Source organism: Ochlerotatus camptorhynchus, unplaced genomic scaffold, assembly GCF_037179485.1.
Source record: "Ochlerotatus camptorhynchus isolate MF236.1 unplaced genomic scaffold, CSIRO-AGI_Acam_v1.1 ptg000402l, whole genome shotgun sequence".
NCBI lineage: Eukaryota > Metazoa > Arthropoda > Insecta > Diptera > Culicidae > Ochlerotatus > Ochlerotatus camptorhynchus.
This window is the reverse complement of record NW_027040888.1, coordinates 227,183-340,848: the sequence shown is the minus strand read 5'-3', so window position 1 is coordinate 340,848 and position 113,666 is coordinate 227,183. Positions and strand designations below refer to the sequence as shown.

At 39.4% G+C, this 113,666-nt stretch overlaps 3 protein-coding genes and 1 pseudogene across 7 annotated transcripts; 2 read left to right on the top strand and 2 right to left on the bottom strand.

Moving 5' to 3' along the window:
* Positions 1-15,215: 15,215 nt before the first annotated feature.
* LOC135710746 (probable transcriptional regulatory protein Teth514_1449) lies at positions 15,216-16,365 on the top strand. The gene is made up of 3 exons (XM_065233410.1): positions 15,216-15,807; positions 15,877-16,045; positions 16,104-16,365. Exons 1-3 carry the CDS (start codon positions 15,347-15,349, stop codon positions 16,311-16,313), a joined length of 840 nt encoding a protein of 279 aa, XP_065089482.1. The 5' UTR covers positions 15,216-15,346; the 3' UTR covers positions 16,314-16,365.
* Positions 16,366-18,257: 1,892 nt separating this feature from the next.
* Positions 18,258-19,863, bottom strand: Tpi (triose phosphate isomerase). Of its 3 annotated transcripts, none has more exons than XM_065233443.1 (3): positions 19,758-19,863; positions 19,329-19,554; positions 18,258-19,078 (listed from the first exon to the last, which is right to left on the bottom strand). In XM_065233443.1, exons 2-3 carry the CDS (start codon positions 19,515-19,517, stop codon positions 18,524-18,526), a joined length of 744 nt encoding a protein of 247 aa, XP_065089515.1. In that variant the 5' UTR covers positions 19,518-19,554; positions 19,758-19,863; the 3' UTR covers positions 18,258-18,523. The 3 variants fall into 3 exon arrangements, with proteins under 3 accessions (XP_065089515.1, XP_065089517.1, XP_065089516.1); XM_065233445.1 differs by having other exon boundaries at positions 19,329-19,544; positions 19,758-19,858; XM_065233444.1 differs by having other exon boundaries at positions 19,718-19,789.
* Positions 19,864-36,517: 16,654 nt separating this feature from the next.
* On the bottom strand, positions 36,518-109,617 carry LOC135710803 (large neutral amino acids transporter small subunit 1). Of its 3 annotated transcripts, XR_010518447.1 has the most exons (10): positions 71,859-72,063; positions 70,476-70,839; positions 69,804-70,050; positions 52,160-52,285; positions 51,345-51,438; positions 51,038-51,252; positions 49,974-50,203; positions 49,661-49,913; positions 49,180-49,289; positions 37,769-37,854 (listed from the first exon to the last, which is right to left on the bottom strand). XR_010518447.1 is itself a non-coding variant. In XM_065233491.1 (9 exons), exons 2-9 carry the CDS (start codon positions 70,722-70,724, stop codon positions 37,787-37,789), a joined length of 1,482 nt encoding a protein of 493 aa, XP_065089563.1. In that variant the 5' UTR covers positions 70,725-70,839; positions 109,240-109,617; the 3' UTR covers positions 36,518-37,786. The 3 variants fall into 3 exon arrangements, 2 of the variants coding, with proteins under 2 accessions (XP_065089563.1, XP_065089562.1); XM_065233491.1 differs by lacking the exons at positions 49,180-49,289; positions 71,859-72,063 and adding an exon at positions 109,240-109,617 and having other exon boundaries at positions 36,518-37,854; XM_065233490.1 differs by lacking the exon at positions 49,180-49,289 and having other exon boundaries at positions 36,518-37,854.
* LOC135710764 (alpha-amylase-related protein-like) lies at positions 75,168-83,321 on the top strand (annotated as a pseudogene).
* Positions 109,618-113,666: the final 4,049 nt, after the last annotated feature.

Below are 113,666 nucleotides of genomic sequence, written 5' to 3'. Positions count from 1 at the left end.
GCTAGGACAAGCTGGGTTAAGTGATTCCGGTTTTCATTATTGATTTGCGAGCGTAAATTGAAATTTTACGCTTTCTGTTGCGAGTAAGCGTTGCAATTGGAACATTACATTAAATTAACAATTAACAATAACACCCCATAGCTTTCCTATCAAGTTAAGATTTCATTTCGTAAAACGCAACTTGAAATACATGTTGAAGGAGAGCTTAGTTATGAATGCAAGAGCCATTGTTTCTTATTACTTCAATGAGCCGTGATTTCATGGACAAAATCAGTTTTCCACAGTATCCTGCTGGATCTGCTTCCAGCATTCTCGAATTCGACAATTCAGCATGTTTTCGTTGTCGAATTGTTGGTCATTTTCGTAAACGCAGCGAGCAAAAAAGGCAAGAATAAGGCTGTCCACGAGACAGTTGCGATCAGCTGACTTTTTTGTTTACCATGAACTTTTGACAGATAACAGTAGAACCAACAATCAATACGAAACTATCGATTTTAAATTGGCATACTACTTGACTAGCCCATTGGTCCCAAGCAAATCGATTAACGTACCCCATTCTAGTTGAAATTCTAGTACCATACAATGTTTTTTTTTTATTTGCCATGAAAGTTTGACAGATAAAATGAGGGGTTCAAGGATTTTCCTATGTTTCGAGGGGTGCATCGATTAGCCTGGGACCGAAGATAGTACCAGAGCTGAGCCAAAAAGTTGAGCTTGTTTCTTCGGGACCTTCTGGTCTTAGAGTTACCTCTAATGGTACTTCCCCCAAAGACGTGGACTACGTGGCCTTACATAATAAATGGTAATGTGTATCTTTATTGAGCCAGGTATTAATCTGAACCATATTTAATTATCTTCCTTACCTTATTTTTATATTTTCATTTTCTGTTCTATTTACCATGGAATCTGATGAAATATTGCTTGGAGCCAATGCCCATGATTGCTTTCAACGTATCCACATCGTATAATGGTCGCACCAAGCAGACCGCTCGTAAGTCCACCGGAGGAAAGGCTCCTCTCAAACAGATGGCCACCGGAGGAGTGAAGAAGTCTCATCGCTACCGGCCAGGAACTGTCGCTCTGCGTGAAATCCGTCGTTACCAGAAATCGACCGATCTGCTGACTGCAAGTTTCCTTTCAAGCGTCTGGTCCGTGAAATCGCCCAGGACTTCAAGACCGATCTGCGCTTCCAGAGCTCGACCGTTAATGGCCCTACAGGAATTCAGTGAGGCTTTTCATAAGGCAAATCAACTGATTTCTTATCGCGAACCTTGTTAACGCTGCTTTCGATCATTTAAAAGTTCAATATTTGTGGCCCTGAAAAGGGCTGATTGATTGTTTGGATGGTACGAATTTACTTGGAGCTAGTGTACTTGGTTACGACCTTGGTTCCTTCAGAGACAGCGTGCTTGGCCAACTCACCCGGCAGCAGCAGACGGACAGCAGTTTAGATTTCGCGGGAGGTGATCGTCGAGCGTTTGTTGTATTGAGCCAGACTCAGACGGCTATCATCTGCGAACAGAAAAAACACGCAACCGTCTCCGAGGGGAGGAATGTCGGAAGTGTAAATGCTGTAAAGCAAGGGGCCCAGCAGACTGCCTTGCGGGACTCCTGCTGGGATGGAAAACGTGTCTGAAAGATAACCATGCAACGATACCTTAAACGACCTTTGCTGGAGGTAGTTACGGGTGATTTTAACCAGATGTACTGGAAAGTTGAAGTTACAAAGCTTGTATACAAGCCCATTGTGCCAGACATTATCAAACGCTTTCTCAACGTCTAACAAGGCCATGGCTGTGGACTTGGATACAGCTTTGTTACTTCGGATGTTATTCATCACCCGCACTAGCTGGTGATTGGTGGAGTGCCCCTTTCTGAACCCAAACTGTTCCGGAAGGAGAATGTTATTTTCCTCGACAAACTTGAGCAAACGATTGAGGATGAGTTTCTCGAACAATTTGCTCAGCGCTGAAAGGAGGCTGATTGGTCTGTAGCTTGAAGACAATGTTGGATCCGGGCTTGCGGATTGGTATGATTGCTGCTACCTTCCAGATGCTTGGATAGTAGTGCAGTGATCGTCATCATTTTCGACTTTGAGAGGTGGAATGGGTTTGGGATGAGTTTTCAGGACCTTGGCTACCTTCCAGAATGGTCTGGAGCGGTCGTCCAGATTCTGGACAACACGCCCGAAACTTTCATTTCGGAGTGAGTCCATTCTGGAAGCAATCTGCCTGTTCATATCGGCCATTTCACCTTTTTTGCCCAGATCTCCAAACCTCTGAAACTGGCGTCTACGAACATTTCTCAGGCGAATCAAGAGTTGGGTGTGGGAATCAATGGCAATAAATAAACTTACCCCTCACAGGAACTCGTCGGACGCACGCCTCGTCAGCCACTGTTATGGCTTGGTGGAGTCCCTCCAACGCTCGGTCGATGTCCTCCACGGTGTCAAGCGGCGGGTTGTCGATGATGTGCGTGGTCGAACAGCAGACGACCGTTCTGGTTCTGCTGGTAGTTCCGCCAGGTCTCATGGTGAGCATTCAGATCTCCTCCAACTACGAAGCGGGAACCGGTACAGGTGGTGGTGGACAGGTCCTTCTTAAATTTAGCCGCTAGTCCACTGCTGGCGGCACACTGTCGAGGGCAGTAGACGGCGATGAACTGGACGTATCCAGTCGACGACTCCACCTCCACACCAAGGGCCTCGATGATAGAGATACGGATATGGGACAGAGTGTGGTATTTTATTCCTTTCTTGACGACAACCGCAACATCCCCCTCCCCCTCAATCTTTTTTGCTCTTACAGAGCAAGCATTCCAGGTGACGACAGTTAGCGGTTTAGACGCCATACTGGATGATGAACTTACCGAGCACTTGGATCTGTTCGGGCTTATTGCGGCACTTACGAAGAGCACCGGACATGTTGACGAAAATTTCCATCAGTTCATCCGCTGAGAACAGATCGGGGTTGTTGGTTGTCTCCAGAATCCAGGGGGGATGGAGAGCTTTGGCCAGCACAATCACCGGAAGCTTCTTGAGGGGGGCGGGTTGCACCCGCGACTTCGCTTGTCTTTGCTGAGGAGCACGAAGAGGCGGGAAATCCTCCGTCCGAAATGCCGGGACTTTGTCCTTCTTGCGTCCTGGTTGGTTGTTAGTTGCCACCTGTTTTCGGATGCGTTTGAAGTCCTCGCGTTTGGAGCACTGTCTGTCGGAACCTTGATGTGTACCACCACAGTTGGCGCATTTTAACGCCACGGCTCCATCCGCAGGGCAGTTGGAAGTGGCGTGTTCTTGAGCGCAGTTGCTGCAGCGTGGCTTGATGTTGCAGTTGCGGGTACCTTGTCCAAAATTGAGGCACCGCTGGTACTGCGTTACGTCATGATGGCCACCACGGTATGGCTCCCATTGTACGATGATGGAGTAGATCGATCGGATGGCTTGCAGCGCATTGAGAGTCACCGTCCCTTTCTGGAAGTGCACCAGGAAGAGGCAATCCGGGTACGTCTTCACGTTTTCGTCTCTCCTTGTAATTCGGAATACAGCGATTGGGGCTAGGGGGCTAGCTTGTACCGATTGATTTCAGCTTCGACCATCTTGGGGTCGAAGTTTGGTAGACCCCTGATGACTACCTTTAAGGGCTTCTCACCGGGGATGTTGTGCTTGAAGAATTCCGCCTTGGAATCCTTCAGATATTTCACGGCCACTTCGTACTCCGCTTTTGTTCGCAGCATCACCTTGGTGCCGATCCTGCCGAGCTTAAACTCAGCTGCAACGCCCAGCGATGATAGATCGCCAATCAGCGTGTTGAGTGGTACTTGCTTCACCACCAGTGGAGGAAGCTTGATTTTCGCCGCACTCGGGCCGGCAGAATTCTCGGTTTCGACGGCGTCGCCGAAATCACCGATGTCGCTGGCGTTCATCGCGTCTGCTCGTACCATCGTCCTTGATTCTTCTTCCTCTTTTTCGTGCGCTCCACCGGGACTGGGTTGTTCTTCCCAACATCGGTGGGAAGAGTAGCGTACGGCTCCGTTTTTTCTAGACTTTTGTGAAGTTGTAATTAGTGTTCCTTCAACTATTTGCCACCCCAGAGTTCTTAAACCACTGATCATCTCGGAACCTAGCACCATTGGTTGTTCTTTGTGGCTCTTTGTGTTCCTTACAAGTGGGTCAGATTCTCCGTTTAGCAGCCTGAATCCATTCAGCCACAATTGTGCTTTCATCATCTGACTAATCAACTGATTGGCCATACAGGATTTTTGGTTCGCTTGTCCGATACTAAGAATAGGAAAACCTATTTTCGAGCCCAGTCAACCAACCCTTGAGTATGGAGATCACTGTAACAAGACATCGTTCATGGATCAATTTGGTGAGTCCGTTGCAATTTATTCTGGTGCTAATAATTGGCAGGATCCAATATTGGACAGTTTGATGTTTATAAAGTACTATCAGTTAAAACTGTGTTTTTGAGATTTGTCTATATATATTCTTTGGTGCTTCCTACATCGGTTGCAGGACAGTGTTACCGATTTATATTGGATAATCCAAAGCTATGTTGATCATTATAACATTAAATTTTGAATAACAACCCTAATAAACAAATACCATAAACGAACTGTATCTCGGATAGGTAAACCATCCCACATAGGGTTTGGATGATACCCCGAACACGTCGTTAAGCTCTCTTTTATGGTTATTTTTATTAGGGAAATGATAAGACAATCTTATTCAAATGTCGTAATAATACCTCTGACCAAGGAAGAATGATTTATATAGTTTTCATAAAAGTTGACGATACAAATACTAATGAGGAAAGGAATTCCGCATTTCCTTTTCCCAAGTCCTTTTCCTCTCCTTCCCTTCCCTTCTTCTCTTTTCAGAAAGCGAGTAATGGCGCTATAACCATATGCCATATAGGGCTAGGACAAGAGTTAGTGCTCAGGTCCCAACCGCTAGAAGAAAATGGTAGCGAGCAAGGGCGCTATAACCTAGGCGAATACAGCATTCCCTCCGTATAGGTTACGTCCGCACACCGCTCTCTGTTGTCCTTCGACTGAGGTCGGCTGGATCGATTGAGGGATGGCAGTGGGTTGGCGGTGCCGTCCACGCTTGTACGGAGGGAGGACTGTACGCTCGAACACAAGGGGTAAATACCTGTGTTCCATCCCAGGAGATCGGACAATCAAGGAGTGTACATTAACTTTCTTAGCTCTGTCACTCCCAACGATTTATATAGCCTATTTTCAAATCCTGCATACGGAGCGGTTGGTACGGTATGTCCCCGCTCTTTGATTACCTGTGGATTAAATGTTAACCACTGTCTATACTTATTAAGTAGAGGCGAACCAGCCAATGGCTGAAAGCCTTGTAAATAAAGAAAAAAAAAAAAAAAAAAAAAAAAAATTATTAAGTAGACATGGTAAACATTCACTTCCACAAAAATTAACTTAACGCTACACAGTAGGCCTGGCCGCTTTATTGTTTGTTTCACATCCTTGATGTGCAGCAAGCATTAATAATGACAAGAAAAATGATAGATGTATCATTTTCCAGGATTCTTTCAAGTACTGGCTGTGTATGTGTAGACTAGACTAGACTAGACTAGACATCGGTGGGAAGAGTAGCGTACCTATTTGAGGTAGGTACCGAGCTACCCTCACCACTGTTTTTCTTCTCCGCTTGGTCACGAAGTCTGCTCCGGGAGCGCTGTCTTCCCATCACGCGATGCGACCAACACTACTGACGACGCGACGTGCAGTATATCTGCGAACGTTTGTAACAAACTATAGGTTAACCAAACAGCTCGACAGAGCGAGCAAAGACCGAACTGTACTGCTTGACGTTGTGGTGTCTCGTTTTAACCCCGTAGCATAAGAAGCGAAACTCCTCCCCTTTTCAGTAGTTTTGCTACCCACTGTATGTATTGTACCCTCCCTGTATTAATAATATGCTACTCGACGCAGGTATAAGTATACCCTCGACGAGTGAAATAAACCGAGGGGGGCGACACATCTAAATCTCAAGTTTAGATGGTCAACAAATCTCACACTAGCGAATCAATCTTCGAACAATCTTCTTTCATTTGACGCATCTACTTGCATCGCTCATCAATTTTTTGCAGGAAATCTTCAGAATCGTCATAAATCTTCTTTCTATCTACTCAGCGTTGGCGCAGCTAGCCACATCAAAACACAATCTTTTTTGCATCGTAGATAGAGTCGTCCCCCTCGAAATAAACCGACCTATCTGGTCGGTCTGTTCGCCATCCACGCCAAGCGTGTCACAATTATGCCAAAGGACATTCAGCTGGCTCTTCGTATCTGTGGTGAACGCTCTTAATTTCTCCGTCGAAATCTATCACAACCGACCCTTTTCAGAGCCACTAAAAGATTCCACAAGAGAGTTGGGAAGGAAATTTCTGCTACTTACAACTGATCGCATCACAGTGAATCTTGATCTAACAATTGCAATCAGTAAGTGCCCTAGACCCAAAAGCGGTGCGATGCTATGACGATGACTGTAAGGGGCTTAGCAGCAGAAGGGTGAAAGCCAATTCTCTTTTTCGATTTCCTCTTTTGTGATGACCATGGCTTCCTATTTCGCACTATTTCTGCTATGCTCTTCTATCATCCACAACAATAAACGTATCAATGAATGTGTTTTCCGTCGAGTTAACGTTATCTGACCGTGCACTTCGTAGTTGCTCCTCCGTGAATGATCACAACTTATCCACTTGCACAGAGAACTACATAGATGGGTGCATGGGATAAGCATTCCATCTTCAATCTATAGATCAATTCACAGCGCCGACCACATCCTCACGGTCTTTTGGGGAGGGAAGGATGATTAGTTCGACGTCCGGTTGTTACTAGAGACCGAGAATACCTCTACATCTCCACGGTTGTCTCGGGAAGGATAGTTGTGTAAGTGAGGTAGGTTATTTTTAGATTAGGATTCACTGTTGTAAGTGATGCGATCGGTTAAAGCAGAATTTGTTTTTTATTTAAATCTAGTGGGGATAGAATAAGGCAAAGTGAAAAATTGCAAGAAAGGGGACAGGCCTGGAATTGAACTCCCTACCTTCTCCTCAATAAGCAGAAACGGTAATAACTGAACTACCGAACCTCGTCGTAAAGTTACATCGACAAGTTTCGTCTAGGAATGATTCTCTGATGACTGTGTTGGGGAAGCAGCATATGCATGTACGTAATTGGTGGATTTGTTAATTATTTCGACGCTTTTGGACAATGCTTGACATTTACTACTTTTCCAATAGATATCGATGCGTAAGCGTAGCCCTGATCGATTGATGATAAAATTATTGAAATTGGTTCAGGGGCAGCTGAGTTATTAACGTTCAAAATCTTTTATAATTTGGTAACATGTTCCATTTTCAGTTTTCACAAAGTGTACCCCCATATAGAAATCAAAGACGTAGTCCTACGTCAAAATTTTTTTTACGCATATTATAGTCTCGGGTAACTGATTGTGACGACGTAGATCATACGTGAGAACTCGATTTCATTATTGACAGAAATAACTTGTGCAACTGTTTTATTAAATGTGTTTACTTTTTTATTTGTTCACAGATATTAAATTGATTCCAATCCACAACGTTAAAACGAACAAATATTAAAATCCATGCTATATGGGCCTTAACTTAGACCATTTTCAGGAAGGAAGGTCCCTCTACAAAAATAGTCACAGTGCTCAAAAATTCGTTTTTGTTGGAAATTGTTTAAAATGATTAACGGTTGTACAAACGTCACTTAAAATTGGACCGTTTTTCCTATAGCTTCTTATCAAGATCTTTTTTTTTATTAAACCAAAAACTGTTCAACGATGCCATTCAACCTTAAAAAGCAAAGAAAAGACACTCGTGGTCTCCGACAAACCTCTCCACGATAAATATCTTTTTTTTCCGATGACTCCGTATTCTTTTTTTTTCTTAGCATGTCAGGATTGTCAAATGGGTCAAATCCAACCTCATCAAGCAACAGAAGATTGTAGACATCCCATGCTTCCGACGAACAATTCAGGAGTGAGTATCAGTTACAGCGTTGCAAGATTGTTTTCTATCTTATCGGTATTAAATGTTTAAAAAAATCGGCATTTATCGGTATTTACTATATTAATTAAATTTATATTTTTGCTGGTTTTTGAAGGTGAAAATTAAAACTTATGGAAACAATTTCCGGGGAATATTTGAATTAGCTTGTGCAAGAAGTCGAAGAAAAAAATCCATAAAAATAATTAAGAAGCTTTTCTCGAGGAAGTTTGAACAAAGTTCTAAGAAAAGTCGAAAAAACATCCCAGATGTCGTCCAAAACAAATATTGAGAAACTACAGGTAAAAATTTGAACAAACTTTCGGAAAAAATCGGTTGACACATCCAGAGGAATCCAGAAAAGAATCGGAAACAATAAAGAAGCTCTAACAAAGATTCCTACATCGGAAACAATAAAGAATTCCTGGAGTAGCCAAATCCAGAGGAAACCAGAAAAAGCTCAGAAAAACCTTCCAATAGAAGTCGGGAAAAACCTACGGAGAATATCGTCTGGAGAAATATCCAGAAGAAGACGAAAACAACTTAAGGGAGAATTCTCTAGACACATTTAGCAGAAGTTTAATTGAACTTCCTGGAGAATACGAAGGAAACTTCCTGGAGGCGCTGTAAGAAACTTCCTAAGGTAGATTGAAAGAATTTTCTGGAGAAATTTGGAAGGCATACGGAACAGTCGGAAGAAACTTCAAGGAGTAGTTGAAAAAACAATATCCGGGAGAAAGAGATCTCTTGGAGATGTTAGAAAAACATTCATTAAGTTCTTTAACCAGCAATTCTTCTAATATTCATAAAACATCTCTGAAGACCCCACAACATCCCTGAAGTTTTCGGAACATTCCGGAAATAGACTTGAAAGTTCCTGAAATTTTTCTGAAATCAATGGGGCTGTTTTGAAGTTCTCTGATCATTCTTGAAGTATGTACTGAGCAGGCTTGATGGAGCCTCGCTCGCGAGTTTGAAATGAGCCGAGCGTAGCATTTTTCTGAGGAGTAGAATGCCTATTTCCAAATCATTCCACTGAGCTTCAGAGCTTGTGAGCGAAGGGGGATAAAATAAGAGTTAGGTTTGCTGCCATTCATGTTCATGTTTTCTATCACACGCTCTTACTCTCACTCTGGGTGAACTCTGAGCTTCTTGCGTCGAACTAAAAGGTCATTTGGAGGCTCGAAAAGCGTACCTCACGTCAAATCGTCCTCTCGCTGAAGTTCACTCTCCATCTCTCTCGAGGAGTTTTTGTTTACTTCTTACATATTCCTGCCGCCACTCACTCGAGACGAGGGCAGGCTAAACTCGCAGAACAAGAGTGTTTTAAAACCTCTAGTGATTTTGAGGAGTTTCAGCAAGCCTGGTACTGAGAAACCACAGGAAAATCTCTTATCTTTTTTGAAGGTTTCTAGACTTTCTTGGATATTTCAGGACTTCTTTAGTGCTCTCAGAATTTTCTTAAAATTTATGGAACATCAGCATTTTCTATTTTTAAAAGTTCTCCAAACTGCCATTATAAAGCACGGACCTTCCCTTAAAATGTTCTCAAAATTTTCTAATGTCCATGTTACTGTATTTTTCTTACGTTTTAAAATTTTGTATGAACCTCTTTCATGAACTTTGCTGAAGTTTTTGGAGATTACCCAAGTTTTCCGGAACGCATTTTGTAACGTGCCAGTGCGGTGTTACTCCCAGCACTGATGAGACCCCCGTCTCCAAGCCTCAGGGAAAACAAGAGAAGAAGAAAACACTTAAAGTTCACTCAAGACAAACTCCCACTTTCATCGCTTTTATTAACAATCACTTCCTTCTCACTTCACGGACGGTCTAGATTCTGACGTCTCCCACTTCTCTAATCGATTACTCCTACCTTGTGCTAGCACTAGTCTTCGTTTTTTTCTTCGGGGCCCCTTCACCTGCCACTGCCGTCGTCGTCGTTCCTCTCCTTCCTCTGGTACCGCGTCACCTTCTTGGGCCAGGGGTTGACGCCTCTACCTGTCCCGTACGCCCCTCGAGTATGGTGACGGACTCGAGGCTTCAACGAACCACAAGGGTAAGCTGGCTTGCCTGGATTGGCGGCGCACACTGTAACTGTGGGATCAGGTTAACGATCTACGATTCGGACACACTACCGGCGATTGGCGTGGTCGACTCCAGAAAAATACGTTAAATAAGTAAACGTTACGGTAAAAACGCGAGGTCCTAGCTGTCCAATTGTACGTGGCAACTTCCTCTATAACTCCTTTAAACTTTAAATTTAGCTCACTTTAGTTTTCACAATCAAATTATAGTTTTTTAGCTCTGACTTTCGCTGTGTCCGTAGTCTTTAATGATCACCATGCTTATCACTGTGCCACTTGGTGAACGATGACCCCGAACCGTGACCGTTGAACCGTCGTACGTGCCATGAATTCTCCACGCAATGGCCCCCATTACGTCCATTCATGACTGCATACAGCGTGCTCTGGTGTTGGCTAGTGGCATTGTTCTACAATTTATAGGGAAGTGTCTCCTACTGGCTGCGTTGGTGGAGATTCTGGGACGTTTTACCTTTTACGAACATTTAATCTTTTTCTTGGAATTTAATAACTAAATATACGAAAACTACACGCGATTAATCTCACCAATCTTGGACGGAACACTTACACTTGTTACAATTTAAAGCTTTAGAAACTCCCTTGACATTAATTGACATCATCCCTAAAGTTCTCTCAATGCACCTGAAACAAATGGAACTGTCATGAAAACCCTGAAGTTTCCCGGGTTCTAGAATTTTAATAGAACTTACCCTTACAAACCTTTAAGCTTACCCATAACTTCTGAAAAGTTACTGAAGTTTTCCTAAACTGCAATAAAACTGTGGAAGCATCCCTGAAGTTCCGCGGATGTTGCAAAACTAAACTAGCGTGAGAAAACGGAAGAACCTTTCGAGCGAAGCCAGAAGAAGCTTCCAAAGGGAGTCGAAATAACTTTCCGGTAGGAATCGGAACATAACTTACGGGGCAAGGTGGAAGGAACTTCCAACTTCAGGAAGTGAAAAAATGGATATTTTGATGGACCTATTTGTTCACTGAATAAAAGTATTTCCCGATTCCCAGGATTTTCCGAGATGAGCCATCAGCTGTTTTTCGATTCCTGGTTAGCCAAAAACGACGAGGAAATGGAAACATTAGTCGAAAGAGTAACAAGCATAAGACATTTTTATGGATGAATATTATTTTGAGCAGGCTCAAAAAATTTGAGATATTCAAAAAGATTATAGTCTCTCACAATAGTTTCCTCTGACAGTTCAGCGTGGGCAGACAATCATCATTTTGAATATTTAAAAAAAATCGGTATAAATCGGTATAAAATCTCATAAATCGGTATTCTAAGGATCCTTATCTGTATACCGGTATCAAGTTCGAAAATCGGTATAAATACCGATAAATCGGTATATCTGGCAACGCTGATCAGTTAGTTTGCAAAAACGTTTCCTACACGGAACCAAAAAATTACCCAAAATTAAGTTCTTTTCACTCATCTCCCATGTTCCGTTCAATAAGCTAATTTTCAGTAAACCGCTTATAGTAGTTTACATTTGACTACGGCAAAAATAATTACTTACTCGTGAGTATTTTCTACCCAAAATTAAGTTTAATTGACTCAAATTTGAGAATATCTCATATACTCACTAGTAGCTTATTGAACGATAGTCACGAGAAAGTCGAATCTCTCGTTCCGTTTTTGACAACAACAAAAAGTGAGAGTGGGATGCAGAACTCAAAATTACCCAAATTTAAGTAAAAAGAACTTTAATTTAATGTATTTTTTTTTCTCTGTGTACGTGATTCACTCGGTGATCCATGCAAAATTTTCCACACAGCAAAAAAAGTTGTTGAATATTACATCGAAACTGCTGCAACTAGGTCAATCTATCGGTTGTGCAATATCACATTGTACGATGTACATCGATTTTGCGAACAAAATTACATCCATTGATGTAATATTGTATCTGCTTTTTGCTATTACATCATTATTTCATACATCAGCTTGAATTAATTATATGATTTGAGTAGTAGCTATACTGAAGATCCGAGAGATGTCGCCCCTTCAGTGGTAGGAAAATCATTTTTGCAGTATGGAGAATATCAAAAAATCCACGATTTGTGACTAAACATGCTTTCACAGAAGGAAACAAATAAACGAGCGTTTACCTTATCACCATAGTAATGTACTCGTGCAATTTTTGTACATCTAAAACTGCCCATAAAGACGATAATGAATAAAAATTGAAAATTTTCATGCATTTCCAAATGGTTTCCTACCATTCCCATACATTCGAAAGTGAATGGCCCTCTGGATGTGGATGATTTCAAAAACTACAAAACATGATTAATTACGTTGATCGATATAGGCTGTTTCTATGCACCACCAATGTAGAGTGCGCTATGCGCTTATTAGAGGAAAGGTCAACCAAACCGTTTGTTTACATCCAAATTACAATTTTACATCTCAAATTAACGCATATTGTTATGCGTATCTTGCATATTTCCATCGGGAGGGGTCTTATTTTATTATTTTTCACATATTCGAATGGATTTACAGCTCAAATAACACCAAATTAAAAATCCGGAAGATCATAACCGCTGGGGTAGTTTTATAAATCTTCGTTTTTCTTAACAAAAATATGTGGAAGCACCAGCCGTTCACTCCAAAATCGATACAGAAAACAAAATATTCCATTTGGATGTTGATTACAAGCACCTGCGATGGATGAACTAATCAGAAAAGTTAAAAACATTTACCTCTTCCTATGCTTCACGGTGAAAATTTCAGCCCTCATCACTCTTTTGATAGTTCTCTTATTCACCACCAGAGGCTGAAACGATCGCTTAATTTCCATTGGATTCGCCTATTGGAAGATTGCCGCAAAAGCTCAACGCAGATGTCGCCATTGCATGATGATGATAATGTTGACAGACTGCATATAAAATTCGTGAAAATTAGCATTAAATCATAATTTTCATCAAGCCTGCGTGAAATCCTTCCAATATAACATTCGAATTGAAGAAGAAAACGTTTTTACGACCAGACTGATGTGCAGCTTTGACTTTTCCAGGTGAACTTTCATAAGATATATTAATTTCATTTCACGGCTCCATCAATGCTGCATCGTAAATATGATGGTAAACAGAAGTAAATTGCTCAATTACTCAAAATAAAGATGATTTGTCATCTTGTTATCACTTTGAAGACCATCTAGCACCATTTTATAGTATGGTGCGTGTTGAGTAAATCAAGCTCCGGTGCGTTTTTCGTCAAAAATTGTGAGTATCAATATGTTTGCTTAGAAAAGGCCAAAATGAACATTTATTGAATATTGGCGTCCTATACAACCAATTCTCCATTACCACCAGCATGATACAACCTTTCCTAAGTAAATTAACTTAATTTCCACTTTCATCTTAGTGGAAATCGCACATATTTACCATTTTCCGAAAAATGTAGCTGCGCAGGAGGTAACCCAATGGGAACCTCTCCCTGTGGGTGCAAACTTGTTATGCATAATTTGCCATGAAAACATCTCTGATCCATACCGAAATATTAACAAATAGTTTTCAAACACGTTTTCTTACACGATTCAAGCAAAAGTTTCCACTGGAAATTATTAGCTTTTCTTTATGGACCGATTTGCCCCAAAAAGCGTCTGCTTTGCTTGGAAAATTTGGAAACTATCCTCCTTCTAGTAGTTCTCACTTCGAAGTGTAGGTAGCGAAAGCTTGGAAAAGTTTCACTGCAAGACGCCAATTACATTTTTTTTGCTGTGCATTGGCGTCTTGCAGTGAAACTTTTCCAAGCTTTCACCTCCTACATTTCGAAGTGAGAACTACTAGATGGAGGATAGTTACCAAATTTTCCAAGACGATTTTTGGGGCAAATCGGTCCATTAAGAAAAACTAATAATTTCCCGTGGAAACTTCTGCTTGAATCGTGTAAGAAAACGTGTTTGAAAACTAATTGTTATTATTTCGGTATGGATCGGAGAGGTTTTCATGGAAAATAATGCATAACAAGTCTGCACCCACAGCGAGAGGTTACCTCCTGCGCAGCTACATTTTTCGGAAAATGGTAAATATGTGCGATTTCCACTAAGATGAAAGTGGAAATTAAGTTAATTTACTTACGAAAGGTTGTATCATGCTGGTGGTAATGGAGAATTGGTTGTATAGGACGTCAATATTCAATAAATGTTCATTTTGGCCTTTTCTAAGCAAACATATTGATACTCACAATTTTCGACGGAAAACGCAGCGGAACTTGCTTTACTCAACACGCACCATACTATAAAATGGTGCTAGATGGTCTTCAAAGTGATAACAAGATGAAAAATCATCTTTATTTTGAGTAATTGAGCAATTTACTTCTGTTTACCATCATATTTACGATGCAGCATTGATGGAGCCGTGAAATGAAATTAATATATCTTATGAAAGTTCAACTGGAAAAGTCAAAGATGCACATCAGTCTGATCGTAAAAACGTTTTCTTCTTCAATTCGAATGTTATATTGGAAGGATTTTACACAGGCTTGATGAAAATTATGATTTAACGCTAATTTTCACGAATTTTATATGCAGTTTGTCAACATTATTATCATCATGCAGTGGCGACATCTGCGTTGAGCTTTTACGGCAATCTTCCAATGGGAAATCATCATTTTTTCTTTATGAAGTGATTCTTCTAGAAATTCGTCTGTTTTACTTTAAGAATTTGGCAACAATCCTCCCCAGAATCCGTGAAGTTATGAAATAGCTACACCCTATGCGACACCTAGTTTTCAACTTTCATATTAATCATCGACCTTTATTCATCTGTGTTTCATCTCAAAATTACGAACTTTCATATAGGGTAGACGTACCAGTTATGACTATACGTTCCCATTATGGTGTGTTCCAATTATGGCCTATGGAATTCCATAGGCCATAATTGGAACATACCATAATGGGAACGTATAGCCATAACTGGTACGTCTACCCTATATGAATATAATATTATGTGACGAGTATGTGACGTTCATTCCGTTCTGTACCACCCTGCGGAAATTTTGAGACAAGGATTGTGATGTTCAATAAGCACTGCCAGTGATCTGTCAAAATCACATGAGAAACGTTCAAAAATTTGTTATCATGTTTACATAATTTCCTGCACTTCACGAATTTTGTGCAAAATTTAGTTTTTATCTAGCTATTTTCGGATCAACGTAACTATTCGACGGTTCGTCGTGAAGATCCGGTTCTATATATTTCGCCAACAGAAATGTTCAAAACGCTGCGCTTCATGGTGCAGTGCACGGTTCTCAGGCCGACCGGTGTTCCTACGCTAGCGGCGCCGGTAAGAAACCTTCGTGTTAGTCCTCTAGCCCGGGCGGGTCATTCCAAGTGGCAAAACATCCGACATATCAAAGCCCTCACAGATGGCCGCAAGTCGGTGCTGTTCATCAAACTAGCTCGCCAGATCCGTTTGGCCATCCAAGCCGGTGGGACAAACCCGGCCGTAAACAACGGTCTGCGAGCCGCGATCGACGATGCCCTCAAAAAGAACATGCCCAACTCGACGATTCAGGGAATCCTGAAGAAGGCCAGCCAATCGTCGACGCAGCTGAAGAAGTTTTCCCTGGAAATTAAGGCCTTCGATCAGATCAACATCATCTGCGTCCTGTACACGGATCGGTTCACGCAGCTCAAGATAGAGATGGCGACGACTCTGAGGAAGAACTTGTGAGTTTCGCGAGTACGGTGTGTAGAATAGGAGATTTATTAATATTCTACTATATTTATTTTTTTCAGTGCCACATTTAACGATTGCAAACACTTGTTCGAGGAGCAGGGATACATTGAGGCCATTCTCAAGTCCGAAGTGCCCAAAGACGAGCTGTTATCGATAGGTACAGAGCACGCCATCGAAGCCGGTGCGGAAGACGTCGAAGTCATGAATGATGACTCTAATTTATTACGAGTGAGTAAAGGAGTATTTTAACTATGCGTCCAAAATTATCCAACTCGAACCGTTTCAGTTCCTCTGTGAGCCCAACGCAATCGATAAGGTAAAAACTCAACTGGAGAAGCTAGGATATTCAATTGAACACAGCGAGCATGCATTTTTCCCCAAGAGCACGATAAAGTTGAATCCGGACGCCACGGAAGCCTACGAGAAGCTAAAGGAAAGGCTGTGCGCAATCGACGGCGTGGAGGATATCTACGACAATGTGGAGGTGGTTTATTGAGGTGGAGGAATCCGTAAAAGTTGGTGCTGAATTAAGGAAGTTTAAAAACTAACCGAGCTGCTTATCATGATTGTATATCACATTCCCGTTGAAGTCGAATTTAAGAGCTATAAGTGGAGCAAATGGAGAAGACGTCCCTGTGGTTTTGGCATACGGCATATGAAGGAGCCGTAGCGGTTGCCGAGCCGGGTTGCAGTATGTCTTTGACGTATTAGAAATCACTAGATCCTGTTGGTTGGTTGGTTGTCTTATAGTCGCTATATTCATAGTCTGGCGGATAGAATTTCGATCTATCAAAAAGCGGAACCAATTCAATATATTTTAGACCAGCAATTGAAAAGGTACTATCAACTTTTATAAACAAAACGTTGATTGTTCTTTCCTCGCCAATCGAACGCAAATTAACGGCATCATCGAATAGGGTAAACTTTCCTCAACCCAAAGATGGTGGTAGTTTTCGTAGGCGAGCCTTGAGTCACGAGAAAAGGGTTTCCGAAGTTTTGTTCGCAATAGCTGATGTGCTTTATTCTGTTGTTGGTCGTGATTTGCTCGATTGGTTCCGCTGTTTGACAGCTCAATTGGTTCCCGAGATTCTATCCGCCAGACTATGAATATAGCGACTATAGGTTGTCTTCATGAAGGAGACGATCCTGTCATAATCTATAGTCCCCCCTATTCTGCGAGTCACGTGACTCTCTCTCACCGGTGAGGTGACAATAGTCACCTCGTGTGAGGTGACTCTCCATTTGATTTGCATGGAGAGTCACCTTACACGAGGTGACAATTGTCACCTCACCGGTGAGAGAGAGTCACGTGACTCGCAGAATAAGGGTGAGTATTAATGGCTGTAAGTTGTAATTTGAACACATTTTTCAGACAACGTCGGGAAAATCAGGGAATTTATTTTTCATCTTTGAGTCCACACCCTGTTAGAATTCTTCAAAATTACTTTCAAATTCTAAATGGAAGTCCTTGAAAATACGTTCCGTTCCGTAATTCCCTTGGAGTTCGCTACAGAATGCTCTTGGAATTACGGCCAATTGATTGAATGTCAACGAAATGTCGTGGATGGAATGTCTTTGAATGCGCCACTTTGTCTTGTCGCATTTGGCGGGGATCATTTTAGCCACCCCCTCACTACGTCCCTGACTCACTGGTGACAGGGTTACACGATTTAACGAATAGAAAGGAATGCTGGCCATACAATATTCAAATGATAAACTGTGAAATTGTTAAGAGAACTCTGCTGTTCAGGACACGCGTAAAGTTCCTATTGTACAATAATTGCCACGTAGAAATTGTTAACATAGTAATGAATTTAGCAGAGTTGTTGAAACTCTACCTTGGACATGTTCTATTTGGACTGAGTCTCATACTCAGACTTCAAAGATCACGGATGGCTCCATATGCCCTATTACTTCAAGTTTTCTAGAGCACAAATCTCGGACACTGTTGCGACAGTGCTCAAGTCAATTGGAAATCCCCGTTTGCTGTTCCAGTTTCAAGGCAGGCACAAACATAATGTAGGCGGAAGTGGAATGAATGGTGTCCTACGTAAGGCTGAATAATTTTCAAAATTCTTCCTCTCCCGATAGTTTTCTTAGTTACGCGAGAATATTTGTGCTCTTGAAAGTTATCACCTCGAATTCAGATGCAAGATCAATCAGAATCAAGGTGGGTTATTCCGAGAGTCGAAGTGACGTTTGTCAATAGCGAAGTGAGAAAAGTCACGTCTTGGTCTTGGTCACCACGACGTGACTTTTCTCACTCCACTAGTTCGGAATAACCCCCATGTTTCGATTCACCTTAGCCAGAATTGTTTTTCTTCTTTACACAGTTAATCCGTTTCGATAGAAAACGGACAGAGGGATGAACATATGAAGAAACAAGGCGAATTCCCACCGATAACAGTATATGTACCCACTATCAATGAAACGCTATCTCGCTTTCCTACTGAACAATCTATTTATATTTGTTTTGCCTCCTAGCAGTGAACATGTTTTGCATCTTCTTGTTTTTGGACTTACACAGTAATTCTCTATACTTTAAAATAATCATTACTCATATTCGTTTTGAGGCTCGAATGCTGCTCTTCCGAAATGCCCCGAGAGAGTGAGAGGAAAGGTGATAAGCTACGAGTGGTGCCGTCTTGACCCCCACTTGAGTAGCTTTACGTACATCTTCTGAAAACGAACCGGCAGCGCTCCTATTTACTGTCTAGCATTGACGATCTGAATGAACTCCGGCTTCAGCGAAGCACCGCCGACCAGGAAACCGTCGATATCGGGCTTGGCGGCCAGCTCACGGCAGTTGGCAGCAGTAACCGATCCTCCGTACTGGATGCGGATCGCTGCGGCAACATCGGCGGACACATTGTCGGTGAACCACTTCCTCAGAGCGGCGTGCACCTCCTGGGCCTGCTCCGGGGTGGCAGTCTTACCGGTACCGATAGCCCAAACCGGTTCGTAGGCGATCACAACCTTGCTCCAGTCCTTGACCTTGTCGGCGATGGCCTTGGTCTGGCGGAAGCAAACGGCCTCGGTTTGGCCGGCTTCACGCTCCTGCAGCGTCTCACCAATGCAAGCGATGACCTTAAGGCCTTCGGCCAGGGCATGCACGACCTTGTCGGCGATCAGTTCGTCCGACTCACCGAAAATGGCACGACGCTCCGAGTGACCCAGAATGACCCAACCAATGTTCAGATCCTTCAGCATAGCCGGCGAAATTTCACCGGTGAAGGCACCCTTCGCAACCTTGTAGCAGTTCTGTTGGGAGAAAACAAATTTGAACCGATCAAAAATTGAACGACTATTGTGTAATTCGAACAATGAGCAGCAAAACAATGTATATCGATTATTCACTCAAAAATTGAAAGTGAAAGCCATCTGCTCCGCAGCTTTGGCACAAACCCAATCAGGCCATCGCCCTTTTTTTCTGTATGTTAACCTTATCGAACTGACTTTTGTCTCGCTGCACACAAACTGCTATATATGGTTAAAAATACCAATAACTCACCTGGGCGGCAACGTCAACGCTGTCCGGCAGCAGGGAGCGGGCCAGGGTCAGATATGGGGCCGGGCATCCGACGACGACCTCGGTGTCAGCATTCAGAGGACCGGTGGTCAGGACTTTGCAGAGATCGGTGATGCTGGCCTTGTCACCGTTCAGCTTCCAGTTGCCACCGACACAGAACTTGCGACCCATTTTGTTCGAGTTGATTGACTAGACTGACTGCGAGAAACTGCAAACGAAATGATAATTATCATTGTGTAATCACCCATCACCATTTTTAATTGACGATTGATCACTGGTAGGTATTCAGCGGTCGTCTTATAACACAACACAGCACGTTCGTGTATTATTCTACTCTAAATGAAAGTGATAGTGCAACGTCTGCTACCTACAATGTCAAGGCGAAATTCAAGTTTTCACTGTTCAACTTACGATGAAAGTGATTCTGCTTCCTACCGGCGCTATGGTTTGCACTTTTGTGGAGAAATTCAACCTCCAGATGACCTTTGTGCAAAACATCGTTTCGCTCTCGTCTCACGTATTCCTCTCGGACTCGGTGGAGAGACCGACGCCGACGAAGAGAGTTCGACGCTCCGACCGAAAGTGTCAGATGCAAAGGCAGATAGGTGAGCAGTTTTGTGACTTGCAACAGTATTTGTAACGATCAGGGGCACGTGGTGTATGTTCGAGCGTTTCAGTTCGTTAATCGATTATTCGAGTCTAGAGATGAACTAGCCTAAGGCTAAAAATCTCTTAAATAAAGAATTAAAAAAAAAAAAAGATTATTCGAGTCAATATCGGACTATCACTACACGGTAACCGCAAATTTCCCAATAATGACTATAAAAGACTTGATATTAACTACAAAGTAAGCATTTTCGAGGGAGACTGGGACTACCCATAAAATAAGTAAAAAAAATAACCCATTTATGAGTATTTGATACTCACAAAGGAATTCTTACTACTTATTTTTGTAGTTGTAATTACTCATAAATGGATTAAATTTTACTCATTTAATGGGTACTCCCAGTTTCCCTCGAAACTGATTAAGGTCCGTTTAGACTATCTGATTTTGTTCGCCGCCATAATGAAAAATCTGCTCGAATTTACTTTCGACACACTTTGTCGAACCCTGTTTGCTGGTGTTCACACTGCTTGGGGCCCATGCATTAATTATGTCACGCTAAATCGAGGAGAAATTTACCCCCCCCCCTCTATCGTGACGTTTTTCCAATACCTAATGCATTGCTTGTCACAAAATCTTAGACCCCCCCCCCTCCTAGAGCGTGACATAATATATGCATCAACCCTTGCACTTGTCGAAAGAACTGTCAATTTAGATTTCAAAACAAAAGTAAATACTTCCATGTCAACAGTGGACTTGCCACTAAAGGGTGAAAAGAAGAAGAAGAAATACTTCCATCATGAATTACCGGAAGCCGGCGCCGGTGGTGTAGTGGTAAGCGTGACTGATTTCTAACACCCCAACCTGCACCCCAATGGGTCTGGGTTCAATCCAGCCGAGGTCGGTGGGATTTTTCTGAGGCATTAAAATCTCTGGTCACGTCTTCCTTCGGGAGGGAAGTAAAGCCGTTGGTCCCGGCCCATGTGTGTTTGACGAATGGGTGCGATACCCTACGCAGGTGTGGAAGCTGCCTTCCTGCACATTCGATTGCCGTCAATGGATGGCAATCGATGTCCGTCGGTGATTGGCACTAGATTGCGGAACAGAGACCGACGTTAAATAAAGGAAAGAAGAAGAAGAAGTACCGGAAAATTGCTCTAGCTTCGACAGGCGTATTTGCTTTTATTATTTTAAATAAAATGAGCAGGAGAAGGTGAACTTTGTGGAGTATGAAATGGTTGCTCAGGAGGAACACCGGCAGGGATCTGGCTCGTGGATGGATTTCAAAACTTCGCCAGGATCTCGATACCAACTTTCGACAAGTTAGTGGGAAAAGTTCTCTATAGATCTACATGATTCCTTGAGTTCTGAAAATTTCTGTTAAGAACTCAATTCTGCACATTTTTTGAAGACCTTCGGACGTCCCTGAAGTTTTGTTTCTGTTCTCCGGTGAAATCCCAACTAACAATTTTCACAATGTAAACGCTTTACTCATTTCATTTATACAGCCTCAAGCTGTATTCAAACGTTATACGATATGAGGAAACCTTTACTCAATCTCTATACAAGCAAATCTGGCGAACTTAATCAGCTACTTATGGCTGTTGGAACGGTCGGGTGAAGTTCTTATTGCATATCCATTAACGCTTCTATACAGCTGTTATCCTGCTGTTTAGTTGTGTGTGAACTTGAAAGGCGCTTATTCAACTTTTTCCCGGTTATCCAATAATCACTACACAGTTTTCTCTTGAAGCCGGGTTAAATACTATTTACGCTTTTTTATGAAGGAATTTATTGAGTATATTTTACTGTGAATCAAATTAATCAAAATTAGTTACAAATTATCACCAAATTATTTACCCTGTACCGGAACCTGAAATCGAACTCGAGACGACCTTATTGGCAGCAAACCTTGACACTACCAACTGTGCTACGCCAACACTTTGAACTGATGTAAACAAATCAACATGCCCTTCTACAACAAAATCGCTGAGTAGAGGCTTTATAATAGTGCACATGAATCACTTTTCTCGACTAGTTACTTCAGCTTTGTAAAAGAGCAGAGTAAAAGCTGTAAAACTGCACACGTCTAAAAATAAACCTAGTTGACTGTGAAAATGCTTCCGAAGTTGCTCTAACACAGTTTATTAGCTGAGTACAGGATGTTTAGTTGTTGAAAAAGCACTTTTGATGTTTATGTTACTCAGCAAGAGTAATATATTCACTTTATTAGCTTTGTTTAGCAGTAACAAGTTGAAAGTTGATTAGTATGTGTATAAAAGAGACATTAGCGTTTTTAGGCTGTTGTTATTCAGTGCGACTGACAAATTGAATAATGGTTGTGAAAAAGTTGAGTAAACGCTCTCCAAAACTATTTTGCTAGCTTTTGCTTGTAGCTGTATCTGCAGCTTCTTTTCAGCTACTTTACAGCACAACGCTGGAAAAGTTGGCTTACAAAGCTGAAAATGTTAGTTGGGATATCTTTAAAGATCAACGAACTTTTCTGAAGATCTGAAAATTTCTCGGTAGTTCTACAGATTTCTTTGAAGTTTGTTCTTCAGAAGATCTGCAAATTTTCCTAAAAATCTACAAAGTTCCTGAATCCCTGAAGATTTAAGATCCTTAAAGATCAACAATTATGTCTGATGTTCAAAAAATTTCTAATAATTTACGAACTTCTTGAAAGTTCTGTAATTTTCTCTGTAGATTTTCATTATTCAATTAATATCTGCAAGTATCTCTGAACATCTACACGATTTCCTAAAGAATTAAAAGATTATCTAGAAATTTTTGAGCTTTCCGGAAGTTTTAGGAAGTTTTCTGAAGTTTAAATTTTTTTTCTGAAGTTGTGCAAATATCTCTAAAGATCAGCGAACTAACCTGAAGTTCTGTACATTTCTCTTAAAATCCAAGAACCGCAATAAAAATCATTTAAAATTTATTTAAACATTTGCAGATTTTTCAGTAGATTTACGATCTACCCTCTGAACTTTTCTGAAGTTTCTAAAAAATTTAATTCTGTAAAGTTTTCTGAAGTACTGTATTTCTGTTCTGAAGATCTACGAACTGCCCTGAAGTTCAATAAATTTGTCAGTAGATCTCCGAATTTTTCTAAAGTTTTGTAAATTTCTTTGTGGATTCTTGGATTTCCATAAAGTTCTGCAGATATATTTGAAATTCTTTGAAATTCCTCAAAGTTTTAAAAAAATATCTGAAGAATTACGAATTTCTCTGAAGTTGTACTTCTAAAGATCGGCGAACTTTTCCGAAGTTCTGTGAGTTTTGCTGAAGATTTGCAATTTTTTCTAAAAACATTCGAACTGTCTGGCGTTCTGCAGACTTCTCTTAAGGTCTACTGACTTCTCTGAAGTTCTTCAGATCTATCTATTTCCAACTTCCATGGAGTTCTGCAAAATCTTGGACTTTTGAACTTCGCTGCGATTTGTTTTTGGAATTGAGGTACTTTTCTGACATTTTACGAATTTTTCTGAAGATCTCACATTTTTCTGAAACTGTGAAGTTTTTTTGAAAAATTCCTGCAAATATATTTAATGTTCTGCAAAGTTGTCTGAAGCTCCGTAGTTCTATTCTCAAGATCTACGAAAAAAAAAACCTTAAGGCTCAATAATTTTCTCAGTAGATGTGCAAACTTCTCTGAAGTTTTGTAAATTCCTCTGCTGGCTCTCGGCTTACTCAGAAGATCTGAAATTTCTCTGAAAATCTTCTCAATTACCTTAAGTTCTCAAAAAAAAAATTGAAAATATTTGTCTCTCTCAAGATCTACAAATTTCCCTGAAATCGTATAAATATTTTTTTAGTCGCCGACCTTCCCTGAAGTTCTACAAATTTTACTGAAGATCTATGACCATTCTTGTGATTTTTTTCAGAAGTTCTGTAATTTTTTTCAAAGTTCTGTAGCTTTGTTCTGAAGATCTACGAACTTTTCTGATGTTGAAATTTTTTTTCAGTAGATCTCCAAACTTCTGTGAAATAGGGGAAATGACGGCTTCGGCATGCCAGACTATTTTCGGCAACCCAAATTGAAACACTATTTTCACTGGATTTTCTTACGAAAACACTTCGCTGAATGCATGCAAACGATTCTTTATGCTTTGAGCTTCACTTTGACTATATTTTTACCACTGAGAAAAAGCAATCTAGCAAGGTTTTCTTGAAATGCAACACACGCACTACAAATTGTAGCTGATTTCGAGTTGCCGATAATAGAACAGCAGATTTACATGCAGTTCAAATGGAACGGTTGCCGAAGAAAAACTGGTTGCCGACAATACTCGCTCTCACTAGAGAAGTTTGGAGCTTTGTAAAAGCGTTTCAAAACAGTTTTTGACAATTCTTTCGACTGAAATTGTTAGAGCAGCTGGCAGCAATAGATTGTAAACAAACCAATACTGCATATGTGTGCGTTCCATAGAGAAAAAGGCTATAGAAAGAAGGTCGCTGTTTAGGTTGCCGAGAATACGTAAATTCCCCTACTTTATATTTCACTGCAGGGCTGTCTTGCATCAACGTAGAGAGAACAAAGTCAGTGATGAAAAATATTGTATTACTATCTTCGTCGCACACCAAACAGCGCATGACAAATTCCGTACGAAGACAGTCCTCTTTCATTTACGTCGTGAAAAAAAACTATATCAGTACGTTCTCTCTCTCTTAGATCTGTCGGTTACTCGGAGAGGATTAAAAACTTGAAACTAAGGCCGTTCGCAATGCTGTTGTATTTTATAAGGACTGTTTCAATTTGAAACTAGAACAGAAACGCACCTCTCGCAATGCTGAGTTGCAGTTTCATTATTCGAGCACTATTTTGCACCAGATTTGCAACTGCTCGACTATTCTGTTTTATTTCTGAGCGAGTTTGAAACACGAAAGGAACTCTGTTTCAAATTTCTTTGGATCTGTTGAAGATGTTTCGAAGAGCTCCACAAAAAAAACGGAGAACTTCATAGAGAACAGTAAAGTTTATGGAACTTGATGATTACAAACATGTTTTAGAACTGTGCGTTGCGCTGATCGTGTTGCAGTTTTATTTTTGACAGTTTCAAATTATAGAATTGACGAGTAGTTTGAAACAATTTTGAAACTCAGCATTGCGAACGGCCTAATGTTCTGGCCGACAACAACTCAGCAGCACGAGACTCCTTGAACTGTGTCTCAGAGTCGGCGCACTACTGGGCAAACTGGAGGGGCTACGCGGATGAAAAGGCACTCAAGCTTTCAATTAAACTGAAACGCAACGCGGATCAATTTAAACACTGTATTTTCTCCAATTACCGATAGTGTAGATTGTGTGGTGTTGTGTTCGATTTTTTTGGCACATACCCTTGATGACGATGGCGACTACGACGACTGCTTCGCTGTGGTTCCGGAATGATCCTTAAAGGCCGATCTTGTCGGCAAGATGGCGGTACCACCGCTCGGTGAAATTCCGGTACAATTCCGACAATGGCTGCCGAAGCGAGGCTGACCGATCGTCAGCTGTAGAGTGATGGCGGGTTGGTTTTACCGGGGCTGGTATAGCGGTTTGTGGAGATGGTTCCGATGCACAGGCGCTTCCTTCTGACGAAGCCAGTCGACGACGGCAAGGCCACCCTCTGTCGAACCGGGAAGGGGAATTCTCCTTGGCGTTTAGGGCCTTCAGCCCGAAAACGATGTCCTTTACGTTTAGGTCAAGGTAACTAAATGTCACCTAGACCGTAGCGTGCAATGGCGGTCCTTGACTCGCCAACCAGAAAACCATTTGATTGGTTGAAAAAGAAAGGTCCTGAATTGGTGATTTACACTTCACCTTTTTTTTTATATCTTTATTAAGGAGACTTTCAGCCGTTGGCTGGCTCGTCTCCCCGCATAAACGCGAACCATAAATTGACCTTACCTAAAATGGTTAAAAATTGTTTATAATCTCTGCTAAACTTTAACTGAAATGGTTATGGAACTTTACATGAACGTTTAATGATAAAGTTTCAACCTTATGTATTATGGTTTTTTGGAAGCGGACCTTACAAATAATGGGTTGTTAAGAACCATTACCATTCCAAATTCTTGTTTTCTCCATACATTTTCGGAAAGAGAACTATATTAGAACCTTTTAACTTATGGTTTGAGAACTTTAATGGTAATGGTTATGGTAGTCAGTAAGGTCCACGAATGGTTTTGTAACATCGATCAACTTTATGTGGAATATATCGCGAATTGGTTGCTTGTAATTTACTGATTACCAATTCACGATATATTCCACGTAAAGTTGAGCGATAATACAAAACCATTAATGGACCTTACTGACTACCATAACCATTACCATTAATGTTCTCAAATCATAAGTAAAAACGTTCTTATATAGTTCTCTTTCTGAAAATGTATGGAGAAAACAAGAATTTGGAATGGTAATGGTTCTTAACAACCCATTATTTGTAAGGTACAGTTCCAAAAAACCATAATACATAAGGTTGAAACTTTATCATTGAACGTTCATGTAAAGTTCCATAACCATTTCAGTTAAAGTTTAGCGGGGATTATAAACAATTTTTAACCATTTTAGGTAAGGTCAATTTATGGTTCGCGTTTATGCGGGTCCGACTCACTTCACCTTGATTCACTACTCGCACTGTATTCTGTTAAAATGTATTTCACAGACACTTCTGGTCTACACGCTCGCCTGAGATAAAGTGAACGATGGCCGTTCTCTAAGCATCGCAGAACCCTTCAGCTCATCACCCGTGACTCCGTGTCACCATTTTGCCGCGGCCATGCGCGCCTTATTCAGCAGTCGGCCGTTAAGCATAGCCGTATGGTCTGCCCAGTGGGTTTTACCCAAAGATATCTAATTAACAAGATATCCCACTAATCAATTGGGAGGCGAACCAGCCCAAGGCTGAAAGCCTCCTTAATAAAGCTAAATAATAATAATACTAATCAATTCCTCATACAAGGCATATAATAACAACCCGTATGTGATCGCAGTGCCATCTGTTGAGTGCTCATTGAAACTGTTGGGAGTTCCCCGCCCACTTCACCACCTGGACTCAATAGCTGACAGGTGTCAGCATGATAGATGTCAATGTGGACGTTGATGATCAGCCGAGGAAATAGGACGATATCATCCTCGAAGTCATCATCATTATATTGCGATAGCAAGATTCTTACTTGTTTGTGATTGTTCCGATTTTCAATCATTACCACTTTATACACTCAAAAAAATGTACACGTCTGATTCAAATGTTTGAACTCTTGATTTTTCAAATGCACATCCACATTGATTTTCAGGGATTTCCACATTGGATCAAAGTGTTGTTCTAGTGCTTTACACTTTGGATTGATGAAAAATCCCACTCCATCAATTCAAGTGTATTTCACGTTGAATCCAATTGAATAACTTATGAAACCACACCACTGTTGAAAACAAATCGCTTTCAAGTGATTAACTTTTCAATACGATGCGAATTACTTGTTTATCAAAGGTAAACAAGAATATATTTTTTCCACCTGTCAACTTCATCCTAAATCAAGTAAAAATGGCGTTGCCATGGGAAACAGCTGCACCGTATGCAATTATACAGTTCCCGAAGATTTTGCTCGAAGAACATTTACGTGGATAGCAGGGCCAAGAGTGATTTTCTTGCTAGATAAAATTTCCGAAGGAGGATAAAGGAAGATGATTATGCATTGTGGCCCGATGTTTCGAGTTGATAGGTTCAGCGAAGTGTTGATTGACAAGGAGAGGTAATCATATGATATGCATGAAATTATTTTATCTGATTTATTTTCGGATTGTTTGTAGTGATGGAGTTATACATGAATTCTCTTCAGAGAAATTGATTCTGGAGGATATTCTGGGAGCCATGTCTATCGAACTAGAAACTTATTCGAAAAGGTGAGTAACTTCTATTGTACTGCCAATAGCATTAAAATCTTATCAGCATTCTCTTTTCAGAACTATCCTTACAGTAAACCTCTTTACTTAAATTGGGTCACGAATGGCTCCTGTACGGATGACTGGCATCGAGATCGAGCTGGGGAAAGCAGTAATAGAATATTAATGTGTAAAATTTTTAAATAAAATTGAAATTTGTTTAACAAATTTGTGTTAAACAAAATAGTTAAAACCCAATAAACATGACATAATAATCCGATATGATTGACATCACACTTACAAGTGTAGAGCGTTTGATAATTATGTGTCAGATTTTTTAAGTCAACAAACGGGACATATGGAATCCGCGTGTGTCGCAAGCGTTTTTATAGTGATAAGAAATAGTTTATATCAAAACATTCACACTTGAAATGGATGGGTTTGCCAAATTGCGCAAATTTAGATGTGAAATACATGTGAGTGACGTGTTATTTTTTATGAGTGTACGCAACAGAAACACTTGAGAAAACAATCACACATTCAAGCACGCATCATGATGTGCTTGTAATATGTTTTGCTTTCGAGCGAAAGAGTTTCCAATACACCATCGGTATCAGTAAGATGCAAATCTCTAAAGTGAACCCTACACGATTGCTTTTATTGACAATAATCGTATTGTCAATACATGCTATATTGACGTCAATATATCGAGATTGACAATATTTCTGAATTCACATCATCAATATTATTGTCAATAATTCCCCTTCACGTCAATATATTGAAGTGTGTGGGGTTTGCTTAATAGTAATTGATGATTTGCGGAGTTGGTGCTCAAAAGAATCGTAATAAGCATAGAAGTAAAAATAGGAAAAGCATTCACTCTCTCCAAAGAATTATTCCAACACCCCAGTCACTGGAAATGCAACGTATCGAAATCATTGCTAAACGTAATAAAATATGCTGTCTTCTTTGGCCAACGCAGCACGCATTCTATTTAAAAATTACATTGGAATACTCATTACTTTCCTATTTTATAACGTAGGAAGTATTTGTCAACACCGGTGAAAGCAAACGCAAACGGAAGTAGCCGAAGCTGAATGAAGACAATGATGACACCGCTTCGTGTTTTGATTTGCGCTGTACCGTCCGCTCAGTTGTGTGGGTTCGTACATATATAGATGTTGGTGTGTGTGTTTTCTTCCAACGTTGCAGTTCAAAGTTGTCTCGTCACAAACCGTTTGGCGCTGTTATCTGTCTCCAAAAAAATCCAAAGAGTGGAGGAGGTCTGTTTCACCGCAAGTGTTACACAAATTTATTTGAATGCTCGATCACATGGTGCATATTAAAAATATTGTATTGGACCTTTGTAACAGAAAGGTTACAAACTGCACGTTTTAGTTATTGTTTGACAAAAAAAAAGATGATCGTTGGAAGCAACACAAAAAAACTTAAAACGGTTACAAAATGGTTCCGAATCTCCAACGTTGAGATAGTCAGGCTTGTGTCTATACCACTGGTCCTAACAAAGGCTAAAAGAAAACAAGTAGCGCTCATAGTGTGCTAGCTACTCTGCTCACATGCACGTTCGACGGTATTTGTTTTTTTTTTGTCCATGTATGATAGAAAAAAGAGAAATGAACGTAAAATATGCGATAGGATTTGTTCAAAGGAATTATTGTCAGCCTCTCTTCGACAATGACGAAGATTGTATGGAAACGATAGTTTTTGTACCGCGACAATTTATTTTTGATTTTCGTCAAACGTCACTGATCAAACTGACCGTTGCCAACTCTGTTTCAATGTAGATTCTTGGAATTGTCTGAATTTATGCAAATTTCCCTGAAGATTTGCAAAATTTCGCTTAAACTTTTACAAATTTGTGATTTTTTTTATGAATTTCTGTACATTTCGCTTATAGTTTTACAAATTTGTGATTTTTTTTATGCATTTCTGTAAAATTTTCTAAAAATTTGCAGTTCTCATCTTAAAATCTACGAACTACCCTGAAGCTTAAAAAAAATCTCAGTAGATCTCCGAACCTCTCTGAAGCTCTAAAAAATTCCTAGTAGGCTCTCAGACCTGCTGTCTGGCATGCTTATTCTTATACAATACATGCTTCGTATTATATAAATACTGTTTTGTTGACCATGCCAAGATCAAAGCCATTACGGCATCTTTCGGCCAATCACAAGGAAAATAAAAACCAGTCAAACCATACACAGGACATTATTGAATAGTGGAATCGGTTTACCTTCCCTAATACAAAAAAAATACCATTCCCGAACGATAACCCAAATGATTGAACTATTCCACAAATGGTTTGGTTGATCCCCTGAACACATCGTTAATTAAAATAACCATACACATTTTATTAGAGTTGCTGCTGGATGCCATCAAAACACAAATCAAGCGTTTTTTAGCGGTTCAAATCCGTGAAATTTTAGAACAAAAAAAATCAGTATTTTCACCTAACTTGCGGCTATTTTGCTGGATGAGTCGAATGAAAATTGACCACTTTGTCAAGCAGTTTTGGCGTGACTTTCTACCAGTGATTTCACAAAACTGGACCAACTAATTTCTATATTTTTATGAAACGCACAAATTTTGGCTACTTTTCTCGAGGTTCTAGAATAAAAAATCTCAAAATAATGTTTTATTTCAAAGTTCGAGTGGTAGTAAACGTCATTTTAACTGCTCGAATGAAGTGGTCAATTAAACGCAAACCTCTTTCGTTCGACAAATCAAACGTCAAATCTAAAGATCCTGTCGAAAAAGTGTGAACGCATCCAAACATTGCATCCGCCAAAACTATCGAGCAGTTCGCTCGAATCAGACCAGGGGGCTGGCAACCCTATATCAATCCTATACGTTTGACAGTAGGCAACATCACGGGCCTTATTTAAATACGGCCCGCCTGACGTATACATGTCAGAAAGGGACAGAAAATCGTGTTATAAGCAGGAAGACAAGAGCAGATGATAGCATCAAAAACATGGCTGCCAGCCAGGCCCCTGAATCAGACCAACAAATCAGATAGTCTAAGGCTGTGAACCATTTTCTTTCCTTTATTTAACGTCGGTCTCTGTTCCGCAATCTAGTGTCAATCACCGACGAACATCGATTGCCATCCATTGACGGCAATCGAATGTGCAGGAAGGCAGCTTCCACACCTGCGTAGGATATCGCACCCATTCAACACACATGGGCCGTTGTGAACCATTTACTCGTGGTTAAAAGTGACATTTCGAAAGTTATATTGTATGTTCAAAATGCTGTATGCTGTCGATCGACCTGTTTCCGAGAAGAACTTAGCCAAGGTTGTCAAAATTTAACTTTTTGTCTGTCAGAAGTAACCACGCTCGGATAGCAGGGTTAATCTATAACTTTCCATCTGTCAAATTTTAACCAAAAGTTAAAATAATCCACCAAATGGTTCAGAGCCTAAACGTACCGCAAACGTCAGACTGTGCGTGAAACATGGCGGACTTCGTACTATCCTTTCACTCCACCGCAAAATCCTATAAGAAACTGTCAATCTTTTCTATAAGAGACAATTTTTCAAAGGTGCCGTCAACGCCAATTCCAGGGACCTGGCTGGCGGCCATGTTTTTGATGCTATCATCTGCCCTTGTCTTGATGCTTATAACACGATTTTCCGTTCCTGTTAACCATGTATACGTCAGGCGGGCCGTATTGAAATAAGGCCCGTGATGTTGCCTACTGTCAAACGTATAGGATTGATATAGGGTTGCCAGTCCCCTGCTTTATTCACATCAAGAGCAAATTTTTACTTTGTCGGAAGTAACATTCGCACCGATCCGAGAAAAATAAAGTTTTGTTTTGATGACCGAAAAGTTATTCTTATGAGTAGGTTGTGCGAGTGTTCGAACCGGACTAGTTTACGTTGATCTTCGTCAAGTTTCGTCTACAATTTGAACTTCTACATGAACACATGTCAGGCAGCCTTCAGGTTCAATTGTCTAAACTTATTATTATTATTATTTAACTTTATTAGGGAGGCTTTCAGCCTTGGGCTGGTTCGCCTCCATGGGCTAAACTTGGTGAGTTCGTTCCATTTTGTAATTTTTATCTTTTCAAACCAGTAACGTTGGGAGATCACCTTTTTGAGATGCGTTACTGGTATAAGATCTAACCCTAGTGGTGACAACTTCAAACTAGGTAATCAGGATTTTTCAGTAATCAAAGGATCACATTTTAGTCCTTGTTACTTTTATGATTTGATAATAGTGACAAGACTCGGCGTTCTGAATTTCTATATTGTATATTTCAAATCAAAAATATTGTTTACGTTCATAGATTTCACATAGTCTTCTTTGTCCTTTGTACTTCTACTTTTCCTTTCCCTCGTCTCTTTTCAGAAATCGAGTAATGGCGCTATAGCCATAAGTCATAAAAGGCTAGGACAAGAGTTAGTGCTCATGCCCCTACCGTCAGAAGAAAATGGAGCATCATTTAACCTTTCTAGCTTTGATCCTTCCAACGACCAACCAATCATATAATTATCAAATAATTGGATTCTGAAGCATCGTGTTTCAATTTTCGATTTAAACAGGCCCGATGTTTTCTGAATCATCTTGCCCCTTAAATGCTGCACAGTAGCCCTGGCCGTTTTGATATTTGTGACGCATCTTCGATGTGAAACATATATCAAATAGTCAAGGAAAATGATGTAGGTGTATATATCATTTTCCAGGATGCTTTCAAGAACTGGCTGTGTTGGTGTTAAATTAGATTAGATTTGATGACCAAAAAGTTAAAAGGAGGTTATCATCTGTCATGCAACCGAGTTATTAACGAAAGACAAACGATGAAGAGAATCAATCAAAATCAATTGCACCGCTTTGCCTCTAGTCCCCTCAGTTGAGAGCAAGCGTAAAGTTCTAGTTGGGGTATAATAGCCAAAGAAGAAAAATAAGAAGATTGCATTTTTTCTTTAAACCATTTGGCATAAATAGCATGAAGCATGTTTGCAAAACTGTGGCTACTCAAATAGAATATCGAATGAATCATGAAACTAATAGACAAATGCAGACAGGACCTCTTGAAATGTTAATCTAGATCTGTCCAATATATACAGCAAAACAAAAAAAACTTGTTTGTACAAATTGTTGTGAGCTTTAAAACAACAGTTCGTATTAAGAGTTGGTTGGAAATGCTAACATGAAGCCTCGCATGAAGCTTTAGTGTGATGATTTATTAGCTAGAGAATGATCTTTAGAAGAGGGTAGGTGGATAGTTCCGTTAGAGTACGGCAGTGTGAAAATTGAATAGAAGTTGAAAATGAGCGAAGGGCCATTAATGTCTCCAAGTCCACAGGCAAAAAATGTGCGTCCCTCTTTTTGCTCATAAACTGACTGCGGCTGTGGAATAGTTCTAGCGACGTTTTCATCACTACCTAAAGCCCCACGTTGCGAGAGCATTTCCAGTCGATGGTGTGTTATAATGCAGTTCTTCTTTACCCAACTATTGTGTTGCTCCTCTCGTCATGACCAACGTGATCATCTCAGAGAGAAGGCAGTAGGGTGGTTGTTGCGTGCTGTACCATCATCAGCATTGTTGACGGCTACTCCCGCCTTGAGTTGTTACATTCAAAGTGTTTTTATGTTACTTCATACGCGAAGTTAACGATTTTCAGAGTTGGTTGGAAATGCTAACATGAAGCTTTAGTGTGATGATTCAGCCGCAGTCAGTTTATGAGCAAAAAGAGGGACGCACATTTTTGCCTGTGGACTTGGAGACATACTTCAAGTCCCCGCGTACATCGTACGGGTTAGGCAAAAATGTGCGTCTATCTTCAAAAAAGAACTGTCGCATTAATGGCCCTTAGCTCATTTTCAACTTCTATTCAATTTTCACACTGCCGTACTCTAACGGAACTATCCACCTACCCTCTTCTAAAGATCATTCTCTAACTAATAAATCATCACACTAAAGCTTCATGTTAGCATTTCCAACCAACTCTGAAAATCGTTAACTTCGCGTATGAAGTAACATAAAAACACTTTGAAAGTTCGTATTAAGCAGATTGATCTGTAGGCTAACGGTCATTGCCAAACGTAGTCAGATTAAACTGGCATAAATGAACACGCTAAATATAAAATGATTAGAGGAAGAAAAAATCGATATTGATTTTTCAATCGTCAGAGTATAAACACTTTCTGGATCCTAGGAGCTGAATGAAAGGTGACACACTCGGAAGAAGTATTAGTTTGTTTACTAAAATGAACTATGCCCATTTTGTTATGGCAAGTTTTGCTATAAGAAATGCTCCTCGTGTTTATTAGCGAAATTCACATCAAAGATTGATTAATTGTGTAGGAAATCAGTTTGGCACGTTATTTGTGACCAGCATACACCTTCCGGTCGTATGAAACAGGTCAAAAACTGTAAAAATCCGCAGATAAAAGTTTTTGTTTTGAATTTCTGTATGGCAAAATAGTGAACTTTTCGTGAACATTAACGGCAAAGAACTCACCAACACTGGGAGACCTCGAGTTCCTGCCCTAGCAGCACACATCCCAACAAACAATTTGAGTTGATCAACAGCTGAATAAGCTATTTTTAAGCTGAAGAAGCTTATTTTTGTCTGAATAAAACTCGTATTCAACATTCAATATTTGCTGGGATGTCACTGAACAATTGTGGTTACTTGTGTGCCACTTATTCCAGTCACAATCAAGTTGCAGCAGCTTATTTCGATCGAAGTGTGCTGCTTGGGTGCCCACCTGTCATTTCCCTTCTCGTTCTGGATCAGCGTTTGCATGAAGTTACTGTTCCTTTCTTTATTCCCAGGCAAATCAAATGGGAATCACTTCACCATGAGTGACAAGTTGTCACTTCGCTTCGTTTTCACCGTTAAGTGACACCCATAAAAAACGTCGTTATCTTTGGTATTAAAGGGCGAACACGAAATTATTGCGACACCGAAAATGTCATGCCAATTTTCTTATAATGTTTAGAATCAAACCAAAATTTTAGGGTAGTTTTATACATATATTTACTTCAAAAATCAAAAGAAAAGTTAATCGATGGAGCCTTGAGTGTAAAATTGAACGCATTTTCGCTTGATGCCCTCCATCAAAGTCTTTACAGTGTCATCCGGTACCAGTTTCTCAGTTTTTTTTTTTCATTTTCTTACCATGTCCTTCTCGTCTTTGACTGTCTTCTTGCTCTTCCGAAGTTCCCGCTTCATTATTGCCCAGTACTGCTCCACCGGGCGCAGCTCCGGACAGTTTGGCGGATTCTTGTCCTTTGGAACAAAATGGACAGAATTGGCCTCATACCACTCCAGGACACTTTTAGAATAGTGACATGATGCCAAATCCAGCCAAAATAGCGGAGCTTCGTCGTGCTGCTGCAAGAACGGCAAAAGGCGCTTCTCGAGGCACTCAGATTTGTAGATCTCGCCATTTACTGTGCCCTTTGTCACGAAAGGCTCACTCCTCAGTCCGCAAGAGCAGATGGCCTGCCAAATGAGATATTTGGAGGCGAACTTCGACATTTTCTTCTTCTTAAATTTGTCGTCCACATCGAACTTGCTCTTGCCGGTGAAAAACTCCAACCCCGGAATTTGCTTAAAATCGGCTTTTATATACGTTTCGTCGTCCATCACACAGCAGCCATATTTTGTCAGCATCTTCTCGTAGAGCTTCCGTGCCCGAGTTTTAGCCGTCGATTGTTGCCGCTCATCGCGGTTTGGGAAGTTCTGTACCTTGTATGTATGTAGTCCAGCTCTCTTCTTTGCATTCTGGACGTAGCTCTGCGACATGCCGATCTTTTTAGCCAAATCACGGCTTGAGACGTTGGGATTTGCTTTAATCATCCGCTTCACTTCTTTTTGTTCTCCGGTCCCGGTTTTCTTCCAGCTCCTTTGCCGTGGTCCAACGTCAACCGCTCCTGGAACCACTTCAACACTCTGGAGACGGTTGAATGGTGAATGTTCAACATTTTTCCCAACTGCCGGTGCGACAGGTCAGGAAATTCCAGGTGTTTGGAAAGAATTTGTTCTCCCAACTCGCGTTGGTTCACCTCCATTTTCGTTGAATCAAAAAACACGACTTCGAGTTTGACAGCATGTACACAATACACATCAATGAGAAAGTGTGCAAAATTTGGTTGATTTTTACCCAATGGTAAAAAAGTTATGCCCTGTTGAATGTGTCGCAATAATTTCGTGTTCGCCCTTTATGGCAAATTACTGTTATGCCAAACGATATTCCCCTCCATATTTCTCATATCTTCCATCAATTCATCAAGGCAACCGCCAATTCCATTTGCAATAATACATTTCACTTTATTTATTTCCTAATATAGCTACTAATATGTCACTTGATCTGCGCTGCGCGTAAAATTCCAACTTCTGTCCACGTTTCGACGAATTTCATCCGCGCTTTTTTCCAAGCGAAGCGTTTCCAGTTTTTGCTTGTTTTTTCTATGATGACGGTTTCCGGAGCTGATTTCATGTGTCTTGGGTTTATGTTTTTGTTTGTTTGTTTTCTTCTGACATGATTGATTGAGTTACGTTGTATTATTTTTGTTACATTGTATGTCCAGTATTTACACATCTAGTAGACTGTTTAGCTATTGATCACATTGATTATGTTTCGTACCGTGGTTTGTATATATGAATCGGTATATGTGGAATGCATTAATTTCGCTGTCGTTATATGTGTATGTGTGTGTTTGTTGGTTCTGTTAAATGCGATGTATAATGGTAGGTTTTGGCGTGTACATTAAAAATTTTCTAAACACTAAACTTTAGATTATTGTCAACAAGTTTAACCCTCTTTAGTATCAGTCGCACCGGTGTGGACTTGCTTCTCTTCTCCTAATCAATCGTTCCGTGGAACACCAATTTTCTCCTAATCAGGACATTGCATAAAACACATTTAAAACATTTTCCCATTAATGCATATGATTACAGAATAATGATGGAACGGGTATTTGGTTATACTTTACACATGTAATAATTTGAACGCGTTTGACTGATTTTACAATCGAAGCACACGGTTTTCATTTCTCTCCAGTAAAGCTGGCAACTGGGATGCTGCTCAATACTCGGGAGGTTTTGGAACGAAAGTTTACCAATAAATTCTAACCGAAAATAAGATCAATTTGGATATAACTATGGCATATGGTGCGATATGGTGCTAATTAATACATCTGAGATTCAATTTTTCGTTTTCTTTTTCTTCGTGATATGTTCTCTATCCTAATTATATAACCGGCGCGTTTGTCACGTTCTTTTTTTTTGTTCAGCCTTGAACTCAATCGTTTTACGGGAATGAAATCAAAATATTCGTTTCCAACTGGATTTATTTAGCTTTGAGCTTTGCTTTGTTTCCATATTGTCGTCATACTTAAATTAAGTTTTTAACAAATTAAATAATTTTATCAGGAACGTAGAGCATCCTAACATTAAAGATAAACACAAATACTTGTACAGTATGGGTCACTATTAAAAAGGAAAATGCCTTCCACGTGGGACGTGATGATGAATTGATCAACAAAACATTGAAAACAAACAGCCTTCTGGGAAGTTCTGGAAAACTTATCTCCTCTCATACAACCTAAAATGTCTGACTCAGTCAATTAACATTTAAAAAAAATAACTATACAACAGGAATGTATGTTTGTCACATAGTTCTCCTACTAACGGAAGTTTTACCCTCAATCGCTGCTTTTCTTATAACAAATCAAATCCTGTCTATTAACTTCGTCCGCGCTCATTTCCTCAATGAACTCAATGTTGACTGCGTTGAAAAAGCAATGAATGATTCTTCCGGAATGTGTCGTCGATCTATCGTCTGAATGCCATCTAAATGGAAGTGTATGGTTTATGTTTGTCGATTAATTTGATGCGAGACGATTGAGATGCGGAATGATGTCTGCTTGTGGAGAGGTATTGTGTCCTCACTATTTTTGCTGTTGTTGTTCCTTTTTTTCTATTTAAACCTGAGCTGGTTTGGCCTTGCCTACGACCATGAGCATTTTCTGCAGGAATCGGGTGCTGCCAACTGGAATAAAATAGGGATGGAAACGGGAGAAAGGAGAAAATTAGAATCGTTCGAAAACGGTTTCCGTGTATTGCTAAATTGCTAGAATGGTGTTAGTCAACAAACTTCGAGTTTCGTTACACGATGTCAACGCTTGACTCTCTAATCACGGTGCATGAGTGCATAATCACAGTAATGTCGGTGCTGTTATTGCGGTGCTGGTATATTTTAGACGACGATAATGGTTTTCTTTTGTACATACAATGTTATAAACAGTAAGAGTAGAAGAAATAGATAATGAACAAATAACTTGTCATGAAACTAATGAACTGCGATAGAGGTTGCAACAATTTAAAATTAATAAAACTAAATATCTCTAGGGTAACAAGTTTTACAAGATTTAAAACACATGATGTGCACCAGAGTCGGGAGGCATATGAGACAATGCGATTTACATATGACCTGTTGTATGATTTAATGAAGTTGGACGGAGTAGAACAAATTATTGAATGGACGTAAGTACTTACTTTTTTAAACGTTAACTTCAATCATCAGTAACTAGCTGATCCAGGCATCATCAGATCATCTTCCCTGGCTACGACAAATTGACGATTGAAGTCATTGTTTAAAGAAGCACTAACGTCTGTTTGGAAATTTTCTCTTGAGTTATTTGTTATGGACACTCATTAAAATTTGTGCAGGAATTCTGCCATTTCCGCTTTCCATCTAATGCAATAAATTGTCTTCAATTTGTCGATACGCTGTAGCAGAGGCGCGTGCACCATCAAATATGTGGGTGGGACAAGGTACAATGGTTTCATAGAACCTTTTGAATATTTTTGGAATCGTGAACTGGTTCCGGAGATGTATGACCGGAACATGTTCTGGTTTGAAAATGCCATGAAACTAAATGCGGCCAGACATAAATAAAACCCATAATGTGACACATCAAATGACATGAGAATTCAAAAACCAGTTCCAAACACATCCGGCTATGTTCCGGCCGGGGGGAGGGGGAGGGGGCTAGTTATTAGCTAAGTAGGGCCAACATCCATCATGCGTTCATGACAATTCTTTTCTCATCGTATGAGTACTTTAGTCGGAATTTCTGTTAGTAAGAAAGGTCAGATTTTATCATTGGAGGAATAAATCAGTTTTTTAACAACGTTCTCCAAAAAATCGTGGGTGGGACAAAGCTTTGATACTAGAGATGCACTGAATATTATTATTATTAATATTAATTTGTCTCCAACACCATTTCGATTAGAAGTGACTTTTTACGATTTATTGAAAAATATCAAATACGCCATTTTGAAGAAAAAAAACTCACAAGATTCAAAACGGCTTAATTTTAGCATACATGTGAAAGGTTGTCACGCAAATCGGAGAAGGTCGAGTCAAAAGATAATCCATTCAGCGCTCATATGGATGTAGGCCAAGGGGTAAGTCACTCAGCACATTGTGCCGAAAATAGATTCGGCACAGCTTGGGCACATCGATCGGCACACCTTTGACACACATTCGGCACAATCTGGCACACATTCGGCACATTGGATTGTTGTTAATAAAATAGGAGCACTGCTAGACAACTGTCGTTGAAGTTGTTCCAAGGGGTTGGTCACTCTACACAGTGTGCCAAAATCAAACTTGGGCACACCCGGGTGCAGTCATTGGAGCTATTTGGCACCCATGGTTACAATTTTTTATGATCTTTAAAGCTACTGGCAACACTGAAATTTTTCTGCGCCTGCGCAGTTTGCATGTATCAAAATTTGCTATTGATGTTGCCGCAATATAATCAAATTATTCTCAAAACACAACCGTGAATCTCAACAAAGTCTCACCATGGATTCTCACAATCGTTACACCCGTGACGGTAGTTGCGTCCATATTTCCTCCTAAACGAAGAACTGCTGACAGCGGTATCTTGACCTGACCGAGGTTTCAGACCATGGCTACACGAACTAGCGATGCAGGTCCCACGACTGCGGCTGCTTCCATTGCTGCTGCTGGTCCGTCTTTTCTGACGACTTTTGGAGGAGACGGACCAGCAGAAGGAACAGCTGCAGCAGCATTGGAAGCAGCCGCAGCCGTGGGAACTGCATCGCTAATTCGTGTAGCCGTGGCCGACGCTGGAAATCTTGGGCCGGTCACGACAAACGGTGCTTGAGTTTTAATCGGAAAGTCAACAATCAAACAAAAACTATACCATCCGACCATTCGAACTGCTCGAATACAACCATGGCGGTTGCTGCTACACCAACCATTCCATCGGCCAATATATAATGTTTTCGATGTTCTCGTTGCTCCACGCACCGTTCATAGACCTGGAGGAGGAAAAGCGCAGCTTCATAATGAACGGGAATTTTGTGCCTTTGTGATCGATCGCGCTGCGGTTGCACTTCATGATGGCGTACACCGCCAGGTCTTCACTCGGGAACTCGATCTTTCCAAGGAGGAACGTTCCAATTTCAGCGGGAACATTCGCACTTGCGACGGGTGGCAGTCCTTGGTGGTGAATGCAGTCAGAAGCAGATCCTCGGACATACCGGGTGGGGTATTGAAGAAGTGGAGAAACTTGTTCGGGAATGGAAGCGATTGTTCTTGGAGGTGCTGTACACCTTGAAGATGATCGAATTGTCCGGCAGAGTATACGGGTTGGTGGACTCTGGCATATAGTTCTGCTTGGAAATTGCTATTTGAATTTTGCTACCATCATTTCCATTAATTCAATGTTGTTCAAGTGCTGGATGCTGCGTTCGACTGCGATGGCGTCTCCCATCTGGACCATGGCGGTACTGAGTCCGTAGACCATCATCACTGCGCCCTGTTGCTGTGCCGGTTGAATGAAGTTGGATGGTCCGTTTCGGGTCATCGGGTCGGCCCTTCGTCAGTCCGACGTGTGGTCCGGCCGATGTTGGTTTCCAGTTTTCCGACGGATGATACTCGGGCGGTAAAAAAATCGGTGCAAATATGTTTCCTTCGCCGGCTCCCAGAAGGGCTGGTTGACTAATGATTGACGTTCGTTGTGCGGGGTGGGACTTACGCCGGAAGGATCGTGTAGCAACGGAGCTCGTCAGTTGCAGGCATCCTTGAAGATGGAGTCCGTGTCGTTTTTGAAAACATTGAAAAACAAAACATAAACAAGAGCTGTTCAAATACCGGGTTGCCAAACAAGACATTATTCACAAGCAAACAAAAGTCAGTTCAATGACTTCTTGGCACTGCCTGTACAGCTGCGGCACACTGAGGTACACTGAGAAAAATGTTGGCACAAAATAAGTGTGTAGAGTGACCACCCCTTGAGTTGTTCACAACATTACGTACTGTTTAACTGTATATTCAGAAACATCCTCTAATTGAATATACCAGAGGAACTCAGACCAGCAGTTCACTTATAGATCTAAATACGAAATGTAGGTAATAGAGTGGGCTCAAGAGAAGAGAGGCAGTTAGTCAGACCCCATTTGCATCTTTAATTCAAATAATGCTGCAAATAACACAATACAAACTACAGAAGTCTATTCCTCATCCCCTATAGACGGTCTCTAACAATATTCCCCACCGGTTCCAACTCTTACCGGCCGCTGATAGCATAGAGGTAACTCTAAGACTAGAAGGTCCCGAAATAACGTGCTCAACTTTTTGGCCTAGCTCTGGTACTCTCGTCGGCCCCAAGCTGATCGATTCACCCCTCGAAACATAGGAAAATTCACTAACCCCTCGTTTAACCCCTCAAACATTGCGTAGTACTAAAATTTCGACTAGAATAGGGTACGTTAATCATTTGCTTGGGACCAATAGGCTAGTCAAGTAGTGAGCCAATTTAAAATCGTTAGTTTTGTATTGATTGTTGCTGATAGACCGTGGCTTTTAACGTCACAAAAGGCTAGGTTTCTGGTCTGCCTTTGAGGGCATTATAAAAGCCTAAAACACAAGACTTTTATTATCCTATGAACACAAAACACCTTAATGTTTTTTCAAGGTTTCAGAAATACCGGGTTGCTGGGATGGGTATTTTACAAACAATCGCAGCTTGCTCTATGACCGGAAAATCCTGCGGCACACTGACAAAAAAGATGACCAAAGATTGGTGTGCGGAGTGACCTACCAACCGGTGGAAACTAACGATTTCAAATTGGCTCACTACTTGACTAGCCTATTGGTCCCAAGTAAATCGATTAACGTACTCCATTCTAGTCAAAGTTCTAGTACTACACTATGTTTGTTTTGATTCGCTATGAAAGTTTGACAGATTAAATGAGGGGTTCGTGCATCGAATAGCTTGGGATCGAAGAGAGTACCAGAGCTGAGCCAAAAAGTTGAGCACGTTTCTTCGGGACCTTCTGGTATTAGAGTAACCTCTATGATTTAGTCAAGCTTCTGCATTCATTGTTCATCAGATGTCATTGCTGCTTTTTGAGATGATATCTATCGGAAACTACACCCCGTAACGTGGGTAGATCACCTTTTCGTGGTACGTTACGGGATGTAAGATCTACCACAGATTCCTAGTCCTGACTACTTCAAACTAGGGGAACAGGATATTTCAGTTATCAAAGGAACACATCTTAGTCCTTGTTACTTTTTTATGGAAGTCACCGAGTCTTGTCACTAATACAGGGTGTTCAATAAGTTCGAATACAACTTTTCATCGTTGTGTAGCTGCGCACCATGTGCAGTAGACTGATGCAAAATTAGAAATTTTCGCTCCACAGTGCTTAAACGGTTCCAAATTGGGTCCTGCTTAGCCTCTCAAAATTTGAACTACTTTAGTAAGAAACTGACTTGGCACAAACCATTTCAAGTTTATATGGGAATTACTATGGGAAAACTTATGTTTTTGGTCATATATATCTAACAATTCACCACATCACTATGCTTTTAAAAATGATAGCAGTAATTGTAGCAAATTTTCTCAGTTACAACTTTGTTGAAAACTACTTTTCAATCAAATGTAAGGAACAAAAGTTATTAATGATTCAAGTCTTATGTCCTATTATTATGATCATTTACCTGTTCAGCAGGCAACATTGGTGTTTCTGGTGCAAAGAATAGAGCACAAATATCATGTCTACTATGTCACACTGCAGAATACAGTGTTGCCCACATAACAGCTGCTTGATCATGCCATAAAATTATCAATCTCTTAAACAGTTAATTTGACATTTGGCTGAAAAACGATATTCCGCAAAGTTGTATCTGAGAAAATTTCCCGTGAGAATAGTTATAGAAATTTTCGAAAAATCAATATGGAAAATGGGTAGAAGACAATAAACAAAAAGTTTGGTTTTCCCATAGTAATTTCCATATAAGCTTCGAATAGTTTGTGCCAAGTCAGTTTCTTACCAAATGAGTTTAAATTTTGGGAGGCTAATCAGGACCTGATTTGAAACCGTTTGAGCACTGTGGAGCGAAAGTTTCAAATTTTGCATCAGTCTAAATTGTGCAGTATGTGTATTGGTATTGGTGTTTACCAAGGCATAAAAAATAACAAGGACTGACGTGTTCCTTTGATTATCCCTAGTTTGAAGTTGTTAGGACCATGCTTCGGTGGTAGATCTTATACCAGTAACACACCACGGAAAGGTGATCATCAGCGCTACTGGGCTATCCTGAAAGTTATTTCTGTATTCCAGTGAAAATGTCTTTAGACTACTTCCGGAACATTCAAAGTGTTTTTATGTTACTTCATACGTGTTACGTTTGCATTTAATAAAATGGACAAAAATTGTCTATTTTTCATGGGTTTACCTTCACCCGTGCTGACGAAACTACCCATGCAGCATCAATCATAGTAACCCATGAGTCAGCAGACAAAATTTGACAGCTCTATCAGTCGAACTCTAACCTTGATGGCAAAAACAGTGAAGCAACTCCGTTCAGAAGTGTGCGCGTTCAAAGAACGGCACCCCGCCGCGTCGAAAACGGACATCGTGCGGCACTTTGTGGACGACGTTCCGGTATCTACAACATCTTGGCACTATTAGACAACAATCAGAGCATCGAAAGAAAGCCCGGTCCCGGACGGCCGACGACCCTGAGCGACAAGAAGCTCCAAAGGATGATGAAGTGGAAGACCGAGGGAAAAGTGGCTACATCGCTGCGCGAACTCTGGCCGGGAGGTCGGTGCAAAAAGTACCTGACGAACATGAACATACATGTCAGGAAGCGGCAGCAGCTGAATAAGATGGTCAACTCGTTTTTCCCGGTGAATCGCAACGTGGCGGTGGTGATGAACGACGAGGCCTATCTCACACTGGGTGGCAACGACATTCAGGGCACTTCGTATTTTACTTCCCCCACGAAGGAAATGAGCTCCGAGGTGAAGTTCATTTCACACACCAAGTTCCCCAAGAAGGTGCTGCTGTGGCTGACAATCAGCGAAAAGGGGATGTCAAAGCCGCTCTTCTTTCGCTCGAGACTGGCCGTGAACGGGGAAATTTATAGTACAAAATGCCTGCCGGAAGTTGCGTCGTTCATCAAAGAATACCATAAGGGCGAAGACGCGGTGTTCTGGCCGGATCTGGCGTCGGTCCACTACTCGAAGCGATCGTTAGAGGAGATGGAGCGGCTGAATATCGATGTGGTACCCAAGTCGGCGAACCCACCCAACGGTCCCCAGAATTGGTTGTATAGGACGCCAATATTCAATAAATGTTCATTTTGGCCTTTTCTAGGCAAACATATTAATACTCACAATTTTCGACGAAAAACGCAACGGAACTTGATTTACTCAACACGCACCATACTATAAAATTGTGCTAGATGGTTTTCAAAGTGATAACAAGATGAAAAATCATCTTTATTTTGAGTAATTGAGCAATTTACTTCTGTTTACATCATATTTACGATGCAGCATTGATGGAGCCGCGAAATGAAATGAATGTATCTTATGAAAGTTCATCTGCAAAAGTCAAAGATGCACATCAGTCTGATCTTAAAAATGTTTTCTTCTTTAATTCGAATGTTATATTGGAAGGATTTTTCACAGGCTTGATAAAAATTATGATTTAACGCTAATTGTCACGAATTTTATATGCAGTCTGTCAACATTATCATCATCATGCAGTAGCGACATCTGTGTCGAGCTTTTACGGCAATCTCCCAATAGAGCTGGAAGTAGTGCGAACAGCTTTTGTAAACAATTACTTCTCTCGATGATTACTAGGAAATCAAGGCACGGCCACACAAACCAACATAACCATCATGTAAAGGAAGTCTTCTAGAAATATTTAAAAAAGAGGAACTGCATTCATCTTTGACTTGGGTATAGTCGCTTCGAGATCACGGACTACGATTTGGACAACCCTGGCATCCGGTGAACATAAGAATTGACACGGCATCTATGGTCACGTTTGGCCATCAACGCCAGTAGTCAATTAGGTCACCAGTCCTCCGTGCAGATATTTTCGTTGCTTCCAGAGTTGGAACTTGAAGGTTGAAGGGTGAAACAATCACAGGTGCTCAGGAAGTGACAGTTCACATCACACTACACACTAAAAATAATATCAGCATAATGCTCGATAATTCGAACACATTCATTCGAATCGAATTTATCCAAAACAAATTCGAGAAAATTAGGCAAATTTTATTGAAATTCGTTGAAAGAAATGTAGAACAGATTACTTTCTCCTACTTCCTCCTCGCCCATTAGTTATATTGGTACGTTACACCCTGAGGAGGGAACCACCACATGGGAAAAAATTAATTTTCATTAATCAAATATTGATGGAATTCTAGATAGAGCTGAAATTAGGGCGTAACAGCTTTTGTAAACAATGACTTCTCTCGATGATTACTAGAAAGTCAAGGCTCGCCCAAATCTTCCCCTACCCGATGGTTATATTGGCTTGCGGGGGCGTGCCATAAATTCCTAGAAATCATCGAGAGAAGTCAAAGTTTACAAAAGCTGTTACGTCCTAATTTCAGCTCTATCTGGAATTATTGACGAAACTTCTGTCGGGTGGGGTTCGCTTATGACAAGCCTTACATAAAGTGAAAAACCGGTCGAAAAGAGGAAAGAGGGGTTTTTTTCTTAAATTTCAGTAGATGTTCTTAAAGTCTGAGGTCAAGGTGTCATACGGCTTTGGCATCAACATTTTTAACTGATTTAGATGGCAAGCAACAGTATGTAATCGGTAGAGTGAATGTATGTTTAAGATTTCCGAGGTACAAGTAACAATAATATTAATAAATGAGATAGTAATAGCAATGTTAACAACACTGTCACGTTCTGTCAAGACAAAAAAAATCAAGTGACAGAAATATCTCTGTAAATATCGCTTGAAATCTGTCATTGAAAATGACATTTGTCAGCCCTGGCCAAGATCCCAATGACCACATCCGAAATGTTCCGAGTGCCTTTGAAGACGTCAGAATCTTTTTTTGAGTAAAACTAATTTGCAGTGTTTGGAAAAACTCAAATTTTATGCATGAGTTTAGGCGCCTATGAGTTTTGGCTTGCAAAATTCAACGTCGCAAAAATCACCGATGAGTTTTCAGGTTCAAAAATGCATTGCTTTATATTTTGGCGTTATTCATTGTTTGTGCATCAGGGGTTGAACAACTAACACAACATGCATAGGCATGATATCAATTGACGTTTGAGTGGTTTTTATAAGTTTAAAGCTGGAATGATTTTTCAGCGGTGTGAGTGTGAGTGCGTGAATATGCATGAGAATCTCAAGCGTGAATTTTGTTTGCCACATTCGCATGCGAGTTTATTCTGGCAGGGAGGCTCAATGAATGAGATTTGAGAATGATTTTCAGAACACTGCTGGTTTGAGACTTCAAAAGCAGATCATTTTTGATCACATTTAGCCTAAAGAGCACACACATGTTCTGGGTATCCTCGGAGAAGTGATCAGAATGTAACTTCAGCCAAAAATTATTATGCTAGACGTAAAATCACATGGAAAATTTGATGAAATGATGATTAGTGATCAAATTTAGTGTTCAGCACTTGATTCAGCATGACATTGAAAACAACCATGTTCCATTGACCATTGACCATTATCAGACTGATGATTTCTTGGCTCAAATTAAAAATATCCACACTACTACTTTTGAAACAACTCATGAGAATGGAGGTTCCCTTCGACTTATAAATAAAACCCGATACATGAAAGTCTATGCTCCAAATATGATGAAATAATTATAGAAAAATCTTTAACTTTTGAACAACTCACGTGAAATTAGGTTTAATTTAACATATCACTAATTTCAAATAGAAATTGCAAAGCTGCGTGTTTTCTAAAAACAATAAAATTAGCAGAACCGTTTTCCACATTGCCCCGGTGCATGCAAATCAATGCTCCAAATGTGCTGAAATTTTCACAGAATAGTCTCAAGTTCTTTTGAAACATCTCATGCGAATGGAGATTCAATTTGACTATTATATATTTCAGTCTAAAGCGGCAATGCCGGGTTATAAAGGGTGTCCCACACTAGGTCCCACATCAGCATTGCATCACAGAAAAAACGCTGTAGAAAATAACTCATTGGGTGTTTTCTCTTGAAATTTTGGGTAGAAGTAGTTTAGAGTGTATTGTTTACACTGAATTTTTATCGCTGTCAATTTTGCGAAGGTTGGAAAAAATGGCGTGACCCGAAAAGCAACGTCGCTAATTTATTTGGCGCAAGCACCTGGAAAATCCTCAACTCTCTCATCGGGACATCGGAAAACAACTCGGAGTCGTGCAGTCAACGGTGAGTCGTGTGATTAAACGTTACTACGAAACTCTGGGCATCGAATGGAAGTAGAAATGCGGTCAAAATGGATGTTCTATTAGTGCGTCACTTGAAAATTCATACATGTAAACCACACAAATTCAAGAAATATAGATCATTTAAAGTCAAAAGTGGACTTCCGGCAGCTTCCAGGGCTACTGTTTTTCACCGTCCAGCACAAGTTTGATTTTCCGGAGGAAGTAAGGAAGCAGTCACTACCGGGACTGTAAACGAGGAGATCTACCTCAAGAAGTGTCTACAGAAGCGTCTGCTTCCTTTGTTGAAGCAACACGAGGGCCCTACGATCTTCTGGCCGGATCTAGCTTCGTGCCACTATTCAAATGTTGTCCTGGAGTGGTACGAAGCCAACGAGTTCACTTGCGTACCCAAGGACATGAACCCCCCCCCCCAGCGCATCGGAACTAAGGCCCATCAAAAAACACTGGGCTATTATGAAGCAGGCACTACGGCAGCATCCCAAGGAGGTCAAACCTGAGGAAGACATGAAGAAAAACCGGTGGAAACTAACGATTTTAAATTGGCTTATACTGGACTAGCCTACCCCAACCAAATCGATTAACGTACGCCATTCTAGTCAAAATTCTAGTACTACACTATGTTTACTTTGATTCGCTTTGAAAGCTTGACAGATAAATGAGGAGTTCATGGATTTTCCTATGTTTTGAGGGGTGCATCGATTAGCTTGGGACCGAAGAGAGTACCAGAGCTGAGCCGAAAAGTTGAGCACGATTCTTTGGGACCTTCTGGTCTTAGAGTTACCTCTATGGTACTTGCTCGTCGATGGTCTATGTTCCATTTTATCTTTTACTCAGAGAGAATGACAAAGCATTCCCCCCTATTCTGCGAGTCACGTGACTCTCTCTCACCGGTGAGGTGACAATAGTCACCTCGTGTGAGGTGACTCTCCATTTGATTTGCATGGAGAGTCACCTCACACGAGGTGACAATTGTCACCTCACCGGTGAGAGAGAGTCACGTGACTCGCAGAATAAGGGGGATTATCTCAAGGGTGTTCACCCAATTTAGAAATTCATGTACACTTGAAGGAACATTTTGGAACATTGAAGTCAAATTTCTCAAAAATTAAAACGACTACACATGTGCTTAATGATCTTCAGGGAAACTAAAAACTTTTCCCAGAAGGAATTCTCGATCATTTTCTCTAACAACTAAAAAGTTTGAGAGAAAGGCATAAAGTCGCTGAAATAAGATTCCAGAAATGGTGACAATAAATCCTTTTTTAAATTTGGGAACCTCTACGACTTTGAACTTTTCAAAGAATATTTTTTGGCATAATTAGAAAAGATTGTCAGCTGGATTTTTCGATAATTTTTACCATATTCAAGATAATTGAGTTTAAACGCTATTTTTTCAATAAGCCATCAAAAATGGCGGACCATAATGGATGATCCCTAGGCACATAAATCATGCCTAAATGATGCTCTGTTTCTCTCGTGCTGCTTCAAATATGAACGTAAATTTCCCTAGCAGAAATCAAACTATAACAGGACATGCATGCATTAGTTGAACTTATCTCATAAAACTAGGTTAGTTTAATAAATGATTATCAGAAAAAAATAAGACGATAAAAACCTTTTCCATCTTCATTCACTTCTTCTCTTTCCCGTTTTATTTTTCGGGCTTTTATTTCAGCTTCGGCCGCACCACCATCATCAACTTTTGCAAACTCTGAGTGAATCCTCCTGCAAGCAAATTTCGATACAATCCAGCAAAAGGGTGTGCGCGTGTGTGTGTGAGAGAGTTGGATCGGGGATCGCACGAATAAAATCAACGGAAGATAGAGGTGTGTTTTGGTGTGCGTGTGTTGGATTCCGAGATTCAATCGAAAGAGATATAGAAATGGAAAAAAGAAAAGAAATATTGGTGTTTGTTTTAAAAAGCGCGTTTTGCCAATTAAGATTTTTGTGAGGTTTTTTTTTATCAGAAAAATGTATAGGGAAAGGGAATAAAATTAAAACAGTGCCAATAAGCAAGGCGTTAGATTTTCGAATGGAAAACTCTGGGATTTGGATTTGGTCGGATTTTGGATCAAGACAGCTTCGCCAATACTTACCCATCGAGTGATTGAACCACTTGGGTTTGTTTCGCCACGCAATGAAGATGAAGTAGACGGGAATACTGGTCAGGATCATCAGCAAACCATAGCCGGTTTCCACCGGGCTAGCGATCATCGGAACGACCGTAACGAACACCGTTGCGATCAGGTAGAAGATCGGGAAGAGCAGATTCACCCTGATCGGGCGCTCCAGATTCGGTTGGGCCCACCGAAGCCACGGTAGGCACAGGACGGCCACACCGATGCTCAGCTGGAATTTTGCAATCGTTAAAATGAATCATTCGTCTAGAGACAAATAAAACAATCTTACCCAAGTGGCAAAACCGACGTAGTTGATAAGCGCAAAGATGTCCGACACGGTCAGGTAGACCATCGATAGCAGGGCCATGATGAGTACGGCCGGGGTCGGCGTGAGGCGCTGGATCTGAATCATGGTGAGAATCTCCGGCATTTGACCTTCGCAGGCACCAGCGTAGAACAGGCGCGATGACGTCAGCAGAATGCCATTGACGGCACCGAAGGTCGACAGGGCCACGAAAACTGCAAAGAAAGGGAATCGTGATTACCGTTTTGCCTTTGTCCTGCTAATGGAAGTTTACTCTAACGCACGGCGAATGAGAGCGACACAAATTTGAGTTTTGTTTACTCATAATCGCCAAAAGAGCAGGAATTCAGTGATGAGTAAATTTGCGTCATGTTTTTCTGTGGGAAAAATCTGAAAAATCTGCCGGAAAATGAGGAAAATTTAAGAAAATTTTACTCAGTCTAGGAGCAGTACCAATAGACTGAGTTCATCCAATCTTTACTCTTCTCATATTCGGGAATTTGTTCCTGGGCAAAACATGAAGTAAATTTACTCATCGCTGAGTTCATGCACTTTATGTGATTTATGATTAAGTTGAACTCAAATTTGGGTCGTTCTCATTTGCCGTGTAGAGTGTAGACTAATATGATGGGTGACGGTTTGATGCATTTATGAATGAAACGCTGTAATCCGTTGTGTGGTAGAACGCGGGTGGTTATCGATCTTTTGGTGACAATTACCTTTTCTGATGTCTATTTTTAATATTAAATCGCTATTTCAGAAGAAGAATGACAATGATTTAGCACTTATATCTGTGACCTTTACTTAGACCACATAGCCAATGAGAATAACTCAGAGTGAGAGCCACTTCTACTCAGTTGTATGAGAAATTTATAAAAACTGCAGGTACTGAGTAGAAGTGGCTCTCGCTCTGAGCTATTCTCATTGGCCATGCAGTTGTGGGGGGAAATTTTAACTGATATTTCATCGATTTTAAATATGGTATTCTGAACGCTCCTTGTCCATCAATTGACTAGTGTAGACGGTGTGTATGTGTGCTGCCTACTCACCCGGAATGGTCCACGCGAAAATCCCAAACACCCGATCGGCAAAGGTGACGGCAACGGCCTGCGAACCCAGCACCTCCTCCGGCGACAGCACCGTATAGAACGACACATTGGTAAAAACGTACACCACCGTGACCAGCGTGCAGGAAATGGCAATCGCACGCGGTAGGTTCTTGACCGGATCCTTCAGCTCTTCGATGATAAAGTTCAGATAATTCCTAAGGAAGCAAAACGGAACGCAATGTTAAGAAGCTTAATAGCACTAGTTGTGATTTATTCCCACGGGAGCTAATTAGATATTGCCACTAACCATCCATTGTAGGCGAACAGGCCGGAGTAGAAGGACAGCGCCAGTGATGTGACCTCGGTTTTCGTGTTATCGAATGTAAAGTGCGCGGTGTTGCCTGCGTTGAAAAGGAAAAAAAAAGACATCGTTATCATTTGGATTGAATGATGTTTATTCTACTTCAATTCAACTAAATTGATGATGGGATAAGCGTTGATTAGCCGAAGAAAAGACTCAACGATATGAACGAATTACTTTGCCTTCATCAACAAACTGAGGGGTTGTCCACAAACTACGTGGCAGTTTATGAGAAGCTGTTGACCCCTCTTCAATTCATGTGGTTTGTGGACAGCCCCTAATGTGCCTACAAGTTTGATGTTGACTTTTCTAGCGACACTTGACACCTTCATGTAAATACAAATTCGCATTACCAAAGGAACAGCAAAAACAGCTCTGCGAGGCATCAAGTCAACGCACGCGTCGCAATATCAGATTATTTCAAACTGGAAGTGATAAATCAGTGTGTTTATTCAATAAACTGTGAATATACTACTCAAATTTGCATCTATTAATCGCGTCTAGGAGTGAAATAGCAGTTAACCGTTGTTTCTAACTGCGAGAATCAAGTAGATCTTTGTTTACAACATCTGTCCATAACAAGTTCCAGTACTGGCTTGACGCTACTCTCTGTATCCAACCACCTGTCAGTCTAATTTGCATTTCAATGGGCCCAGAAGAGTGACGGAGTAATAGTATCGTAAAATTACAAAGTAATGCACATTTAGGACGACAACAACAAGTGTCAACGGAAGCGTGATTCGCCAAATGGGATTACCTACCTTTGAACAAAAAGTACGCTCCGGCGCCAATGATGATGAACAGGGCCAACAGTTTGGCGTAGGTGAAGATGTCCTGCACGGCGGTAGCCCACTTCACATCCCAACAGTTGATGAACGTTAGGACCACTGAAAAAATAAATAAATAACGCGATATCAGTGCATGCTGTTGTTGATTGTCATGTCATACATTTCCGAGAGTGATATAAGGAAGAAAGTGTAAATTTCATGGTTTTGAATTTCATCGACCTTTGCTCGCGTTCGGTTCATAAAGATTTTCGTTACGGTAATAAAATTGATCCTGATGGCTTCCTCGTTTACTTCTGCTTCTGGATTTGATAGGAACAGTGGGAAAATGTTGCGATTGAGGTTGAATAGTGGAAGATAGCGATACAGCAACAAATATGGGTTTCACAATTTCCTTAATCGATCATCCATCGGTCAAGCTGATGACAAAAGATCCCCAGTAGAACATTTAATATAGAATTGGATTCATAGTAGTTGCGAAGCAGATGGCTGAAGCTTGTTTGGCCACAAAAACCGATATGCGAGCTCAACTGCGTATTGCAGGGCTGGTAGCAGGTCACTTTTTAGTGACTTGGTCACTATTTTCAAGTCAGTCACTAAAAAGTCACTTTTTTCATCAAAAAGTCACTAAAGTCGCTATTCCTTCAAATTTAGTCACTAAAGTCACTTTTTACGACCAATGATGAGAGTCAAGAATTTGACTTTAAAAACCCAAAGTAAAATCTGACAAGAAGAGTTGCGAACATATCAAGCTGAACATTGCATTAGGTCCTAAGTAACATTGATCGATTCTCTTCGTCGACTTTCTCTTTCGTTAATAGCTTGAGCACATAGCCGTTTTTTGCTGTGTTTGTTTTATCAGATGCTAGATAAAAGCTTCTTTTACCAATCTGTGTGCTGAAAATAACTGGGAATGATTTTTTTTTATCTTGAATTTGGCATTTTTTTATCTTGAAAAATGACATAAATGTTCAGAGATTTCGAAAAATGTTCTAAATTTAATATTCTGGCTATTTTACATTGAGATCTTGAAAGTTATCCAAACCTACACTGCAAAAAAAAGTTACTTAAAATGCACCTGAAAAGGCACGTAGATATTTTCACATAGAAATCAATTGATTTACACGAAAATTTGTTCCGACTTTCCGATGATCTTCAAATTGGCATAACTTAAAAGTCACGGTACGGGAATTGGCAAGTAAATGTTACTGGATTTTGTTGTAATGATAAAGTAAACTGGTGATATACTATGTATAGATATATATTTCGATTTATTTGAGTCATTAAATGATTGCATTCTAGGAAAAAAAACACTAATTTACATTATTTTATAATTGGCACTGATGATCTCGAAGTACATAAATCGTATAGTAACACCCTTATAGGTCGTCAATTGTTGATTCTTAGCACCTCGAATAATCAATTCCCGTATTCTGCAATTTCATTTTTAATTTATAAATGAGTGTTAATTTATAAAAAATATAACACTTATACTTGAAAACATGAAGAATCCTGGTAATTCCAACTCGTCCAACAACGACGAAAGCGCATTTTAGGCTATGGCGATTTTTGAATTACGAATATGACAAAAAATTCAAGATAGAGCTGGGAATTAGGGCGTAACAGCTTACAGTATACAATTACTTCTTTCGATGATGATGATGATGATGTGCGGCACGTGAACCCTCTTGAATTCCTATTTGGAAGAGGTTACCTGAATTTTCAGGTAAAAATTACCTTTCCCGTTGGTTCCATGTAAAAAAATGGTCTAGGAAAATTTTCAAGCTCTCAACATTTGTTCAAAAGCCAGAAATTTGAATAATCTGTAGCCCCAAGGTAGCTTTAGTATTTGTCCAAACATCGAGAAAAATAAACCATGTCACAGGTTCATGAGTTCTTTTTTAAGTCCATTAAATTGTATTGTATTTTCCCATACTTATATTCCGGTAATACAAAAAAAATCCAGGTTCAGGTCTTAAAAAAAATTAAAGAACTCTAAAATGTATTCCTGAATCTCTATTTTTCACTATCGAGATTTTAATTCCTAGACGCATTCAATTTTGTTTTATGTCCGTGATCATTCCATCTCGGTCATAATAATGAGATTTTTTCTTAAACTGCGATCTAGAAAAGCTGTCTAGATCCCAGAGTTATGATTCTTTTTCTATGTTTGAGGTGTTACAGAAGATTCTATTCTTGGGAGAAATACAGCAAAGTAAAAAGACGACCAGTTAGTAATATAGCGACTACATAGAAGAGAGTGATCTTTTATTAATATACTAATGGCTAAATTAGATCGATATACATTTAATTCTGGACTGCAGTTCTTCATGTTGTTAAATGCATCGCTTCATACATATCCTAGATCCTCAAAAATTGCTATCCTAAAATTGTCTAAAATCGGTACTTGGAACATTTTTCTCTGTGCCTCAATCGCGATCTAATAACAATTTCTTGTGAGGAAATGGAGGTTAGAATTGGACCGTGCTTTTGCTTATTCAATTCATACTTATTTTTTTATAACAAATTGATGTGATCTTTAAATCATTTGTTTTATTTTTAAAAAGCATGAAAAATATCGGAATAGCGGAACAATATTTTTCCGATCAATAAATGTCACTATTGGTCACTTTTTAATTGTTTAAAGGTCACTATTTGGTCACTATTTTCATAATTTTAGTCACTAAAGTCACTACTATTACATCGCATACCCACTACCAGCCCTGGTATTGAGGAAAAATTCGATTACGAGAAGGACGCGTTTTATGGAAGGCATGATACCACAACCTACGACAAATCAAGCTGAACATTGCATTAGGTCCTAATACCCCGTACAGACTATGGCTTATATCATGTAATATAGGCTGTCTTGCAATGAGCACTCATACATAGGATTTCCAGTGAAAACTAAAGCTATGAGTGCTCATTGCAAGACAGCCACAAAAAAACTGATCGGGACACGGAAGTAACCCTCACCCTTGAAATTCAACTTGAAACTCAACATTGAAAAAACAGACAATTTCAGCCTCTAACAAGCTACAATATATGTAACTGTATATTAGGATGGGTCATCATGATCATTTTTTCAGAACTATGTTTTCTGGTTCCATTTGGGATCCCAAACAACTTGCAAAATTTGGAGACGGTTGGTTGTAACCCGGCTTTCTGCATTGCGTTTGAAATTTGTATGGGAATTAGTATGAGAAAACCTACTTTTTTGCATCTTTATTACTAGGGACCACAATTTTGCACAAACCACGCATCTAAATACGTTACGCCCAAGAAGTGCCTAACAACTTTGCTCAAGGATGTATTGTTCTAGAATGCCACTAAACAAAGTTATTGCTATTCAAAGATCAATGTTTCGAAGTAAATGCCAAAAATCCCTTTTTCTGCCAACACTGCCGGTGTACCAATGAAAGTCAGACTACAAACTGAAATAATTTCGAAGTTGATTATTTTATCGGTTTGGTATGTTCAGATGAAATATTCAAAAACAATAGATCTATCTCATCTGCGTAGTCGGAAGGGGGGGGGGGGGGGTCACTCATATCAATAGAAGTAAAGTATTAAACTGAAATAACTTCGGAGTTTCTTATCTTATCGATTTGGTATTTTTCCTTTTGGTTTGTTTTTTCCGTCGATCTTGTTTTCCGTGCTGAGCACCAATGCTACCGACGTGCCAGGAAGGCAGCTCCCACACCTGGACCCTACCTATCGACCCATCAACTCATGAACCGGGGACCAACGGCTTTACTTCCCATCCGAAGGAAGGCGTGATCAGAGATGTTATGCCTCAGAACATCCCGGCGGCGTCGACTGGGATTGAACCCAGGCCTGCTGGGGTGAGAGGTAATCACGCTTACCACTACACCACCGGCGCCGTTAATATCGATTTGGTATGTTCAGGATGAATTCTTCAAAAATATTTGCTCAATCTCATAGGCATATTAAGAGGCTAACTATACCCCCGCCCCCTCACTCATATAAGTGGAAGTAAAGCTTCAAACTGCAATAACTTCGGTGTTTCTAATCTTGTAAACTTGGTATGTTCAGATGTATTCAAAAACCTAAAGGCGTAGTTAGATATGGGGGGGGGGGGGGGCTTACTGCATCCTTTCCACCCTTCACTTATACCAATGCAAGTAAACATAAAAACTAATGTAACTTCAAAAACATTTACTCAATCTCATAAGAGCAGCTTGAAAGCGAGTACCCCCATTCCCTTCCCTACTCTTTTGGTGCAATATTCAATGTCAGATATATTCACACAAATGTCATTGGATTGTAATGATTATATTTCATTTTAATATATTCTACGATTTCTCAAGGTTCTCTTTTCGATGCTGTTCTATCCCCTGAAGCAAATATTGCTGTTGAACTAGGTCTCGAGTGAATTTCTTGATAAGTCAGAAATTAGTTTCACACCTCATTCAGCCCAATGAGGTACAGAGAGAGGTGGTGCAGATTGTGAAATAGGGTTGTATTAGTAAACCAAAAAGTTGGAAGGGTTGTTTACTAGATACGACCGCAGGGTTGGCGTTGGATAACGTCTGTTATGTGTTGTACTTAATTGTGTATATTATATTTTAGGAATATTCCTTAATAACTATTTTGCGAAAGTTTGGTGGCCCTGAAAAGGGCCGTTTTGTTGGGCTAATGTTGTTGACAATGATGGAACGGGCGACCTTGTTGGACGCTTATATAGTAGAACAGAAAATATCAGAGGTGTCAGATACTCGCATACGTACGTTAAACTCTTTCTTGATAATGTTGTGGCCCTGAAAAGGGCCATTTTTCCAACGCGCTCGGCGTAGTTGCCCTTGCGGAGCAGACGGTGAATACGACCGACTGAGAACTGCAGCAGCTGGGCATTCCATGACGGCGGCCAAGTATACCGGAGCACTGGCACCAACGCACTCGGCGTAGTTGCCCTCGCCCCCAGGCTCTGCTGCCGCTGCTCTGCTGCCGTTGCTCTGCTTCCGCTGCTCTGGTACTGCTGCTCTGCTGCTCTGCTGCTGGGTCGACGATCGGATAGACTATGATGGAACGGGCGACCTTGTTGGACGCTTATATAGTAGAACAGAAAATATCAGAGGTGTCAGATACTCGCATCTGATGTCTCGGTTGGAGAAAGTATAAGAATGTAAAAAAATCAATCGATTTTCACCAACTTTAGACAATGGTTTACTATTATCCATTTTTCAATAGTTTACAGAATGAAATCAATAGTTTTAAAACATTCAGCAAATTGCTAGAAATATTTCCAATCGATTGATGCCATTATCTCGTAAATCTAACGAGAGACGGTTAAGTTATTATCATTCAAAATCTTTTAATTTTTCGTAACGCATCCAAAATGACTGTTTTCAATTTTGTACCCCCGTATGTTGCCGAAAGACGTTATCCAACGTCAAAAATCAACGTAAACGCAAGTAGTGACGTCACTACTTGCGTGTACTTGCGTGTATCGTACAGTGGTTGTGTGAGTGACTGCTTCACCTCGGTAATCCAGCTCATTGCATTCAGCCATATCGTTGACAACCATCATTACATATTTTCATTGACTGTATCATTACTCCAGTCGTTTGCCATTCTCTACTTGAACGTCAAGCAGTTTAGTTCGGTTTGAGCTCGCTCTCTTGAGTTGTTCGGAAAGTTTTTCAGTTAGTGTTCGCGCTCTCTCTTTCGTGGTCTGTTGTGCGTGTGTGTGTGCCCCGAAATGGGGAAGCATCGCTCGCGAAGCCTAGTGAAGGACCAGGATCCCGGTGAAAGAAGCTCCGGTGTGCCCACATCGAACAGGTTTGCTGTTCTTCCCATCGATGGGCATACCCAGCCAGCTGCAAAAGGAAAGCGCAGCAAGAAGAGGAAGAAGAATCGGGGCCAGTCCGATTGCACGATTTCTCGCGACGATGCCACGGCGATGAACGGCAGTGATGACGGAGATTTCGGTGATGTTGCCGACATAAGCACGGCAAAAGTAAAGCTACCTCCGTTGGTAGTAAAAAACGCTTATCTTAACGATCTCATCGCAGATCTGGCGTCGCTGGGTGTTAAAGCCGAATTCATGTTGGGCAGAGTCGGCACCAAGGTGATGCTTCGTACGGAAGCGGAGTATGACTTGGTCGTCGCCCATCTGAGGACTGCCGACAACGACATTCCCGGTGAGAAACCATTCAAGGTCGTGCATTTTCAGAAGGGAACGGTGACGCTCAATGCGTTGAAGGCCATTCGCTCCATCAATTCCATCATTGTCCGATGGGAGCCATAACGTGGCGGCCGTCACGACTTCACCCAGTGTTAGCGTTGCCTGAATTTCGGGCACGGCACCCGAAACTACTTCGTCAAGCCGCGCTGTGGTAAATGCGCCCAAAACCATGTCTCCTCCGAGTGTGTTGTCGATGAGTCGGAAACGGCCAAATGCGCCAACTGTGATGGCGCTCATCAAGGGTCCGACAAACAGTGCCCCAAACGAGAAGATTTCAAGCGGATCCGAAAGCAGGCGTCCACAAGAAATCAACCAGGACGAAAGAAGGAAAATACGCCGGCATTCAGAGTGGAGGATTTCCCACCTCTTCCTGCTACGCAACACGGTCAAGTAAATCCGCGGGTGCAAAGCTGGACAAAGCTCCTCATCCCCCATCGATTCTGGAGACAACCACCAGCACAAAACGCCAATCCCGATCTCTTCTCTGCGGATGAGCTGATGAAGATTTTCGTCGACATGACCAGCGCTCTTCGCCAGTACCGCAGCAAGCCCGAACAGATCCAAGTGCTCGGTAAGTTTATTATTCAGTATGGTGTCTAAACCGATAACTGTCGTCACATGGAACGCATGCTCTGTAAGAGCAAAAAGACTCGAGCTTGCTGACTTCCTCCGCAAGCATATTATCGACGTGGGCCTCCTAACAGAGACCCACCTTAAATCCGGTGACAGTTTTTGGCTACCTGATCACCACATTATCCGGCTTGATCGTATCGACTCCAGGGGGGGGGTGGTGTTGCGATCATCATCAATAAAGGAATCAAGTTCTGCACGCTGCCGCATATCCGCACTTCTATCATCGAGGCCCTTAGTGTGGAGGTGGAATCACCAACCGGAAACGTCCGGTTCGTCGCCATATACTGCCCTCGTCAGTGTGCTGCCAGTAATGGATTAGGCATCCAATTCAAGCATGATCTGACCACCATCACCCGCACGAGCTCACGATTCGTCATTGGGGGCGATTTAAATGCCCGCCACGAAGCATGGCGGAACTATCAGCGGAATCAGAACGGACGTCTGCTCTTCGACCACTCGCAGCATGGGCTGTATACAGTGAAATTCCCTGATGAACCGACATTCATCTCTCCGGCGGGAAACCCTTCCACGTTGGACTTTTTTCTATCGAACATTGGACTATCCAAACCGATGGCGATCAACGATCTCAGTTCCGACCATCAACCGGTGGTGGCTGAAGTCGGCACCCACGTGGAACCTGCTCAAAGCCTGCGCAAAGACTACCATCATGTCAACTGGGTGCAGTTTGGGCATGTGGTCGACAGAAACATCGATGAAAATCCGCCACTTGACACCGTAGAGGACATCGACCGGGCACTGGAAGGGCTCCACCAGGCCATATCCGTGGCTGACGAGACGTGTGTTCGACAAGTTCCTGTGAGGGGTAAGTTTGTTTCCATTGATTCCCACACCCAATTACTGATTCGCTTGAGAAATGTGCGTAGACGCCAGTTTCAGAGGACTGGAGATCTATCGAGGAAACGTGAAATGGCCGATCTGAACAGGCAGATTGCTTCCAGAATGGACTCACTCCGAAATGAAAGTTTCGGGCGTGTCCAGAATCTGGATGACCGCTCCCGTCCATTCTGGAAGGTAGCTAAGGTGCTGAAAACTCATCCCAAACCCGTTCCACCTCTCACAGTCGGAAATGATGACAATCGGCTCATAACCCTACAAGAGAAAGCAAATGCGATTGGCAATCATATTGCTGCATCGCATTTGCTTGGCTCAACTATCCAAAGTCCGCTCGAAAATCAGGTGACGCAATGCGTACAAATTTTGGATGCCTCCGCTTGTGTCGTCCCCCCGGCAGAAAATATTACAGTGGAGCAGATTTGCTCAGCGCTGAAAAACACCAAGAACATGAAGGCTCCCGGGTTTGACGGTATATTCAACTTGGTATTGAAGAAGCTGAGCACGAAAGTGTACTCGCTTTTGACTGCTACCTTCAATAGATGTTTGGAACTGCACTACTTTCCAAGTACCTGGAAGGTAGCAAAAATCATACCAATCCGCAAACCCGGTAAGGATCCATCACTACCTTCCAGTTATAGACCAATCAGCCTCCTTTCAGCGCTGAGCAAAATGTTCGAGAAACTAATTCTCAATCGTTTGCTCAAGTTTGTCGAGGAGAACAAAATTCTCCTACCTGAACAGTTTGGATTTAGGAAGGGGCATTCCACAAATCACCAGTTAGTTCGGGTGATAACATTCGAAGTAACAAAGCTGTATCCAAGTCCACAGCCATGGCATTGCTAGACGTTGGAAAGGCGTTTGACAATGTTTGGCATGACGGACTTGTGTACAAGCTTTGTAACTTCAACTTTCCACCACATCTTATAAAAATCACACGAAACTACCTCCAGCAAAGGTCGTTCAACGTATCGTTGAATGGTTGCAATTCAAACACCCCGGTTCATGAGTTGATGGGTCGATAGGTAGGGTCCAGATGTGGGAGCTGCCTCCCTGGCTCAGCACGGAAAACAAGGTCGACGGAAAACAAATCAGGGAAAAATAATTAGTTAGGTGCTTTTATTCGCTAATTTACCGCAGATCTCGTCTCTCTAGGGTGAACAAACTGGCTGTCTACAAGCAAATCATTGCGCCTGCGACCTTCTACGCAGCTCCGGTGTGGGAATCATGTGCACAAACTCACAGGAACAAAATACAGATAGCGCAGAACAGGGTATTGAGGATGATCCTTGATCGTCCTTTCGATACCCGCATTTCCAACCTCCATCAAGAGGCTAACATTCCAAAAATAGATTCCAGAATTAACGAAATTAAGACTAAATTTGGACAAAAATGTAATGTATCAGAACATGCTTTGATAAGCAATTTGTATATAGTAGGTTAGGTGTATACAGTAGTTGTAGATTAGTTGTAGTTTTAAATAGTAGTTTTAAGTAGTCTCGTTTTCCAATTTCAAACACAACCAATCCCACCAAGGTGGTCATTCTCTAACAGGCCTGATAGGACTATTAACAGTAAATAAAAATTAAAATTTAAAAATGACTAAAGTTAAATCTATTGTCTAACTGTCAAATTTAGGTCAACACAACGCAAACGGATCTTATGTGGGTGGCCCTTTACAGGTTGTTCGTTACACTTATGAAGTGTCAGAGTGCGACAAAATATCTAAAATAGAATGGGAGAGAAAGAGATGGAATATGCGATTTTGTTAGGTCATCTGCCCCTATGGATTGATTAGCCAAAGAAGAATACTAAGATGAAACTGTCGGAAGAAAAACTTTTAATTTTAGTGTCCTCTTTCACGGTCTCTTTCATCCAATGATACCCCCCGTATGCAAGGTAATTTTGTAGTTTGTCTGCCCCCTCGGTAGAGATGAAATTTTGCGCTGTTTTTAATAAAAACAAGCCCCGTAACGTGGGTAGATCACCTTTTCGTGGTACGTTACGGGATGTAAGATCTACCACCGATTCCTAGTCCTGACTTATTCAAACTTGGGGAACAGGTTTTTTTTCAGTAATCAAAGGAACACATCTTAGTCCTTGTTACTTTATATGCCTTGTTGATAGTGATAAGTCCTCGGGTTGCCTGGACTGAGGATGATCTTTAAAGAAGGAAGAAATGAGTTAGTTTGTATTCACCTATGTATGTGATTCCTAATCTTCTATTCGTTGTTCCCTAGTTTGAAGTGGTTAAGACTAGGGTTCTGATGCATGGTCATTATCGGTTTCATAGCTTGTTTTTGTTGTTAAGGAATCCAATTTTGACTGACAAAGGGGCGCGCCTTTGGAGGGTGTTTCAACACTCCGAAGGGTATAAATAGCGGAACCTTTCAGTTAGAATCGATTCCGTGCGATGAAGGCAAGAATGACAACTGTATCAAAACCGAATACTTCATCATGTCTTAATAGTGATGGAGTAAAACCACATGCACTAAACTAAGGACACGGGATATACTACAATAGATCAAATTACTGGTCGCAGTGGTGTTATGTCCCGAACAGAGGAAAAAAAATAAAAACAATCACACCAAAATCAGAGATGTCCCATTTTTTTAATTATTCGATTAACAACTAATCGGTTATTTTTTGATCGCTGTGCTATCATTTTTCCACCAATGAGAGTGCAGCACGTGTTTGAAACGATGGGTGATGATCATTTGGAGAAGTTAATGCTTATATCGGCATGATATAACCGATTACAAATATTTTACTTTTCGGTTCGTTAATCGATTAATCGATTATTCGAATGAAAATCGGCAATCACTAGATGCATGTCAAACGTCATTTCAAATATAAACGTCATTTCGTACATAAATAATGATACAATTTGAAAGGAACTGGTACTAATCACAAATTACGTCCCCACGGTAACTGAAATAAACACGAGTGCTCACCGGTTGGTAGAAGGTCGCAGGTTAAGATTTATAAAAATGTTCCTATCGCTATGATCTTCCGCATCTTTAATATGTGATTATTTGAGCTATAAATCAGCTTAGATCTGTAGAACATCACAAAATAAGACCACGATCGATCGACATTTGCATTATATGAAATAAAACCAAAAGAAGCCAAAAAGAATTTGAAGATGTGTGGGTTAAAATTTTAATAAACGGCGAAGAACATCTTTTCGCTTCTGTCTACTTTCCTCCACACTTTTCCAAAAAACCAGCTTACGAAAAGTTTTTCACTGCTGCAGAACTGAAAATTCAAAGAGAAGATCCAAGAACCAAAATTCATATTTATGGAGATTTTAACCAGAATACTGTTAATTTTATACAGGATAGTGATAATAATTCTCTGTTGTTACCAATTGTAGGAGAAAACGATACTTTGCAATTCATCTTTGATAAAAGCAGCCACTTGGGACTTCATCAAATTAACCATGTTCGTAACCAGCTCAATTCCTATTTGGATCTAATGTTTACTAATTGTACAGAAGATTTTTGTATTGTAGAAGCAGCAGTTCCATTATGGAAGAATGAAAAATTTCATACGGCTATTGAATACTCAGTGTTCACAGAATCGCATCGGTCACGCCCAAGCGTTGTTGATTTTGAATTAGTTTATGATTTTAAAAATGCAAATGTTCCTGAATTTAACAACAGACTGAATAACATAAGTTGGCAAAACCTTTTAAAAGATGAAAACAACATGGACAAGGCTGTTGACATATTTTATACTAACTTATACAATATTATTGAAGAATTCGTTCCTAAAAGACAAAAGAGAATAGTGAACAGCACCAAATATCCTGTGTGGTATACACAAGAAATCAGAAATATTAAAAACAGGAAGCAAAAAGCACACAAGGCGTATAAAAAGTTTAAAACGTCACAAAATTTAGAAAAATACGTTGAAATTTGCGGAGCACTTGAGGCAGAAATATCGTCAGCATATGAGAATTACAATTCAAGAGTAGAGAACAATATAAAATCAGATCCCAAAACGTTCTTTAACTTCGCGAACGAAAAAATGAAGTCATGTACATTTCCATCACGCATGCAGTTTGAAGAGTGTGATAGCACTGATAGTGAGGATATTTGTAACCTATTTGCTCGTTTTTTCCAAAACACATATAAGAAATCCAGTAATGCTCTCGATTTGAACTATTTTTCTTACCTACATGAAGGGGAAAATGACGTATCAGTTAAAAATATCACTGTTAAAGAAATTTTTATGACTTTTGAAAGTCTCGATGCTGGCAAAGGACCTGGTCCTGATGAAATACCTCCATTTTTATTGAAAAAAATAGCAACAAGTTTTGTTAAACCATTGTTTTGGCTTTACAATTTATCTCTCAAAACAGGTGATTTTCCAAAAATTTGGAAGAAATCATTTTTAGTTCCAATATTTAAATCTGGCAAACGGTCAGATATTAAAAACTATAGAGGTATTGCAATTATGTCATGCATTCCTAAAATGTTTGAAGCAATTGTTAACCAGAAAATATTTAACCAGGTTAAGCATCGCATTTCAAATAATCAACATGGTTTTTTTAAAGGTCGGTCAACGTCTACTAATCTGTTGGAATTTGTAAACTTTTCTATTGAAGCAATGGATAGAGGTAATACCGTTGAAACCTTATACACTGACTTTAGTAAGGCCTTTGACAGAGTAGACATTCCCTTACTTCTTTTTAAATTAAAACGTTTAGGTATGACAAGTACACTTTTAAAATGGATTGGTTCATACTTGACAGAAAGAACACAGATGGTCCGCTTTAAAGGAAAAATATCTTCGCCAGTTAATGTTACCTCGGGAGTTCCACAGGGATCTCATCTAGGTCCTTTATTATTTATTTTATTTGTGGATGACGTGAAGTTTGTGTTAAATCGTTTAAATGTGCTCATATATGCTGACGATATGAAACTGTACATGGAAATCTTTGACAATTCTGATTTGCTACATTTTAAAAATGAAATTGATGTTTTCTACAACTGGTGCGTTAAAAGTCTGCTGGATATTAATGTTAAAAAATGCAATATTATATCATATTCCAGAAAAAAACACTACTCTAGATTTTACATGTACTCTAGGAAACCAGCTGGTTGTAAGGTGCGATAAAATTAGGGACTTAGGAGTAATTCTTGACTCGAAGTTGACATTTGTAGATCATGTGAATACCACAATTCACAAAGCAAATAATATGTTGGGATTCATAAAAAGATTTAGTTATCATTTTAAAGACCCATATACCATCAAAACACTTTATATAGCTTACGTGAGATCAATTCTCGAATACTGCAGTGTGGTTTGGGCTCCATACCATGAAACTTATATAAATCGTATGGAATCAGTTCAAAAACAGTTTTTGTTATTTGCTCTTAGGAAACTAGGCTGGACCTCTTTTCCCCTTCCTTCTTATGAGTCCCGTTGCATGTTGATAAACATTGAAACACTTAAGAAACGAAGAGAAATTTCCATGATTTCCTTTGTCAATGATATTATCTCACAACGCGTAAATTCAGAAAAAATATTAGCAAGATTAAATTTTTACGTACCATCACGCATGTTAAGAACTCGAAATGTATTTCAACTGTCACCTCACAGAACGAATTATGGTAAAAATGGACCAATTAATAGAATGATGAGAGTGTATAATAATTATTGTGAGCATATAGATCTAACGATGTCTAAAGATACAGTAAGGAGAACACTAACTGCTAGGATTTCATCTCGTTAAGTTTAAAACAATTTTTATTTTTTAGATATTTGTATATGCAGTCTACATTTGCTGACAATTTCAAATAAAACGTATGTTTTAAAATAGCATGTAAGGCAACAGCACTATTGTAAAACGGTCTACACTGATTGACGACAAATAAATAAATAAAATAAATAAATAAAACATGCATTATTTTGAGTTTTGAAAATCGTCATTATGATGTAAACAAACGGTTTGGATGACATTTCAACTAAAAAAAATCCCCTAATGCACTCTACATTGACTTTACATAAATAGAGCCTTTATCTTGTGTGTGAATAGTTTAGGAGGAAATCAGTTCAGATTTGTGAAAAATCGTAAAACAAGACAAATACTGATGGAATTTTTGACATTGTTTTGACATACCGTAAAACGGGGTATCTTTGATAATGCGGGTAACTTTGATAGCATAGCAATATAGTATGAATATTAAATTTACTCGCTGCGCTTTTTCCAAATTAGAAACATTGGTTCCATATTGTAGCTTATGGTATTTCCGTTGATATCGTATATAGTTTTCATATAGTATGTGTAACATATTTTACAAGAGTGTTCCTTCAACTATTTGCCACCCCAGAGTTCTTAAACCACTGATCATCTCGGAACCTAGCACCATTGGTTGTTCTTTGTGGCTCTTTGTGTTCCTTACAAGTGGGTCAGATTCTCCGTTTAGCAGCCTGAATCCATTCAGCCACAATTGTGCTTTCATCATCTGACTAATCAACTGATTGGCCATACAGGATTTTTGGTTCGCTTGTCCAATACTAAGAATAGGAAAACCTATTTTCGAGCCCAGTCAACCAACCCTTGAGTATGGAGATCACTGTAACAGGACATCGTTCATGGATCAATTTGGTGAGTCCGTTGCAATTTATTCTGGTGCTTATAATTGGCAGGATCCAATATTGGACAGTTTGATGTTTATAAAGTACTATCAGTTAAAACTGTGTTTTTGAGATTTGTCTATATATATTCTTTGGTGCTTCCTACATCGGTTGCAGGACAGTGTTACCGATTTATATTGGATAATCCAAAGCTATGTTGATCATTATAACATTAAATTTTGAATAACAACCCTAATAAACAAATACCATAAACGAACTGTATCTCGGATAGGTAAACCATCCCACATAGGGTTTGGATGATACCCCGAACACGTCGTTAAGCTCTCTTTTATGGTTATTTTTATTAGGGAAATGATAAGACAATCTTATTCAAATGTCGTAATAATACCTCTGACCAAGGAAGAATGATTTATATAGTTTTCATAAAAGTTGACGATACAAATACTAATGAGGAAAGGAATTCCGCATTTCCTTTTCCCAAGTCCTTTTCCTCTCCTTCCCTTCCCTTCTTCTCTTTTCAGAAAGCGAGTAATGGCGCTATAACCATATGCCATATAGGGCTAGGACAAGAGTTAGTGCTCAGGTCCCAACCGCTAGAAGAAAATGGTAGCGAGCAAGGGCGCTATAACCTAGGCGAATACAGCATTCCCTCCGTATAGGTTACGTCCGCACACCGCTCTCTGTTGTCCTTCGACTGAGGTCGGCTGGATCGATTGAGGGATGGCAGTGGGTTGGCGGTGCCGTCCACGCTTGTACGGAGGGAGGACTGTACGCTCGAACACAAGGGGTAAATACCTGTGTTCCATCCCAGGAGATCGGAAAATCAAGGAGTGTACATTAACTTTCTTAGCTCTGTCACTCCCAACGATTTATATAGCCTATTTTCAAATCCTGCATACGGAGCGGTTGGTACGGTATGTCCCCGCTCTTTGATTACCTGTGGATTAAATGTTAACCACTGTCTATACTTATTAAGTAGACATGGTAAACATTCACTTCCACAAAAATTAACTTAACGCTACACAGTAGGCCTGGCCGCTTTATTGTTTGTTTCACATCCTTGATGTGCAGCAGGCATTAATAATGACAAGAAAAATGATAGATGTATCATTTTCCAGGATTCTTTCAAGTACTGGCTGTGTATGTGTAGACTAGACTAGACTAGACTAGACTAGTATGTGTAACATATTTTACAAACATATTAAAAATCAATTTTAATTTTTTTTCTCGCCTGTTTGAAAAAGTACTCAAATGAAATATATTCCTGATATAGCCATAATAAATTCCATGTTGTATTCTTATTGCTTATGAGGTTTTCTGATTATATACTCATTCAAAGTTTCATATTTCTTGAACTAAATTGTTTCAGTTTCATCCATTTTTTCTTCATTCAGCGAGCATTATCAAAGTAACCCCAAATCAAAATACTGAAGTTCGGTCACAAAACTGAAAAAATAGTGTAAATGCTTTAATTTCCGTTAAACATATTACTAATTAATTAACTCTTGGATCCTCAGTACTTGTTTTAAATATATAAAATTTGAAAAATATTCATTGCTGTAAAAAATATTTAGAATATACTTTAAACAACTATCAATTTTACCCCGTTTTACGGTACGCATTATGTTTCAACCTATGTTCAACTTATGATTTGCATAATAAATCTTTGTGGTGAGAAATCATAAAAGGAATTCTAAAGTTTTTTTTGACTCAGTGTATATCGCGCAACCAATGAAACGTTAACGTACATTATATTACCTTACTAAAGGTCCGTTGCTTCCAATTTTACCATGCCTTAAATCTTGCGTTGAAAATTTAAACGATTCAAATATGTTATGCCAAACGTTGTCTGAATTTTCGTGACCCACCCAAGGGTAACCCGCGATCCATATATATATTGAGAAACGGTACTTTAACGAGTCAAACTCCTTGCCTCCATAACATCTAAATGGACGCTCTCGGATGAAATATGCAACCGATAATTGGAAATTAGAAATATTTTTATCAACTCAGTTGCAGAAGTATATGTATGTTGGTGCGTATTCTAAACCTAGTGTTACCACTTATCAAGCGACAACATCCCAGTGTTCCACGTTCTTTATCACAGCAAAAAAGCGATCCGGAAATTGCAGTTTGTTTTCCTAATCCGACCGGATCCAACGGATAACGACAACCAACCCTTTCCCATTTAATCCGTCAGTTTGCTCGTCATTTGACCCGCACCGACCGGAGAGATAGGGCACAGATAAATCAGTAATGGACGATAAATGGTTATCGCGTGTTTATTTATTTTCCGCCTAGGATTTCCTGGGCTTCTTCTCGGAGATTCCCACTCGCGACGCCACCGGCGGCGCTTATTATTGTAAATTCTACCCAGCGATAAGTCCATCGCGCGCTAAGATAGACACACACACACAATGTGAACTATTGTACTTTCGCTATCACGCACGGAACTGAACGAACTTTTTCTTTCCAGTGGAAACCGCCTAGTAAGTAGATAGGGGAATTTACGTATTCTCGTCAATCTAAGCAGTGTCCACACTTCTATTAGCATTTTCTCAGCGTCACGCACATATATGACGTGTCTGTTGGTTTACATTCATCTGCTGCTTGCTTCTCTATCCATTTTAATCGACAGAATTCTTCAAAACTGTTTGAAAGCGTTTTTACAACGCTCCAAACTTCTCAGGTGAGTGTGACTATTGTCGGCAGCCTCGTTTTCTTCGGCAACCTTCCCATTAGAACTGCGTGTTAACCAGCTGTTCTATTATCGGCAACTTGAAATCAACCCCATTTTAGAGTACGTATGCTTCATTTGAATAAAAATCTGCCATAACAAAACTGCTCAGACGTACACATACAATCAGATTGAAGCTGAAAGACTAAAGAATCGTTTGGATGCATTCAGGGAAGTGTGTTGATGGGAAAACATAGTGAAATTAACGTTTAAATTTTGGTTGCCGAAAACAGTCAATGGGTGCCGAAGCCGACATTTACCCTAGTTACGGAGTTTGTTGGCAAATAAAAGCTACGACACGGAACGTTGAAATGATAGATTACGGTTGGACCGGAGAAGAGAACATTCAGCATGTAGGCTGCGCTGAACGGCGAAGGGATGGGATTATATATGATTGAAGTGATGCAACCACGAGAATTTGCGCAGAACCCACGCGCGTTCCGTACCGGACCGGGGGTAATTGAGGCCGGCAATTATATCATTTTTGTGCGCGTTATTGCGGATCTACGATTGGCAGTTTTGATCGTGAATTGCAATGGGGAAAAGTATAAGCGGTACATGACTCTGACTGCGATACTTACAGATACAGCAGACGGCCAGCAGCCGGGCGGCATCGTCCGGTGGTTGACACTCGGGGAAGAACGGCTTCAGGACGTACACGCTGAAGGTCAGGGCTACGATGGCCTGCGAGCAGGGCCGGACGATCATGCACTCGATCCACAGACGGATGAACGCCAGGAATGGGCCGAAGGTTTCCATGATGTAGGCATAATCGGCACCGGATTTCTTGATCATCGTTCCCAGCTCGGCGTAGCAGTACGCTCCAACCTAGCGGGCAGAAATTGAATGGGAATCGTTATTGAGTTTGTTCGGATCTTATCGAGTTTGAAGCTTTCCCGCATAAGGCGATTGAATTTAATCTCCATATTCATTTAAATGACTACATTTTTGGTATTTACAATCAGCACAGTGCTAAAAACGCTTACAAACATTCAGAATACGACACCGCGCACTTGCAAGTTTATTGCCCCCCTGCGGGGCGACAATAAAACATGTAAAACACGTTTTTGTATCGTCACAAACCATCAAAACGGGAACCGACAACAAGACATCACCATCGACAAAAAAAAACCTTCACCCAATAAAAAAGCTTTAATTTGCTATCCAATCCGGCCCCCAAAACTAGAAACCAGATCCGAGGATTAATTTATTACCTCGCCAAAAATAAAACAATCCCAGGTTGGTGTACTCACCATCGAAAACAGCCCGGACAGAACCCAAACGATCAACGACATGTTGACACTGCCGGTATTGAGGAGAACCCCCGCCGGCGACACGAAGATACCGGACCCGATGATGGACCCGACAATGACCGTCACGCCATTCAGCAGGGTCATCTTCGGTTTAAGGGTGATTTCCCCATCGCCGCCGCCACCGCTTTTGATGCTGTTTTTCGACAGGGAATCCTTCCGCAGGTCCTTCTTGAGCGAATCGTCCTCCATATTGTGGGATGCTACCGGCGCGGTTTGGTACGAGTACTTTCGCTTTTAGTCGATTTTTTAACCGAACGAATCAACCACGAGATCGAACGTGGTGTGTGCAGGGGCGGGATGTGATCTGAAATGTTAAATAGAAAACAAGCAATTAGCAAGCATTTGTGGCACAGGATGAAATTAGACGAGGTCAATGGATTTCCCTTCGGCTGTCGTCGATGCATGAGAATGACTTGGAATCGAACAAACATGTTTTGACCTATAATCTATTGTGTTGTATTGCTTCCAGCGTGGGGATGGATGCTAAATCGATTATCACTGCAATCAATCAGCGATGCGACGCACAGTGGGACGGCATAGAGAAAGGTGGGACATGGCCATTTGCGACGAAACTATTAAGTGTAGTATTTTGATGTTTTGTAGAACGTTTCTGCGTTTTTGAGTACTTTATTTGAGAGGTAAAAATGTTTGATTAAGGAGGGTATACACTCAGATAGTAAAAAATAACTTTTGTATGCCTTGTTAAAACTGATGAACATCTATGGAAATATTGTAGATGAAGTAATTTTAAGAAACTTTGTCGAAGGCAACAATTTTCTGTCTCTCAAGTTGACGAAGTTATAGGGTGATAATGGAGTACAAACGGTAGTCCCTTCTTAAAAACTGTTAATTTTAATTGAATTTTCCAGATTTTACAAAATTGTAATTGTCACTCTAATGTAAATACTTGGAAAATGGTCATGAAAACAGCAAAACGTAACAAAACATTGAGAAACTTTATTAGAAAATTAATTAGGTATCCCCGTGGATCCCCTTTTGAATTGTATATGTAACAGTAGGGTATGAATAGATTTTCATTGATTTTTAACAATATATTAAAAAAAATATTTTTGTTATCTTAGTGTAAGCAATTTTATTTATCACTCAAACAAAGTACTCAAGTTTCGTCGAAAATGGCCATGTCCAACTTTTTTTTTTTAGATTTCGTCCCACTGTGTGACGGACAGACGAACGTGAAAGCCATGTGCTCATTTGTATGTCGATCGCTATTTATGATTCACAAAGGAACAATATCATCAAATGGCTATTGAATGGCGATACCCTTTTGTTCTAGTTCACCAACGACGCGGGAATAGTACTCACCTCCGACGCAAAGGATCGGACTATTTATGTCTTGTTTTGCCTCGTCAACAATTTAAAAATGCAGAACAACAATAACTTAACTAAACACTATTCTGGTGAGTCTTAAACTAGGTATATATATGCAGGATCTACTGCATCGATCAACGGCACAGTAGAATTGAGTGACCCGGTGACTGCACACGGGTGTAACTTATCAAAGACTGACACCGAAGCACTATGAGCCCAGGGCCGTTAACCTAATTTCGTTTGTTGAAAGTTAACAAAAGCTTGTTAACCGTGACGGTTGGTATCACTGATTGAGGTAATACAGCGATTTTGGAGGGGCAATTGGTACAGATTGAGGATCTCGATAGTCTAGGCTGTAGTCTATTCACTTCCAGTTGAAGATATTTTCCCTGTTGTAAGTTATCCTACGTTGTCCTGAAAATTAGTCTTTTCAAGAATGAAATTGAAATCACATTTGATGAACATTTGAAAAAAAAATTTGGCTAATAAACGAAGCAAATATATAAGGCCTGTACTCGAAAAAAAAATGCACAAGACAAAAGTGTTCGCCAAAAATTTAATTTAAGTCGGATTTTCTTGAAACTTTCAGGGAATGAATTAATACATATGGATTATGTTTCGGCATAATTACTTTATTCAATTTCCTTTCCATCGCTGAAAGCCCGCACCTTTCCCTTAAGACCCCTCATTACATTTTGTGTAATGGTGGAGCCGACCTTTTTGGTCACTTTCATCCATTCTTTCTTCAACTCCAGCTCGTTCTTAAACACCTTGGACGAGTTTCGAACTTTGGCCTTCATTATTGTCCAAAATCTTTCCACCGGACGAATCTCTGGTGAATTTGGGGGGTTGGCGGTTTTTGGTACAAAAACAACGCTATTGTCTCTGTACCAATCCAACGTCGATCGCGCGTAATGGCATGATGCCAGGTCCGGCCAAAATAATGTCTCGCCTCCGTGGGACCGCAGGAAGGGCAACAGACGCTTCTGGAGGCACTCAGTGCGGTAAATTTCGCTGTTGATGGTACCTATTGTGATGTACGGCCTGCCAGAGCAAGTATTTTTTGGCGAATTTGTCCACTTTCTTCTTCCTTTTGTCTTACGGAACATCAAACCGTGATTTGGCAACGTAGAACTCCAGCCCCGGTATCTGCTTTGCGTCTGCCTTGATGTAGGTTTCGTCATCCATAACCACACACATCGGTAACGTTAACCACTCTCGATACAGCTTCCTTGCGCGGGATTTGACCGCCGTGTTTTGTTGATCACGCCGGTTCGGTGCCTTCCGGACCTTGAATACACGAAGCCCAGCTCGTTTCATGGTTTGCTGAACGAACCAGGTGGAACACTTTGCCTTCAGAGCCGCGTCGCGAATCGAAAGGTTCGGATTACGCTTGAAATAATCCAACACCTTCCGGGCCTTCACAGGGTCAGCTGTCTTCGATTTTCTTCCACTTCCAGCCCGCCGCTCGGTCGTCTGGGACTCCTTAAACGATTTTACCACCCGAGACACAGTTGTATGGGTGATTCCCAGTTGTCTTCCGTCCATCTCATGGTCGCAGGTGGATTTTCCATGACGGCGCGCAAAATTCTCCGGCGATTTTCTTCTTGTTTCGATGACATCTCAATAACCATTGAACCAATTGCTATGAAATTTTGCACATGTAAACAATTCACTCCAAACTAGTTATACCCAGATTTTCATCAATTTTTACCCACGGATAAAAAAATTACACACGGATAAAAATGGTGCATTTTTTTCGAGTACAAGCCTTACTCTCATATTCCTCTCCTTATGTTTTTTAACTAACAATTTCAAGTTACATATTAAAATTAAATAAATTGAAAAGCAAACCTCTTAGTGGTAAATACGTATAATTTTCAATTCTAGCATCTCTTAATAGACTTTTGAGTTAATGTACTGTTTTCGGCATCTGGCGTCTTAAGAGTTGAATCAAGTATTTAACAGAATGGGAAGTGTGAAGCATATAAGACTCGACAGGCTACCATGGACTGGTTAATAACCAGTGGTTATGTAGCATGCATGACATAAAAGGGCAAGTAAATAAAGGGTGTCCCACATCAGATTGCATCACGGAAAAAAACGATGTTAAAAATTACCTAGTTGACCGATGCTTTAAAGAATTTCCAGACAACAAAATATAACCTATTAGTAAGCTTTTGGCATATTCATTTCATTCAATTTCAATACCATAACCGTACGCTCGCACCTTACGCTTAACTCCACTCATTAGGTTCTGTACAACATTTGGCTGCAGCTTCTTCTGTACGGAAACCCAATTTTTCTTCATGTCTTCCTCAGATTTGACCTCCTTGGGATGATTCCGTAGTGTCTGCTTCATAAAAGCCCAGTATTTTTAGGCTATCCATATTCAGAAGCATGGAGAGAGCAGTGGAGAAAGCACAGGTCTGATAATCGCAACGTTCGTCGTTCGAGTCCAGTCGGCAATCTGATTCCTATTTTTTCGACATAACTAATTTGCCTCACTAATACACTCTACATTTTTCGGTCTCCAATTTTCTTGCATTGGACCGCAGCTAGGTATATCGCATCCTCGGTTCATGCGGTCTCCACTAACATCCTCTGATGATGAATCCCACATAATTGTAAGAGAATCTTACATCCCCCGGTTGGGTGTAGAACCGGAAGCTTCCGGAAGCCCACCTTGACGTAAGTCTCATCATCCGCGATTTAGAGCCTTCTGCACTTTGTACGTATGCAGTCCCTCCCGGTCCTTGGCCCTTTGAACGAAAGACATTGACAGATTCAACTTTTTGGCCACATCCCTGACCGAAGCATTGGGATTCCGCTTAAACGCTTTCACGACACGCTTGTGATCCTGATCTCTAATAGAACATCCATTCTGACCGCATTTCTCCTTCCGTTCGATGCTCAGAGTTTCGTAGCAACGTTTAATCACACGACTCGTTGACTGCACTATTCCGAGTTGTTTTCCGATGTCCCGATGAGAGAGTTGAGGATTTTCCAGGTGCTTGCGCAAAATCAACTCGTGACGGTGCTTTTCGGGTGATGCCATTTTTCCAACTTTCGAAAAACTGACGGCGATAAAAAAACACAGTATAGACAATACACTCTAAACTACTTCTACCCAAATTTTCAAGAGAAAATACCCAATGGGTAATTTTCTACAGCGTTTTTCCCGTGATGCAATATCTAGTGGGACACCTTTCACCACCAGAAGTTCCGGATAGTGATCTAGCATTGGTGCTAGGGAAATACTGTGATGTTTGAGAGAAATGTTCAGCTGCCTTAGGCCTCAATATGCCCATAGGATGTAAGAAAGGAGATTCCCAAGTTGCTGAATGGGCATCGTATGAATTCCCAAGCCCCGATCGGAAGGATCGCAAGCAGGCAGTACAACAACGAACGGAAGAAGGAAACGAAAAACGGAATGTGGAAGAGAAGAGTGTAGTGGTACATCGCCAAACGAGGAAGCGGTTCAGAAGAATAGAAGAACCTCAAGAGGTGGTGGTAATGGACGTTCCGGACGCCGAGAAGAACAGTGAGGAGGAAGCAAGCGCTTCACAGTGATCCAGAACTGTGAAAGGACGACCATGTAATTTTTGGAAATTTTTGCTGAAGACGGTATCATTCGATATGGCCAAGTTCACGAGGTATCCCGTACTGAAAATATCACGAACCTCCCAAGTAACAATTCTGCAATCATTTGGCATCCACTCTGATTTATGTTGGTTTATCATTTGGCATCCACTCTGATTTATGATGAACAATTCATTTAGTTTTAATACAGCATTTCACAGTGTAAAACCGTAAAACGTTCCTGCTTAGTAGTTCTCTTTTTCGCTGTTTTAAAAATCTTTCACAGTCTGGCGAGCAGTCAAAAACCGTCTTGTTTCAAAATTAAATTTAAAGTACACTACCGATGATAAGTTTAAGGACACCCCAAAAAAACATGCAAATATGTTTTGTTCAATTTTCGATCTCCAAAGGTTATTTGAATGGTATGAATGGTATAGCATAAAGAAAGGTCCATTAATTATGTCACGCAAGTTTGGCCCATTTTCAACCACCCCCCTCCCCCCTTTGCCACATTTTTTATATGGACCTTAATTGTTTTTTGTAAGGCTCGTCTCTGTTTCCAAAACCCCCCTCCCCTTAAAAGTGTGACATAATTAATGGACGATCCCTAAGTGTTCTACAACTACTTTTTTTTCAAAGTTTGGCCAACCCAATTCTGAGAAAATCAGTCACAATTCTTCAGAGTAAATTTTGAAAAATATTGTAACTTTGGGTGAACTTTTAGCACACCAAATTTAAAAATTATATTGAACAATTTGCCTACGAGGAAAGTTCCATTCAATACCTTTAAAATGATCTAAAGAGAACGAAAATTGGACGTAACATGACAGAGATATGAACATAACAAATTTGTCGTGTTTTTGTGGGGTGTCCTTAAACTTATGCTCGCGAGTGTAGCTCTCAATCCCTTCATAAAACTTTTCTATAAATCAATCGTAAACTTCTTTAGCGATTTTTTATTATTGTCTTGATAAAATACTCTATAAACGTGTTCTATCTTTATAAAAGCAACCATAAAACCATTAGGTTTTAATGAGAGCAAAAAGTCATAGTGAATAAAAGCCAAATTTATGACAAGGATATCTCGAAAGATAAACGAAGTAGGATGAAAAATTCAAGCGAAGGGAAGTCCATTTCAGTAAAATTTACCAGCACGTCCGGCTGAACATGACTGAGCATCTGGTGGAGAAGAGTGAAGTGAGCGTGGTCCTCAAATTCATAAAACATTGTCAAAACAGTCAGACCAGCCTTCTCCAGACCTTGCGAATAGATGACGATCGGAATAACTTGCGTCAGTACCGACAGTAATCTACTGAAACTGTCATTAAGCGGACACTAGTTCGTAATTCGGCGAAAGGGTCATCTGTTCGAAAAAATTCATTCAACCGTACATTCCTGCATCGTTTGATGGTGCACTTCCATAACCATCCGGAAGAAGAGGATCTTTTTCGGGAATGATTGAGGTTGCAGCTGTGCGAAATGCGAAATGTTGTAAAACAGTATCGCACACTTTCTGAGTTACTGCTTCCAAGCCATCGGGAGAGAATCGCCTGGAAGAACGCTGGATCGCACAGCGCAACTATCGAAAGATCGACAGTGAGCATGCATAAGGGCGTAAACGCGATGATCGATTCTCTTCGTCGATTTTCTCTTTTGTTAATAACTTGCTAGAATTAACGTTTCTCGGTGCGATTGCGATTGCTTTTGATAGCCAATACAACCTGTTACAACTCTGCATTGAACAAATTTATGGAAAATTGTATCGCTTAGCTGTAGCAATGCAAAGCGAAAATGGATGAAGAGAATCGATCATCGCGTGTACGCCCTTATGCATGCTCACTGTCGAGATAAACAAACTTTGACGTTTAACATTTTGTAGGCAACATTGCCGCTATAAATGCTGCCATAAATCTGAACGCGTTAGGATCAAGCAAAATGGCCTTAGATAAATACAATTCAGTCTACAAGTTTTCTTCATAACAGCTATTTCAAATTCTTATGAATTTTTTAAGGATTTCTTGAAAGCAAAATAACTTTTCCAAAAAATGGCCCATGAAAATCAACTTTTATGCCTCCGCCATATTACAATTATTTTGTGTTTTTTACAATCTTCGATTTTTAATCTATATTTCCTAGGATATAACTTTATTTTAGTCAATTTAGCAATGAGAAAATATTAAGAATGCAAAAATCATGAAAAACAAAAATCTCGGCTAAGCTTAATGATCGACTGAAGATTTTTTTTTGTTATGTAAAATAATTAGTAAAATCGATGTTTTCCGTGGGCGGACTCATGTTTTTCGATGTTTTCACGCACATTTCACATCATATATTTTATTTAAAGCTAGGCCGCTTTTTTTTATTAATTACTTTATTTGTACAGGGCTAGACCGCTTAATGAGAACTATTTTATAATTTAGGAAATTTGACAGTCAATTCTCAATTATTCAATTAATTTCATAAGATTCAGATGGCCGGCGGCGTAGTGATAAGCGTGACTGCTTTCTCACCCCAATGGGTCTGGGTTCAATCCCAGTCGAGGTCGGTGGGATTTTTCCGAGGCATAAAAAACTCTAGTCACGTCTTCCTTCGGAAGGGAAGTAAAGTCGTTGGTCCCGGCCCATGTGTGTTTGAATGGGTACGATATCCTACGCAGGTGTGGAAGCTGCCTTCCTGCATATTTGATTGCCGTCAATGGATGGCAATCGATGTCCGTCGGTGATTGGCACTAGATTGCGGAACAGAGACCGACGTTAAATAACGGAAAGAACAGATGGTATTTATGAATCGTTTTTTATCTTGATTGTTGTTTTTTTCAGTTGACTTAGCAACCGGCTAGGATAAATTCTTCGGATAATTGTTTTAATTGTTGCCAAATAGCTTTTATTGTAGCTTAAATACGGTTTTGAAAAAAATCTCAATGCGTTTATCAGGTTTCTCCAGGGTGGGCCAACTAGACAGATTCTAGCATCAATGAGGGTTTGGTGGATGCATCAACCAGGGTTTTATGAATGTTGTTTTATAGTAGCTTTGTAGTATTTCATAAAACTTAAAATGTTACTTGGGCTGTAACACTTTCGCTCACAACGTTTTCTGGTTTGCGGTAAATTTTGTTCACATGAAAAGTGGTACATGTTCATCTGGCACAATTTGTATCCAGTGTTTCACAATACGGTAACATTTATTCAACTCCTCTGAAGCACATTTATGCAATTTAACCAGAGCAGACAATCGAGAAGTACTGATGCCAGGTTCGAAGAGAGGCTGGACGAATACACCTTGAAACAAGATGACAGCGATGAAAACCACGGAAAAGCGGATGACTCCGGTGAACTCATCGAAGCGAGTGACGAAGAAGATGATGACCCCGGTGAACTTAACGAGGAGAGCGATGAAGAAGACATTTGAATGTTCCGTAATAGCCAGAGAAGATCATAGATAGCACTAACTAGCGGAGGAATTCCGAATTGTTCTGTCCATCATCCAACAGTCCTTGACCCCCTGATCAACTTTGCCGAAGAAATCATCCGTCTAAATAGTCAGGATCTTGAGATACAGCAGCACAAATATATTTACTTTCAATAATCACTAGCGCCAACTAGTGGAGGAATTCGGAATTGTTCTGTCCATCATCTAACAATCCTTGACCCCCTGATCAACTTTGCCCAAGAAATCATCCGTCTAAATAGTCAGGATCTTGAGATACAGCAGCGCAAACATATTCACTTCTAATACTCACTAGCTCCACCTAGCGGAAGAATTCCGAATTGTTCTGTCCATCATCCAACAGTCCTTGACCTCCTGATCAACATTGCCGAAGAAATCATGCGTCTAAATAGTCCGGAACTTGAGATACAGCAGCACAAATATATTCACTTTCAATAATCACTAGCGCCACCTAGTGGAGGAATCCCGAACTGTTCTGTCCATCGTTCAACAGTCCTTGACCCCCTGATCAGCTTTGCCCAAGAAATCATCCGTCTAAATAGTCAGGATCTTGAGATACAGCAGCACAAATATATTCACTTTCAATAATCACTAGCGCCACCTAGTGGAGGAATTCGGAATTGTTCTGTCCATCATCCAACAATCCTTGACCCCCTGATCAACTTTGCCCAAGAAATCATCCGTCTAAATAGTCAGGATCTTGAGATACAGCAGCGCAAACATATTCACTTCGAATGCTCACTAGCACCACCTAGTGGAGGAATTCGGAATTGTTCTGTCCATCATCCAACAGTCCTTGACCCCCTGATCAACTTTGCCCAAGAAATCATCCGTCTAAATAGTCAGGATCTTGAAATTATGTGAAAATTTGATGAATATATTTTATTATTAGAGTATTTTGAAAAAGAGCCTAAGATTTACTCTAGAAAATATAAACCATTTTTGCTCGCAACGGTTCAATTGTCATTTGCTGTTCCATCATAAAAAGTGTATACTGTACTATCCATACGAATCAGTCTAATTTCTGAAAGGAAAATATTTACAACTGAGTTGCTCACAAATCTATCACCCAATACTGAACCGATGTTGCATCATTGCGACTGTGGCGCAGCTCATGCGCTAGGTTTATCATATTAGGCGATCAATTTTAAACTCAGAATTCTAAATATTGATTGGAAAGAAAACTCACCCAAGATTTGCACCACGAAGTTGAAAAATGTCTAGACTAGTAGAATAAGCCATTTGTTTGGCATTATTTGCACAGCTTCCGTTAGAGGTTCACGTGAGCAAACGAACGTCACGTGGCGAGCTAAAGCTCGCATGAATTGGTCATATTGTTAAGTAGATCTTTGTCTCGTACAGCATTGACGTCAGTACGTTCGGTACAAATAGTAGAAGGTGCCCTCCTTCGAAACTTATTTCTGTATTATGAAAGTTTGATTCAAGTTGAATCACTCTGGGAATCACAAGAGTTCCATATTGAATAGCAAAAAGAAATCTTGCAGCTACAAATTGTTGCAGAGACATGTCGCATCATCTATCCTCCGGTGATGCGACATGTGTGAACATAAAGATGTGCACAACCATCCAAAGCTGTAGAAACCCGGTTAAGTCCTACTTTCAAAATTCAAACCGTCTCTCTAACCCTTAAATCACGTAAGTCATGAATCTTGGAAACAGCAAGCTGAAATCTGATAAATGGTTGAATTTTAACTTTTTCCAATCTATATAACCGCGATTGTGTTGTGAAATTTTGTGTTTCCTTCGCTGATACGACGCGGCAATTCCAGCATCCAACCGCCCAGTTCATCGTACACCACTGAGGCAAAACAAATCAATCCGTAAACAATCATTCCGCGGAAGCGCAAAACGGTTCGATTGACCTTCACACTTGGAGGCACGTCAAAGCTGCCCGTATGTATAAACACTGATTTACCGAAACTGATGGTTGAAACGTCAAATCATCTTCGTTCTTCACTAATAAACTGCCAGACGATAACCAGCGGAGTAAACAAACGAAAATTAGTTTTTAAATTTTAGCTACGATTCGCGGGGAAGTCTCTGTCACCTGTGCAGAATTTCGACACGAGACCGCGCGGAGGGGATTTCTTGAAAAACGGCAAGACATTCAACAGTTCGTTAATCATCCATTGATCGTGCCGTCACTCACGCGTGGGGATTTCTAGCTGAGTGCTCAAAACAGGATTGCCGTCATCATGAACTTGTCTCCGAGTTTCATGTTTCTGGGATTTATTGTATTACTGATGCTTCAATCTGCCTTTCTAATTCCCTTTAATGCTGGAGAATATAAAATTCACTGAATTCGTTCATTGAATAAATGGTGCAAAAGATGATCCGGCATAATTTACCTTGATTGCCAAAAATTACCATCACTGAAGAAAAAAAAAATAATCGGCTCCATGAAGCGATCATCTTAACAAGCCTTAACTGGAAGCAGCTGGAAATATGACATTCAACGGAGAGGGCACTCGATGAAAGTCATAGCGCGATTATGTTCTGGATGGAATGGTGCGTGGTAACAGAGCAGAATGCATTCGAAAGTGTTACCGGTCAATTCACATCAGTCCCAAATGACGACATTACCGTGACGGACTTTCTATCTAACTAGTATTAACTGCGGCGAAGGCGGGTAGGTAGGCGTTTGCGTTAATAAACCGTGATTTTCGTGATTTAACTGGATTTGGGCGGAGTGCAGTGCCTCTTTGACATAAACCAAAAAATCAACTTTCCTATTCGACCATATCAAGTAGGCAGTGTTGTTTGTACAAGTTTGAAATATGCTGCAAGGGTGTTAGTAGTTTCGTGATCTCACCTATATAGGGATACCATGTGGTGAAGCTTCAAAATCAGGACATTTTAGTCCGTCAGCTTCCAACTTTCTCCAGAAAAGTTGGGTTTAGACAAGGCAAGACAATTGATCAATCAGTTGAATTCGACTGACTTGAACGCGAATTGAATGTGTAAACCATGCCATTCAACTGACTTGATCAACTCACTTGAATTGAAAAAAGTTGAACCAGGCTCAAATTTTCAAGCCTCTTGAATTCAACTGACTTGATCAATAGACTGCCCTGCACACTTAGAAATAACTAATTTTACACGTGACGGAATCCATCTTTGACATAAAAGATGAAACGTAAACAAACATCTCATCTAATATTAAGTGCTCCAAGACTGAAAAGTGCGTTGCTCGACGAAAATTACGTTTGATTGAGCTATATTTCGCGTCTGTTATGACTCAAATTTATGTCAAAATTGATGCTCGTATATGTCACTCTCAGAGCACCTAAGGCTGTAAACCATGGACCCAAAGGTCAGGACCAATAGCGTGGAAGGTATTTATCGAAAAATCATGGTTCTCGGTAATAGAATGGAAGTGCACGCAGTAGTAGGTTTTTTAGATTTGTGGGTAGTTATATTTTTGAGTGCATGAGGGAATGCTGTCGGTCGGTTTGTTTACCAAAAATAGCTGACGTTTTGTTTAAACCTAACTTTTTTCCTAACCTGAATTTCAGTACCTGAACGTGATCGTGATTACCCGGATTACCCAGCTGTTCCGTTCACCATACTCGATTTCAATCCATCGTGCTCAATTACTGATTGGGGTGACGCTTGGCAGATAAGAAACTGTGAACTTTTGGGATTACCAGATTTGGATCAAAGCAGAGATTGGGTTCGTGATAGGATCCTTGACTTCTTGGACCATCTGATTGAGCTTGGAGTGGCTGGTTTCCGAATTGATGCCGCCAAGCATATGTATCCTCAAGATATGGAAGTCATCTTTAACAGACTAAGCAATCTGAACACTAACTTTGGCTTTGCTCCTGGATCGCGTGTTTCTTAATGCAAGAGTTTATCGATGGTGGTCCACATGAGGCCGTTGGAAAATGGGAATACAATCATCTAGGCACAGTACCGGAGTTCCAATATTCGTCCTACATTTAGCGGTAATGATCTACTCGTGTGGTTGCAAAAGTTTGGAGAAGAGTGGGGCTTTCTGCCATCGCAGGTTTCGCTCGTCTTTGTGGATAATTATGATAACCATCGTGATCATGGCAGAATTTTGACCCATACAGTGCCCAAACCCTACAAGATGGCTACGGCCTTCGCTGCTGCCCATCCATTCGGTCAACTACGTCTCATGAGTTCGTTCTTCTTCGCCAATAAGGACCAAGGACCACCACAGGATACCAATGGTAACATTATTTCTCCATCGATCAATGCGGACGGTACCTGTGGCAACGGGTGGGTCTGTGAACACCGATGGCGTCAGATTGCGAACATGATCAACTTTAGAAACTATGTTGGGGAACTCCAGTGGCAAACTGGTGGTCTAATGGTGCGAACAAAATTGCCTTCTCTCGTGGTAATTGTGCATCTCTGTTAAGTAAGTGCGAACTGAACTAACAAGCCCCCTTATTCTGCGAGTCACGTGACTCTCTCTCACCGGTGAGGTGACAATAGTCACCTCGTGTGAGGTGACTCTCCATTTGATTTGCATGTAGAGTCACCTCACCGGTGAGAGAGAGTCACGTGACTCGCAGAATAAGGGGGAAGGCCTCTTATCCTCACTGTTTACCGCATTAACATCCTCGAGGACAGCTTTTTTGGTCCCTCGAGATTATTTGGAAGTTGCAAAATGATATAAATAGAATTAACATTAATTTTAGAACTAACAGCTATGTGATATATCTTTGAAATTGTTTCGTAATCTCCACTCTTCTCCGTTTAGAATTGATTGGCATGATGATTATTAAGTTTTTTCATATTATGATCGCAATAATTACGCCTTCTCAAGAGTATTTTGAACATTTTAGCAGAAGGCAATATGCCGATTCGATTGTTTTTATTTAAAAATATTCCTATATTTATGACAGTAACTCCTCCATATAACATCCATCCACCGCTGTTTCTCAGCTTTTTTTTGCTGGCGCTTTTGCTGGCAGTTGTGCTGTCTGTGTCACTTTTGACACCTGTTCTGGTACAAATTGCTGTCTTTTGCTCTAGTACCGGGTGCACCAGGTACACTAAAAAAACAGCTAGGTGAACCAAAAAAAAAATCGCGTGAAGGAGGTCCTTACCCTTTGGGTCCATGCTGTAAACCATTTGCCGGGTTAAATTTAACTAGTGGTTAAAAGTGACATTTCGAAAGTTATTTTCTATGTTCGAAAATCCCTGTGCTGTCGATCGACTGATTTTCGAGCCACGGTTGTCAAAATTTAACTTCTTGTCTGTCAGAAATAATCATGCTCGGATAGCAGGGTTAATCGATAACTTTTTATCTGTCAAATTTTAACCAAAAGTTAAAATAATCCACCAAATGGTTCAGAGCCTAAATGTACATGAATTTTTCTAAGTGTGTGTCTAAGCCCAGCTTAATGGAATGTTGGGATGCTGTCTTCGGCAAATTTCCTTTCCACTTCATTTATTGTGCACACCTGAATGGTGCGGAGTCCGTGACATTCTTTTTTCAAGTTATTTTGCTGGAAAAATATTAATTTTCATGCTTTTGTTTACATCCTCTCAACATCGCTCACAAATTGGCGTCTTTTTTCAGAGCAAAAATTAGAACTCGATCGTAACTTTCACATTATTTTTTTACTATTACTTGATTGAGCCAATATTTTGTATAGTTCGGAGTTAGCTTTGACATGGTTATCAAGTAAGAAACTGATCAATATCAAGTCAAATGGTCGAATATGCTTTTGCTGATTTCCTACAGACCCGTTTATTTAGACGATTAGGCTTTCTTTGTTGATGATGTTAAATTTACAATGATTATTGCATTGAATTAATGGTACTTTTTCATTGTTATTCATAACATTTGGTCAGCCAGTATCGTATTAGTATCTTGTTTTATTACTTTACAATTTAATGTAAGCATTACATTTTGAGTGGTTGATCTTAATACTTTATCTTTTGGTTTGGTTTGGTCCTGATCGTTGAAATTTTTTTTCGACAACCATTTCGAGTGACTCCGCACCAATGAGGAGCATACGACTGAAAAACTGCCGGCGCCGTTAGTGTAGTGGTAGGCGTGACTGCTTTCTCACCCCAATGGGTATGGGTTCAATCCCAGCCGAGGTCGGTGGGATTTTTCTGAGGCATAACAATCTCTGGTCACGTCTTCCTTAGGAAGGGAAGTAAAGCCGTTGGTCCCGGCCCATTTGTGTTTGAATGGGTGCGATATCCTACGCAGTAAAGAGCCTGAATTTATAAATAGGCGACATCTTATCCATTTGACAGGTCTTCAGCTCGATTGGAATGACTTTGACAGATTATCGATTGTTCCAATTTTGACATGTTGTCTCTTTATAAATTCAGCCTCTTTACTAAGCAGGTGTGAAAGCTGCCTTCCTGCACATCCGATTGCCGTCAATGGATGGCAATCGATGTCCGTCGGTGATTGGCGCTAGATTGCGCAACAGACACCGACGATAAATAAGTAAAGAAGACTAAAAATCTAAACGACATTACTCGCTGGCATCACTCAACTTCCTATATTGCTAATGTTAATTTCGACACCGGACAGTGTGTGTCCCACACGCCCGTTCCGATTTTGTGGGCGCGCGGCAATAATTGCTTTGATTTTGACTTCTACTTATACACTGAAGTCTCAGTGTTGGGGACGGGATGAAACAGCGCGTAAAAAAAAGTTTTCCCCCTGCCCAACGACATTTGAGTGCTTATCATTTAGGAGGTGTCCACTGTCTTACGTGACATAGGACAGTTCCTCGGTGATAATTACTCAAATGACTCTGCAAAATCAGTATTTAAGTTTAGTGATATAGCGGCTCTTCATTTCAAGGATGAATTTTGTAAAGGAAGCTTCTAATGGTAATTTGTCGATACTAACACCACCTTCATGTTGTGGAAACTGTTCCTTATCTGCTGGTGGTGTTAGTTGTGTTAGTTCACGTGAGCGAGCAAATAATTTCGACAAATTTACGTTTGGATCTTCGCCTATAGACCTTTTTGACGTTTAAGCATCTTTCTGGTGCAGTAGTGTGCGCCGATGAAACGTCAAAAAACTCTATAACAATAACAAACCAACATTTTTGGCTGGAGCGAAAGTGAGGATAACAAACTTCGCACTTGAAAATGGGATTACACAAGGGTGTGTGTTATAAACGTCAGAAAGCTCAATAAGGTTGTCCACGAGACAGTTGCAATCAGCTGACTTTTTTGTTTACCAAGAACTTTTGACAGTTCACAGTAGAATTGGCAGTTTATTCTCATATGAATTTCTGCTTTGTTTATGTTTACATTCAGCACCATTCTCGATGAACATTTTAAATGGTCCTATCTGCTTTGATCGATTCTCTTCATCGACATTCTCTTTTCATAATCACTGCTATGCAAACAGATTTCGCGATAATTCTACCACATAGTTTGATAAAGGAGGTTCTTATCTAGCGTCCAAACGTCAAATACAACAGAGAAAGGTTTTGCAGCTGAGTTATTAACGGAAGAGAAAGTAGATTAAGAGAATCGATCAATGCAGATAGGACCTTTTGAAATGTTTATCTAGCATTAGCACCAGATCACTCACACACTCTTGATTTCTAGCTGTCAGTTCCACTGAGAAACGTCCCATGGATCACCTTATAGAGATTAGTGACGTTTAACGCACGCACACTAGCGGGTACATCGCCGTGTAAAGGTGTTTACTGCTTTTCTCTGGCTAACCTAAAAAATGTATGAAATTAGATCTGTCTTTTGTTCTCCGGCTGTTTAATTGTATGAGGGAGTTTGACGTCACATTCCTTCAGCCGTTTAAGGTTCTACAAAGGGTAAGTAATTTAGTGTTCTTCTTATTTTTTTAAATATCACTCAATCATCATCCTTAGTATACACATACATTCATACATTATTAATACGAAAATTTAAAACATGTATTTCATGATTCTAGATCGAAAATTTCCTGGGTAAAACACATTCACAGTTAAATTTCGCTCATTGAGCTATGTTCAAGTGGGCTACGTGGGCTGTAGTCAATCTAAATCCAAGTTAAACGTCATTTCTGACAGTGCTGATTCGTTTTCGCGGGGCTGATGTACGAACAATTTGGGCCCTCCCTTAGCTCAGTCGGTAAAGGCGCAGCTACAAAGCAAGACCATGCTGGAGGTTGCTGGGTTCAATTCCCGGTCCGGTCTAGGAATTTTTCGGGTAGGAAAATTTCTCGACTTCCCTGTGCATAGAAGTATGATTGGATTTGCCACACAATTATACCAATGCAAAAATGGTACAGGCATCGAAAGCTCTCAATTAATAACTGTGGAAGTGCATCTAGAACAATAAGTTGAGAGCACGCTATAAGCTAATATGCGATATGCAATAAGCTTGAAATGCGAAGAAGAAGAAGAAGATGTACGAACAATTTAGATAGTTGCTAAAGGATTGTGATGATAATAAACAATAGGTGTATCCCTCAACCAATTTTCAGCTTCACAGCTCAGCCCAACTAACGAAAGCCTTTCACTAAAAGTCCGTTTAGACTATCTGATTTCTTGGTCTGATTTTGACCGCCTCCATAATGAAAAACTGCTCGAATTTACTATCGGCACACTTTTTCGAACCCCCCTGTTTGCTGGTGTTCACACTGCTTGTCGAAAGAACTGTCAATTTACATTTCAAAACAAAACTGTATCAGGAATCAAAAGTAAATACTTCCATCATGAATTACCGGAAAATTTACTCTGATTACGGCAGGCGTATTAGCTATCATTATTTTAAATAAAATGAGAAGGAGAAGGTGAACTTTGTGGAGTAGAAAATGGTTGCTCATGAGGAACACCAGCAGGGATCTGGCTCATCTTGTCCTTCAAGAACTGCGATATGAAGACGAAAAAGGATCTCAAAACTTCACCAGGATGTCGATACCAACTAGTGGGAAAAGTTCCCTATAGGTCTATATGATTCCATGAGTTCTGAAATTTTCTGTAAAGAACTCAATTCTGCATGTTTCTTTGAAGTTCTGTGTTCTTCAGAAGTTCTCCAAATTTATCTTAAAATCTAAAAAGTCTTTCCCAAAGTTCTGTGAGTTTTGACATTTTTTCTAAAAATATACGAGCTTCCTGAAGTTCTACAGACTTCTTTGAAGTTCTTCAAATCTATCTATTTCCAACTTCCATGGAGTTCTGCAAAATCTTAGACTTTCGTACTTTGCTGCAATTTGTTTTTGGAATTGAAGTAATTTTCTGAGATTTAACGAATTTTTCGGACGATCTCACATTTTTTTTGAAACTGTGAAGCTTCCTGAACCACTCAATGTCTCAGAGGATCTGCAAAATTTCTTTTTTTTTATTAATTTATTTGATAAGGCTCAACCCGATTATCTTTACAGAGCCGAGGATTCTTGTTTACTATACAATACATCTTAAAACTATAACATTTTATCTTCCGCTGTCCAATAAGCCTCCTCCACCAGAACGGGAGCCGCTTCCAATGGTCTAATTCTATGGCAGATTCGCCAACGAGGGTCAGAGCCCGTCCATTGCAACAATGGACGCAAAACGTGGTCAGCACTCACACATTCATTACGAAACGGTTGCTTTCCAAAGTCAACGACGCATCGACTGAAAGAACTGCTGATGAAGAACAATGAGGAGGACCACACAATGGTTGCTGCCGAGTAAAAAGACGATCGCGTGACACACATTGATGCAAAATTCCTTGCAGTTCTGCAAATTTCTCTTAATATCTACTTTTCTGAAGTTCTGCAAATACCTTTAAAGTTCTGTAAAGTTGTCTGAGGGTCCGTAGTTCTATCATAGAAGTAACTCTAAAGCTGGGTTTAGATTAGGCAAGTCAAATGATCAACTCAGTTGAATTCAATTGGCTTGAAAAGTTGAGCCTGGTTCAACTTTTTTCAATTCAAGTGAGTTGATCAAGTCAGTTGAATGGCATGGTTTACACGTTCAATTCGCGTTCAAGTCAGTTGAATTCAACTGACTTGATCAATTGACTTGCCCTGTCTAAACCCAGCTTAAGACCAGAAGGTCCCGAAGAAACGTGCTCAACTTTTTGGCTCAGCTCTGGTACTCTCTTTGGTCCCAAGCCAATCGATACACCTCTCGAAACATAAGAAAATCCACTAACCCCTCATTTTATCTGTCAAACTTTCATAGCGAAGCAAAACAAACATTGTGTAGTACTAGAATTTCGACTAGAATGGGGTACGTTAATCGTTTGCTTGGGACCAATAGGCTAGTCAAGTAGTGAGCCAATTTTGTTAGTTTCGTATTGATTGTTGGTTCTATTCTCAAGATCTACAAAAAAAAACCTTAAGGATCAATAAATTTCTCTACTCTGACGATCTGAAAGTATCCCTGAAGATCTTCTAAATTAGCTTAAGTTATCAAAATTTATCGGAAAATATTTCAGCTTCCTTGAAGTTTTAAATGTCTCTCTCAAAATCTCCATTCTCTGAAATCGTCTAGTTTTTAAAAATTGTCAGAAAATCTACACACTTTCTTGAAGGCCTTCAAATTGATCTGAAGACCAATTAATTTTACCAATACATTAAGAAAATGATGATCGAAGAGTATTTCAAAAAGAAGAAGTAGACCAATTTTTTAGCCTTTGTAGAACCGACAAATTCACTGGACCTTCCCTATTTACTTCTCATTGATTGATGATCAGTAGGCCGATTTGACAGCAGATGCCACCCCTGCTTATCGCTGGGCATTTTTTCCACTGCAAATTCTTGGAAAAGTTGTCAATGTCGATGTCTAAAGCATGTATTCACAATAAAATTGATGACGTGAATACATAAATATTGTCAATATCGATGTAGGGTAGAACGAAAAATGTGCTTTCCAGGTAAGTTCGAAGAAATTTCCGGAGAATATTTGAATTAGTCTCTTAATTATATTGAAAAAATTATCTATATGCAATTTTCACACTGCCGTACTCTAACGGAACTATCAACTCTACACTTTCATCTACTCTATTTATCGTATAAAAATTACCACTACAGTCTGGTATTTGAAATTAGCATCTTCAACTATTTCTAAAAAATTGGATGACACACCCAGAGGAAACCAGAAAAGTTTTGGAAATTCGAAGCTAATTCCAGGGGAAATCAGAAGAAGCTCGGAAAAACCTTCCAATACAAGTCGGAAAAACCTACGGAGAAGGACTTATGGAGAAGCTTACCGAGGACGAAAAAAACATCTGGGAGAACTCGATAGATACATCCGGTAAAACTTTTATTGAACTTTCTGGAGACGCTGGAGTGCCTTTCATGTTCAAATGATCCAACAATATGCCTGATATTCATAAAATATCCCTGAAACCCCCTTAATGTCCCTGATGTTTTCAGAACATTCCTGAAATGCACTTCAAAATATACCTCAATTTCTCTGAACTCCTTGAAAGTTCTTGCAATTTTCCTGAAGTTAATGGGGAAGTTTTGAAGTTTACAAAGTTTTCATGAACTTCTCGAAAATTTGCTAAAGTTTTCGTAAATTCCTTGAGTTTCTCCAAACTCCTTTTAAAGTTTCAGAAATTTTCTTGAATTGGTGTGTCCTGATGTTCTCAGAGCTTCCCTAAGATTATCTCAATTCTCCTGAAACAAATGGAACTGTCCTGAAAATCATTAAATTTCCATGAAGATGTTTGGACTTGTGAAGTTTCCAAAATATTTCAGATGTTTTCCTTAAGTTTCTGAAATTCCCGGGTTCTCAAATTGTTGTAGCAGTTAATGAAACTGTCTGTAATTTATCGGAACTGTAAGGGTAGATCTTTAAATTTTTAGATCCCAAAAGTCTGAACTATTCTGAAGTTTCAGAACTTCTGAAAAGTTCCTACAGTTTTCCTGAAGCTAATGAAACCGCGATAAAAGTCTTGAAGCATTGCTACAGTTCCAGGGAAGTTGAAAAAAAAACTGACGCGAGAAGATAGAAGAACCTTTTGAGCAAAGCCTGAAGAAAATTCCAAGGGATGTCTAAATAGCCTCTCGGAACGAATAGGAAAATAACTTACAGGGTAAGGTGGGAGAAAATTCCTAGGGAAGTTTGAAGAATTTTCGAAGATTCATTCGCTAGTGTGGATTTTTCGAGCATCTAGAATAGAGGTTCATATGTGTCGCCCTCCTCGATAAATCTTAAGAATCGTCTTTTTTTTTCTTGATTTTCTTTCCGTCGATCTTGGTTTCCGTACTGAGCACCAAATGCTTCCGATGCCAAGAAGGCAGTTCCCACACCTGGACCCTACCTATCGACCCATCAACTCATGAACCGGGGACCAACGGATTTATTTCCTTTCCAAAGGAAGGCGTGATCAGAGATTTTATGCCTCAGAAAATCCCGACGGTGCCAACTGGGATTGGACCCAGGCCCTTTGGGGTGAGAGGCAGTCACGCTAACCACTAAACCACCAGCTTATTAGGAAGTCACCTGAGCGTTGGTCGTCGTTAGACATAATTTGTGTTTTCTTATTCAATCTCGAAGACTTATCATGAGGTCTGTAACTCAAAGCTATCTGAAATCCCAATACGATCTTATCAGCTCTGAATCATACAGAGAGCGAATATGTTATCATTTCATCATGAACTTCGTTCCATTCATTCCATCCGAGATTGATATATAAATGCTTCAGATAATCTGACAAATGATAAGCACTCCAAACTTTCGTCACATTCAGTTTGCCTGCCAATAAATTAGGTCTGCTGTCTCGTGTGCATCATCGCAGCCCGGCGCTCATTTATTGCAACTCCGAAAATTCACAGCGATAAGTAACCAAAACACAAGCTACACACAAGCCGGCAAAATAGTAAACAGGGAACTTCGTCGGGCTTCTGGTTGTGGGTGCTGAAATTTTTCATTTGCCTAACCCATATTTGGTTTGACAGTTTTTTTTTTCAGCAATCGTTGCGTATTCATGGGCAATGGCACGAATTTACTGCCTGCGGTGGGTAGAAGTTGCACCGTCAATTGTTATTGGATCAGTTCAATCATTCTGCTCCTGAGAATTGTAACTGAAATTTGAGTTGCATGCAAACCTTTTTTTTTGCGAATCACGTGTTACCGGCAACAGTCGACTTGAAGGCAGAAGCATTTTTTATTATTTTAAGAGTCTCTCAGCTAGTCCCGTACAGAGACGTAGTTAGGCTTTAAATCAGAGTTACTTCCACTCACTTCGCTATAAAAAATGTTTTTCGGAATTATGGAGTCATTGGATGCTATTATGAAAGTTTGTACTTGTCAGAAACAAGAAGAGGTTGGAAGGTATGTATTTGACACATAAAACCTGTCAATTTCGCTTTCAGTGCGTCACAATCAGCGAATTTATGACTCGTGAGCGTTCACTCAGAGTGAGCGCTCACGAATCGTAAAGTCGCTGATTGTGACGCACTGAAAGCAATAATGACAGGTTTTATGTGTCAAACACCTAGTTTACAACCTTATCTTGTAACTTACAGCTACTAACTATCATTATAATATCTAATGATTTCATAATTCCGAAAAACAATTTTTTGTAGCAAATGAGTGGAAGCAAGCCTGCTTTAAATACTGCTTTGGCAGATAAAAACTTATCGTTTGATCTCGCCAGACTGCAAAGCCGAAATCCGTACAAAGTACCAACCAACAGTCGAAAAACTAATTACTATCCATATTTACTGGCAGTTCAGCTCAGAATTTCTCGTTGTTTTAAACTCCGAACACGATGTCTCCTGTAAAACGAGTAACGGAAAATTGGCAATGTTATAAAAACCACTGCTCAACAATTTACCAATAGATTTTAAATCTATTTATACCGAATTAATTTTTGAAGTATGAAGTTTCAAATGGCACCAATAAATTTGAAATTCCTTGATAATTGGCTGAGATATGATTTTTCAAACATTGCAAATTTGCCTTCTACACATTTTACCGGAGGCATCGTGTTCGGAGTGTTAATTGATTGATCAACATTTAAGAGATTTTCAGGATTATCGTCATACTGTCATTATTTTACCTTCTCTGCATTCCCTTAGAATGCTCCCTGAAATTTCCTTTTGATTCGGTTCAGGGCTCCAAAAATCTTCACCTCTATTCTAGAAATACTTCTCAAAATAACCTGAAATTTCTAGTAAAAATCCATTGGTTGTTCTCCCCAGATTTTCTCATGAATTATTCATAGTATTTATCAACAACTTTTCTAATTTTTTTGCATTCTCAACAAAACATAGCATAGCATAAGCGATTGCACAAATCGTGGGGGGCTATACCCAAGAACCAACAAGCCCGTTAATTCACCTTTTTGCAATAAATATAAGGTTAATATGCTTCTAATATAAAGCTTAGCATGCCCTATGTTAGCCGTGTATCAGTCTTATATTGAAAAAAGGCGAATTAGCGTGCTTACTGGTTAATTGGGTATAATGGTCAACCAATTCATTTTGCAGGAAATATCGTATGTTGCCGTGAAAAAACACTTGGGACTAGTGGTTTTTCCAACACATCAAAATCTGCAAATCAAGCATCGCACTATACATCTGGCCACATCCTTACAATCTCAGGGGTTATTTAGCATTCTCAACATTATTCATAATCAAATGCTTCAAAGTGTATGAATCCTAAAATTATGATAAAGCCAAGAAGTCCTGTTTTTTTTCATAAATATGATATCTTTCAAAACGTCATATGAAGTCAGAAATTTCGTTCAAAAATGTAAAAATCTGACCTAGCCTTAAAATCTTGAAAATTGTCTCATCAGCCAAACAATTCCTTTAGAATCAATTCCCGCAAAAAAAAATAACGATAGAGGTACAATGAAATGTATTATAACCATCCAATAGAATTTATTGTACTTAAAATAAATTGTATTGTCAACAACGATAAAATAACCATAGAATTTAAAGTTTCCACAATAGAATCTACGGTAAATGTGGAAATCTACAATATAACAAGGGGGCTCTTATATATTGTAACCGTACAGAAAATCACTTTTTCCCGAATAAACTTGAGTTATTTACCATAAATTTTATTGTTTTGACGTAGGATTACGTCTTTCGGCAACATATAGGGATGCAGTTTCAAAAAACCAAATTTTACCGCGTTACGAAAAGAGGTCAGGTTTTGACCACTTATAACTCTGTCAATAGCGGATGGATTTTAATTCTAAACAAGTCAATAGATTGGAAATTTGTCTACTTAGCAGCGTCGAATACTTTATCAATTTTGAATAGGTCACTGTAGAAAAAAAATGTCCAACTGTTGCAATGGTGAACAAAATTATCACCGATTGCCTGCAAAAAGCACTTTCCCTAACACAGATTTAAAAATCGAATTTGATGCGGTACTCATTAGAGTGATGTAAAATTTGAAATTTTCGCTCCACTGTGCTCAAACGGTTCCAAATTGGATCCTGATTAGCCTCCCAAAATTTGAACTTATAGTAAGAAACTGACTACCTCAAAATTCACCAATTTACTCTGCTTGAGAAAATAATAGCTGCGCTTGATGAAAATTTTCTCAACTACAACTTTGTTTAAGACCACTTTTCCATTACATGTAAGGAACATAAGTTATTAATGATTCCAGTCACTGATGTCTTATGATTATGCTCAATCAACTGTTCAGCAGGCAACATTCGCGATTCTGGGGCGTTGAATAGGTCACAAAAATCATGGCTACTATGTCAGACTGCAGAATACAGTGTTGCCCACAGAACAGCTGCTTGATCATGCCATAAGATTATCAATCTCTTAATCAATTAATAACAATTTAATTTGACGTTTGGCTGAAAAACGATGGTCTGCAAAGTTGTAGCTGATAAATTTTCCCATTACAATAGCGATAGAACATGTTAACAGTACAGTATGAAAAAAGACTAGAAGACAGTGAACAAAAAGTTTGGGTTTCCCATAGTAATTTCCATATAAACTTCAAATGGTTTGTGCCAAGTCAGTTTCTTACCAAATGCGTATAAATTTTGGGAGACTAATCAGAATCCGGTTTGGAACAGTTTGAGTACTGTGGAGCGAAGATTTCAAATTTTGCATCAGTCTACTGTCCATAAAAGCATAACTGTCCCATATGAATAGGAAATCAAGCAAAGATGGGACAATTATGTGAGTATCGGCAGTCTAATACTTATTCAATCAACGTGTGTGGTGGTGTCCGGTCGTCGGTGTCAGCAGCAGCAGCAGTGCTTTTGAATATTGTTCTCCAGTACACAACGAAAGGCAGCCTGTAAGCAGCGAGCTGCAAAGTCCACATGAGCATCCATAGAAGAAGGAAGAAGCCACACTTCTATGGATCGAAATCAGTTTCTTCGTGAGTCGCTGTGCCAAGCGCGTCACCCTTGCTCCAAACAACATACAGCTCGCCAGCCTCATCTGTGTTGAACACTCTAATACAGGGCTGGTAGTGCTGATGCGATATAATAGTAGTGACTTTAGTGACTAAAATGACGGAAATAGTGACCAAATAGTGACTTCTAAATACTAAATAAGTAACCATTTATATGGTTACTTAGAAATTCAAATACGGTTTGATATTTAAATAAACTTTTTATGTCATGGAACTTAAAATCAAATTTCACAAATTGCTCTAATGTAATCGAATCTCACAACGGAATCTCCTGTGAAGAGCATTTGAAGTGATTTGAATAATTTACTTTTGCTTACGTTATACATGATGACTAGCAAATCGTAATTCCCATTTTTTTATGATCTTGAATTTGATTATGCGTTCGAAATCTTTGAAATTTTGATATATCTAGGTAGATAACTTTGATAATTCGCTAAAAACTTTTCACGAATTTGTTCAGAATGATCTCAAGAACGTTTTTAGAATTATATAACTCCCCTTCTTTTAAACTTAGAGGAAAATAAGCTTTTACAAAAATAATATTACATTCTTGAAATTCTTTGCAGAACATTCAACAAAATTCTTGGAAATAGATTATTTTCGTAGTTGGAATTGCTTAACATCAAATAGGGGAAATGACGGCTTCGGCATGACAGACTATTTTCGGCAACCCAAATTGAAACACTATTTTCACTGGATTTTCTTACGAAAACACTTCGCTGAATGCATGCAAACGATTCTTTATGCTTTCAGCTTCAATTTGACTATATTTTTACCACTGAGAAAAAGCAATCTAGCAGGGTTTTCTTGAAATGAATCACACGCACTACAAATTGTAGCTGATTTCGAGTTGCCGATAATAGAACAGCAGATTTACATGCAGTTCAAATGGAACGGTTGCCGAAGAAAAACTGGTTGCCGACAATACTCGCTCTCACTAGAGAAGATTGGAGCTTTGTAAAAGCGTTTCAAAACAGTTTTTGACAATTCTTTCGACTGAAATTGTTAGAGCAGCTGGCAGCAAAAGATTGTAAACAAACCAATACTGCATATGTGTGCGTTCCATTGAGAAAAAGGCTATAGAAAGAAGGTCGCTGCTTAGGTTGCCGAGAATACGTAAATTCCCCTATCAGAATTAAAGTCGACATTTTATACGATAGATGAGGAGATGACAGTAAAGAGTTAATAGTTCCGGCAGTGTGAAATATGTATATACAAAGTAGAAAGCGAGCAAAGGACAATTTTGAGGAAGGTAAGAATCGGGTAGAGCATCTCCTTTACCAAGCTCATCCGCAATGAGGGATGGTGAGGGGTGTTTCCCCCTGCCACCACTGGCAAAAGGGATGCTCGCCGATTTGCTCATGTACCTCCGATGTGCGGAGAAACAGTTCTATCGATTGTTTCACACTCAAGTCGCCATCTGACGTAAACAACTACCCGATTCGTACCTTCCTCAAAATTGTCCTTTGCTCGCTTTCTACTTTGTATATACAACTTCCACACTGTTGTACTATAACGGAACTATCAACTCTATAATTTAATCTCCTCATCTATCGTATGAAATATCTACTTTAAGTCTGATATTTGACGTTAAGCATCTCCGACTATGTAAATCGTTAAATTCACGCATGAAGTAATAACACATGATTAGTTAAAGTAGATTATTTTAGTTTTTTGTTTATTCTTCTTGGAACTCCCTGAAGGCTCCTTCTATAAATCCATTTTAAATTTATTTGAATTCTCTTTAGAAATTCCATGCAATTGACCTCAGAAATTTAATAAATTTATGCTTAGAATAATCCTGGACTTCTCCCCTGCATTCAATTGGAAATTCAATTCGTATTCTTCTTAGAATTCCCATAGTATTTCCTCAGAATTCTCAAAACAAAATCCATCACAGAATAACTTTGAAAATCTTCTCAGAATTCCTTTGAGATTGAACCCTCAAAATTCTATTCCATTTCAATTATTCTCGGAATTTATTTTGAACTCTTAAGCATTCGCTTGGAAGTATCTTCATAAATCACCCCAGAATTCTTTTAGAACTATTCGTAGAGACCATCAGATCTCCCTTAACCAAAATTTCACAACTAATTTTGAATTCTTATTAGAATTGGACATAAAATCCACATCCAATCATTCTTGTCAGAACTCTCGTTAAAATTCACTCTCAATTATATTGGAGTTATTTCCAAAATTGTTTCGAAGCTGAATTTTGCGTCTCTAATAATTTAAAAAATAATCAAAAGCGACGCTCGTATGTGTTAAGCCAAGTTTAACGATGTAGGTAAACCTGTCTTAAGATTTAAGAGGAGATGAAGAAATCGGTCCTTAGAGCACTTAATTTCAGTTCTCTGATATATCTTGGTGTCATCCCTAGAATCCTTTCAAATTCTCTTAAATTTACTATGGATTTTTTAATGTTCTTATTATCCTTGAAAGACTTTTGAAAATCTATCATTGGCAAATACCTTTAGAACGTTTCCAAGGCTTACAATTTATTTTCTGGTAAAGGAGGTATATTTTCCCCGATTTTTAATCGAAATTGAAAGCATTTCCCAATAGTTTTCCTGGTGTTCTAAAGTTTTGTAATTCACTGGTCACCCTAGTTAAAATTTTGAATTTTTAACAGATATGTATATTTTGTTAAAACTACTGTAGACTTTCTTAGTGCCAAGTACTCAATTTAAACATTTTGTTGGTATTTTTCGAGAGGGACGACTCTATCTACGATGCAAAAAAGATTGTGTTTTGCTGTGACTAGCTGCGCGCACGCTGAGTAGATAGAAAGAATATTGATGACGATTCTGAAGATTTCCTGCAAAAAGATGATGAGGAATGCAAGTAGATGCGACAAATGAAAGAAGATTTTGCGAAGATTGATTCGCTAGTGTGAGATTTGTTGAGCATCTAAACTTGAGATTTAGATGTGTCGCCCCCCTCGGTATTTTTAAATTTCACTATATTTTAAATAGCGAAAAAGTGACTTTAGTGACTATTTTTAGGGAAATAGTGACTTTAGTGACTTTTTGGTGAAAAAGTGACTTTTTAGTGACTGGCTTCAAAATAGTGACCAAGTCACTAAAAAGTGACCTGTTACCAGCCCTGCTAATAGATCAGCATTACTCAACCATCACGACAGAACGGTCCTTTTGAGGACCACCATATATAAATGATGAAGAGTCTTTTTTGGACCTTTTCAAGCTGAAAATTGCATTAGGTCCTAAGTAATATTGATCGATTCTCTTTTGTTAATAACTTGAGCACATAACCGTTTCTTTTTGTGTTTGTTGTAATAGATGCTAGATAAAAGCTTCCTTACTCGATCATTGTGCTGAAAATACCTGGGAATGTCATTACATGGCCGTGGGGATACAAAGGGAAAGTTGACGAAGAGAATCTGTCAATGTTACTGAGGACCTAATGCAAAGTTCAGCTTGATTTGTCAAGGCAATCAACCGAATGTCAGTTCCCATATGTTAAATCTAACATACCATACATTTTTAAGGCAACATTGCGGGTGCAATTTCAGAATCAAAAGTCGGTCGCGGCATGAAAGTGGTCTGATTTTGATCTAGAGATGATGGATTTTAGTTCTGAATACGCAAATGGATAGATATTTTTACTACGAATCTGCTTAAATGAACACTTCGACAGTGAGCATGCATAAGGGCGTAAACGCAATGATCGATTCTCTTCATCGATTTTCTCTCTGCATTGCTACAGCTAAGCGAAACAATTTTCTAGAATTTGTTCAATGCAGAGTTGTAGCAGGTTGTATTGGCTATCAAAAGCAACAGCAAACGCATCGAGAAACGTTAATTCTAGAAACGTTATTTACTAAAGAGAAAATCGACGAAGAAAATCGATCATCGTGTTTACGCCCTTATGCATACTCACAGTCGACTTTATAAATCTTTAATAGGTCACTACTGAAAATAACACAAATGTCCATCTGTTGTGGATCAAATTTATTACCGATTGCCTGCAAACAGCGCATTCCCTAACACAGATTTAAAAATCGAATTCGATCCTGTCTCCCTGGTGGTGTCCGGTGGGTCGTCAGCAGCAGCAGTGCTTTTGGTGCGTGGTGTTGTACACAACGTACAAACGTACACAACGAAAAGCTGCCCGCAAGCAGCGAGCTGCAGCCCACATTCACCGAAGAAGCAGGAAGAAGCCTCACCGCTACTGATCGGGATCCATCTTCGTGAGTCGCTGTGGGCCATCTATGCCAAGCGCGTCACCCTCGTTCCAAACAACTTACAGCTTGCCAGCCTCATCCGTGTTGAAAATCCTAATAGCTCAGCATTACTCAACCATCACGACAAAACGGTCCTTTTCAGGACCACTATAAATTTGATAAAGAGTATTTTTCAAGGTCATCAATCGGATGTCTGTTCCAATATGTTAAAATCTAACATACCATATATTTTTAGGCAACATTCACAGTGCAATTTCAGAAACAAAAGTCGGTCGCGGCATGAAAGTGGTCTGATTTTGGTGTTCTCCAGTACACAGCGAAAGCTTCCCCGCAAGCAGCTAGCAATCAAGGCTGCCCACAACCGCTGATCGGATTCAGTTCCAATCACCGTTGTGTAGTGGTGTCCGGTCGTCGGCATCAGCAGCAGTAATGCTTTCAGCGCGTGTACACAACGAAAGGCTGCCTGCAAGCAGTGAGTTGCAGCCCACATGAGCATCCATAGAAGGAGGATGAAGCCGCACCGCTATTGATCGGAATCAGTAGCTCTTCGTGAGTCGCTGTGGGCCATCTAGGCCAAGCGCGTCACCGTTCCAAACAACATACAGCTCGCAAGCCTTATCTGTGTTGAACACCTTAATAGCTCAGCATTACTCAACCATCACGACATAGCGGTCCTGTCGTGTTGACGGAAAAGTATAAAATCGGTAGTTTTGAACCTTTCGTCTGTGGATCGGTAGGCATCCCAAAAATCGGTAGGACTACCGAAAAATCGGTAGGTATAGCCACCCTGATTTACTCACTGACTGTTTTGTATTTCTTAACATGAGAGGCATTTCAAAATACTAATATAAAATAATTCGCAAGCAGCTAGCTATCAAGGCTGCCCTCAACCACTGGTCGGATTTAGTTGCTCGCCGTAATTCTGTGATGGATGTGTTTTTCCTAATACATATTTCATTTCCACACCACTATTATCTCCAAGAACATCGAAGATAAATTTCTGTAGCATTGTTCTAAACTGGCTTCCAAGCTTCCAACCCATCGGTCCTTTTCAGGACTACAAATGACTGATAAAAGAGTTAACTAAAGAGTAAGAGCTTGTATCCAAGACATACCGTCCAGGATTGACTTGTACTACACGGACATCGACAGAGCACCTCTCAAACAGAACTTTCAAATTGCTTCCGAATTTGTACCTATCGAACTCTGATAACGAGTTAAGAAATCAATTTAATATATAGGGGAAATGTCGACCTAAATGCCCCTAATATGGGCCCATACACAAATTTACCAATCGACCAAATTTTCAATAGCGACCAAAAATATCCATTAGTACCGTCCCAATGACGCGTTCATCTAGATAAAATTGATAAATAGCAGATTTTTAACGATGGGCCTAATCTTAGATCCATAGGCCAACATTAGAGCAATTTTCCCTACTATACTTTTGCTGTGACATCAAAACTACCTTTCGTAATCCTACGTCAAATCTATGGTCGTGTCTTGGATACAACCTCTTACTTTTTCTTTTGTTGAAAATTCATGCTCTATGGAACGTTTTGTCTATTGTAATGACAATATTTTAAATTTACTTAAATGATATTCATACAATAGGATCGATTGTTGGCAATAGATTTTGTTGTGATTTTATATTATTTTATGGTAATTGTATGATTCTTTTTTTTCCGGTTCCTCTTCACAAATTTCGTTTCAGAATTCTTCTGAAATTAATTTTAGATTCTCTCTGAGAACCCATTGCAAATTTCTTCATACTAATCCAGCAATTCACTGATTCACTTAGATTCGTCATTTCAAGTTCTTTTAGTTCGCTTAAATTCTCCTTAGAATTCTTACGCAATCCCCCTCAGAATAGTCTTAAAATTTTGCTCACAATAACATAAGAAAAAATTCTATTGGAGTTCTCCTTAACCCTCCAGCGCCCATAAGGGAACCATTAAAGTAGCCTACTTTCTATTTATGGGAAATTGTTGGTACCACTAAAATATGTTTTTGTAAACCGGTTAATTTTACTGATTCGGTTTAGAACCGGTAAAGGTAATTTTATTGTTATTTCGGGTTATGTAATTTCCTATATTTCATTTTACCGATTCAAATCTCAACCGATAAAGTCTATTCTAAGATAACAAACTAAGATAACATTCACGTTTTACTGAAACGCGTGATCAATTTGTCCCCGGTTTACGGTACGTATTTTAAAGGATCAGTCATATTTTTTTTAATCTCACTTATATTTCCACACATTCCACAGAATTTGGCAAGCCTTCGTGTTTAACAAAAAAAAAACATCCCCCTTCTTTTGTTATAAATGAAATGGGCATGCAGCTAGACAACACAAGGACCATGCTGCTTACGAATTGAAAAATTTTTTGCATCCTCATTCTAATTCACAATCAAATGCTTTAAAGTATAAGAATCCTAATATGTTGGCGTCCAGTATTTTTTTCAAATCTGATATCTTTCAAAACGTCGTATGAAGTCAGAAATCTCACAAAGCTCAAAAATGTACAAATCTGGCCTAACCCAAGGGGGAATCAACTCTGCACACCTCAATCTGTGCCGATAGTTTTCGCTGTGCCGAAGCGTGTCAATCAAGTATCCCATGAGCTTGGCAGTCCTGAAGATTTAATGACTTTTGTGATTGTTTATTTGTGCTTGTGCAAGAAAACGAAGCGTAATAAAAACAAATTTATGCATGCAGCCTAAAATCACTGCTGCAGCACGGAAATTTCACCAGAATAAGCAAACCATATCAAATCTGTTCCAAGAAGACTGATTTTAGCCCTGGTGCCGGTTCCTTAGCTATACTCCGTCGGATGGATTCCGGAAAGCTGGATGTGGTTCTTCATCCGTGACGTTGACTATAGAACAGTACAGCAACGATAACAAGTGCAAGGTGGAGGTGGAACTGTTCAATCGGCTGCAAGCGGAGGACGGCTACATGAAGATTAGCGAGGATTTTGAAGAAAAAAAAAGTTTATCAATTTCCTCGAGGTGAACAACTTCGAGCTGTCGAAGTGGTTCTCGTTGTATGCCAGTCTGAAAATTTTGAAAAATATTTCAGCGAAACAGATAGGGAATCGATTGGACTTGTAGTTGGCCAGTTGGACCGAGAAAAATAGTTAGAGGCTTATGGTCTGAAGATTCCCGAAAACCAGAAAATGGTTCTATGAATATCCCGAAGTCTTACCAATGTTTAAATGTGGTTCGAGACAAACTGCATACAATTTTGAGCAAAGATGAAATATGCAATTTCAAAAGTGATTCTGCTACTTACTGTCCATATTCCTCAATCATATGTAATTATGCTGTTGGATTAAGTCTCCTTCATGGTCATAAATTAGTTCGTAATTTGCGTGCGTTCAAATAAATTTTGGAAAATATAAAATGGCAGCGGTCACAATCAGCAGTGAACAAGGGAATTCCTAGTGCATATTTAAGCTGAAAACTGCTGTTGAGCAATCGCTTGGCAGCTAGCTGTCATTGCCTTTTTGACTTTTCTATTTCAAGTCACACATACACATGTACACAACATTTCAGTTCACCCAGTTTACCGCGAGAGTGATATTTTGAAGAAACTAACCCAGATTCGAACCTGATTCATCAAACTAAAACGGCATTTGATGGGCGAGATTTCAATCCCACCCTAGGAGCAACTTCCTCGAGCCAGTTTTTAATAATGCCTCAAATCAAATTTTCAGTAATGAGCAAGGCCTTACAGTTGACCGATTGGTGGGCGACTAGACTGATGCAAAATTTGAAATTTTCACTCCACAGTGCTCAAACGGTTCCAAATTGGGCCCTAATTAGCCTCCCAAAATTTGAACTCATTTAGTGAGAAACTGACTTGGCACAAACCATTTGAAGTTTATATGGCAATTACTATGGAGAAACCATAATTTCGGTTCATATCTATCTCAAAATTCCCCAGTTCACTCTACTTTAGAAAATAATAGCTGAGCTTGTTCAAAATTTTCTCAGCTACAACTTTGTTGAGGACCACTTTTCGATCAAATGTAAAGAACAAGCATTATTAATGATTCAAGTCACTGATGTCTTATGATTATGCTCAATCAACTGTTCAGCAGGCAACATTGGTGTTTATGGCGCGTAGAATAGAGGACAAAAATCATGGCTACTATGTCACACTGCAGAATACAGTGTTGCCCACAGAACAGCTGCTTGATCATGCCAAAAGATTATCAATCTCTTAAACAATTAATAACTATTTAATTTGACGTTTGGCTGAAAAACGATTTTCTGCAAAGTTGTAGCTGATAAAAATTCCCATAAGAATAGCAATAGAATTTGTTAACAGTACAATATGTAAAAAGGCTAGAAGACAATGATCAAAAAGATTTGTTTTCCCATAGTAATTTCCATATAAACTTCAAATGGTTTGTGCCAAGTCAGTTTCTGACTAAATGAGTTCAAGTTTTGGGAGGCTAATTAGGGCCCAATTTGGAACCGTTTGAGCACTGTGGAGCGAAATTTCACCCATTGCACTGGGCTCCCTGGAAACGAGCTAGTTCAAAAGAAGGATGATGACTGAGATGCATCTGCAAAATGACCGGATCTGGTGACGGGGATGTGCTTGATATGGATATCCCATATGACTGGCAAAAATATACTAGGGAAAACGCAGAGTAAAATGTTAAAATTTCCATCCCGGATGATCCTTGGCAAGACCTTGTAAATGTACCTAAACTCTCGCAGAAAATCATGCTCTGATCCTTCGTTGTACGCTTCGAGAGACAAAATATTTAGCAAAAATGCATTACCCAGCCCCACCCAAGTAACAATTTTGGTTTTATGAGGGTTCTGAAGACCATGATTTAGACTTGTAGAATGAATTAAAACCTCGATAAAACTTGCAATGTTACTAGGGCAGCGTAGTCAAAATTTGTCGAATATACAAACAATTTCCCACTCAATTCCCCGATGATACGTTAATAGACTTCTTCAAAATTTCCTTCACAGGTGGCTTAATATTTATTTGCGTCCCACCTGAAGTTCCATGTCTCCCGGTTTGTTTTTGATTTTCATGATCACAGGATCCAACCAGTTTGTACCATAGGTAGCTTTTGACCAACCGTCAGTCGCCGGAGGCAACCCGCTGTAGCTGTTTTGACTGCCGTATAGACAAGACCCTCTCGACCGGCCATGGTGTGGATGAACTTGATTGAAGTCAAGCCCCACTAAAAGCTGTTCTGGATGAAATCACGAGCCACAGGGATTTTTGCTGTGAATCGGATTGAGCTTCGCTAGATTTAAAGTGATCCACGGTTCAGAGAATGCTTACAGATTTTTTTTCGATCGATCCTCGAAACCGGTTTGTCGTTCTTAAAATCTTGATTGAATCGTTGTTTTACCAGTTTTGTGTATGACAACAAATACTCTCACTAGCTTTACTTTTGAGTAAACAAAGTATTCAACCGAGTAGTCAACCTTAGCTACGATTTGCAAAACGTCTACACATTTAGCAGTGATACCGTTTTATATTATATTGTTTGTGTCCTACTTGTCAAAATGTGCTCTGTCGTGCAGAGTTGATGACCCCTTGATTCAGGTATACCAACAATCAATACGAAACTAACGATTTTAAATTGGCTCACTACTTGACTAGTCTATTGGTCCCAAGCAAACGATTAACGTACCCCATTCTAGTTTAAATTCTAGTAATACACAATGTTTGTTTTGATTCGCTATGAAAGTTTGACAGATAAAATGAGGGGTAAGCGGATTTTCCTATGTTTCGAGGGGTGAATCGATTAGCTTGGGACCGAAGATAGTACCAGAGCTGAGCCAAAAAGTTGACCTCGTTTCTTCGGGACCTTCTAGTCTTAGAGTTACCTCTATGGGTATACCTTGATGTAACGTAACTGTCACTTTTGACTTCCATCACTGATTGCTAGCTAACAACCATTAAATCAAGCAATGTATTAACACAGGGCTGGTAGTGCTGATGCGATATAATAGTAGTGACTTTAGTGACTAAAATTACGGAAATAGTGACCAAATAGTGACTTGTCCAAACTAAATAAGTAATCATTTATATGGTAACTTAGAAATTCAATTACGGTTTGATATTGAAATAAACTTTTTATGTCATGGAACTTAAAATCAAATTTCATAAATTCCTCTAATTCACTCGAATCTCACAACGGAATCTCCTGTGAAGAGCATTTTAAGTGATTTGAATAATTTACTTTTGCTTACGTTATATATGACGACTAGCAAATAGTAATTCCCATTTTTTTATGATCTTGCGTTTCTTTAAAATTGTGATATATCTATGTAAGTAGATGAATTTGATAATTCGCTGAGAACTTTTCACAGGATTTCTTCAAAATGATCTCAAGAACTTTTTTCGAATAATTTCCTTCTCTTGAAATAAGAGGCAAATAAGCTTTTATAAAAATAATACTGCATTCTTGCAATTGTTTGCAGAACAATCATCAAAATTCTTGGAAATATATTATTTTCGTAGTTGGAAATGCTTAACATCAAATATCAGAATTAAAGTGGACATTTTATATGATAGATGAGGAGATGAAATAAAACGTTGATAGTCCCGTTGATAGTACGGCAGTGTAAAATTTGTATTTAGGAAGTAGAAAGCGAACAAAGGACAATTTTGAAGAAGGTACGAATCGGGTAGAGCGTCTCCTTTGCCAAGCTCATCCGTTAATGAGCAATGGTGAGGGGTATTTCTCCCTGCCACCACTGGCAAAAGGGATGATCGCCGATTTGCTCATGTACCTCCGATGTTCGGAAACAGTTATATCGATTATTTCACACTCAAGTACCTTCGTACCTTCCTCAAAATTGTCTTTTGCTCGCTTTCTACTTTGTATATACTATTTTCACACTGCCGTACTATAACGGAACTATCAACTCTATAATTTAATCTCCTCATTTATCGTATAAAATCTCCACTTTAAGTCTGATATTTGACGTTAAGCATATCCAATTATGTATATCGTTAAATTCACGCATGAAGTAATAACACATGATTAGTTAAAGAAGATCATTTTCGATTTTGTTTTGATTCTTCTAGGAACTCCCTGAAGGCTCTTTCAATAAATCCATTTTAAATTTATGTGAATTCACCTTAGAATTTCCATGCAGAATTTTCAGAAATTTCTTCTTAGAATATGGGGGACTTCTTTCCTGCATTCAATTGGAAATTCAATTCATATTCTTCTTAGAATTCCCATAGTATTTCCTCAGAATTCTCAAAACATAAATCCGTCACAGAATAACTTTGAAACACTTCTCAAAATTCCTTTGAGATTGAACCTTCAAAATTCGAGTCCATTGGAATTCTCGGAATTTATTTCGATAAAGAGTTCGGAATTTCGAATTCTCTTGGAATTTCAGAATTAATTTTGAATTGAGGGGGTTTGAAGGAAAGGGGTGTAAGTGACTTTGATCGATTCTCTTCATCGAATTTCTCTTTCGTTAATAAATCAGCTGCAAACACATTCCTTGATTCGCGTGCCATTCTGGATGTTAGATGAGGACCTCCTTTATCAAACTATGTGGCAGAAATAACGCAAAATCTGTTTATAATAATAATAATATAGTAATAGATCAAAGTCACCTACACCCCTTTCCTTCTAACCTCCTCAATTCTTATTAGAATCGGACCTAGAATCCTTATCCAAACTTCATAGAATTCTTCTTAGAACTCTCGTTAAATGCAATCTCAATTATATTGGAATTATTTCCAAAATTGTTTCGGAGCTGAACTTTGCGTCTCTAATAATGTAAACAATAATGTCGCTTTTGATTATTGTTTAAATTATCAGAGACGCTCGTACATGTATATGTTAAGCCAAGTTTAACTATACATATAGGTAAACGTAGCTTAAGATTTAAGCGGAGATGAAGAAATCCGTCCTCAAAGCAATTTATTTTCACGAGACTTTCGTAGTCTGAACTTTGGTATTCTCCTCTGATATATCTTGGTGTCATCCCTAGAATCCTGTAAAATTCTCTTAAAATTTACTTTGGATTTTCTAAATTTCTTAATCATCCATTGAAAATCTATCATTGACAAATACCTTTGGAAAGAGTTCGTTGGAAATGCTAACATGAAGCTTTAGTGTGATGATTTATTAGTTAGAGAATGATCTTTAAAGAGAGTAGGTGAATAGTTCCGTTAGAGTACGGCAGTATGAAAATTGAATAGAAGTTGAAAATGAGCGAAGGGCCATTAATGCGACAGTTTTTTGAAGATAGACGCACATCTTTTGCCTAACCCGTACGATGTACGCGGAGACTTGAAGTATGTCTCCAAGTCAACTGCCGTACTCTAACGGAACTATCCACCTACCCTCTTCTAAAGATCATTCTCTAGCTAATAAATCATCACACTAAAGCTTCATGTTAGCATTTCCAACCAACTCTGAAAATCGCAAACTTCGCGTATGAAGTAACATAAAAACACTTTGAATGGACCTTTGGAAAGTTTTCAAGGTTTAAAATTTATTTTCGGGGAAAGGAGGTATATTTTCTCCGATTTTCAATCGAAATTGAAGGCATTTCCGAATAGTTTTCCTGGTGCTCTAAAGTTTTGCGGTTCACTTTCCACACTGGTTAAAATTTTAAATTTTTTAACGGATATGTATATTTTGTTAAAACTACTGTAGACTTTCTAAGCGCCAAGTACTCAGTTTAAACATTTTGTTGATATTTTTAAATTTCACTCTATTTTAGTAGTGAAAAAGTGACTTTAGTGACTATTTTTTTTTTTGACTATTTTTAATGGAATAATTGAACTATTATTGGTGAGATATCGGCGGTGGAAGTCAAAAGTAACAGTTACTTTATATTGAGGTATACCTGTATTGTTAGACAAATATGATCTCGGCACTGCTATTTATCACCACACTTTAACTACTCTTGCAGGGTAATAGACGAAGTATTGGCTGCAGGAGAGATCCGAGCAAAGTCACCCTATAGGACGACTTGGGATACGATTATCTAGTCCGATGGATTTATTAAATTCATCCTGAAGTGAAGATCAGCGACTGTCAACAAAGTGCGAAACCTTAGCAACTATTGGAAAATCGTCAGCAAAAAACAGTGATGCCGTTTAATAATATATTCTGTGCCATTCTTGTCATTCTTTGTGAGTGCCAAGTAGTGTGCCGTGATGTGTTTCGGCACAGTGTGCAGAATTGATTACCCCTTAACATCTAGAAAATTGTCTCATGAGCCAAACATTTCCTTTAGAATCAATTCTCGTCCCAAATTTAGTTGCAGAATCCTTCTGAAATAAATTTGAGATTCTCTCTGGGAACCCCTTGAAATTTTCTTCATACCAATCTAGAAATTCTTTGCAGAGCACTCGAAAAAAAATCATGAAATTCGTCCTTAGATTCTTTCAGATTTTTTATTCTCTTTTAGAATTCACTGAAACTTCTTTCCAGTTATTTTAATTCGCTTGAATTCTCCTTTGAATGTTCATGCAATTCCCCTCAGAATTGTGAACAAAACGTGAACAATTTGCCCCCGGTTAACGGTACGTGTTTTTAAGGATCAGTCATATTGTTTTGAATCTCACTTATATTTCCACACTTTCCTCAGAATTTGGCAAGCCCTCGTGTTTAACAAAAAAAACATACATTCCCCTTCTTAAATTCTAAATGAGGTGGACTTGCAGCTAGACAACACAAGGACCATGCTGCTTACGAATTGAAAAAAAGGGGTTCGCATCAATCGAGACATGATCGCTCGCTTACGATTCCATTTTCTCAACCCTTTTTAATATTGCAAACAAAAACACACATACCTATCGACTGGAATGAGTTTCCGTTTTAAAACACGAATGATATATCCTTGTGTACGAAATCACTGTTTCTGTGACCACTTTTCCCCCTACAGAACACTATTGTTCTTCTCCGGAAATCCCGTTTTTCTTTCGGCTACCACCTTCTTCTCTTCCAGTACGTCTGCTAGAACTCCACTTTCAGTACACTGACTGGTCTTAATAAGTTATCACAAAATTCTTCAATTTGCACAAATAACTATTCACTGGAACTTAATCCTCACTTAGATTCTTAGACAAACAATCCGTCTGTTGGAATCACACGCGATCACATTCGCGCGCGTGCTATAAAAGAACTTCGCGCCAAACGACCGCCGTGTGGTCGTCGTTGCTGTTTACTCTGCGAGCGACCGTATTCGAATGGATGGCGTTGCTCCATAGAACCTCAACGGTAGGCCTTTCCGTCGTCCGTCTTCCTCGTGTGCAACGCAAAGGCTATTTAGAATGAATGAACTTCCTATACTCGGTTTCGCGCGTTCGACCGATTCGAGCAGTCTCGGGTAGATGGTTGAAGACTGTCGCTGCTGGATGGATGGGGAGGTAGGTGCTCAATTTGCGTTGGTTCATTCGATGGTGACGACAGCTATGGTTATCAGTGTTGGCCGATTATTTAGGTGGGTAGGCGGTAGGAATGTGAAGTTGACGCCGGCTCGGTCCAACTCACGTGCCGGTCGATGTTGTTTGGCTTTTTGTGCAGTTCACTGAGAGTTGGGAGCAAGAGAGTGAGATATGGCACGAGTAGGAGAATGATTTACCACCGGTGGCCACACTACAGTACAATGTGGAATATTTGAAGATGGCGAGCTCGTTCGAGCAGTTTAAAGTTTCGTTTGTTGTGCTTTAATTTATTAACGACTATCCTAATGCGTATGCTTATAATGAATATACATTTGTGCAAGAGATGCAATATGGAAATCACAGAAATTCGTAGGTCAACAATCATGATGTAGGAATTGTAATTTTTCCATTATATTTTTTTGAAAAAAAAATCGGCAAAAAAAGTTTGGCCCTTCTCAAATGATAGTCTAGATAAATGTTGGAAAAACTAAGGTGCTTATTTAGTCAACATCTATACATCCAGAAAAATTTATTGAAATCTGAGATTGTGCTGGCAGCTCCGATGTGAAATGGAGTGATATGCGTAAATTGTAAATTGAAATTAGAATTCGGAAATTAAAATGTAGTAGTGAAAAGAAGTAATGAAACAAAAATGAAGTATGAAAAGAAGTAATGAAATGAAGTAATGAAATGAAGTAATGAAATGAAGTAATGAAATTAAGTAATGAAATGAAGTAATGAAATAAAGTAATGAAATGAAGTAATGAAATGAAGTAATGAAATTAAGTAATGAAATGAAGTAATGAAATGAAGTAATGAAATGAAGTAATGAAATGAAGTAATGAAATGAAGTAATGAAATGAAATAATAAAATGAAGTAATGAAATGAAGTAATGAAATGAAGTAATGAAATGAGGTAATGAAATGAAGTAATGAAATGAAGTAATGAAATGAAGTAATGAAATGAGGTAATAAAATGAAGTAATGAAATAAAGTAATGAAATGAAGTAATGAAATGAAGTAATGAAATTAAGTAATGAAATGAAGTAATGAAATGAAGTAAGGAAATAAAGTAATGAAATGAAGTAATGAAATGAAGTAATGAAATGAAGTAATGAAATGAAGTAATGAAATGAAGTAATGAAATGAAGTAATGAAATTAAGTAATGAAATGAAGTAATGAAATGAAGTAAGGAAATAAAGTAATGAAATGAAGTAATGAAATGAAGTAATGAAATGAAGTAATGAAATTAAGTAATGAAATGAAGTAATGAAATGAGGTAATGAAATGAAGTAATGAAATGAAGTAATGAAATGAGGTAATGAAATGAGGTAATGAAATGAAATAATAAAATGAAGTAATGAAATGAAGTAATGAAATGAAGTAATGAAATGAGGTAATGAAATGAAGTAATGAAATGAAGTAATGAAATGAAGTAATGAAATGAGGTAATAAAATGAAGTAAGGAAATGAAGTAATGAAATTAAAAATCTGAAATTTAAAATTATAAATTGTAAATAAGCAATTGGAAATTGGACATTGGAAATTATCAAAAGGTAATCGGAAATTGGAAACCGAAAAAAAAAGGAAATTGTAGCTTGTAAATTGGAAATTGAAAGCCAGATATTGGAAAACACAAAAATTGGAATTGAAAATTGGAATTGGAAATTGGCACTGACTTGACCCTGGAAATTGGAATTGGAAATTGGAATTGGAATTGGAAATTGGAATTGGAAATTGGAATTGGAAATTGGAATTGGAAATTGGAATTGGAAATTGGAATTGGAAATTGGAATTGGAAATTGGAATTGGAAATTGGAATTGGAAATTGGAATTGGAAATTGGAATTGGAAATTGGAATTGGAAATTGGAATTGGAAATTGGAATTGGAAATTGGAATTGGAAATTGGAATTGGAAATTGGAATTGGAAATTGGAATTGGAAATTGGAATTGGAAATTGGAATTGGAAATTGGAATTGGAAATTGGAATTGGAAATTGGAATTGGAAATTGGAATTGGAAATTGGAATTGTAAATTGGAATTGTAAATTGGAATTGGAAATTGGAATTGGAAATTGGAATTGGAAATTGGAATTAGAAATTGGAATTGGAAATTGGAATTGGAAATTGGAATTGGAAATTGGAATTGGAAATTGGAATTGGAAATTGGAATTGGAAATTGGAATTGGAAATTGGAATTGGAAATTGGAATTGGAAATTGGAATTGGAAATTGGAATTGGAAATTGGACATTAGACATTGGAAATTGAACATTGGAATTTGGACATTGTAATTTGGACATTTGAATTTAGACATTGGAATTTGGACATTGAAATTTGGAAAAAGGAAATTCAAAATTGGAAATCTGAAATTGGACATTGGAAATTGGACATTGGAAATTGGACATTCGATATTGGAAATCGGAAATTGGTAATCTAAAATTGGACATTGGAAATTGGAAATTGGATATTGAAAATAGGACATTGGAAATTGAAATTAAGAGGAAATTGGAAATCTTAAATTGAAAATTGAAAATTTGAAATTATAAATTGGAAATAAGAAATTATCCACTGGAAATTGTAAAATGGAATTTGGAAATTGAAAATTATCAAATGGAATGGAAATTGAAAAATCCAAATCGAAAATAGGAAATTAAAGATTGTAAATTGGAAATTGGAAATCACAAAAAGGAAACTAGAAATTGGATATTGGAAAATGGAAAATTGAATTTGGAAATTGAAAATTATCAAATGGATTGGAAATTCAAAATCCAAATCGAAAATAGGAAATCAAAGATTGTAAATTGGAAATTGGATATCACAAAAAGGAAATTGGAAATTGGAAATTGGAAATTGGAAATCGGAAATTGGTAATCGGAAATTGGAAATTGGAAATAGGAAATAGGAAAATGGAAATCGGAAGTTGGAAATTAGAAATAAGAAATTGTTAATTGGAAAAAGGAAAAAGGAAATTGAAAATTTGAAATCTGAAATTGTAAATTGAAAATTGGAAATTGAAAATTGGAAATTGGAAATTTGAAATCGGAAACAGGAAATAAGATATTGTAATTTGGAAATGCGATGTTCGATTTCCAATTTCCTCCAATTTCCAATGCCCAATTACCAATTTCCAACTTCCAATTTCCTTTTTGTGATTTCCAATTTCCTTTTTGTGATTTGTGATTTGCAATTTCCAATTTCCTTTTTGTGATTTCCAATTTCCAATTTACAATCTTTAATTTCCTGTTTTCGATTTGGATTTTCGAATTTCCAATCCATTTGATAATTTTCAATTTCCAAATTCCATTTTCCATTTTCCATTTTCCAATATCCAATTTCTAGTTTCCTTTTTGTGACTTCCAATTTCCAATTTACAATATTTAATTTCCTATTTTCGATTTGGATTTTCGAATTTCCAATCGATTTGATAATTTTCGGATTGGAAATCCAATTGGAAATTGGAAATTGGAAATTGAAAATTGAAAATTGGAAATTGGAAATTGGAAATTGGAAATTGGAAATTGGAAATTGGAAATTGGAAATTGGAAATTGGAAATTGGAAATTGGAAATTGGAAATTGGAAATTGGAAATTGGAAATTGGAAATTGGAAATTGGAAATTGGAAATTGGAAATTGGAAATTGGAAATTGGAAATTGGAAATTGGAAATTGGAAATTGGAAATTGGAAGTTGGAAATTGGAAATTGGAAATTGGAAATTGTAAATTGGAAATTGGAAATTGGAAATTGGAAATTGGAAATTGGAAATTGGAAATTGGAAATTGGAAATTGGAAATTGGAAGTTGGAAATTGGAAATTGGAAATTGGAAATTGGA

Bases quoted from the DNA above. Each gene is read 5' to 3' on its own strand.
- LOC135710746 (XM_065233410.1), top strand. From the start codon at position 15,347: ATGTTCAAAACGCTGCGCTTCATGGTGCAGTGCACGGTTCTCAGGCCG. The intron at 15,808-15,876 runs GTGAGTTTCGCG...TATTTTTTTCAG, and splicing joins ACGACTCTGAGGAAGAACTT to TGCCACATTTAACGATTGCA. The intron at 16,046-16,103 runs GTGAGTAAAGGA...GAACCGTTTCAG, and splicing joins ATGACTCTAATTTATTACGA to TTCCTCTGTGAGCCCAACGC.
- Tpi (XM_065233443.1), bottom strand. From the start codon at position 19,517: ATGGGTCGCAAGTTCTGTGTCGGTGGCAACTGGAAGCTGAACGGTGAC. The intron at 19,079-19,328 runs GTGAGTTATTGG...TTCTCCCAACAG, and splicing joins GCGTTGACGTTGCCGCCCAG to AACTGCTACAAGGTTGCGAA.
- LOC135710803 (XM_065233491.1), bottom strand. From the start codon at position 70,724: ATGGAGGACGATTCGCTCAAGAAGGACCTGCGGAAGGATTCCCTGTCG. The intron at 70,051-70,475 runs GTGAGTACACCA...TCTGCCCGCTAG, and splicing joins TGTCCGGGCTGTTTTCGATG to GTTGGAGCGTACTGCTACGC. The intron at 51,439-52,159 runs GTAGGTAATCCC...TTTTCAACGCAG, and splicing joins AGCGTACTTTTTGTTCAAAG to GCAACACCGCGCACTTTACA.